The following is a 132,787-nucleotide window of genomic DNA, read 5'->3' on the forward strand; positions in this document are numbered from 1 at the left end:
ATGAACGGGGAAAGGCACAGCCATGGGAACAATGGGGATCCCTAAACTATGGGCGAACAATCTATAAAATTCCCAGCTGCGCCTGAATCGACGAGCGCCTTATGCTAGGAATGCGGGGAAAACTCGGGAAAAGTGACATACAAAAACATATGTGCAACAGAGGGCGAGAATGGGGGGAATGGTGCCGACTCACCTGGGGTGACGCCAGAGCTCCCTGCCTGCTGCCTAGCTCCCCAGAGGAATCAACCCGGCACCGACCGGCAGAGCCACCTCTGCGGCCACAGATGGTGCACGAGCTGGAACCCCCTCCGGTCTCCCTGCGCACCGCCACTCCCAGCGCCATGGGTATTGGAGAGGGGGTGCGGGGGGTGGAACCAAAAGACCCCGATCTGAAAGTCCGCGGGTAGCCAGCAGGTTATCCAGCCGGATGGACAGGTTCACCAGCTGGTCGAATATGAGGGTGGTGTCTCTGCAAGCCAACTTCCGACGGACGTCCTCGCGCAGACTGTAGCGATAATGGTAGATCAGAGCCTTGTCGTTCCATCCCGAGCCGGTAGCCAGGGTCCGAAACTCCAGGCTGAACTCCTGGGCGCTCCTCGTCCCCTGCCTCAGATGGAAGAGGCGTTCAACCGCCGCTCTACCCTCGGGCGGGTGAACTCCTCAAACTGGTCCAACGTCGCATCTCCCTCTCTCCACACGGTGTTGGCCCACTCCAGGGCTTTCCCGGTGAGGCACGAGACGAGGGCGGACACCCTCTCACTGCCCGAAGGAGCCGGGTGGACGGTTGCCAGGTATAAGCCTAGCTGCAAAAGGAACCTCTGGTAGTTCGCATCCGTCCCATCGTATTCCTGGCGAAGGGAGAAACTAATCCCACTGGGACCAGGAGAAGGAGGGACACATAGTGGAGACCCCGGTTGTGCTGGTAGAGGTGCTGGTAGAGGACAGCTGGTAGAGGCGCTGGCTCCCTGTCTCTCCCAGCGGTCCATTGTCCGGACAACGCGGTCCATGGCGGTGCCAAGATGGTGAAGCATTGCTGCGTGCTCCCGGACGCGCTCCTCCACCCCTATACCCGGGGTACCTGCTCCTGCTGACGCCATAAGTCTGGTCCGGAATTCTGTAAGGGGTGCGTACTGGCGGCAGAGAAGTCAGGCGCAGGAGATTAAAAACTGTGTTACAACGGCGCAGTTTAATAAATAAAATCACCTTAAACAGAACAATCAAATACAATGGATACAAAACCCGTCGCACACCAGAAATAACGTGCACAAGCCCTTACAAGAAACAATTCCAGACAAGGACATGGGGGGAACAGAGAGTGAAATACACAACATGTAATGATGGAATTGAAACCAGGTGTGTGGGAAGACAAGACAAAAGGAAAATGAAAAGCGGATCAATGATGGCTTGAATCAAATCAAATTGATTTATATAGCCCTTCTTACATCAGCTGATATATCAAAGTGCTGTACAGAAACTCAGCCTAAAACCCCAAACAGCAAGCAATGCAGGTGTAGAAGCATGGTGGCTAGGAAAAACTCCCCAGAAAGGCCAAATCCTAGGAAGAAACCTAGAGAGGAACCAGGCTATGAGGGGTGGCCAGTCCTCTTCTGGCTGTGCCGGGTGGAGATTATAACAAAACATGGCCAAGATGTTCAAATGTTCATAAATGACCAGCATGGTCAAATAATAATAATCACAGTAGTTGTCGAGGGTGCAACAAGTCAGCACCTCAGGAGTAAATGTCAGGTGGCTTTTCATTGCGAGTATCTCTACCGCTCCAGCTGTCTCTAGAGAGTTGAAAACAGCAGGTCTGGGACAGGTAGCACGTCCGGTGAACAGGTCAGGGTTAGATAGCCGCAGTCAGAACAGTTGAAACTGGAGCAGCAGCACGGCCAGGTGGACTGAGAACTGCAAGGAGTCATCATGCCAGGTAGTCCTGAGGCATGGTCCTTGGGCTCAGGTCCTCTGAGAGAGAGAAAGAAAGAGAGAATTAGAGAGAGCATACTTAAATGCACACAGGACACCGGATAAGACAGGAGAAATACTCCAGATATAACAGACTGACCCTAGCCCCCCGACACAAACGACTGCAGCTTAAATACTGGAGGCTGAGACAGGCAACGCCGACCGCCAAACGCCGCCCGAACAAGGAGAGGAACCAACTTTGGCTGAAGTCGTGACACACACTTGCATACATCTGTAAACTATGCTTATAATTACTTGTCGAAGGTCTCCATTGGGGTATCTCGTCATGGACCGAGTTCCGCCTTCTCCTCTGATGGCGGCATCTCTTTGGTTAAGTCTGATTGTCCACACAATGTCAGTGTCCTTTCTCTTAGTGGTCTGTTTCCTCGCCCTCATTCTGTAAGAGGGGTCTTCTGAGGACGGTCAGCCGTGTAGATGGTTCCAGTGCGGGATTGAAAGCAGTGTAGACACACGATTCCTTAGAGAGAATAACCGTGTGGTCCTGCTTGAATTCACCTAAGATACAACTACTCAACCGTAGCGTTGATCGTTAAGAGTTACTTTTGTCTTCAAACTCGTGTTGCGTTTTGTGGTTGCGACTAATCGTAGACCTTGGCTGCAGTGCGTTGTCACCTAGTCCGAATTGTAAATTCTTAACTCACAAGTTTTATACCCTCGGGTCAGGAAGGGGCGTTTCCATCTTTATGGCAAGTTCTCTGGGGCGTATCTAGCTACGATCTCGTTAGACTGTAATCCAAGATGACGTAGCAGTCAGACGTCTTTGTCTTGTCTCGTCCCATGTGTATATTTTTCTTCCATTCTTTTTCATATTTTTCCTAGACCTCAACTTCAAAATACTCTCCTGCAACCCGCCTCACCCAATGTGGTGTGGATATGTTTTTTTTTTCCTAAAGTATTTCTATTTACCTCCGAACTGGAATACCTCAACTGAAGCTAGCTAGCTAACTAGCTACCAGCTATCAGTCAGCTAACTACTGCTAGCGGTCATCAGCTAACCTTTAGCTCGGAAAGCTCTCGCCAGTTAGTACAACGCGTTTCAAACCAGAGCATACCGGACCTATTTTTCTCTCCATATCCCCGAATTCTACCACAAACTCTGAACCTTTTCATCTGGATCATCACAGCTAGCTAATCGCAACCCGGGTTGACTACTCCTGGCTAACGTTTCCGTCCCGGAGCTAGCACCAACTAGCCTGGGGCTAGCCCATGCTAGACCCATCTCCCGGCTCACTCCTGGGCTACAATATCCGGACCCCTTCTACTGCCGGTATGGGGCACGGAACCCCACCGATCCTCTACGACTGGAATACCGACATAATCTGCCCGAGGATTCCAACAGGCCCCTCAGGCGCGACGCCCGCTGAAGGCCCATTCTGCTAACCTGCTAAGCTACCTAGAGCTACTTGGAACCCTACTAACTCCACGACTGGTCTATCGACGTCACGGCATGAAGAGGCAAAAACAGATTCAACCCCATCACGATGTCCCCCAAAGGCTAACTTGATAGCCCCGGTCTACTAACTGCTAGCTTGCCTGCCCCGGTCTGCTAACTGCTAGCCCCTGCTAACTGCTTGCTTGCTAACCCGGTCTGCTAACTGCTAGCTTGCCAGCTCCGGTCTGCTAAATGCTAGCTTGTTTAGCCCCGGCCTACTAACTGTTAGCGTGTTAGCATCGGCCTGCTAACTGTCTGAATCGCCGTGTCCCCAGTCAGCCCAACCACTCACTGGACCCATATGTTCACTTGGCTATGCATGCACCTCTCTAATATCAATATGCCTCGTCCATTACTGTCCCGGTTAGTGATTACTGTCTTATTTCACTGTAGAGCCTCTAGCCCTGCTCAATATGCCTTAACAAATCATGTTGTCCCACCTCCTACATATGCGATGACATCACCTGGTTTAAACGTCTCTTGAGACTATATCTCTCTCATCATTACTCAATGCCTAGGTTTACCTCCAATGTACTCACATCCTACCTTACCTTTGCCTGTACACTATGCCTTGAATCTATGCTATCGTGCCCAGAAACCTGCTCCTTTTACTCTCTGTTCCGAACGTGCTAGACGGCCAGTTCGTATAGCATTTAGCCGTACCCTTATCCTACTTCTCCTCTGTTCCTCTGGTGATGTAGAGGTTAATCCAGGTCCTGCAGTGCCTAGCTCCACTCCCACTCCCCAGGTGCTCTCATTTGTTGATTTCTGTAACCGTAAAAGCCTTGGTTTCATGCATGTTAACATTAGAAGCCTACTCCCTAAGTTTGTTTTACTCACTGCTTTAGCACACTCTGCTAACCCGGATGTGTTAGCCGTGTCTGAATCCTGGCTCAGGAAAACAACCAAAAACCGTGAAATCTCCATCGCTAACTATAACATTTAGAACTGTTCCAAGATAGAACTGCCAAAGGTGGCGGTGTTGCAATCTACTGCAAATATAGTAATACAGAACTCTGCAGGCTATCGAAGTATGTACCCAAACAATTCAAGCTTCTACTAAAATTCACCTTTCCAGAAACAAGTCTCTCACTGTTGCCGCTTGCTATAGACCTCCCTCTGACCCCAGCTGTGCCCTCGATACCATATGTGAATTGATTGCCCTCCATCTATCTTCTGAGCTCGTGCTACTAGGTGACCTAAACTGGGACATGCTTAACACCCCGGCAATCCTACAATCCAAGCTTGATGCTCTCAATCTCACACACATTATCAATGAACCTACCAGTTGCAACTCCAAATCCGTAAACACGGGCACCCTCATAGATGTCATCCTAACTAACTCGCCCTCCAAATACACCTCTGCTGTTTTCAATCAAGACCTCAGTGATCACTGCCTCATTGCCTGCATCCGTAATGGGTCTGCGACCAAACGACCACCCCTCATCACTGTCAAACGCTCCCTAAAACACTTCTGCGAGCAGGCCTTTCTAGTCAACCTGGCCGGGGTATCCTGGAATGACATTGACCTCATCCCATCAGTAGAGGATGCCTGGCTATTCTTTAAAAGTGCCTTCCTCACCATCTTAAATAAGCATACCCCATTCAAAAAAGTTGGAACTAGGAATAGATATAGTCCTTGGTTCACTCCAGACCTGTCTGCCCTTGACCAGCACAAAAACATCCTGTGGCTTTCCTCATTAACATCGAACAGCCCCCGTGATATGCAACTTTTCAGGGAAGTTAGGAACAAATATACACAGGCAGTTAGGAAAGCTAAGGCTAGCTTTTTCAAACAGAAATTTGCATCCTGTAGTACTAACTCAAAAAAGTTCTGGGACACTGTAAAGTCCATGGAGAATAAGAGCACCTCCTCCCACTGCTCTGAGGCTAGGAAACACTATCACTACTGATAAATCCACTATAATTGAGAATTTCAATAAGCATTTCTCTACGGCTGGCCATGCTTTCCATCTGGCTACCCCTACCCCGGTCAACTGCCCGGCACCCTCCACAGCAACCCACCATTTCTCCTTCAACCAAATCCAGATAGCTGATGTTCTGAAAGAGCTGCAAAATCTGGACCCCTACAAATCAGCCGGGCTAGACAATCTGGACCCTCTCTTTCTAAAATTATCTGCAGAAATTGTTGCAACGCCTATTACTAGCCTGTTCAACCTCTCTTTCATATCGTCTGAGATTCCCAAAGATTGGAAAGCTGCCGCGGTCATCCCCCTCTTCAAAGGAGGTGACACTCTAGACCCAAACTGCTACAGACCTATATCTATCCTACCCTGTCTTTCTAAGGTCTTCGAAAGCCAAGTTAAACAGATTACCGACCATTTCGAATCCCACCGTACCTTCTCTGCTATGCAATCTGGTTTCAGAGCTGGTCATGTGTGCACCTCAGCCAAGCTCAAGGTCCTAAACGACATAATAACCACAATCGATAAGAGACATTACTGTGCAGCCGTATTCATCGACCTGGCCAAGGCTTTCGACTCTGTCAATCTCCACATTCTTATTGGCAGACTCGACAGCCTTGATTTCTCAAATGATTGCCTCGCCTGGTTTACCAACTACTTCTCTGATAGAGTACAGTGTGTCAATTCGGAGGGCCTGTTGTCCGGACCTCTGGCAGTCTCTATGGGGGTGCCACAGGGTTCAATCCTCAGGCCGACTATCTTCTCTGTATACATCAATGATGTTTGCTCTTGCTGCTGGTGATTCTCTGATACACCTCTACGCAGACGACACCATTCTATATACTTCTGGCCCCTCTTTGAACACTGTGTTAACCTGTCTAGGACTGGGGTTCCGCTAGCGGAAAAAAGCACAAATAGAGATACAATTAATCACTAACCTTTGATGATCTTCATCAGATGACACTCATAGGACTTCATGTTACACAATACATGTATGTTTTGTTCGGTAAAGTTCATATTTATATTCAAAAATCTTATTTTACATTGGCGTGTTAGATTCAGTAGTTCCAAAACATGCAGTGATATTGCAGAGAGCCACATGAATTCACAGAAATACTAATAATAAATTTTGATGAAAATACAGCTATTATACATGAAACTTTAGATACACTTCTCCTTAATGCAACCGCTGTGTCAGATTTTTTTTTTAAATTTTACGGAAAAAGCATAAACTGAGAAGGGCGCTCAGAGCAAACCAGCCAGAGAAATATACGCCATGTTGGGTAGTCAACATTATTCATATTATTCATCCAATAGCTTCTTTTGTTAGGATATTTGGTAAACAATCCAAAAGCGCGATCTGGTCCATTCAGACGAAACGTTAAAAAAGTTATATTACAGGTCGAAGAAACTTGTCAAACTAAGCATAGAATCAATCTTTAGGATGTTTCTATCATAAAAGTTCAATACTGTTCCAACCGGAGAATTCCATCGTCTGTAGAATTGCACTGGAAAGAGAGCAACCTCTCAAGTGAAAGCGCATGACTGAGAAGGAGTCTGTAGGCAGACCCCTTAGTAAAACAACTCCTATCCGGCCCCCCTTCACATGAGCAGCCTGAAACCATGTTCTAAAGACGGTTGACATCTAGTGGAAGCCTTAGGAAGTGAAAAATAACCCATATCCCACTGTGTATTCGATAGGGGTGAGTTCAAAAACTACAACCTCAGATTTCCCACTTCCTGTTTGGATTTTCTCTCAGGTTTTTGCCTGCCATATGAGTTCTGCTATACTCACAGACATCATTCAAACAGTTTTAGAAACTTCAGAGTGTTTTCCATCCAATACTAATAATAATATGCATATATTAGCATCTGGGACTGAGTAGGAGGCAGTTCACTCTGGGCATGCTATTCATCCAAAAGTGAAAATGCTGCCACCTATCCCAAACAAGTTAACTAACCTCCAGACGAGCTTCAATGCCATACAACTCTCCTTCCGTGGCCTCCAACTGATCTTAAATGCAAGTAAAACTAAATGCATGCTCTTCAACCGATCGCTGCCCGTACCTGCCCGCCCGTCCAACATCACTACTCTGGACGGTTCTGACTTAGAATACGTGGACAACTACAAATACCTAGGTGTCTGGTTAGACTGTAAACTCTCATTCCAGACTCACATTAAGCATCTCCAATCCAAAATTAAATCTAGAATCGGCTTCCTATATCGCAACAAAGCATCCTTCATTCATGCTGCCAAACATACCCTCGTAAAACTGACCATCCTACCGATCTGACTTCGGTGATGTCATTTACAAAATAGCCTCCAACACTCTAATCAACAAACTAGATGCAGTCTATCACAGTGCCATCCATTTTGTCACCAAAGCCCCATACACTACCCACCATTGCGACCTGTACGCTCTCGTTGGTTGGCCCTCGCTTCATACTCGTCGCCAAACCCACTGGCTACAGGTCATCTACAAGTCTCTGCTAGGTAAAGCCCCACCTTATCTCAGCTCACTGGTCACCATAGCAGCACCCACCCATAGCACGCACTCCAGCAGGTATATCTCACTTGTCACCCCCAAAGCCAAATTCTTCCTTTGGCCGCCTTTCCTTCCAGTTCTCTGCTGCCAATGACTGGAACGAACTGCAAAAATCTCTGAAGCTGGAGACCCATATCTCCCTCACTAGCTTTAAGCACCAGCTGTCAGAGCAGCTCACAGATCACTGCACCTGTACTTAGCCCATCTATCTACCTACCTCATCTCCATACTGTATTTATTTATCTTGCTCCTTTGCACCCCAGTATCTCTACTTGTACATTCATCTTATGCACATCTACCATTCCAGTGTTTTAATTGCTTCACCACTATGGCCTATTTATTGCCTTAACTCCCTTATCTTACCTCATTTGCACTCACTGTATATAGACTTTTTGTTTTCCTTTTGTTCTACTGTATTATTGACTATGTTTTGTTTATTCCATGTGTAACTCTGTGTTGTTGTATGCGTCGAATTGCTATGCTTTATCTTGGCCAGGTCGCAGTTGCAAATGAGAACTTGTTCTCAACCAGCCTACCTGGTTAAATAAAGGTGAAATAAATAAAATTAAAATAAATAAAAGACAACTAAAATCAGTTCACTTATACAAAAATATTCCCTTTGATTTGGATACTTTCCACACAACGCACAGTATGCAAACATGTAAATATTATAAACTCTTCAAGTTACATTGTCATAACGTCATCATTTCACTTTTAATAACATAAAAACGACATTCATTTTCATATTCCATCTATCGTTATTACCCCCATTTTGGCTGATGAAATATATTTTCCCAAAGTCCATTTATTGCATGTTACTGTTCTGAGGTAGGTTCTCCATAGGGTCCACTCACATCTGCTGCCTTAAGATTTACAATGGGCGTGAGGTGTCATAAAACCACCCCTCTACGGCAGTGAGAGATGTCTCTGTAGGACTGTGATCCACGGTAACCTGACCCAAACAGGCCAGTTATGACCGTGTGAAGAGGGTTATTGCACACGCGCACTTCAGAGTAGGCGTTCCCTAACGGAAATATGCAAATACTTGCTAGAACGCGCCAATAGGAACTCACTAGCTCATGCTTGGCTCTGCCCACCTCCTTGCTTGTTCTAACAACTAAATAATTTGCTCCCATTGGAAACTACAGGCTGTGGTCTGTCTTGGGTTAAACGTTAGTTATAAAAAATCTTTGGTGTAGGTAGGAAAGAGTAATGATGTGTCTGAGTGGAAAATTGTGAAGGTGTTTTATGTTACCACAGGGTGCAGATGCTGCCCTATCTCATTAACAAATGACAGACGAAGTAAAACTAGCCTGTTAATAGGAAATGGTAGACTGCTAATATTCTATGCTAGCCGCCATGCTCAGCAGGGGAAAATTCTTCAATTGGAAATTCTCAATGGGAAAAAGATCAAGTGCCATGTCTCTGGAGCTTATGCTAAATTGATGGGAGTCATTTCTGGCGTCCCATAGATGTCCATAGATGAGATGAAAGAAAATGTGAAGGGAGGCATAGGGATTGAGACCAAAAGGTTAATGAGTAGGCAAATAAATTAAAGCTTACTGTATCAGTGCTACTGAGGTTTGAAAAGGTTGTGCCTTGAAAAGTATAGATTGGATTCCTTAGTTTCAATGTCAGAATTTGTTTCATCCCCATTGCATCGTTTTAAATGCCAAATAATGGGATATGTAGCTGCTGGAAAGGAAAGATGTGCCATGTGTGCAATGGAACAGTGACTCTTGGAACAATGTGAATGCCAAGTGTTGTAATTGTGTGTGTGGGGGGGACATGGTGGATGCCAGGTGTAGAGAGAGGTTAGAGGCCCATATATTTGATATACAAAATTGGGATTAAAATGGATTTAAAGTATTTTTATCTCGACAAAATACTCTAATGTCAAAGTGGAAGAAAAATGATATTTTAAGATTAATGAAAAATAAAACAGTAATATCTTGATAAGATAAGTATTCAACCCCCTGAGTTAATACATGTTAGAGTCACCTTTGCCAGCGATTACAGCTGTGAGTCTGTTTGGGTAAGTCTAAGAGCTTCGCATAATATGTGCCCATTATTATTTTTTAAACTCTTCAAGCTCTCAAGTTGGTGGTTGACCATTGCTAGACAGCCATTTAAGTCTTCCCATAGATTTTCAAGCCGATTTAAGTCAAAACTGTAACTAGGTTACTCAGGAACATTTAGTGTCGTCTTGGTAAGCAACTTCAGTTATTGTACTGCTGAGAGGTGAACGTCACAGTGTCTGTTTGAAAGCAGACTGAACCAGATTTTCCTCGAGGAATTGACCTGTGCTTAGCTCCATTCTGTTTCATTTTATAAAAAAAAAAAATGCCTAGTCCTTGCCGATGACGAGCATACCCATAACATGATGCAGCCACAACCATGCTTGAAAATATGACGAGTGGTACTCAGTAACGTGTTGGATTTGCCACAAACATATTGCTTTGTATTCAGGATAAAAAGTGAATTTCTCTGCCAAATATTTTGCAGTTTTACTTTAGTGCCTTATTGCAAACAGGACGCATGTTTTAGAATATTTTTAATCTGTGCATACTTCCTTCTTTTCACTCTGTTATTTAGGTTAGTATCGTGGAGTAACTACAATGTTGTTACAATGTCATCCTCACTTTTCTACTACAGCCATTAAACTGTTATAAACTCACAATTGGCCTCATGCTGAAATCCCTTTTGTCATCTACCAATAGGTGCCCTTCTTTGAGAGCCATTGTAAAACCTCCCTGGTGTTTGTGGTTTAATCTGTTCTTGAAATTCACTACTCAACTGAGGGACCTTACAGATACTTATATGTGTGCGGTACAGAGATGGGATAATCATTCAAAAATCATGTTAACCACTATTATTGCACAAAGTGAGTCCATAAAAAAAAACTTTACTCCTGAAAGCATTTAGGCTTGACATAACAATGGGATGAAGACATTAAAGCTTCACACAAGACATTAAAGCTTCACATTTTTTGTAAATGTATTAATTCCACTTGGACATTGCGTCCAGATTAGTGGTCCAAAATCTAAATTTAAAATTCAGGCTGTAACACAACAAAATGTGAAAAAAAGTCAAGGTGTGTGAATACATTCTGAAGGCATTGTAGAATCAATTGTCTCAATCAAATTTTATTTGTCACATGCGTAGAATACAACAGGTGTAGACTTTACCATGAAATGCTCACTTACAAACCCTTTACCAACGGAGTTAAAAAAAAAAAAATTGCACAAATTAAGGAAATAGTAACACAATAGAATAATGACACTATATTCAAGGAGTACCGGTACAAGGTAGTGGAAGTAATGTGTACAGTGCCTTCAGGAAGTATTCATACCCCTTGACTTATTGCACATTTTGTTGTGTTACAGCCTGAATTGAACATGGATTACAGGCTGTAACACAACCACTAATCTACACACATTACCCCATAATGACAAAGCAAAAACATTGGGAATTTTTTGCAAATGTATTGAAAAAAAATGTGATAATCTGAAATCTCATTTAAATAAGTATTCACACTCCTGAGTCAATACCTTGTAAACACACCTTTGGCAGCGATTACAGCTGCTTCTTGACATTGCTCGCTTAACCCGGAAGCCAGCCGCACCAATGTGTCAGAGGAAACACCGTCCGGCTCGCCACAGGAGTAGCTATAGCGCGATGAGACAAGGACATCCCGGCCGGCCAAACCCTCCCCTAACCCAGACGATGCTGGGTCAATTGTGCGCCGCCTCATGGGTCTCCCAGTCGTGGCCGGCTGTTTTATTTATTGCATTTTAAAATAAGGCTGTAAAGTAACAATGTGGAAAAAGTCAAGGGGTCTGAATACTTTACGAAGGCACTGTAGGTGGACGGTTAGTTGGTGGTGGAATTCGTTTTTTCCTTTTAGAAACAGGAATAAAATGTAATGTAGGTCAGCCGTGACTGGCCTCATACTTTAATAAAGTAGGTGGCGGTGTATGCACCTTTAAATTGGATGCAATCCGCCACCCTAACCCCAAGACCAACCACTGACGAAGGATTGAGTGGTTTTGTTGGAGTCGTAGAGAGCTCGGGAAAATAGAGTCCCTTGAGAGGGCAAGAACGACATGTATGTTAGAAGTGCAATATTATCATAAGGAGACATATACTTGGAATATGGAGGAGAAATGGAGGGGAACAAAAGGCAGAGGAGGTCGCAGAGAGAGGGAGGAAGAGGGGGAGCTTGAATCCATAAAAAAAAAATGGCTGGAAAAAAGTGAGATGGTTTGTCGAAAAAGAATGTGTAAGCAGAGTGAGCCGTACACCGAATCGAGGCCTGGAGGAGAAATGGAAGTGAATGAGGGCGAATTATCGGTGTGAAGTTCTCTGAGCTCAAGGCTTGCACCGATGGTCAGGATAAAGATGAGTCTGGCAGTAGGAGTGACATTTTTGGAGGAAGTGGACACCTGTTTTTTGGCTGATCCATTTGTGGTTTCAGGTTGGGTGAAAACAGAGTCGGGTGCTGTGGAATCAGAGAAGGTAATCAGAAGTGGTCTTGTGATAATTGTTTGTTTCTGCTGGTCAGAGGGAACAGGCACTTCAAGCTAAATGAATGGGGACAAGAGATGTGCCTGGTTTTGTTCTCAAGAAAAGGGCGCCATTGAAAGGACTGATTACCGGGTAGCGGTAAATGTGGACCAACTGAAGGGAACGATTCTCTGTTTGTGATGCTCGCCGTTTGGTGCAATGCAGACAGGGTGGCGTGAGTGGTGAAACCGAAGTCATTGTCTGTTCTTTTGAGTTTTCATATTGAGTCTTTGCCCGACAAAGTGATGTCAGGATATTACATTTTTTTGTGCCGAATAAATTAAGTTACAGATGTCAAGTTTAAAGGCATGTGGCAGCAGTGTGTAGGAGGGGGTTTCCTAGATGTGAGAAGTGTGCAGAAGGGCATGAGACAAAGGAATGCGTAGCATTGGGGAAAGAAGTATTGTGTGTTAATTGTAGGGGTGCTCATGGGGCTGGGGATCAGAAATGTTTGGTGCCAGAGAGGCAGGTTGAGGTTTCCAGGGTTAGAGTAGTGCTGAAGGTGTCGTATGCTGAGGCAGTGAAGAAAGTAGAGGAAAATTGGTCAAGCGGGAGGGATCCTGAGAGGATTCGTGTGAGTAGTAGATGTTCCAGTACAGAGGAATAAACCAACAAGTGATATATGCTTCAGTAAGATTTACTATTAATGCTAAAAAGCCATGTTATCAACTGTACTGCAGGGAGGGAACGTATAAGTCACAGAACACATACAACCCCAGTGAAAGGTTTAGACACACCATCCCACGGAGCACCTACACATTCCAGGGTTTTTATTTATTTATTATTTTCTACATTGCAGTTTAATAGCGAAGACATCAAAACTATGAAATAACACATGTTAAAAGTTCATTTGTGGAATTTCTTTCCTTCTTAATGTGTTTGAGCCTAACAGTTGTTGTGACAAGGTAGGGGTGGTATACAGAAGGTCTTAAAACAAATGGAGCTAAATCCATATTATGGCAAGAACAGCTCAAATAAGCAAAGAGAAACAACAGTCCATCATTACTTTAAGACATGAAGGTCAATGAACATGGAAAATGTCAAGAACTTTGAACGTTTCTTCAAGTGCAGTCGCAAAAACCATCAAGCGCTATGATGAAACTGGCTCTTATGAGGACCGCCACAGGAAATGAAGACCCAGAGTTACCTCTGCGGCAGTTCATTAGAGTTACCACCCTCAGAAATTGCAGCCCAAATAAATGCTTCAGAGTTCAAGTAACAGACATCTCAACAACTGTTCAGAGGCGACTGCGTGAATCAGGCCTTCATGGTTGAATTGCTGCAAAGAAACCACTACTAAAAGGACACCAATAAGAAGAAGACACTTGCTTGGGCCAAGAAACATGAGCAATGGACATTAGACTGGTGGAAATCTGCCCTTTGGTCTGATGAGTCCAAATTTCTGATTTTTGGTTCCAACCGCCGTGTCTTGGTGAAACAGAGTAGGTGAACAGATGATCTCCGCATGTGTGGTTCCCACCATGAAGCATGGAGGAGGAGGTGTGATGGTGCTTTGCTGGTGACACTGTCAGTGATTTATTTAGAAATCAAGGCACACTTAAACAGCATGGCTACCACAGCATTCTGCAGCAATACGCCATCCTATCTGGTTTGCTCTTAGTGGGATTATCATTTGTTTTTTGAAAAGGACAATGACCCAAAACACACCCTAAGGGCTATTTGACCAAGGAGAGTGATGGAGTGCTGCATCAGATGACCTGGCCTCCACAATCACCTGACCTCTATCCAGTTGAGATGATTTGGACTACAGAGTGAAGGAAAAGCAACCAACAAGTGCACAGGATGTGGGAACTCCTTCAAGACTGTTGGAAAAGCATTGCTCATGAAGCTGGAAAAGCATTCCTCAAATGTCACGGCTGTCGTAAGAACGGGACCAAGGCGCAGCGGATGTTGACTTCCACATATTTAATTCAAAGAGAAACTTAAACAAAACAAAATATCAATAAATAAATAAACAACTAAACATGACTACGTGGTGCACATGCACAAACACAAAACAATATCCCACAAACACAGGTGGGTAAATAGCTACTTAAATATGATCCCAAATTAAAGACAACGATTATCAGCTGCCTCTAATTGGGAATCATACAAAAACACCAACATAGAAAATATTAACTAGAACACAACATAGATATTATAAACTAGAATACCCCCTAGTCACGCCCTGACCTACTACACCATAGAGAAACAAGGGCTCTCTATGGTCAGGGCGTGACAATAAAGCTGGTTGAGAGAATGCCAAGAGTGTGTAAAGCGGTCATTTATCTATCCTTTATTTAACTAGGCAAGTCAGTTAAGAACAAATTCTTATGTACAATGACGGCCTACCGTCATCAAGGCAAAGGGTGGCTAATTTGAAGAACCTAAAATATAAATATATTTTGATTTGTTTAACACTGTTACTACATGATTCCATATGTGTTATTTCACAGTTTTGATGTCTTCACTATTATTCCACAATAAAGAAAATAGTACAAATAAAGAAACCCTTGAATGAGTAGGTGACCAAACTTTTGACTGGTACTGTAGTTGTGGTGGCAGCTGCAGAGAAGTACTTGGGTGTACGATATTTAACGTCAGAGGAGTTCGAGGGTGTGTTGAGTGGTGGTGTTCTGTCCTTTCAGGATGTTGGCCTGAGGTAGGACTAGATAGGTTTAAACAGTGGAGTAGGGTGGTGGGTTTTTAATGAGTGTAGGTTTAGATGATGGTAGGCTATTTGTTGATTTGTTTCCCTTTTTCCAAGCAAAGTATAAGAAAATTATACTCCAGTCTAGTTGGTGGCGGTAATGCCACATTTATTGGATGGCAACCACAGGTAAACCATCGAAGAAGCCAATCCCAAAGAAGAAGCAAAAGAACAACAACTGACCCACATGGTGGATGGAGTGAGGAAGCCCACTCCACCCATTCTATAGGTTTTTGATGAAGTTATCCTGTGAGAGCCTTCGTTCCCCAACCCATGCAGTGTGAGAAATGCAAAATATATGGTCATGTTGCAAGTATATGTAGATGGGAGGGGTATCGTGTGCCAGCTGCAATTGTGGTGGTAAATGCTGCATTTGTGGTGGTGAACATGCAACTGAATTTCTGAAGTGTCCTTTTAGAGTGAAGGAAATGGAGGTATCAAGAATAAGGGCAGTCCAGCATGTCTCCTATCCAGAGGCAGTGAGAAGAGTGGAAGAAAGGAGTGAAGTTGAAATAATGGTAGAAGGAGTAGACACCAGCAAATATTCCATGTCAACAGAGGGATCCTGACATTTAAGGTGGACTTTGTTGCAGTGGTTGTCAACTGCACAGCGCAAACAGAGGACATCTGAGAAAGTAGGCATCGCTGTGGGTGCGGATTAGCGTTTTGGGGGATAAAAAAATTATTAAGTTATGTATTTTGTATGATTTCGGGTTCCCCACACCCCATTCCCGATATGTATTATTTTGTTTTGTTGTCGTTTCAATACCCCGTACAGTAGGTGGCAGCAATAAACCAATAAGTGTTTGAGAGGCTTAAGTGATAGAGGCATGTTGAGTATATTGCAATTAACTGTAGGAAGGTGCTGAACCTCATGGGGGCAGTGGCAGGATATGATTGGGGGTAGGATAGACAAAAACTGTTTATGTTGTATATGATCAGGTCATCTTTGGATTATTGGTGCTTTGTATATGGATCGGCAGCCAAAATGGTACTACAACACCTGGATAGGATACAGTCAAGGAAGGGCCCTGAAATTGTGTGTGGGTGCCTTCAGAATGACACCTGTTAAGGCATTGAAGGTGGATAGTGAGGACCTGCCACTAAACTTGCATTAGCGTACTGGGCGAAGTTGAAAGGGAGTTCAGAAGGACATCCTGTGGTCACGGCAACTGTGGAATGCTGGGAGTGAGGAGTGGGTAAGCAGAGGTTGTATGGGTGGACAACTGGGTAGAAAGTGGTATACTATGGACTTGGGGAGAGAGAGAGGGTCAGCAATTGCATTGGGAAACGTTTCCCCGTGGCTGTTTCTGAAACCAAGTGTAAATGTGGATATGATTGAAGGTTGGAGAGAATGGGGTGAGGATGTGGGACGGTGTGTGGAGAGATATATAGAGAATCGGTTTTATTTGATTGTAAGGATATATACAGATGGTTCAAATGATCCAGTCAGTGGTAGAGTGGGGGGGGAAGGGGTGTATATCCCAGAATTCAATGTTAGAGTAAGTAAGAGGTTAACTAATTATGTGTCAGTTTATGCGGCCAAGTAGATAGCCATGATTATAGGTTTGTGATGGGTGGAAGAGGTGAAACTACTGTGTTGATCTGCTCTGATTCGGCTGCAGTGTTGAGTAGTGTGAAGACGGGGAGGTTGGATAGGTGAGACTTGTTTGTGGAGATGGTGAAGCTAATGGGATTGGAGAGAATGGGAGTGGTGGTAAACTTTTGCCGGGTTCCCGCCCATGTGGGTGTGGAGGGTAATGAGAAGGTTGATGTGGTGGTTAAGAGAGGTGAGGAGAGGGGTAGATATTCAGGTCCTGCTGGGCCGCAAGGAAGTCAAGTCTGATCTGGGTAAAAGGGCTTGATCTTTGGCAAAAAGGAATGGGATGCAAGTAGTAGGGAGAGGCAATTTTATTGCGTGCAACGTTCAGTTAAGGAAGAGGTGGAGACTAGGGGATGTAGGAACAAAACGAGCAAAAGTTGTAGGTGAAGACAAGGACCGGTCCAATAATGCATTTCTTATTGGACTGTGTTTTGTGGAAGGAGATTAATTTGGGAAATCCATTTGTAATATTGAGGACTGTGAAGAAAGCAGTGGGAAAGGTGCATTCAATCAAGGTGACTAGAAGCGGCCTTGTTTTGTTTTTTTGTGTCGATGAAGAACAGAAGAAACGTGCAATGGATCTGGCAAAATTGTCCACGTCAGAAGTAATGTATTGATCTTCGGAGAAGGGTGCCTGCAGAAGGCTTTACAGCTGGAGTCTCGTTGGATATAGATGAGGAGTACCTTAGTCAGAAAATCCCAGGAGTGGTCAGTGCATGTTGCCTGACCCATATGGTAAATGGAAGGAAGGAGAAAAGCCTATCGATATTATTGTTGTTTGAGGAGACTCTACCTGAATGTGTGAAGCTTGGATGTGTGAGGTGTGCGGTCAGAGCGTTTGTGTCCAAAGCATTACAGTGTGGGAATTGTAAAGGATATGGTCACGTGTCAAATGTTTGAAGACTGGAGAAGTACAATATTTCTAGAATCTGTCATAGGATAATGTTGCAACCGTGGTGGGGATCATACTCCAAAAACTTCCTTTAGTGACTTATTAGGGTGAAGGAGGTTGAGGTGTCAAGGATCAGGGCTGTGCAGCAGATCTCCTATGTGGAGGCGGTGAAGAGTCGGAGAGGCAACAGTGTTGAAGATATGACAGTGGCTGCATTCCAACCAGTTGCTGGTGTTTTAAGTCAATCGAGTGATCTGGATACACTCATTGTGAAGAAAGTGGATTTTGTGGCATTTATAGCCAGAGATTAATTGTCTAAGAAGTCCAACAAGCTGGACATCTTTATCTGCAGCTTTTGGGGCTCCAAGACTTCACGCCAGAAGCACTACAAGGACTATTGTGGCTAGGAAATGTCCCGCCCTCAAAGGAGTAATTTGAGCCTGTGTAGGGACCTGATTAGAATTTATTCTAATTTTTTTTTTTTACAGAAAGCAGTTTGATTTTGTGTAGCCAATTTCTTTTTCGATAGTTTGTATGATAATTCATTTATTTTTAGCAACATTTTTTCACAGATCCTTATTATTCACCCGCACAGTAAGTGGCAGAATGCACATAAAATTTTTGCTGACGCCATTATAACGTCGAAAGAGCAAGAATACGGTCCGCCCTGCCAGGCTGTTTTATTTTCTACAAAACATTTGACTTTATTTTTTGGGTAGTTTGTTCTGTTTCATTGCCAATAAACTCAGCAAAAAAAGAAACGTCCTCTCAATGTCAACTGCGTTTATTTTCAGCAAGCTTAACATTTGTAAATATTTGTATGAACATAACAAGATTCAACAACTGAGATAAACTGAACAAGTTCTACAGACATGTGACTAACAGAAATGGAATGCGTCCCTGAACAAAAGGGGGTATGGCCACCAGCTGCATTAAGTACTGCAGTGCATCTCCTCCTCATGGACTGCACCAGATTGGCCAGTTCTTGCTGTGAGATGTTACCCCACTCTGCCACCAAGGCACCTGCAAGTTCCTGGACATTTCTGGGGGGGGGGGGGGTCCTAGCCCTCACTCTCCGATCCAACAGGTCCCAGATGTGCTCAATGGGATTGAGATCCGGGCTCTTCGCTGGCCATGGCAGAACACTGACATTCCTTGCAGGATATCACGCACAGAACGAGCAGTATGGCTGGTGGCATTGTCATGCTGGAGGGTCATGTCAGGATGAGCCTGCAGAAAGGGTACCACATGAGGGAGGAGGATGTCTTCCCTGTAACGCACAGTGTTGCGATTGCAGGCAATGACAACAGGCTCAGTCCAATGATGCTGTGACACACCACCCCAGACCATGACAGACCCTCCATCTCAAAATCGATCCCACGCCAGAGTACAGGCCTGGGTGTAACGGTCATTCCTTCAACGATAAACGCGAATCCGACCATCACCCTTGGGAGACAAAACCGCGACTTGTCAGTGAAGAGCACTTTTTGCCAGTCCTGTCTGGTTCAGCGGAGGTGGGTTTGTGCCCATAGGCGACGTTGACGGTGATGTCTGGTGAGGACCTGCCTTACAACAGGCATGTAAGCCCTCAGTCCAGCCTTTCTCAGCCTATTACGGACGGTCTGAGCACTGATGGAGGGATTGTGCGTTCCTGGTGTAACTCGGGCAGTTGTTGTTGCCATCCTGTACCTGTCCCGCAGGTGTGATGTTTGGATGTACCGATCCTGTGCAGGTGTTGTTACACGTGGTCTGCCACTGAGAGGACGATCAGCTGTCCATCCTGTCTCAGGCATCTCACAGTACGGACATTGCAATTTATTACCCTGGCCACATCTACAGTCCTCATGCCTCCTTGCAGCATGCCTAAGGCACGTTCACGCAGATGAGCAGGGACCCTGGGCATCTTTCTTTTGGTGTTTTTCGGAGTCAGTAGAAAGGCCTCTTTAGTGTCCTAAGTTTTCATAACTGTGACCTTAATTGCCTACCGTCTGTAAGCTGTTAGTGTCTTAACGACCGTTCCACAGGTGCATGTTCATTAATTCTTTATGGTTCATTGAACAAGCATGGGAAGCAATGTTTAAACCCTTTACAATGTAGATCTGTGAAGTTATTTGGATTTTTACGAATTATCTTTGAAAGACAGGGTCCTGAAAAAGGGCCGTTTCTTTTTTTGCTGAGTTTACCATAGAAGCAGCTCCACTCAGTATTATATTTTCTATAGACATTTTACTTTAGCTAGCTAAACATTTTGTTCAGACTTCGGGCACGCCACACCAGACCTCTGTTTGACAGGTTGTCTGCAACACAACAAATAAGGATACTTAATTGTGCAATCGTCACACCTAGATACAGTAACTTTAGTCTATTAGCTACATTAGCGATAACATTCCAAGATTGATAGTGAAGTTCAGTGAGATGGCAGGGTTCTTGGCATAACAGATGATGCTTGAGGGAAGACTGTCTAACTTATGAAGATGTCACTATCCCATTGGTAAGGAAAGCCTTTCAACTATTACATTTCTGGTGAGGTTTAGCCAGCTAACGCGTTACATATGTAGCTTCTGCATCTGGCTCACTCTATTATTCATGAATAGCTAGCATAGCTATAGAAGTCATACATCAGTTCTTATTATTTGTTCCTCAATCCAAATCACTGATGGCCAGTTATAAAGACTTGCCTGCCTAGGCTACTATAAACCCCAAAAGTATACTTTGGACTTCCTACCTAAAGCTTATACTAGGGGCACTGTAGCTAATGTTTCATGGACAACTGGTAACTGCCAAAATAAAAGGAAACACCACCAGTGTCTTACATTATTAGGGCATTGGTCCACCACGAGCCGCCAGAGAAGCTTCAATGCGCCTTGGCATGGAGAGGTGACCCGCTCGAGGGAGACGTCGGCGATTCAACTCACCCAGGAAACTGATCAAAGAGCTCGAAAATATTAAGGTAAGCAGAGCCGGTTTAATCAAAATCTGCATATTGTATTATAGCCAATATCTAAATTCAATGATCAGAAGTACTGAGGTGAGTGTGAATTGTTGCTAAATTTATGTGGAATTGTTTAGAATCTAAGGCATTGTGTAAAGATATTTGCGAAGTATAAAATCAAGTCGTATTAGTAATCTGGAACTAGTTGAATTATTCTTCAACTAGGAGTATCGGTGATAAATCTAAGCTTGACGAATTGTTGAAATGTAATGTGATCTGTTCAAGTCGTATTAGTAATCTGGGACTAGTGGAAATGGCACCCCTCTAGGAGCATCAGTGAGAAATCTAAGCTTGGCGTATTGGGATTCAAGTCGCATTAGTAATCTGGGACTAGTTGAAACATTTTTCAACTAGGAGCATCGGTGATAAATCTAAGCTTGAAATAGGAGCAAGGGTATTAAACCTGAAACTCTCCAAATTAATGTGGTTGAAATGTAATGGGATCTGTTCAAGTCGCATTAGTAATCTGGGACTAGTTGAAACATTTTTCAACTAGGAGCATCGGTGATAAATCTAAGCTTGAAATAGGAGCAAGGGTATTAAACCTGAAACTCTCCAAATTAATGTGCGTGATTGAGCGTTCCACGAGATCTATTGCTACTAATTAGCTATAAGCTAAGTTCAGGCTCCGTTAGTGGTGACCGCCGAGTCGGAATCTGTGTGCCACGGTGAAGCAGCCATTTACGGTTGATGAGTTGACCTGGTTTTCCCCTCTTATACTGTTGGTAAATCCTTAAGGGATAGAATTCATTTGAAAATTATTATAGAAGCGCGTGAATTACTAGTATATTGTCCCCAAAGGAAAATTTCTGAAATGTTTTGGCAAAGTATTTAATTAATCGGAAAAAGTTCAAATTAACCGGGAAAGTTAAAAGAAATAATATCTCTCGAATTAAAGGTCTTATAATTGCCATTCCAATTATATCAGGAGCGCCTGAATTCATTAGTATATTGTCCCCAAAGGAAACTTCTGAAATATTTTGCCAAAGTATTTAATTAATTAAATTAGCGAAGAGCAATAATATTTTTTATTATAAGTACCCAAAACTGTCATTCCAATTATAACAGGAGCGCGTGAATATATTCGTATATTGTTTCAAAAAAATATAGCTGAAATATTGTTGGAAAACGAAAATAATTCATCGAATACACGGCAATAAAATCCTTTGTCCACGCGAGTCGGACACCAGACTGGGGGAGGTTAGAGGAAGAAAAATACATCGCTGGTTTCGATCAGTGACGGGCTAAAGTATACAAAGATAATAATAGACCCAGACATAGCTCAACGACAAAATGACCACGACTATCGTCCCCAAACACAAATTCAACGAATATTTAGATCAGAGAATGAAAGACAGAGCAGGCGGGAAATTACACTACAAACCCGTTAAAAGAGTTTGGGAAGAAGTGAGGCTGAGATGGATTCAAGCAGGCTTCCTTAGTGGAGTTGCCCCATCAAAAGGGCAACTCCTCATTATGGAGAAAGAATTGGAGGAAGCAGTGAAGCAAGGGATAGAATGTGAAGTTGATAAGAATAAGAGTCACTTATTTAAAAAAGAAGGGACAAAGCAGAGGGAGAAGGCAGAGGCTGAGATGAAAATAGGATTATGGGCAATTGAGGAAATTAGAAAAGCTCTCCCTTACCGGAAACCTGATTTGATGGGAGTGGTCACTGGAGCACCAACTGACACCAAAGAGGGCAGGCCCAACAATAATGACGCCCCACCTACCACCACAGCAGCCCCATCGGCCGCAACCCATCTCAGGGGCACTGTGGGGTTAATGGCAATTCCCCAGGCTCAGTTCAACTCCCATGTGCATCACCACATTACCCAATACAATAAGGGTAAGGGAGGGGCTGAAACACAAATCCAGTCCCTACAGGTACAACTTTTGAAACTACAATTGAAAGAGGCCCAGAAAGGAGAGAAACCCAAGAAACAGATGGTGGCTGAAGACCAACAAGAAATCTCACAAATCATTGAAAAAACTGTTTCCCGAATGATACAGCAACAACAACTACCCATCTTCACCCAGCAGGGACCACCTATACACCCACCCCAGGAGCAGCCATTCCAACTGCCGTATGCCTACCCGCTTCAGCCATACCCTTCGTCGGAACCACCACTACAACCCTACTACCCACTACCACAATCAAACTATTCACCCACATGGGGACAGCCCCAGAGGTACTCTGGATCTTATGGAAGCTGTCATAATTGTAAACAAGCTGGGCATATGGTGCGACAGTGTCCGCACCCAATAACCCCGGCCCAAAGCCAGTTTCTGGCCAAAAGGGGACGAGGATACGCCCCTAGACCAAGGGGGAGTCAGGCCAATGATGTATCAACCACGTGCGGCCCTTCAACCCGCATACAATCACCCCAATCCAGACCCGAATCAGCAATCACCTCCCCCTTTTCAGGGCATGGCTGACGAATATGCCCCATGGCCCTGAAGCTGCTCACCACTAACCTACACTCATCATTGACCTGGACTACTGAAGCATCAAAGGCTTTTGCACTCTTGAAAACAGATCTCTAAGTGGCAGTAGCCCTAACAGCACCTGACTAAAAAAAACAAGTTCCATCTGGATGTTTCTGAAAAAGAAGGATTTACATCATCCATCCTTTTCCAGAACCTAGAGGGGGAGAGAAGAGTGTTGAGGTATCACTCCTCCAAACTGGACCACATTGAAGCAGGACAAACCACATGCTCCAGGTATGTGGCTGCAGTGGCAAAAGCTATTGGAAAAACAGCCCACATGATAATGTGCCATCCGTTGGAAATCCACACCCACCATGGGGTTGCAGCATATCTGATGAGCAAAGAATTCACGTTCAGCGCTGAAAGGAAAACGGAAATCCAGAATAAATGCACACAATCACACATCACATTTGTCAACACTGACAAAAACATGGCAGACGCACTCAATGCTGAAGGTCTACCCCACTCCTGTGCAGAAAGAGCTGCACAGGAACTGAAACGGAGACCTGACCTGGGGAACGAACCACTCACCAACACACACAGATATGGGGAAAGACAATGTGACAAATGGAAAAAGGTACCTGTTAGTTATGGTAGACAGGTTCTCTAAATGGGTTGAGGCAATACCAACAGCAGGGGAGGATGCAAAATAGGTCATTAGGTGGCTGCAAACCGAACTCATGTGTATTGTTTAATGACAAACGCTCCATGTACCAATAGGGTCGGATGTGTAAATGTCAACTGATTAATGGATGTTGTTTAATGATGGGGTTAGTGTACAGGCCACAATCTCATAAGTCTCGTGGAACGCGCCAATCAAATGTATGTGCAGGTTTGAAGTTCATTTGGGTTAAAGTCCTGCCCCTGGCGTTGCTGGCCATGATAGCCTCTCCAGGTGCAGGCACCCATCTCTCTCCTCATGAGACAATGGCTGGAGGAGTCATGCTGGGTTCACCAAGGAAGGGAGGTCATATGCCCGCCCTTGATGTACAACAAATTGTAATGTTTGATAATTGACGGAACTTTCTGCAGCTCTCTCCACACAGATTCACAAGGTCCAACGGGGAAGCAGAAGGGAGATCTGGTACACGGAAGGTAAAAATTGGTGACTGGGTGGGGTTAATGTCCACAAGAGAAAGTGGCTAGAACCCAGGTGGACTGGACTGTACGAAGTGGGGGAGGTTACTTCACACTCAGTCCAGGTCAAAGGTAAATCAGGCGCACCTTGGCACCACCTCACACATTGCACTCCAGCCCCAATCCCTTCTAGAACACTGACAGAAGTCAGAGCTGATTTAAACAGCTTAAATTCGATTCCAAATGAAGACATTCCTGACTCAGGTGATGCGGAATCAAACTCCGCCTCCCCTGACAAAGGAACCTCGCCCAGTTAGAGGGATATTTCTCCCTCCCTGGGCAAGGCTAGGGATATCTGGCCCCTTATTTGTGATATTCCTACTGATATTTGGGGTGTCCCTGGGCACTTTCACATGGTTAATAGAATAACTATAACCGGATCCCCATGGGTGTATGTCACGGACACTCTAGTCTAACTAGGTAATAATAGATTAAAATTTTTAAAAAAAATCAAAAATTTTGAAAACAATAGTTAAAATAAGAAACTAAAATGGCTCAAATTGAGAAGGTTGAATAAGAGTGGGTGGAGAGCTGTGCAGAGAATGGACAGAAGATGGCAGTATTGCAGCACCCAATGGTCTCCCAGCCGACTGGTTGAATGCTGGTGACATAATTTTGTTTTTTGGAGTAAACATTAAGGTTAAGGGTTTCCGTGTACCCAGAAATAAGATATCTTAAAAGAATACACTCATATGGGAATAGGAGTTTTACTTTCTGAGTTTTATTTAGGCAAGGGACTTTGAGAAGATAAAGGGTTCTTTTGGTATGTTTAGATATGGAACACGAATGTAGGTGTAACATTTTGACCTGTTTTCTGTTTCCATTGCATTTTCCGGCGACTTGATCACTCGCGGGGAAATGTGGTGAGAATAATGAGATTGTGTCATTTGGGATACTAGTTTTGAGGTAAATTGATTATAATAGAGTTTATAACTCTTGACCATAAGGTAAGCATTTGTATTGGCCATTAGAAGATAGAGATAGGTTAATTAAGGTTATGTTAGGACTTTAAAGATTGACACTATAAGACCTGTTATTTTTAAATCCATGCAGATAAAGTCAAAACAGTGAGACACTTAGTTAATATTGTAAAGGAACACATAGAAAAAGGCAGACAGATGGGTCTACCCCGCACTGTTGAGACCTTGAAGGTTTGAGAGCAGAGTGGGGAGGGTGGACCAGGAAATGAGCAAGGTGGGCTGTGAAATAAAATAGGAGGGAAATGGGTTAACATATATAAGCAGCACAGATACATTTCAAAGTAGATAGGTCACTTGACAGAGAATTGGAAAAGAATAGATATGGAGGTGCGCCCAGGGGAGAATTGGATATGCGGGGAATAGAAGGGACGTTCCTATAATATGATGTACTAGGTTATTATTTAGAGTAGGTAAGGTTGATACCTGGCCAGAGCCAGGTATCAAACGAAGGAGGGTACATTGTGGACTGGGAAAGGATGGGGCCCATTGGATAATAAACTTATTTAAAATTAAACATTTATAGCTAAAAAATTAGGCATAGAAGTTAAATATATAATCAGAAAGAACAAATGAGGAACTGTTTGTTAACCAAACCTGTATGTCCAAGAGTTTATACATTGCAGGTGAATCAAGGGAGAAGGTGAATCACTCGACCTGGGGGCATATCGCACTTGGAGGGTGAGACACACTGACACTGCCGAATGATCACAGAGTTAAGGAGAAGAACCGTTGCTAATAGAGCTCGGGGATCAACTCCTTAATGAAGAATCCCTGACCCTGACCTCTCAACCCTGTGTACGTTCATAGAAGTGAAAGTGTTGCTTGATCTCTGGCTGATGATGTGTTCTCTGGGAGAGGGTGGGGTTTTACAGGACTGCTTGTAGTCCTGAGCTGTTTGATCAGGATACGATGGGGATGTTACCATCGCGGTGCTGCCAGAACCACCACCAGTTCCAACGGACCAGGGTTCAGCCGGTCTCCTCCACCACTTCAAGACCAAGTCCCACGCCATCACCTAAGCTCTCCAATCTGGTACAGATAATAAATATAAAAGACATCTCAGATAGTGACCAATTGGGGACTGAAACTGGTTATGAGGAAAGGGAGAATATGTGGTTGGCCTACAAAACACTTAATAGAAAGGACTGTGTCGTATGTGAACATGCCAGACCTATTCTGGCTGCTCACCCATTTGTCCTAAGTAATGGGGAAGGTTGGATGTGCATAGTGGAAAAGTTCAAGCCAAATGCAACCCTGTGTAAGACTCTGAGTCTTGTGTTCCCAGTGGTCCCTCCCCAGAAGGTACCGTGGGGAGTTAAGGCATATGGGGGACATAACAGCTGTATCACTGGTACAGGTAGAGGTATAGACTATGGAAGGCTCCCTGCTACTACCTGCATCACTAATACCACTATTAACTAGAGGTGTTGCTGATGTATGGTGGATGTGTGGACCTGCCAGGCGGTTGACCCCATTTTTGAAAGGAAATTGTCGTTGCTCATGTGTTTTGGCCAGTCTGATACCACCATTGCCTATTATTATAGCTAATCAACTTCTGGGAGCTACACAGGACACAGAGGCTTGGGACCAACCCAGGAGACGGCAGAAACGTGACGCTCCTTGGTCCGAGGGTACAAATAACATGCACACCAACCTGTTGGGGGTCCCAATAGGGGTCCCCCACGAATTCCAGACATTAACCAGGAATGATGGCCTGTGGCATCTGATGCCCATCATTGGCCCAGCTATTGTTGATGCTAAAACAAAAGGTCTGGATCAATTATATCTACTATAATTAATGATGATTTGTCAAACACACCCACACAGGACTTACAGGGATGGCTGAACAATTGGATGCTACCTCACAAACCAGTAGACACAATAGACTAACACTGGACATAAGTCTGGCCAACAAGGGAGGTGTAACAGTGTTGCACGTTTGTTCCTAACAATACTAGTCCGGATGGGAGCATTTCAAAAGCTCTGAGTGGGTTGGCAAGGTTATCAGTGGAGATGAAGGGTCTTGCAGGTGTGGAGGAGAGTGGACTGTTCCCCTGGCTGGGTGGTTGTTTTGGTAAGTACACTGCAAGGACGATTACTGGATTTCTGACACTAGTTGTGGTTTTTCATTTCTGTGTTGCCTGTATCATACCTTGTTTGAAGAAGTTTGTTACAGATGTGTAAGGGGCCTCTGGTTGATGCTCCAGTTGGAGAGGCTGATACGAAAACGAGCTTCCGCAGGAGAGTGGGCTGACAGAGGAGGACCCTTGGTTTGCTGTAGATGATGTTGTTGAATGAATAAAAAGTGATGTTTGTCCTCCCTGTTGTGAAGGTTTGAAGTTCCCGGGTGGCGACGAGCCCACCTGGTACAGGTTGTATAGAGGGATGGACCGGAGGGTTTAACATATTCTCGTTTTTTGGTTTACTAATGTGTGGTTGGCCACTCCAGGGGTAGTTATTGGAGTGGTCTCCTTTTTGGTCCTTGCTCATTTACGACTCAACTTACATTGATGCTATTGGTGTCCCTAGGGGGTGCCAGATGAATATAAACTGGCGGACCAAGTGACAGCTGGGTTTGAATCATCATTTTGTTAGTGGTGTACAGTTAATAAAAATGTGGACAGAATTAACTACATTCATTTTAATGTCCAGAAACTGGGCAATTGGACTCAACAAGGCTTCGAGGCGGTCCATGGACAATTGGCAGCTACGTCCCTGATGGCATTTCAAAATAGAATCGCGGTTGATATGATATTGGCTGAACGGGGGGGGGGGTCTGTGCAATGTTTGGTGAACAGTGTTGTACTTTCATTCCCAATAACACAGCTACGGATGGGAGTCTGACTGTAGCATTGGAGGGACTTCGTACCCTTAATGGTAAGATGAAACAGCATTCTGGAGTGGACACTACTATGTGGGACTCATGGATGGATGCTTTTGGGAAATATAAGACGCTGGCTTCCTCCGTCCTAGTATCAATTTCTGTTTTTGCGGCCATTCTTGTACTTTGTGGATGCTGTTGCATTCCATGTGCGCGCACGCTTGCTAGCCGTGTTATAACTGCAGCCATAGACCCTAATCAGGAAAGGGCCCAAATGTTCCCATTGCTTGAGGATGGGGAAGCTGGACCTGTCTATCTATTTGAGGACTAAGATACTTTTATGTCACGTCTCTTGTGAGACGTGAAGAGAGGGAATCAAAAAATTTGTCTTCTGACAAATTTTATCCCTTAGCTTTGTCTTTTTATATACTTTTATGTCACGTCTCTTGTGAGACGTGAAGAGAGAGAATCAAAAATTTGTCTTCTGGCAAATTTTATCCCTTAGCTTTGTCTTTTTATATACTTTTATGTCACGTCTCTTGTGAGATGTGAAGAGAGGGAATCAAAAATTTGTCTTCTGACAAATTTTATCCTTTAGTTTTGTCTTTTTATATACTTTATGTCACGTCTCTTGTGAGACGTGAAGAGGGGGATTTGTAAGGAATTGTATTAGATATTGGTAACTTGTTTTAACAACTTCTCAACATTAGCTATGGTTGACACAATATACACACTCCCTTTTATATTGGACATATGCTGGACTCATTGGACACATGCACGACACCCACAACTCCCCTCCCCCATGACAATCACTCAGACACACACAACTCAGGGTTGGAGCTCCAGACAAAGAACTACCTCAGGAACCAATGGAACGTGGACACCAGGCCTGTACAGGACTACCCAAGACCCAGATCGACCAATCGGAAGGCCAGACTCGCAGATCAACCTACTTTGCTTGTTGTCTATATATAAAACTGTACAACTGTGGAAACTGCCCCTTTTCCTGACGACCCCATACGGATCAGATAGAAAGAGCCGTGCTGCACGCTTTGCATAATATTTTTACACTTGAATAAACCTGCCTTATTATAAAATTATCCACCTCGTCCTATGTCTCCACTTGGTCTCCTGTCTCAAGTAAAACGAATTATCAACACTTGCCACACTCAAATGCTGAAGTCGAGAGAGTATTCAGCCAGATGAGTGTGGTAAAAATCCAACTTAGAAATCAGATATCCTTGCAGACCCTTAACTCCATCCTGTACATTCGATATGGACTGAAGCTGTCTGGTGAGGCTTGCTATAAGCACCAGCTGCCTGATAATGTTTTGCAGCTTTTTGGCACATCAGCTGCTTACTCATTTAAGTCAGCTCCCTCAGTTGCTGAACCTGCCATAGAGAGCCTTGACCAAAATGACGATGACCCACTCTTTCTGTGAGCCAGCACAGCCTGTGTGTGTTGGAGGGGGGGTCTGAAAAAAAAAAAATTTTTTTTTTATTAGGGCTAGACTAGTGAACATAATTTTCTCACATTGCCATTGACAGTTTTTTCTATTGTCTCTTTTTGGTCCATTTAGATTGTTCATGTAGATTGTATACAAATAAATACAAAAAACGTTATGGTTAAAAATGTTCACGTTTTACTGTGACTTGTTGTAGGCTCCTAAGTGGACCATAAGGTTAAAAACCAAACTAAATTAAGAAAACTAAGCTAAAAAACAAAAAACTAAGTAACTCCGCCAGAGTGTCTCTTTTGCCAGTCCCACCCCGGATAAAGGAGGAGGGTTGGAATTGTGACATTAAAAAAAACAAGAATCAACAGAAGTTAATTTGTAGTTCTAAACATATTTAGGGTGTTTTTTACTCACTTTGTCTCTCCCACAACGTTACTCCTCTCTCCTTTTAGGACAGCCAATAGCTACTTTCCTTACTGAGGAGTTGGCAACACTGCAGCTCGCAGATACAGTGCGGCTATAGTCAACTACATGATTAGATTATTATGAACAAAAGAGCGAGATTATTTTTATTTGTCAAACAGCAACCAAGCATCATGTCACCAGAATAAGACTCAATATTGGAAAGAAACAAACTCATCACTGCACTTTCACCACCCTGTGAAGTTCATAATTTATTTCTAGCCTAATTAACTGCATGCTTTCCTGAGTTGTAGTGGGTGGCCCACACACACCATATCATCGCGTGACTCCAAATGTACTTCTAATGGTCATTATATAAATATTAGAGCATAAAAAGGCACTTCCACTTCTCGCATAATTAATTTTACTAATTCAAAAACAACCCACCTTGTCTAGTGTACTTTGTTTTGTCAACATTTGGAAAGTTTACCAACACATTTGCTTTTTCCATCAGGCCTGTCGTGACAGTTTAAGACCTGCATTTGAAATTGAATGAGATTAATCTGAATCCTCTGTCAATTTGACTGTCTGTTGACAAATTGCACTGAAAGCAGACAGTTGATTCTGAAAAGGTTATCCCACTTTTTTTCTTCTTCAAAATGATCCCAAACATTTATGCTATAAATTACTTTATGGTTTTCCACTCTGGGAACATATAAAACAATATTTTTCACATACTCAATGAGTATGTACATTATTTCAAAATGTACTGTAGTGAATTCACTTGCTCGAGCTGAGCAAGCATTTCAATTTGTGTGAAGTGTTGTAGAATATCAGTTTCTTGGAAAGAACAGATTTTTCATAACTTTATTAAGTTAGTCCATTGAAGTTCTTTGCAATTGGCAGAAAAAAACAAGACTACAAAACAAAACACATTTTAAAATAATAATAATTTTACAGCTACCAAGGTAACATTCTCATTCTCATAACCAGTCGTTAGCACTCCTGCTCATGTATGGGCTTTCACGATCAAAAAGACTGCCAAAATGTTTGGTCCCTCTTACAATGAAGAACAGGCCTCTGTTCCCAAAAATTCACTCTGCTTTATAGCAAAAATACATAAAATCAAAGAATGGCACAGTCACAGAGAAAATAAAATATTAACATAACCCTACTGTACTAGGTGAAAGTACCCTGTGTAGTTCTAGTACTCTTGGGCCCGACCCCAATTCAGAGATGTTTGAAGACTGAAACATACTGCACCGCCATGTGTACACAGAGACAGGAGGGAGAGCACGAGGATTTGAACAGATTTTCTCCCACAACAACTTGTACTGTAACATCCAGAAAGTACACAATGGATACAGTGGTACATAGAACAGTTCTGTAAGTGATTGAAGAGTACATGCATTTCTAAAATGCAAACCTTCATCCCTGTTATGCTGGAAACCAAACTAAAAAAAACTATTTTTACCAGTAATAGTTATTTTTACAAATGTACATTTTTTTGCGATTCTGGTTTCACATACCTTTTGTTTATAATATCATAAACATTTATATGATCTGCCACCATTTCAATGAGTCATGACCATGTGGCTTCTTAGGACAATTAAAGAAATAATGGTTAATTCAGTACATTCTGTAAAAAGTATCTTATTAGATTTTTACAATTCATAAAAAATACAGGGAAGAAAAATAATGTGAAACGGTCCAACAACAGTCCACTGTCCTGCAGAGGCTGTGAAACTTTTGAATCTCGAGTTGAGTCACTTATTTGCTTCCTAAAACCCAGGCAAAAGTTTGTTTAACACATTTTTCTCAAGTGTCTTCTTCATTCTGCATGTATTTCTGTCTCGGGCCTCTGCAGGACCAGTTCAGCTGGGATGAAGGCACCCTGGCCCAAGGCAGTGGAGTACGCTCTGTTGCTGTGGCTGCCCGTGAAGCCAGGGTTGGTGGGGAAAGAGCCCGACGAGCCCCCACAGGGGTTTTGCATGGGGGCCTGTGGCTGAGGTAATGCTGCTGGGTGGTAGTCATCCATGTTGTCGTAGTGGGACTGCACCGTCATGGTGCTGTGTCTCTGCTGCCCACCGTGGGGCTGATATGAGTATTCTCTGTCTGGCTTGGGCATGGTGGCTTGGCTGTAGTGCTGCTGCTGCTCTTGGACGCATTGTGACCGTTCAGGCTTGGGAGGGGCCTGCGCTTTGACGGGGGCCGACTGTTGTTGCTGGTCATCTTTGTCCTGGTAACCACCGGGTGTTTTGGCCCTGTTCGGATGCCGGTCTGGATCGGACCGTTGGTAGCGAGGTTGGAAGCTCCGAGCTCCGTCCCCTGGGTCGTGTCGACTGGGGTCCTGCTGATGGGACTGGTTGCAGGGTGGGTGTTGGACTTGGTGCGAGTGGGAGGCCTCGCAGGCCCTGGAGCTGTTTTGTTTGTCCCCAGTGACAGTCCCCTGACAGCGGTTTTCTGTCTCCATGTACATGACGATGTCAGGGTCTGACACCAAGTGTCGGGGAGCGTGTTGGAAGCCTGGCGGTACGCCGTAACACCCATCTTTACTCTCGGGAGACATCAGCACAGATTTGCTGGGGTCTGAATTACTGCGCAGGTGTAGGGTTTCGTACCCCCCCAGGTCGCCAGGCATGAACAGGCCTAAGTTGTCATACTGAGACATGACAGGACCCCTGACCTTCTGCCTTGCCTGGCTCTCCCTGTGGATCGAATGCATCCGGAGCCTTTCCGACTCCTCGGGGTCCCAAGCAAAGTAGAAGGTGGCACCCTTGGAACCGTGGCCCAGGGGCACATCTCTGCTGAACAAGCTTTGCTCCTTTCCCGGCTGAAGGACAGGGCGGGACAGGTAGTGGTAGCCGCCCGCCTTGCCCCCCGACCGGCTGAGGGTGGGCCTCAGGTCCCGGCTGCTGAACGAGTGTAAGTGCCGCAGCCGAATGGTCCCATAGGGGTCCACGTCGTAGTAAGGGGCGTCCAGCGGGTTGGCGCCAGGAGAATAGGGGCCGTAACGGTACTGCACCCGGCCATTCTCAAAGTAAGGCTGGAGCTGGGTGACGTGGTAGTCGGCCTGAGAGGACTGTTGTGGCTGCTGCTGATAGGCCTTGCACTGGTAGAAGGGCCGCTGGTAGTACAAGAGCTCGTCGTCCGGAGGAACCTCGGTCCGCTGGATGGGCACCGAATGGATGGTTGAGGGCACGTGTAGCGAGTGCACCCTGCGGATGGCGGGGTAGACTGGGGCGCCCTCCATTGGACCATAGCCCGGGCCGGGGGAGATGTACTCACCCCTCCTGGGGAGCCCGCGGTGCTTCATAGATTGGTGGTAGGATCTGGAGTGAGCATGGGTGTTGTAGCGGTGGTCCGTGCGGCTACTGTAAGGTATCTGAGGCTCCGACCTGGACACGTAGGAGAGGTGTGACGGAACACTGTCTGGCCGGTAGTGGTATGAAGGTTTCCCCATGGGAATAGCCCGTTGGCGGTAGTAGGCCTCCTCAGGAGGCTCCAGTAAGGCGGCCTCTCTCTTGGTGTGGTAGAGGTAGGCTGACTGGTGGGTGGAAGACTTTAGCGCGGGAGGGGGAGGATGGGTGAGGGCCTCTTCAGGCGTGGAGGCCTCTGCCAGGATGTTGTGGAAGATGGCAGGGTTGGCAGCCTCTGTGTGGCTGAGGACAGCGGTTGCCAGTTTGCTCTCGATGGAGCGGACGGGAGGCGTTGGCCCATGGGCATGATGGCGGGTCGCAGGCTCCATGCGGGGCTGTACTGGCTTTATAGCCTCCCATGGTCTCTCCACCTGCTCGGCTGGGGTGGGGGCCACTCTGGCATTAGGCTGGAGATGGGGCTGTGACTGGGCCTGTGGGTGAGGATGGGACTGTATATGAGGCTGTGATTGAGGCGGAGGTTGAGGCTGCAGAACTGCCACTGGCTGCTCCAAAGGTCTTGGAAGAGTTGGCGACCAGACGCTATCATTTACATGGACCTGAAAATGAACCAAAAACAATTCCAGTTGGCTATATAGTTACTATTTCAAAGATATGCTGCAAATATTACACATTTTAGGCAATTTACCTCAGGAGCAGGCTGTGGCAGGACACCCATCTCCTTGCTGCTGGGAGTGGTGGTGGAGGATCCAGTGCTGCTGACTGCTACCTGGCCCATGGCGGGCTGCTGCCTCTCTGGACTCCTCCGAGTGGGAGACACATGGGCAGGAGGTCTGGAGGGAGTGGTGATACACTGGTGCTGGGGGGATGCTGGTTGGGTGAAATCTATATCCTGTTTGGCTCTGGGAGGAGTGGAGGGGGACTTAGCACTGGCGGACGTACTGATGGACTGATGGCTGGCTGACTGGCTTGGCTGTTTGTCAGTAGGGGTGGTGGGAGGGAGAGAGGAGGAAGGGGCGATGTTTGGGGTGGTGGTGCTTAGGGTTGGGTTCTGGGCTGCTCCTGATCTGGGTCCCTTCTTGAGGGAAGTCTGGGGGCACGGGGCTGTGGGAGGGGTCCAGTCAAGGGAGTGTGAGGGCACCTTGGGCCTGATGGGGGACTGGGTCTGGGAGGACCTCTGGGTCAGGATGGAGTCCTGTTGGGCAAACTCTGCCAGGGCCAGCATGTGGGCAGAGTTCTTCTGAGGGGGCAAGGGAGGGAGGGGGGACACGGAGGAGGAGCTGAGAGGGCTAGGGGTACCATTTGGAGAGTCCAGGCTAGCTACGGCTCCTGAGAAGGGGAAAAAACAGAAGGGAACTACAGTGTGAGGAAAGAGAGAAGAGAAAGTATGCTAGAGGGAAAGAAAAAAGGCAGGCTTGGTCTTCAAGAGTAGGAGAGAGGGGGAAGAGTTAAGCATGGCACTCGGGCTACATCATGTGGAAAGATGTCTCTGAGCTGAAATCCATGCAAGGTGCATGAGGTGGGGAAACTAAGACTAGAAACAAAACAGGCATCATCAATCAAAGCATAATCAAACATAGGCCTTATAATCTAAAAAGAAACATGACAATCATATATTTAAAGGGACAGTTCACCTATTGGTTTCCGTACCCTGCAAGCAGTCTTTGGCCAAACCTCCTTGTCCATAGACTGATTACAGGGTAAGGAAACAAATATATAATTTTGTAATTTGGGTGAACTATACCTTTAACATAAAAAATAAACAAAGTGAAAACAAATCCAATGTAGCGGCTGTATGTATCACTGACCTGGCTGTTCCTGGCTACTGGTTGCTGAAGGTTGCTGGACAGTGCTCTCTTCTGTTGAGACTTGGCTCTCAGTGTTGATGTCATTGTCGAAGGTGGAGAGTTTACAGTGCAGCTCCATCTGGAAGGCCTCACTCAGCGACGGCTCCCCTGTCCTCAGCCGCACTGAGCCCATTAATGGAGGAGAATCCCCGGGCTGTCCCGAGGAGGAGGGGGGGGGCTGGGGAACATCGTAGTTTTCCGTAAGCCTACTGGGAAACTCCATGGCAAATGGCTCTGAAATGGCTAGAATGGTCGCCTTCAACTTTATAGGGGATACAGCCTGTAACGGTTTGTCTGGGAAAGACACGGAGCAGGTCAGCTTCTTGCTCTCAGCTTTCTTTCTCGTGGCCGGGCTGAGGTCAGGTGACAGGAAGGGGAAGGTGAACTTCCCCGGGAAGGAGGGTGAGACTGGCACCGAGCCATTGTCAATGCCGCCTTGGCTCCTCTTTAGACTGGTGCTCTCACCCGCCACGCCCATGGCTACATCCGTCAGCCCTAGGGGGAAGAAGAAAGAGCCGTCATGCAGGCTGCACTGGAACGACATGGGGTCAAAGTCCAACGAGGCCATGCCGATGTCGGGGAGGCTAAGGTCCACGTCTTCGTTGGCCAAACACGGAGGCGAAATAAGGGCGGGCACGTTGATGGGCCCCTCGTCCCCGTTGCTGTTCCCTCTGTCGCAGGTGGGGCCCCCGCTGTGGCCCTGGGTTAGGTTGTCGTAGAAATTGCAGTGCTGCCAGGTGTGGCTGTCCAACAGGTCCCCATTGAAGGAGGCCGAAAGGGCATCGCTGCTGGAGCGGGGGCGCCGCGGACGGTACACCTTCGACTCTCCTACGGAGGTCGGGGAAATCATCAATTCAAAGACAAGTCACATTTTTTATTAGAGAAAATGATCTACTACTACATTACTACTTGGACCACAGCACAGACTGCCACTCAAGAATAGGCATGGAACATTACCTTCAACGTTGTGCAGCGAGGTGAGTGACTCCTCGCTTTTGGCCGATCGGAGCGTCCCAGTGTCCCCTCTGCCTCCTGAAACACGCCAGACTGGCATTAGTTTACATACATTAGGAAAATCAAATATATATCCTACTTTAGTCTATTTGTGAGAAGGGTCAGAGAGAGTGATGGGTAGCGTTTGGGTGGAAAAAGGAAAGGGAATCTAACCTGCCATGGCCTTGAGTTCGTTGGGTTCGCTGGGGTTGCGGTGCAGCTTGCGCTTGGACATGGACGAGGACTTGCCCAGGTTGAAGAAGGAGCGCCAGCTGCCCACCGGAGACTTCTTGGACTTGATTGGGGGCCTCTTTCTGAAGGGGGTGAATGGAGAGAAGGAAAAAGTGATTTGGGACAACAAGTAGTCCTGTGTCCTTTTGTAATCTGTGCCTAAAGAACACGACTCATTTATATGTATGAAACAATATAACTATGCGTTCATGGTTTGATGGTACGACATTCCCATTTAAGTAGCGTGTCATTTATGCTTCCTCCATTTCCATGCTTTATACCTCATAGACAAACATCGTCTTTTAGAAAGATACCAGGGCCTCAGGACGTTCATACCTCTCAGTAGGGAACTCGATGACGGTGTGGAACTTGCCCTGCAGTGCTGCAGGGCCCTCCCCCACCTCAATGTACTTGCTGTCGGCTGTGACTGGGGAGTTGATCTGGGCCTGGGTCCGGGCCTGGGCCTCCTCCAGGGTCAGCAGCTTGGTAGAGGGGGATGACACCAGCAGGGACTTGGGCCGCGACAACGAGTTGTGTCCTAGGGGAGAAATTATCATCATGTACACTATGTTGTGGAAGAGACAAATGACTTGCATAAATGTGATTGTTCTGAGTAAGCTACTTTTTCTGAATGAAAGGAAACTTTGGGCCAGGGAAGACTTGGGTCAGGTAGATTCTGCTTGCACACAATTTCCTTGTGCATGACAAATTATATGACAAAGAATAACCACTGGCATATAAGAATCCTCCTGATTCCATTAGCACCATAGCACATAGATGAGCATAGATGAACTCCCAACAGGTTGGCATGCGTACCTGCTCCCTCCCGTATGAGCGAGCTGAGCTTGGGGTTGAAGAGGACGTCTACGTGGTTCAGTATGAACTCCACCACCACCGACTGGATACGGACCTCCATGAAGGCTGCCGTGCCGCTGAAGCAGGCTGACTCGATCTGCTTGGACCTGGGGAGACCGGTAGGGAAACAACACGGGGGATCAGCCATGGGGAAAGTCAACCAAATTCAAATGGTTTTCAACAAAGACTTATGCTCCAACAAAAAGGCTGTTTTTGTAACTTAAATTCAGTCATAACAGACATTGTTGGTACAAGACTATAGTAGCAACTATAGAAAGTTTTTATAGTCCCCCACCCCTTCAAACATTCAACCTCCAGCTGCGTAGCACCAGGGTCAGCGCACTCTCAAATGTAGTCTTTTGCCATCATTGTAAGCCTGCCACACACACAATAAACGACACATGTATTAAACATAAGAATGAGTGAGTTTTTAATCACAACCCGGCTCGTGGCAAGTGACAAAGAGCTCTTATAGGACCAGGGCACAAATAATAGTAATTAATAATTTTGCTCTTTATTTAGCCATCTTACATATAAAACCGTATTTGTTTAGCAAAAATTGTGAATAACTCACCACAGGTTAATGTGAAGGGTATGCTTGAAAGGATGCACATAACTCTCCAATACAACCCAACATTGCAGAGAGTCTCAGTCTTAAATCATTTTCCACACACAGTCTGTGCCTGTATTTAGTTTTCATGCTAGTGAGGGCCGAGAATTCACTCTCACATAGGTACGTGGTTGCAAAGGGCATCAGTGTCTAAACAGCGCGATTTGCCAAGGCAAGAAACTGAGTGCAGCCCTATCCAGAAATCTGTCAGTGGATTCTGATTAAATTCAATTGTCACAGAACCACTTGTTGCAATTTCGATGAGGCTCTCTTGTTCAGATATTGGTAAGTGGACTGGAGGCTGGGCATGAAAGGGATAATGAATCCAGTTTGTGTCGTCCGTTTCGGGAAAGTACCTGCGTAATTGTGCACCCAGCTCACTCGTGCTTCGCTATATCACATTTGACATTGTCCGTAAGCTTGAGATCATTTGCACACAAAAAATCATACAATGATGGAAAGACCTGTGTGTTGTCCTTGTTAATGCAGACAGAAAAGAGCTCCAACTTCTTAATCACAGCCTCAAGATTGTCCCGCACATTGAATATAGTTGCGGAGAGTCCCTGTAATCCTATATTCAGATCATTCAGGCGAGAAAAAACATCACCCAGATAGGCCAGTCGTGTGAGAAACTCATCAGAAAATACACGAGCGTTCAGGGGCCTTGCTTGAACAAAGTTAACCATTTTCACTGTAGTGTCCAAAACATCTTTCAAGCCTTCCCTTGGCAGCAAGAGCCTCTCGGTTGATGCTGCAGTGTACCCAAGTGGCGTCGGGAACAACTACTTGCACGCGCTTTACCACTCTACTATGTCTCCCTGTCATGGCTTTTGCCCGCCATCAGTGCAGATACCAACACATCTTGACCACCAAAGTCCAATTGATGTCACAAAGCTGTCCAGTACTTTAAAAATATCCACTCCTGTTGTCCTGGTTTCCAGTGGTTTGCAGAAGAGGATGTCTTCCTTAACTTCTCTTGGGTAGGGGGCAGCATTCGGAATTTTGGATGAAAAGCATGCCCAAATTAAACTGCCAGCTACTCATCCCCAGAAGAGAAGATATGCATATTATTAGTATATTTGAATAGAAAACACTCTGAAGTTTCTAAAACTGTTTGAATCATGTCTGTGAGTATAACAGAACTTATTTAGCAGGCAAAACCCCGAGGACAAACCATTCTGATTTTTTGTTGTTGTTGAGGTCACTCTTTTCAAGGAGTTTTCATTGGGAAACCAGATTTCTAAGGGACCTTCTTGCAGTTCCTACCGCTTCCACTGGATGTCAACAGTCTTTAGAAATCGGTTGAGGTTATTCCTTTGTGTAATGAAGTACGGCTATCTTGAAGGAGGGTCACTCGAAGTTTCCTGTTTGTTAGAAGCGCATGACCAGAAAGCTAGCTACAGTTGGTTTTAATCCTGTATTGAACACAGATCATACCGTCTTCAATTTGATCGATTATTTACGTTGAAAAATACCTAAAGTTGTATTACAAAAGTGGTTTGAAATTTTTTGCCAAAGTTTACAGGTAACCTTTGAGATATTTTGTAGTCACGTTTCACAATTTCGAACCGGTGTTTTTCTGGATCAAACGCGCCAAATAAATTGACATTTTGGATATATATCGACGGAATTAATCGAACAAAAGGACCATTTGTGATGTTTATGGGACATATTGGAGTGCCAACAACAGAAGCTCGTCAAAGGTAAGGCATGAATTATATTTTTATTTCTGTGTTTTGTGTCGCGCCTGCAGGGTTGAAATAGGCTTCTCTCTCTTTGTTTACAATGGTGCTATCCTCAGATAATAGCATTGTTTGCTTTTGCCGAAAAGCCTATTTGAATTCTGACATGTTGGCTGGATTCACAACCAGTGTAGCTTTAATTTGGTATCTTTCATGTGTGATTTAATGAAAGTTAGATTTTTATAGTAATTTTTATAGTAATTAATTTGAATTTGGCGCTCTGCATTTTCTCTGTCTTTTTGCCAAGTGAGACAGTAGCATCCCGCCTAAACTCCGATTTTTAGATATATGAACTTTACCGAACAAAACATACATGTATTGTGTAACATGTGTAACATGACGTCGTATGAGTGTCATCTGATGAAGATCATCAAAGGTTAGTGATTAATTTTATCTCCATTTCGGCTTTTTGTTACTCCTCTCTTTGGCTGGAAAAATGGCTGTCCTTTTCTGTGACTTGGCTCTAACCTAATATAATCGTTTGGTGTGCTTTCGTCATAAAACCTTTTTGAAATCGGACACTTTGGCTGGATTTACAACAAGTGTATCTTTAAAATGGTGTAAAATACTTGTATGTTTGAAGAATTTAAATTATGGGATTTCTGTTGTTTTGAATTTGGCGCCCTGCAGTTCCACTGGCTGTTGACGAGGTGAGACGCTACCATCCCACATACCCTAGTGAGGTTAATTGACCCCCCATAAACGTAATGGACATATACCAGGAGCTGTGCCAGGCCTGCCACGTCTGTTGACTCATCCAGCTGTAACGCATTGAATCCAATGGCTTATATGCGAAACAGTAATTGTTTCAAAACAGCTCCTGCCATGTCACTGATGCGTTATGAAACACTATACAAAGTGTTGTTTTTTGGGGCCTTTTCCCCCAGCATTGACGTAGCCATATCCGCGGCATCAGGAAGAATTAAGTCCTCCACAATAGTGTGGGGCTTGCCTGTCCTAGCCACTCGGTAGCTCACCATATAAGACGCTTCTAGCTCCTTCTTATTAATGGTATCTGTTGCTTTTATACATGTCTTACTACTCGAAAGTGGTCTTTTTTCTCGCTCAAAAAACTCCTGTGGCGACAATATAAGGAGAACGCTACATGTCATGGACCACATTACTCAGAATAAGACAAGTGCAATATTAATCAGTCTAGATGCAGAAAAAGCATTTGATTCAGTGGGATGGGATTACATATTCCAAGTTATGGAAAGATTTGGTTTCAACAAAGAAGTGATACAGTGCATCAAAACACTGTATTCATGTCCGACCGCTAGAATAAAGATAAATGGACATTTGACACGAACAATAAAATTAGAGCGAGGGGCAAGACAAGGCTGTAATCTTTCACCCACGCTCTTCTCCTTGTACCTCGAACAATTGCACAGGCAATAAGACAGGACCCAACCTTCGAGGGAATAACGATAAGAGACAGTGAACATAAGATATGCATGTATGCGGGTGACGTTCTGTTATTCCTTAAAGACCCAGGCTCAAGCGTACCTAGATTGATGGATGTTCTACAAACATTTGGAACATATTCAGGGTATGTGCTTAACGTACACAAGACCCAAGCCCTAGTATATAATTATATCCCACAGGAAGAGCTGAAGAATAGGTATAACTTCACCTGGACCTCTTCATCTATTAAATATCTTGGAGTATACCTACCAAAAGATACACCCAAACTTCATTGCATGAATTACGATCACATCAACAAGAAAATATATGATGACCTAGACAGGTGGAACTCACTTCCCTTAGATCTTAGTAGTAAAATTGAAACAATCAAAATGAACATCCTGCCGAGGTTATTGTATTTGTTCCAATCACTGCCCATAGAAATCCCACCTAAACAGTTTAGGGAATGGGATAAACGGATATCAAGGTTTATCTGGAACAGTAAGAGACCAAGAACTAGATATACAACATTACAATTACCAAAAAACTGTGGGGGTATGGCCTTACCAAACCTAAAAGATTATTATGTGTCAGCCCAATTGAGACCCCTGGTTTGTTGGTGCAATTCAGAATATGAATCCAAATGGAAAGACATCGAGACTACTTTGACAGGGATACCCATACAGTCAGTTTTGGGAAATAAGGACATGGTAAAAGAAGTATACAATAGACAAAATCAGTGGATTAATTTCTCACTGACGACATGGTTTAGGGTAGTTAAGCAAAATAATTTAGACAGAGATCAAACTGCTGAGTTGGCCCGCATACGACCCCAGCTTCATCCCTGCAACTCAGGACAGCAGATTTAAACAATGGACGCAGAAAGGCATCACATCATTCAGTACAATTATAAGGAATGGGAACCTAGATAACTTCCAGGACTTAAGTAAAAAACATGGCTTGGATAAACAAGATGTTTACAGATACCTACAAGTCCGACACTATTTCTTAAGGGAGATAAAAGTGACTGACCCTCGAGCACCTCCAAAATTAATCCAAGTATTCACTAACGCATACAACTTGGGGAGTAACAAAAAAACGATTTCAAATCTCTACTTGGGTATTCAATCCTCAAAGAAACATTCTACAAACTATATTAACAAGAAATGGGAGGAGGAACTTAACATTGAAATAACTGATGAAACATGGTTGAACATATTAGAGACTCAACAAAGCTCCACCAACTCAAGGTCATGGAGAGAATTCTGTTGGAAGAATGTTATACGTTTCTTCATAACACCTAAACTGAAATCAAAACAGACTGGCTCACCACACCCTTGTTGGAGAGAATGTGGTCTATTGAGGGCGGACCACTCTCATATCTTTTGGTCCTGCCCCGCAATCGAAACTTACTGGGGAGAAATAAGATCTAACATTGGAAAAATAATGGGATTTGACATAGAACAAACATTCATTTCTTTGTACTTGGGTGAAATACCAGATAACTTACACAATAGAGAAAAGTACCTCTTGAAGGTCCTACTGGCAGCCAGTAAAAAGGCTATCACTAGGAAATGGCTACAAAAAGACCCTCCCACAGTGACACAATGGATAGACATTGTAGAAGAAATACACCACATGGAGCGTATGACCTTTGCTTTAAGAACTCAACAGGAGAGAGGTCAGGAATACTGGGAAAAATGGGTTTCATACTTGGAAAAGGTCTAATTCAAAGATGCTAATGTAACTAATATGATGATGAAGGTATGAAGTGCACTGTAACTGCCAGATCATTTTTGTTCTTTTATTTTACTTGTACTTTCTTTGTGTTCCTACAATAAAAACAAAGTATAAAAAATAAAAAAAACTCCTGGGGCGTATACTTCAAATTGTCATGTTTTGTTTCTAAATGTCTGCGCAAGAGTGAAGGTTTCCGCGACAGAGTAACAGTTAATGTGATGGGATGTTAATTACTTGACTAGGCTACCTGTATTTGACATTGTGTTATTACTTCGCTGAACACTTGGTTTAATTTTCTTTTTGTGCAGTGAAACGAGGCTACTCAGGCGAGAAAAAAACCTCACCCAAATGTATAGCCCGTTGGAAAATATTTAATGTACTGTTGATGTGAAAAATGTGAATCACATTTTTATTTGCCGTTCCCAAGACGGCATTGTACTCAGTACTCAACTTCATGTACTCAATCTATCAATAATACTGAGATATGAACAATAAAATGACATTTAACAAGATAGTAAGTTGTCTGACCTCAGTAGGTTGGGGGCCCAGACGATGGCCAGGTTCTTGCTGTGCATGTTGGTAACGTAACTGAAGGTGGCCAGATGGGACAGGTGCCTCATGAGGAACTCCAAAGTCCTGGGAACAGGATGGAGGATGAAACACACAATTCATTTACACCAGTTCTACTTCATTGCTTCAGTAGTATTGTGCTATTGTTATAAAAGCAGGCAGTGTATATCTGAACCAGGTGAGGTGTTCTATGACTACTTCTATGAACTTTTGACCTAATTGTATAATCATACCATTCTAGAGCTGTATGAGTGCAATATAAAAACATAGTGGATGGTTATTGTAACACACATATTGTATATTATGACACCCTTCTGATGCAAAAAATATATATTGACAACCTGTTACAGAGACAGTACTGTGTGTGTTGCATCCTGTGAGTTCCTGCAGGGGGCAGCCGGCTCTGCTCTAACCTGTAATGCGGCGGCGGCAGCTGCTGGATGACATCATGTATTTTGATGAGCCGCTCCTCATCTGTAGCTGCGGAGACGGCCTCCTGTGGAGCGGAGAGGAATGAGGATGGGGAGGATGGAGGGAGTAGAGTGGTACGGGTCAGTGCCTCTGCGTTCAGAAGTGTTGACACCTCCACCAAGTTAGTCGGGCCGGGGGTGGTGCAGAGAGGAGGCACTTGCACAAAGCTTGGCTAACCCAAAAGGGCATAACGCTGCCTACACTCCCTCCTCCACCCTTTCCTTCCCCGCTCTTCCATAGCAACCAGCAAACATTTACACCCAGACTATTTTGTTTGGTGAGGGTTTTTATTTCAAGTCGGAGAGAGTATGGTTTGTCTTATTTGGATGCCATGTGCTTAGGTTTTGGAGATCAATGAGGGGCTATGACAACCATGATATTTTGATTAGGGGGGGAATGTATTAGATTAGCCCATCCTCATAAATACAGTACTTATTACCCCTTAGATGAGTGACACTGAACCTGGAAAGAGTCTTGAACATACCCCCCACAGAGATAGAAAAATGTACACTGAACAAAAATATAAACTCAATATGTAAAGTGTTGGTTCCATGTTTCATGAGCTGAAATAAAATATCCCAGAAATGTCCCATATGCACAAAAAGCTTATTTCTCAAAAATGTGTTTACATCCCTGTTAGTGAGCATTTCTCCTTCGCCAAGATAATCCATCCACCTGACAGGTGTGGCATATCAAGATGCTGATTAAACAGTATGATTGTTACACAGGTGCACCTTGTGCTGGAGACAATAAAAGGCCACTCTAAAATGTGCAGTTTTGTCACAACACAATGCCACAGAAATACATATTTTTTGGTATTTTAACCCCATTTTCTCCCAAATCTTGTCTCATCGCTGCAACTCCCTAACGGGCTCAGGAGGCGAAGATCGAGACATGCATTCTCCAAAACATGACCCGCCAAACCGCGCTTCTTAACACCAGCCACACCAATGTGTCAGAGGAAACACCGTCAACTGACGACCGAGGTCAGCATCCAGGCACCTGGCCCGCCACAAGGAGTCGCTAGAGTGCGATGTGCCAAGTAAAGTCCCCTCGGCCAAACCCTCCCCTAACCTGGACGATGCTGGGCCAATTGTGTGCCACCCTATGGGAGTCCCGATCACGGCCGGTTGTGACACGAACCCGGGTCTGTAGTGACGCCTCGAGCACTGCGAGGGAGTGCCTTAGAGCGCTTTGCCACTCGGGAGGCCTCAGATGTCTCAAGCGTTGAAGGAGCGTGCAATTGGCATGCTGACTGCAGGAAGGTCCACCCGATAATTTTATGTTAATTTCACTACCATAAGCCTACCACAATGCCAGTTTAGAGAATTTGGCAGTACGTCCAACTGGCCTAACATCCGGAGACCATGTGTATGGTGTAGTGTGGGCAAGCGGTTTGCTGATGTCAACGTTGTGAACAAAGTGCCCCATGGTGGCAGTGGGGTTAAGGTATGGGCAGGCATAAGCTACGGACAACGAACACAATTGCATTTTATCGATGGCAATTTAAATGCACAGAGATACCGTGACGAGATCCTGAGGCCCATTGTCGTGCCATTCATCCGCCGCCATCACCTCGTGTCAGCATGATAATGCACTGCCCCATGTCGCAAGGATCTGTACACGATCTGTATTCCCAGTCATGTGAAATCCATAGATTAGGTTGTAATTAATTATTTTAATTGACTGATTTCCCTATATGAACTGTAACTTAGGAATTGTTGCGTTTATATTTTTGTTCAGTACATTTTGGACATGGAAATTCGAATCCAGCTCTGGACTGTGCGAAACCTAATAAATACCATCTAGCAACATGTTAGTGTGAGAAAGCGGGATTTGTTTATTTTGGGTGGAGAAGGACACTGTGCCAAGAGAAGGTGCTTACAGAGAATTTCTCGTAGAGCTGATAGGTGAGCAGGGGGTTGGGCAGCTCACGAAAGTAGAGCTTGCACAGGGAGCCTACACAGTGGATGTCCTGGATGTACACGTCTTTAGTCAGGTCGGGGATCTGCTCTGAGTCAAACTCATGCCTAGTGGAGTGAGGGAGAGAAAGAGAGAGAGAGAGGGAAAGAGAATTGAGAGAGACATACATAAACCAAGTTTTCATCCAGTTTTAAGCGTGTGAAGTCATGACATAAAAAATTTAATAAATAAATCAGGACAGCTGTGGTGGAAAGAGGAAGTTTCGGTACAATTTTATAAAGGCCGACAGATAATTTGTTCATTCGACATGGTGGGATCTTTTTATGTCAGTAAAATAAATAATGTGAGAAATGGAAGTGGAAACGCATTTATGCGTAAATATCTATATAATAACCACAATATCGAAGTAAACACGATGATTATGGTGTGTGGTCCTCCCACTACGACTCGGGAAAACATGCAGTTTACTAGGCTACAGATGAAATGAGTTATGATGAACTTCAGCGTGGTGAAAGTGCACAGTGATGAGCTTGTTGCTCCTTTTCAACAAATATTGAGGGTCTTATTCTGGTGACATGATAATCGATGCTTGACTGCCATTTGACAAATATTCTCACTCTTTTTCCATAATAACCTCATGTAGACTAGCATACCCGCATCTGCGAGCTGTTGGCACGTACCAAGATCAGATGGGCACATTTCCTATTTAACGCAACAGTTTTTGTGGAAAGCAGGAAATGGCGGAGCAATTTCTGTATAGTGCATCTTTAACAAATGGAAATGTTGATTTTGAGGTGGTTCTTAAATCTCAATCCTGAGCTAAACCATGTAAATACTTATTGCCGGGTAAGGGTTATACTTATTAAACGAGGGGGGAAAAAAGACAAGAAATCCCCATAAATATAAAAAATATATATATTTCAGGGTTGGCTTCGAGGCGCCAAACATTCCGTCCTCTTCACTGCCCAAAATGTCATAGTTACAGGGTGATCTGACATCGGGGTTCTCGGTTGGCGGAGTGAAAATATCAGTTACTTGGACTGTTACAGAGGACAAAACAAACAGTACAAAAATGGGATGGGAAAAGAACAGGTTGGGCTCATCTTTTTCTACAAGTTATGGCCAGTCAATAGGTTGATGAGTGATTTCCACACGCACGCACCCACACACATTGTTGTCGAGGGATGCCCACAGTGCCTACACAGAGGTAAATCCACATATCGCATGCAAAGGAAAAGATAATGGGATTTTTTGTTTACAGTGCCAGTAATCTTTGATGGAATTTTTTATGTGATGTATGGCATACGCGGATTATCTTTGGGAGTTGGGTTCCACCCCTTACTTCATGTGACGAGAGTTGTATTCATTGAACATGAACTGATATTGATTGAGTAAAATGGCACCTGGTAGTCATGGTCCATGATGTTAAAACGCTTTATTTTCTCTCAACACCAAGGGCTAAACAAATTCTCAGAAGTTGATGGCGGGTGTACACTTGAGATCACTTCTATGAATGCCCTATGAGGCAGACCCATGTTTAACGGATAGTGCTGCCAAATTTGTGTGCGTGTTTGACTGTGTGTGTTTGACTGTGCGTGTGTGTGTGTGTGTGTCTAACCGTAGTTTCTGGATGTTGGAGGCGATTCCAGAGAGGCGGTACATGCCGTCCACCACGCCATGCTCCTCAATGAACTCTGTGCAGCTCTTGAGTACCTGGGGAACTGTAGCAGCAAACACCACAATGTCAGAGAGTGAGAGAGAGAGGGAGAGAAAGACACCTTTAAAGGGCATCTCCACTTCAATCAATAGATGTGCACCGTAACACTGCAATAAATGTGCACCCTTTAATAATGTATAGACGTTTCCTTTCTAAAGAGCGTGCATATATTCTTCCTCAAGGGAACACCAGCTACGAGGGGTTTTGGACTGAGAGAATATTTTATGTTCTCTGATAAAGAAAAACACAAACTTCTGTTGATCAAACGCAACGTCTCGTGAAGCATCTCTTCAAGTTGATCACAGGTACTGAGAATACAATGCAAAGAAGATCAAATGCATTCCTTTTCAAAAGGCAATGTGAAGGAATTTCATATTTGAAAGTTGAAGTTGGCAAAGCTTTGAGTGTCTGAGACCAAGGCCTGCCAGCCTCACATCAGACCGACCCTTGATTCAAAAAGGGTCCTTATTTCCTGTCTCCATCACTGCAGCATAGCAAATCAATATCCTACCACCACTGGCTGTTTATTAAAAAAACCTGCCATTTCACCTTTGTTACTTCCTCTGGCCAGTGGTCAGAACAGAGCAGAGAGAGCAGTAGACTCGGTGGCTATCTGGATAAGATCATCAGATAACAAGTCATGGCCTGCTGCAAGGGAAGAGAGAGACAGGGCGAGAGAGGATGACAAGGGAGAGAGATAGAAAGGTAGAGAGAGAGAGAGAGAAAATCTACTTGGAGGAGTTGAGACATGAAAAAGTGTATTGCTAGAAAAGTTAACTTCTCTATTACAATAAAATAAATGTCTCAATGTGTTTTGGTGTCCATATGACCCATTCTGTTGGACCAAACATCAAATGCAAATAGCTAGTTGAAACTTCTTGTCAGGGAGGAAGATGTGATCTCTGAACTTTGTTGGCGTGAGGCAGGGAGAGGTCATTTCACTCTCGCAAAAATCTATCCAAAATAAGGCCAATGCGTTTCTATGGGCTTATTTTGGACCAAAACTTGATGTTTGACTTCCCGCCTTTGGGACGACTCCCACTGTTAGGGCGGAAACCTGCATCTCTTCAGTATATACAGATCACGGGTGTAAATGGGAAGGCGCACAACACAGCACAGAGGAGCAAAAGAGACCAGACCAAAAATACAACACGAGAATAAGCAGACAAACGCTTATAAAAACAAAAGATAACAAAACCTTGATATACAGGGATTTGGAATATTGTGCAAAAACCCTCATTAGAATTAATCAAATGTATTTGATATATTGCCCAGCCCTACATGGGGCTGTGCATTATCATGCTGGATCATAAGGTGATGGCGGCGGATGAATGGCACGACAATGGGCCTCAGGATCTCGTCATGGTATATCTGCGCATTCAAATTGCCATCGATAAAATGCAATTGTGTTCGTTGTCTGTAGCTTATGCCTGCCCATACCTTAACCCCACTGCCACAATGCGGCACTCTGTTCACAACGTTGATCAGCAAACCGCTCGCCCACACAAAGCCATACACGTGGTCTGCGGTTGTGAGGCCGGTTGGATGTCCTGCCAAATTCTCTAAAACTACAGCTCTGGTAGACATTCCTGCAGTCAGCATGCCAATTACATGCTCCCTTAAAACTTGTGACAAAACTGCACTTTTTAGAGTGGCCTTTTATTGTCCCCAGCACAAGGTGCACTTGAGTGATGATCATGCTGTTTAATCAGCTTCTTGATATGCCACACCTGCCAGGTGGATGGATTATCAAGGCAAAGGAGAAATACTCACTAACAGTGATGTAAACAAATTTGTTGCCAAAATGTGCCACTGTAATGCAGCTTTACAGCACTGTGGTGGGAGCCCATTTGAACACAGTAGAAGAGGGAGGGGATTGGGGGGAGAGGAGGTTGTTTGAGTGGTAGTAGTGCAGGCAAACAGAACAGACCGCTCAGGATGGATTTAAGGGGCAAACAAAGCATGTGTTGCCAGATCCCTCTGGCTCCAGATCAGTGGAGAGGAAAAATCTCCCTGTGACCTGACCTTTACACCCTCTAAGTTGCCATGGTCGCCGTAGCAACCCTCCCAGGGCGCAGAGGGTGGTCGGGTTCATTCTGCAGGCACGGACCGTAAAGCTGTAGGGGGTGAGTCAACAACAGCCCAACCCTGCTCTAGCCTCTACCGGAGTTGAGCCAAGCCCTGCTATACAGCCACTGTTATGTGGCGACTAGTCGAACCCTTGTACCATAGTGTGAGTGCCCATCATGCACAAAGAAGGCCAATCGTTAATCCTGAGAACACCTCTCAGTATTTTAGTGTTTGCATGTGTGCGTTTCAAGCCTTCAATACCACAGTTGAGGTCAAAGCTGAAGAACTTCCGCATTTATGTGTCAGAGATTGAATGTACCTGTGTGTTTGTGAGAGAGAAAGAAAGGGAGTTTCTCACCATCGTGGCCCGAGTTGAGGAGGTGCTCCCCAAGGTCACAGCCAAACACCCTCTCCCGGAGGATGCCCCGCTGCTTCAGCTTCTGCTTGGTGGGCCTGGACTTCATGAAGGTGCGCAGGAACGTGATCAGCTTCCCGTGCTTCTTAGACACTGCCAGGAAAAAGAGACACACACACACAATATGTTTAATACACACTCACATGTTCAGCTGGTGTTGACCGTCCATGTAACGTGAAATAACGCATTTAAAATGGTGAGCTGGCAAAGTGGTGAGCTGCAAGACCTTGCTTTTGTTAGATTATTGATTATGTTTAATCCAAGGTTATGCTGCATTTATGACCCAAGGTTCAATGGAAACATATAACAGACCAGAGGTGTGTGTGAATAAGCCAGTCCCAGTCAATACATGTATATATTTTTTTATTCTTCTAATGCCAGCCATTTATTACACCATGGGAAGATTTTTTGAGACTGTATTCAGCTTCACTCCTCAATTGCTATTCCAGGGCAACTGCAAACATCCTCCACCAGAATCACCGCCTCAATATGAAAGACTTAAACCAAAACCCCTCATTAAAGACAATGGGTCTAGAAAAAGGTCTAAGCCTTTCAAAGTATGGGCCCAGTTGTTTTCTCCATTTGGAAAATTGTGAGAAAAAACCCTCAGCTTTCAGAGAGAACAATGGAGTTTGCAGGCATGCCAACTTTTGTTCACAAATCCTCCACTGCAAATGGTAGATTCCAGAGTCAAATTTCCCCTGAAAAAGTGGAGACACATTCTCCAACGGAGCAGAAATAAGCCGGCTGCATCGTCCGACACGTTGCAGGGGAAACAACTTTCCCTCTACAGCAGGGCTGCCCAATTCCAGTCCTGGAGGGCCAAAACATTTAGGTTTTTTGTTTCTACCTGGTAGTTAATTGCACTCACCTGGTGTCACAGGTCTGAATCAGTCCCTGTTTAGAGGGGGAGTATTACAACCAGAAGTGTTTCAGCCTTCCAGGACTGGAATTTGGCAGCCCTGCTCTACAGACTACAAACAAAAGACCTAACCCTATTCCAGGGACAACTTTAGTGAGTGACTCCACTCTCTTCACAACAGATAAATACCGAAAGCACTTTCATTTGTGTTTATATTGAGTACGAGAAGCACACCGCTTCTAAATCATGAACCATACTTTCTGCATTTTAAAATTCTCAGCTGATTGGAGCCAGAATTTCCCCTATGAGAAAGATAAAAATTCCTTGGTGCTGAATCCTACCAAACTGCTGAGGCAGCTTTGTTACCAACCGTTGAGGCATCAAAAGGGCTTTGCATATCATGTAGGGGCTGGGAGCAATTGTATCAGCTTACACCAGCTGTCACTGTTATTTAGGAACCCAAATCAACAGAAGCTGTGGGAGTGCAAGCCTGCAAGGCAAGAAAGACTTTCCAGAGTTGTCTGAAGACTTCTCTGCTCAATGTCAACTCTGCTGACAGTGAAGGGGCAATTCCAGAGACGCTCTTCGGAAAATCAAACTAATTATGGGACAATGACGAGGTCATTGTTTAAGCTATCTTTGGCGAAAGCCTCCAAGATGGAAAACATATGGTAAACTACCTCACAGGGTTGGGTAAAGCACTGCTGCAACTCTGATTTTATGCAGTGCCTTCAGAAGGTATTCACACCCATCAAGTTTTTTTCTTCAAAATGAATAAATCATGTAAAGCTGAAATATGTTAAGTCAATAAGTATTCAACCCCTTTGATATGGTAAGACTAAATAAGTTCAGGAGTTAAAAATAGTGTTTAACATGATTTTTTTTTATGACAACCTCATCTCTGTACCCCACACATACAATTATCTGTAAGGACCCTAATTCCAGCAGTGAATTTCAAACACAGACTCAACCACAATGACCAGGGAGGTTTTCCAATGCCTCGCAAAGGGCACCTAATGGTAGATGGGTAAAAAAATTAAAATAAAGCAGACATTGAATAATCCTTTGTGCATTTGCGAAGTTATTAATTACACTTTGGATGTTGTATCAATACACCCAGTCACCACAAAGATACAGGCGTCCTTGATAACTCAGTTGCCAGAGAAGAAGGAAAGAGCTCAGGGATTTCACCAAGAGGCCAATGGTGATTTTAAAACAGTTAGAGTTTAATGGCCGTGATGAGAAAACTGAGGAAGGATCAACAACATTGTAATTGCTCCACAATACTAACCTAATTGACTGAGTGAAAGAAGGAAGTCTGAAAATAATAACAAATATTCCAAAACATGCATCCTGTTTGCAATAAGGCACTAAAGAAAGACTGCAACAAAAATGTGGCAAAATAATTAACTTTATGTCCTGAATACAAAGCATTATATTTGGGGCAAATTCAACATAACAAACACATCACTGAGTACCATTCTTATTTTCAAGCATGGTGGTGGCTGCATTATGAACTGGGTATGCTTGTCATCAGCAAGGACTAGGGAGTTTATGATAAAAAATAAAGAGAATGGAGCAAAGCACAGGCAAAATCCTAGAGGAAAATCTGGCTGTCTGCTTTCCAAGCTGGGAGAAAAATTCACCTTTCAGCAGGACAGTAACCTAAAACACAAGGCCAAATATACACTGGAGTTGCTTATCAAGACGATATTGAATGTTCCTGAGTGGCCTAGTTAATTTTTTGGGGGTTAAATCGGCTTGAAAATCTAGGGGAAAAAATAATGTAAAAAATAATAAGTGCTAATATTGTACAATCCAGACGTGCAAAGTTCTTAGAGATGTACCCAGAAAGACTCACAGCTGTAATCACAGCAAAGGTGATTCTAACAGATATTGACTCAGGAGGTTGAATACTTATCTAATCAAGATATATTAGTGTTTTATTTTTCATATATATATATATATATATATATATATATATATATATATATTTTTTTTTTTTACAAATGTTTCTTCCACTTTAACATTATAGTATTTTGTATAGATCGTTGACAAAAAATGACAATAAAATCAATTTTAATCTCACTTTGTAACAACAAAATGTGGAAAAAGTAAAGGGGTGTGAATACTTCCTGAAGGCACTGTAGTGAGCAAGCTGAAGACCAGCAGTAGGGTTAGTGGATCAGGGTGATGTAAAACTTTCCCAGCGTTTGCTGAAACCTTCTTATATCATGGTATGCATTTGAAAACCTATAAAATGGCTGAGTCATAGTCAGCGGGGCAGAGAGCTGCTCCTCGGGTGGTTGGACACAGTGGAATTCTCCGCGGTCCACAGCAAGTCAAATAAGAGCCAGCAGCCTCACCCTGAGATTTGTATGTGGAACTCTTGGATGACAGAGGGGAACATTTATGTGGAATTTTGACAGTTATGAGGAGAATTATTGTGATAAAACTGGTGTGGCTGACCGTGAGGACATTTCACAATGCTCATACAGTTAGAAAATACTTTTACGACATTTTGAAAGGCAAACGTCATTAATTAGGACTTTTAAGGTGGTGTAAGGAGCAGTATGAAATTATGCCAACATAATGCAGATGGAGGCAAGCAAACACGCAGGTGCTCACGTGGACATAAACACACTCCTGTCAGAGTCAACACAAAGCAGCTACTGTCTGTTCTTTATCTTTACAACTTTCACAGTTAAGTGCCACTGCAGAGGAAGCTAACAATAACATTCCACATTGCACTGCATAGCTATAATCTCAGTCAACATTGATAATTTCTCAAAACAAGAATAGACTGACGAGTTTCAGAAGAAAGTTCTTTGTTTCTAGCCATTTTGAGCCTGTAATCAGACCCACAAATGATGCTCCAGATACTCAACTAGACTAAAGGCCAGTTGTATTACTTCTTTAATCAGAACACCAGTTTTCAGCTGTGCTAACATAATTGCAAAAGGATTTTCTTGTGATCAATTAGCCTTTTAAATTTATAAACTTGGATTAGCTAACAACATGCCATTGGAACACATGAGTGATGGTTGCTGATAATGGGCCTCTGTACACCTATGTAGATATTCCATAAAAAATCTGCTGTTTCCAGCTTCAATTGTAATTTACAACATTAACAATGTCTACACTGTATTTCTGATCAATTTGCAGTTATTTTAATGGACAAAAAAGGTGCTTTTCTTTCAAAAACAAGGACTTTTCTAAGTGACCCCAAACTCTTGAACGGTGGTGTATTTGTAATAAAGCAGCTTTCTTGACAACATTTTTGCTTCCCCTTCCCCTACATTTATGGCCCATTCCCAAGATTATCAAGGGAAACATTTGGATCAGGATATCAGTAGGAAATATAAGCATCTGAATAAAATAATATACATTTCTGGCGCAGGATAAATTCCAATCTCTCCACGCCATGACCGCTGCTGAACTAACGTGGAGGGGGAGAAAGAATGACAAAGGGGAAGAAGGACAGAGATCGAGACAACAGAGTCCGAGAGAGACAGCGAGGAGAAGTGGAGCCAAAGCTTGGACTGCGAGCCATCAAAACTGTTTGAGATTGCCGGAGCGCACGTGTGACAGGCGAGGGAGGCCCCAGGGCGCTCAGGGACCAGATGTGTGGTAAAGTAACCGTTACTGACATCACAGCAAACATCACGCTCCCTCTCGGATGCTGGGTCGTTTCAAGGGATGTGTGCAGGCCAACCATAGGTTCAAAACCACAATGTAGAAATTAGTTTGTGAGGTGCATTGTTTGAAACTTCTCTGAAATGATTTGATAACGTTATGCATATACCTTTTGCTGTACTGTATTGAGATTGTTGCCGAGATAACAATGACAAGTTATACTGATGCCATGACACTAAACCCTGCATTTCCAAGTACAGTACAACGGATATCAAGTCTGTCGATTGACATCTTATCTACTTGCAACATCAGTCCAACAATAGTACTGGAGAGTGATGTCGAGGAATCCAACTATTATGTCAACTTCATGCTCTATTTAGCAGAGCCTTTTTGCAACCTGCTCATGTAAAACAGGCTTGACCGCTCCACTTACCTGCTCAATTACCCCCCATCCCGCCGTTTACAACCGCGTCAAGCACTTTTATAGAGGGGGGAGCATTGTTCTGCCATGAGCCAATGTTTACATTCTTCACCAAGGCAGGTCCTATGGAATTCCATGGGAAAAACTGCTATAGAATATTTAGAAATGACACCATTGAGAGATGACAACAGTAACAGTATAATATGGACCTATCCAATTATATGCAGGCTGTGGCCCCCAAAAAAGCTTTAATTGCCAGTGGGAGCAATGTTGTGTCCAAAGCAAACAGTAGAATTGCATCTGCCCATTAAATGTGGTCCTGGGAGACAGTGACCTCTGTTTGGGTATGAGAGCGCTGGAGCATGTCACAGCCAGGCCAGAATGGCTGATTGTTCCAAGCTGAATACCCCATTGGAGTAACAGAGAGTTCTAGCTGAGAGAGGGATGACATCAGCCAAAAGTGTGTGGTCTCACAGGACAACTTTGCAAATGGTCCTTTAAGACAACTAACAAATAGAGCAATATTTGTCTTGGGGGACCAGAGTGAGTTCATTCTGCCGTATTATTTTCAGGGAGTCCACATGAAACTGCTTTATAAGACATTCATCTCAGCCTTTGTCGAGATAAGGTTGATGACATGCAAACTACAAAGCCCAATAGACCTCTAAAGGATCAATGTGGTATCTCAAAGCTATGAATCAATTTAATGCATGTCATTATATGATGTAATTGCCACGACTCACAGGAGATATCAAGGGTGTAAAGAAAACGCAACACTGTTCTTGTGAGCATAGGGGAATTCAGAAGGAGTCTTAACATAAATAGGTCTGCCTATAGGACACTTAAACCTAACTGCTGTTGAATATTAACAGACCCTCACAAATGAGTCATTGAAGGCATGAGCAGGTAAAGCAGTTTCAACCTGAGACATAGTTGGGCAATGGCTGGTACCTAATTAAACTCAGTGGGAGGGAAATAATAATTTTAGAGTAATTGTCAAAGGAATGTTAGGGCTGATTTGAGTTTCAACAACTGTGCTACTAGACTAAATGACATGACTGCCCACATCACGTAAATCTAATAACAAAAATAATTTCAGAGAAGATCAACAAAACGGCTCGAACTTTCATCGATTGACAACATAATTTCAGAATATTGGTGAGAAAGCAGTGAATAAGTGAAAAAGAAACGGAATTTAAGGGCAAAGACGGTTCTAACCCCCCAGATACAACTGAAGTACACACTATACAAGGCTACAAATTAAATCCCATACCGTAATACATTCTTACCTGCGTTTCAGTGGGATTCTCACTTTATGACAGGACTTTAAATAGGGGATCCAAGGTAAACTGTAGGCATTTCCTTACAGATGCTTGTTCTGTAACTCCTCATAATTTGGTTAATACGACTAATTATTTCAAAAGACAACGCCGACAAAACATCACTTGACAATCACAAAATGTAGGGCTGCTCACGGACAGTGAATAGCAGTCAAAAATAGGATTAGGATAAGTGTGCTTCTCACTCCTCAGCGAGTCTACTATGAGTTCAATCGCCCCGCAAGTAAACTTTCTTCACAGCATTCTTTCCTTTCAGTTGAACCAGCCCCCTCTCGTGTCAGTTTACAACCCAACTAGACCATTGAACTGAAAAGAGGGTTGCTGCGACCGGAGTATGGGCAAGTGGGCGTGTACAAAGGAGAGTAGCAGGCATGTGGAAAGGAGTGGGTGTGTCGAAAGGAACGATTTGGCCTTGTGGAAAAGAGTGGGTGTGCTATAGGCTAGACGGTTTTGATTTTTTTCTTACCACGCAACTACCGTACATTGAGCTACCATACGAGAATATGGACTTGTGTTTTGAAGCCATAGGATGAGTCAGTTGTATTTCACTGTTAGTTTTACACAAATAATTGTACATTTTCAGTTATAAAATTTATGATTGTTTATTTTTTATTAAAAGTACTTATGATGTGCTTACTGTGACTGTCACCCTGATAAATCATATCAAATTTTATTGGTCACATATACATGGTTAGCAGATGTTATTGCGAGTGTAGCGAAATGCTTGTGCATCTAAACTCAGCAAAAAAAGAAATGTCCCTTTTTCAAAGATAATTTGTAAAAATCCAAATAACTTCACAGATCTTCATTGTAAAGGGTTTAAACACTGCTTGTTCAATGAACCATAAACAATTCATGAACATGCACCTGTGGAACATCGTTAAGACAAGCTTACAGACGGTAGGCAATTAAGGTCACAGTTCTGAAAACTTAGGACACTAAAGAGGCATTTCTACTGACTCTGAAAAACACCAAAAGAAAGATGCCCAGGGTCCCTGCTCATCTGTGTGAACGTGCCTTGGGCATGCTGCAAGGAGGCATGAGGACTGCAGATGTGTCCAGGGCAATAGATTGCAATGTCCGTACTGTGAGACGCCTACAGGGAGACAGGATGGACAGCTGACCGTCCTCGCTGTGGCAGACCACGTGTAACACCTGCACAGGATCGGGTACCGAAAATCACACCTGCGGGACAGGTACAGGATAGCAAAAACAACTGCCCGAGTTACACCAGGAACGCACAATCCCACCATCAGGGCTCAGACTGGCCGCAATAGGCTGAGAAAGGCTGGACTGAGAGCCTGTAGGCCTGTTGTAAGGCAGGTCCTCACCAGACATGACCGGCAACAACGTCGCCTATGGGCACAAACCCACCGTCGCTGGACCAGACAGGACTGGCAAAAAATGTCATCCACTGACGAGTCGTGGTTTTGTCTCACCAGGGGAGATGGTCAAATTTGCGTGTATCGTAGAAGGAATGAGCGTTACACCGAGGCCTGTACTCTGGAGCAGGATCGATTTGGAGGTGGAGGGTCTGTCATGGTCTGGAGCAATGTGTCATAGCATTATCGGACTGAGCTTGTTGTCATTACAGGCAATCTCAACAATGTGCATTACAGGGAAGACATCCTCCTCCATCATGTGGTACCCTTCCTGCAGGCTCATCCTGACATGACCCTCCAGCATGACAATGCCACCAGCCATACTGCTCGTTCTGTGCGTGATTTCCTGCAAGACAGGAATGACAGTGTTCTGCCATGGCAATCTCATTGAGAACGTCTGAGACCTGTTGGATCGGAGCGTGAGGGCTAAGGCCATTCGCCCCAGAAATGTCTGGGCACTTGCAGATGCTTTGGTGGAAGAGTGGGGTAACATCTCACAGCAAGAACTGGCAAATCTGGTGCAGTCCACGAGGAGGAGATGCACTGCAATACTTAATGCAGCTGGTGGCCACACCAGATACTGACTGTTACTTTTGATTTTGACCCCACCTTTGTTCAGGGACACATTATTCCATTTCTGTTAGTCACATGTCTGTGGAACTTGTTCAGGTTATGTCTCAGTTATTGAATCTTGTTATGTTCATACAAATATTTACACGCTAAGTTTGCTGAAAATAAACACAGTTGACAGTGAGAGGACGTTTCTTTTTTTGCTGAGTTTAGTTCAGACAATGCAGCAATATCAACAAGTAATCTAACAATTCCACAACAACTACCTAATACACATACATCCAAGTAAAGGGATGGAAGGGGAATAATAAAGGTATATTCTAAAAAAAAGTATGTATATTCATGCTCGTATGTGTATATATATATATATGTATGTGCATGTATGTGTATACAGTTGAAGTCGGACGTTTAGATACACTTAGATTGGAGTCATTAAAACTCATTTTTCAACCACTCCACAAATTTCTTGCTAACAAACTATAGTTTTGGCAAGTCGGTTAGGACATGAAGTAATTTTTCCAACAATTGTTTACAGACAGATTATTTCACTTATAATTCACTGTATCACAAGTTCAATGGGTCAGAAGTTTACATACACTAAATTGACGGTGCCTTTAAACAGCTTGGAAAATTCCAGAAAATTATGTCATGGCTTTAGAAGCTTCTGATAGGCTAATTGACATAATTTGAGTCAATTGGAGGTGTACCTGTGGATGTATTTCAAGGCCTACCTTCAAACTCAGTGCCTCTTTGCTTGACATCATGGGAAAATCTAAAGAAATCAGCCAAGACCTCAGAAAAAAATTGTAGACCTCCACAAGTCTGGTTCATCCTTGGGAGCAATTTCCAAACGCCTAGAGGTACCACGTTCATCTGTACAAACAATAGTACGCAAGTATAAACACCATGGGACCACCCAGACATCATACCGTCTCCTAGAGATGAATGTACTTGTGCGAAAAGTACAAATCAATCCCAGAACAGCAGTAAAGGACCTTGTGAAGATGCTGTAGGAAACAGGTACAAAAGCATCTATATCCACAGTAAAACGAGTTCTATATCGACATAACCTGAAAGGCCGCTCAGCAAGGAAGAAGCCACTGCTCCAAAACTGCCATAAAAAAGCCAGACTACGGTTTTCAACTGCACATGGGGACAAAGATCGTACTTTTTGGAGAAATGTCCTCTGGTCTGATGAAACGTAAATATAAAAATAGAACTGTTTGGCCATAATGACCATCGTTATGTTTGGAGGAAAAAGGGGGAAGCTTGCAAGCCAAAGAACACCATCCTAACATGAAGCACGGTTGGCAGCATCATGTTGTGGGGGTGCTTTGCTGCAGGAGGGGCTGGTGCACTTCACAAAATAGATGGCTTCATGAGGGAGGAAAATGATGTGGATATATTGAAGCAACATCTCAAGACATCAGTCAGGATGTTAAAGCTTGGTCGCAAATGGGTCTTCCAAATGGACAATGACCCCAAGCATACTTCCAAAGGTGTGGCAAAATGGCTTAAGGACAAAGTCAAGGTTTTGGAGTGGCCATCACAAAGCCATGACCTCAATCCCATAGACAATTTGTGGGCAGAACTGAAAAAGCGTGCGCGAGCAAGGAAGCCTACAAACCTGACTCAGTTACACCAGCTCTGTCAGGAGGAATGGGCCAAAATTCACCCAACTTATTGTGGGAAACTTGTGGAAGGCTACCCGAAACATTTGACCCAAGTTAAACAATTTAAAGGCAATGCTACCAAATACTAATTGAGTGTATGTAAACTTCTGACCCACTGGGAATGTGATGAAAGAAATAAAAGCTGAAATAAATCATTAGCTCTACTATTATTCTGACATTTCACATTCTTAAAATAAAGTGGTGATCCTAACTGACCTAAGACGGCATTTTTACTAGGATTAAATGTCAGTAATTGTGAAAAACTGAGTTTAAATGTATTTGGCTAAGGTGTATGTAAACTTCCGACTTCAACTGTGTGTATGAATGTTTATGTATATATATATATATATTTATATATATATATATATATATATATATATATATATATATATGTATGTATGTATGTATGTATGTATGTATGTATGTATGTATGTATGTATGTATGTATGTCTATGGATATTTACCCCCAAAATATATGGGGGATTTGAAATGATGCAGACAATTACATTGATGGAAGCAACAATCTTCCCGCAATATATATATATATTTTTAATTTAAAAGTAAAGGGATGGAATAAGAATATGTACATATAAATATATGGATGAGCAATGACCGAGCAGCATAGGCAAGATGCAATAGATGGTATAAAATACAGTATATACATATGGGATGAGTAATGCAAGATATGTAAACATCAGTATTAAAGTGGCATTACTAAAGTGACTAGTGATCCATTTGCTAGAGTGGCCAATGATTTCAAGTCTGTATGTAGGCAGCAGCATCTCTGTGTTAGTGATGGCTGTTTAACAGTCTGATAGCCTTGAGATAGAAGCTATTTTTCAGTCCCTCGGTCCCAGCTTTGATGCACCTGTACTGACCTCGCTACTAGTAGCTACTTCCCATGCCGTTGCCGGACCTGCCAGACAGTAGTTCCAGTGTAGTTGCCGTTCATGCCCTCCCCATTGAGTTGTAGACTGTATCCATGTATCAAAGTGACATCTAGATGGTTATCAATTTTCATTATTTCTTGTATAGGCTGCTATGAAACCATGGGAAGGTAAAAAGTTGCCACTGTGCTTACTGCCGGCGACATGACCTGATACAGCTGCCCAATAGGAAGCAGGTAAGAAGCAGGTTGGCAGGCATCTCGATAAAACACCGGTGCACTGGTCACCGGCTTATCGACTCGTTGTGAGTGGCAACAAATCTGCCCAATTAGCTGAGTCGCTTTCTATACACCCACTCTCCTTCGACACAGCCACTCGCCCATACTCCAGTCGTCATATTGTGCTGCAGCTACCCATACTTGAGTAAAGAAAAATGAAATAACTAAATAGCACTATGTATTGAAGCCAAACAAGGACATCATCTATTTACTATGAAGTGGCAGATTCTGATTCAAGGCCACATTCCACCTCTGAAAAACATGGACTCCTATCCCAGCACCAACAAATCTGTCAATATTACAGGGCACCAATGCTACAGAAGCGATATAGTGGGAGAATATACCACACCGTTTTGTGGTGTTTTGAGTATGTTGCAATGCAAAGTCATCAAACTGTACACACTGTATGTGCATTCAATGCATGCAGGGTGAAGACAAAGCTTCCCTTTTCGATTCATGTAATCTTTTCTCAGTATTTCCAATCAGACACAGAATTAACTGTGCATTGTGGTTTGATGTTCTCAAATTAACCGACATGGGAAATGCCTTGATAACATTTTGTTACACTCTCAAACACCCACTCCTCTGTTAAGTTCATGTTTAAAGTATCCCTAATATTTCTGTTATTATAGTGCTATCACTCTGTTATTAGTACACCTGTGCGGTAGTCTCATTGTTGATGGACCTGCCCTGAGTGCAATGGCAACTATGCACTGTGGAAATACGGTTTAGTAAACATTGTTAAACTGGAACCTAGTCCTTGTGTCATATTAGGTTAACACCCTCAAAGTAGCCTAAAAAACATTCCCTTTGTTTTCACATTGGCGTACTATGCACAAGTTGTGTGTGCACCAAAAACATGACCCAAGGGTCATAGTAGGTGCGTGAGCACCCTTGTTTCGCATCGAAGAGAATGAGGGCTGAAGTTTCTGAGACAATCTCCCCCAATCATTCCCCACAGGCCCAAACTACACAAGGTCTCTGTGCCTCACATACTTTCACGGCCCAGAGCATGTGTGTCAGGAAATTGACCAAAGCCCCATTGGGAAAAGCATGACAAATATTACTGTCTCCTTCACACATTCTCCATTCTATCTCTCATAGACACATCCAGCTCTTGTCTTGGCTCGCTTGCGCTCCTCACAGCTGCCCAAGTCACTCGACTGGTCCCCAGACAGGAAGCCAGCTCCAGCCCAAGGAGGAAGTAGGAGATTCAAAGAGTAGCGGGGTCAGAACATCTGGACAAACACCTGCCATACTAGGGCAGTCAGGCTGGAGAAAACAGCAGAGCTGACCACACTGTTGCTCAGACTTCAGTGTTTAAGTGTGTGGATGATGTGTGTGTCTCTCAGACTTCAGTGTTTAAGTGTGTGGATGATGTGTGTGTCTCTCAGACTTCAGTGTTTAAGTGTGTGGATGATGTGTGTGTCTCTCAGACTTCAGTGTTTAAGTGTGTGGATGACGTGTGTCTCCTCAGACTTCGAGAAAGTTACACAAAAGGACTCTAGGTTTAGTTACACCGTAACCCTTCATCCAAGTGAGACAGTTTGCAGATGACCTTTTAAACTTGAGTTAAAAAGGCTAAAAACAATTCTAAGAACCCTCTCAGCTTTCCAAAGTAACTTTTTTCCAAATGCAACTCAATACAGTGGTGAAGACAACTGCAAAGGATCTCCTTCAATCTGCTCACTCTCTGACATTTCAGAGGGAGAAATCTCAACCCAGTCTGCCAGCTAAAAGGACAGGGACCATTTTCTATGCAGGGGAGCTGGTGAGTGTATGTTTGAACACGTCAGGGTTCCTGTTAGGAATGTAGCCATTTCAGTGACCATGGAGAAGACTGGGCTCCTTACTGAGGCAGGACAAAGCTTAACGTTCCAAAGGATCATTTTATAGCACGGGGGGACTTGAAGGGGGGACTTGAATAAATCAAGCCAGTCTAGACCTCAGCCACAGCCACAGCCACAGCCACAGCCAAAAGTCTTGTGTGCGTTAGTAGTGGGTTAGCTCTGGGGTGGTTAAGGCACACGTAGGGATGGACACACATGTCTACCTGAGCTCAGGCTGTAGAAGTTTAACGGGTCGGTCACCCATGCACTGTCCTGCTTTACGCTCTCTATCTCCAAATCTGTATGCCGTCACACGAACGGATGGATAGGCAGGAGAGGCGGGTAGGAACGGAGAGGGAGAGAACGTCCTGTTAGAGGAGGAACATGGCAGGAACCACAGCTTTTTTCTTTTTCGAGACTGTCACTCAGTCAGATAGCTTGGCATCTGACACTTGGTGGAGGAGGCACAAAAGGACATTAAGCATTATGTGTGCATTGGTTAAAGTTCAATTAATATACAGGAAATGAATAAACCTTTCATAGTACATCAATGTGCAGTGAATACTACAAAACTTTCTCAGCAAATAAAATCCTTTTCACTGTAAAAATTGGTGTCAGGCAGTACAAAGTATCATTAAGTGTTGAAATGACTTGAATTTGACAACCAGGTGTGGAAGGAGGAAAAGCAGTGTGGGTAAGAAAAGTGTGTGGCCCTTAAGTGCATCCTTTCTTCCTCCCTCCTCTAATCAGTGATTAAGCATGATTAGATAGGTGAACCCAAGGGCTCCATCACATGGCTTTCACCTGTCCAGTAATTTCTAATCATTGACTACTTCAAGGAAAGAGAAGAAGGATGCACTTGAACGGGGCCTGTGTTTGTGAGAGGGATAGGGAGAGGGGGGTGTATACCAGCAAGCACAGGGTGGGAAGAGACTCCAGGAGGCAGGCCGCAGACCAGAGCAGGGGAATGCTGAAGTAGGGTGGGGGGGCAAAGGGGATGACAGTGAAATAAACAACAAGCTTAAACATGCATGGAGCAGCGTGAAGCCGTGCAAAAAATGACATGCTAATTTCAGGTGTGTGACCAATATGGCAACCCAATGAGCGGAGATCTAAAATGGGTGGGCAAGCAAATAGGAGCCATTTCCACAGAGTTGACATTCTTTGTGTGCATTCAGGACAGTATGACAGATACAGCATGATGCATTATTTTATTTGCATAACACACCATCTAATATGCTTAGAAACATTAGCTTTAAATTTTGTGCACCAGATAACATTGGGCCGTAACCCCTAACAACATCTGAGACGGCATAGTTATGGTGATGATGCTATTACTCATTGCGGATCCTATGGGTGTGTTGTTTTTTTGCCATGTCACCACTTCCCTGTTCCCTTTGCCTTGATATTGTTCCCAGCAGGCCTTGCATGGTTCTGCTCCTACCAGACCTCCCACCTCAATTCCAAAGGGTTGGTTCTGACACTGAGTCATTGCGTGATTCACCCCTTGAATTGGAAGGGAATTTTTCAAGGCTGATTTAGATAGGCTTAAGGTGTCTGTGGCTGATCGAGAGAGTACATGGGGCTGAGTCCAAAATGGTACCTCATTCCCTACATAGTGCTCTATAGGGAATGGGATGCCATCTCAGGATATAAGATATGAATAGGATGGGATGGGATGCCATGGAAAGGGCTTGGCAGCCTGGTCATTCCGAAACATAACATAAGCTGCACTTTTCACAAACCATCTAAAAGCATTACCCATGTAAGAGGGGGTCAAGGTCCATGCATGATAGAGTTTCTATTATGCCTATCAGAATGCCGTGGCTGTACTTTCTGATTGTGATAGGGTTTTATGGTACACTCACGTGTTGAATGGCCGTGTTTGTTTTTGGACACTCATATGAGTGCGCTAGGTGGCTTATCTGTTGGATGTGGCTACCTATAGATCAGCAATACGTGTTTGCATTGGATTAACATTGACATTGTGCAAATAGAGACATGAGACGTGAGTTTAGGTGGTTATTCAAGAACACAATAACTATGGATTTCATTTTTCAAGTTGTGAAACGTTGAGTAGTGGGAATTCTCACTGGACACTTCATATCAATATAAGATCATCACATTCAACTGAAGATATCAATATTATGATCTAGGTCTTATGTTTATATTTTGCAGTCAAGTGTTGTGTTCAATACACAAGTCTCTTCAATCAATCCCTAGGTCTATACCGTCACTAAACTTTCCTTTTGGATTCATCCTATTGTATTGTGGAGCCAGCCCTGAAATACATTTAAAAAGGCCAGTTAACATGAGAAACGTTTGGGTTGGTTGTGACTTCACTCATTCAGTGGTCTCTGCTGCTCTGTCTTTGCAATGACATGATAGGTGTTCCCTCACATTGCTCTGTGCTTTAGCCTCAGCTGGCCTAGCCGCCTGAGACAGACAGACACTTGTGTAGAACATCACCCTTACTCCTCCACAGAGTGGCACTAGCACCTGTTGCAGCTCAGTCACCATGACACACCACACATCCCATCCACATCATCATCACACCACACACTTACAGACGAGATCACAGTTGGGAATCCCCCCCCAATCTCACTAGACATTATCATACTCTAACGTTGATATAAATTTTCCATAACCAACTGCTTCCTGCTGTCAGAAATATCCGATATATCTAGTTAGTAGTTTATAGTTAATGACGTCAAAGTGACAACAACACATTTTTGATAAGACCTATTATATACTTTATCCACCAAAAACAACATGGCACCAAGTGGGAGCGAACGCTAGGAGAGTCACGGACGCATCACTGTTATTAGAGAGGAAATACAGTACCTGGTTTTGGCACCGAGTTGGTGACGGACTGCGGCACCTTGTCGTTTATCAGCTCCACACACTCACTGGGAAAGAAGCCAACCTGGGGAGAGAAGACAAAAAACACTTTTTACACACACACACACAGAGACAGAGAGAGCGAGAGACAGAGAGCACAAGAGTGAGCAGAGAGGATGAGTGTGTGTGAAAATGAATGAATGAATGAGTGAGAGAAAGAGAGCAGTACCATTAAAGACTGATAAACAGTCTTCAGCCACTTATATCAATATGTCTCTACTGTGCATCTGGCCTTTGTTGGAGACCTCTCTCTGGATTAGGGAGTTCATAGGCAGTTGGTATAAACACATACTAAAAGGTTGGTGTGCGACCCAGGATGCCACTTGGAAATGTGCCAGGCTCGTTGTGGTGTTCAGTCAAGATCATGTGCCTAATTAGCTGCCCAAGCTATGGCTTTTACGAATGGTCTGTGCCAGCTGAAGCTGAGGTAAAGGCCGGAGGGTGAGTGTGTGTGGGGCAATGTGTGTGTGTGTGTGTGTGTGACCTGTGTGCACATGCTGTGTGTGTATCCCAAATGTTTTATATCATAAGAACATTTCCTTCTAGTCTATAATTGGACACTGGACAGCAGTCAAGAGCAGACTGTGATAGTTTAAAATCTCTACAGTCAACCGGAAAGCAAAATATCCTTGTCGGACACAAATGTTAGTGCGTCAGGTAGCCTAGCGGTTAGGGCAATGGGCCAGTAACCGAAAGGTTGCTGGCTAAATTACCCGAGCAAACAAGGTGAAAAAAAGCAAGGCACTTAAACCCTAATTTGCTCAAGGGGTGCCATACTACTATGGCTGACCCTTTAAAACAACACATTTCACTGCACCCATCCTGTGTGCGACAATAAAACATATTTATTTATATTATTTTTCAGATGAACATGAGTAAAACAAATAATTTCTGATTTAACACAACTGATCCTCCCAGTGCAAATAGACATACAGTGGGGAGAACAAGTATTTGATACACTGCCGATTTTGCAGGTTTTCCTACTTACAAAGCATGTAGAGGTCTGTAATTTTTATCATAGGTACACTTCAACTGTGAGAGATGGAATCTAAAACAAAAATCCAGAAAATCACATTGTATGATTTTAAGTAATAATTTGCATTTTATTGCATGACATAAGTATTTGATCACCTACCAACCAGTAAGAATTCCGGCTCTCACAGACCTGTTAGTTTTTCTTTAAGAAGCCCTCCTGTTCTCCACTCATTACCTGTATTAACTGCAACTCTTTGAACTCGTTACCTGTATAAAAGACACCTGTCCACACACTCAATCAAACAGACTCCAACCTCTCCACAATGGCCAAGACCAGAGAGCTGTGTAATGACATCAGGGATAAAATTGTAGACCTGCACAAGGCTGGGATGGGCTACAGGACAATAGGCAAGCAGCTTGGTGAGAAGGCAACAACTGTTGGCGCAATTATTAGAAAATGGAAGAAGTTCAAGATGACGGTCAATCACCCTCGGTCTGGGCTCCATGCAAGATCTCACCTCGTGGGGCATCAATGATCATGAGGAAGGTGAGGGATCAGCCCAGAACTACACGGCAGGACCTGGTCAATGACCTGAAGAGAGTTGGGACCACAGTCTCAAAGAAAACCATTAGTAACACACTATGCCATCATGGATTAAAATCCTGCAGCGCACGCAAGGTCCCCCTGCTCAAGCCAGCGCATGTCCAGGCCCGTCTGAAGTTTGCCAATGATCATCTGGATGATCCAGAGGAGGAATGGGAGAAGGTCATGTGGTCTGATGAGACAAATAGAGCATTTTGGTCTAAACTCCACTCGCCGTGTTTGGAGGAAGAAGAAGGGATGAGTACAACCCCAAGAACACCATCCCAACCGTGAAGCATGGAGGTGGAAACATCATTCTTTGGGGATGCTTTTCTGCAAAGGGGACAGGACGACTGCACCGTATTGAGGGGAGAATGGATGGGGCCATGTATCGCGAGATCTTGGCCAACAACCTACTTCCCTCAGTCAGAGCATTGAAGATGGGTCGTGGCTGGGTCTTCCAGCATGACAACGACCCGAAACACACAGCCAGGGCAACTAAGGAGTGGCTCCGTAAGAAGCATCCCAAGGTCCTGGAGTGGCCTAGCCAGTCTCCAGACCTGAACCCAATAGAAAATCTTTGGAGGGAGCTGAAAGTCCGTATTGCCCAGTGACAGCCCCGAAACCTGAAGGATCTGGAGAAGGTCTGTATGGAGGAGTGTCCCTGCTGCAGTGTGTGCAAACCTGGTCAAGAACTACAGGAAACGTATGATCTCTGTAATTGCAAACAAAGGTTTCTGTACCAAATATTAAGTTCTGCTTTTCTGATGTATCAAATACTTATGTCATGCAATAAAATGCAAATTACTTACTTAAAAATCATACAATGTGATTTCCTGGATTTTTGTTTTAGATTCCATCTCTCACAGTTGAAGTGTACCTATGATAAAAATTACACACCTCTACATGCTTGGTAAGTAGGAAAACCTGCAAAATCGGCAGTGTATCAAATACTTGTTCTCCCCACTGTAGATGCCTCCAGGCTAGGGATGGGCAGGTTTATTTGAATATGCAAACAAAGTATTCTATCAATTTGTGAGTATACATTTTGTTTTTTAAAGATGCCTATTTTAGCAAAGAAAGTATTTTTTCTAAATGACATGTAAATATCCATGTGACATTGTTAGATACAAGGATATACCATTACATTTGAAATTCTTAATGTAATAAAACAACACACTTTTGAATGTAGTTTATATGATGTGCGCCCCATGAAATAGGCGTCATACACACATAGCTTGTTTTGTCGGCCAAGGAAAGCGGCACCACAGTCAGACTCCATGTGTAGCAAGTGAAATGACGTATCACTAATACAACGCAAGATGGAATTAAAATTACGAAATTAAACATTAGTGAAATGAGAATGAGTAGGCTACAACAAGCAACCAAAAGCGCAGCAAAATGTAGACTCAATTAGCCAGGGTAGCAAGCTTGCTTTTCTAGTCTACTCCAACTTATTCCAGACAAGAAAGGCACGGTCAAATGGGATGATAAATAACATTGTGGCTCCTACAAGTTAGCTAGTGTATCAAGTCTGACGAGCTAGCTACTCTCTCTCGTCCGTTCCCATCTCATAAATACCGTCCCCTCCCCTGCAGCAGCATTACATTTACATTTACATTTAAGTCATTTAGCAGACGCTCTTATCCAGAGCGACTTACAAATTGGTGCATTCACCTTATGACATCCAGTGGAACAGCCACTTTACAATAGTGCATCTAGATCTTTTAAGGGGGGGGGGGGGGGGGGGGGCAGAAGGATTGCTTTATCCTATCCTAGGTATTCCTTGAAGAGGTGGGGTTTCAGGTGTCTCCGGAAGGTGGTGATTAACTCCGCTGTCCTGGCGTCGTGAGGGAGTTTGTTCCACCATTGGGGTGCCAGAGCAGCGAACAGTTTTGACTGGGCTGAGCGGGAACTGTACTTCCTCAGTGGTAGGGAGGCGAGCAGGCCAGAGGTGGATGAACGCAGTGCCCTTGTTTGGGTGTAGGGCCTGATCAGAGCCTGAAGGTACTGAGGTGCCGTTCCCCTCACAGCTCCGTAGGCAAGCACCATGGTCTTGTAGCGGATGCGAGCTTCAACTGGAAGCCAGTGGAGAGAGCGGAGGAGCGGGGTGACGTGAGAGAACTTGGGAAGGTTGAACACCAGACGGGCTGCGGCGTTCTGGATGAGTTGTAGGGGTTTAATGGCACAGGCAGGGAGCCCAGCCAACAGCGAGTTGCAGTAATCCAGACGGGAGATGACAAGTGCCTGGATTAGGACCTGCGCCGCTTCCTGTGTGAGGCAGGGTCGTACTCTGCGGATGTTGTAGAGCATGAACCTACAGGAACGGGCCACCGCCTTGATGTTGGTGGAGAACGACAGGGTGTTGTCCAGGATCACGCCAAGGTTCTTAGCGCTCTGGGAGGAGGACACAATGGAGTTGTCAACCATGATGGCGAGATCATGGAACGGACAGTCCTTCCCCGGGAGGAAGAGCAGCTCCGTCTTGCCGAGGTTCAGCTTGAGGTGGTGATCCGTCATCCACACTGATATGTCTGCCAGACATGCAGAGATGCGATTCGCCACCTGGTCATCAGAAGGGGGAAAGGAGAAGATTAATTGTGTGTCGTCTGCATAGCAATGATAGGAGAGACCATGTGAGGTTATGACAGAGCCAAGTGACTTGGTGTATAGCGAGAATAGGAGAGGGCCTAGAACAGAGCCCTGGGGGACACCAGTGGTGAGAGCGCGTGGTGAGGAGACAGATTCTCGCCACACCACCTGGTAGGAGCGACCTGTCAGGTAGGACGCAATCCAAGCGTGGGCCGCGCCGGAGATGCCCAACTCGGAGAGGGTGGAGAGGAGGATCTGATGGTTCACAGTATCGAAGGCAGCCGATAGGTCTAGAAGGATGAGAGCAGAGGAGAGAGAGTTAGCTTTAGCAGTGCGGAGCGCCTCCGTGATACAGAGAAGAGCAGTCTCAGTTGAGTGACTAGTCTTGAAACCTGACTGATTTGGATCAAGAAGGTCATTCTGAGAGAGATAGCAGGAGAGCTGGCCAAGGACGGCACGTTCAAGAGTTTTGGAGAGAAAAGAAAGAAGGGATACTGGTCTGTAGTTGTTGACATCGGAGGGATCGAGTGTAGGTTTTTTCAGAAGGGGTGCAGCTCTCGCTCTCTTGAAGACGGAGGGGACGTAGCCAGCGGTCAAGGATGAGTTGATGAGCGAGGTGAGGTAAGGTAGAAGGTCTCCGGAAATGGTCTGGAGAAGAGAGGAGGGGATAGGGTCAAGCGGGCAGGTTGTTGGGCGGCCGGCCGTCACAAGACGCGAGATTTCATCTGGAGAGAGAGGGGAGAAAGAGGTCAAAGCACAGGGTTGGGCAGTGTGAGCAGAACCAGCGGTGTCGTTTGACTTCGCAAACGAGGATCGGATGTCGTCGACCTTCTTTTCAAAATGGTTGACGAAGTCGTCTGCAGAGAGGGAGGAGGGGGGGGGGGGGGGAGGAGGATTCAGGAGGGAGGAGAAGGTGGCAAAGAGCTTCCTAGGGTTAGAGGCAGATGCTTGGAATTTAGAGTGGTAGAAAGTGGCTTTAGCAGCAGAGACAGAAGAGGAAAATGTAGAGAGGAGGGAGTGAAAGGATGCCAGGTCCGCAGGGAGGCGAGTTTTCCTCCATTTCCGCTCGGCTGCCCGGAGCCCTGTTCTGTGAGCTCGCAATGAGTCGTCGAGCCACGGAGCGGGAGGGGAGGACCGAGCCGGCCTGGAGGATAGGGGACATAGAGAGTCAAAGGATGCAGAAAGGGAGGAGAGGAGGGTTGAGGAGGCAGAATCAGGAGATAGGTTGGAGAAGGTTTGGGCAGAGGGAAGAGATGATAGGATGGAAGAGGAGAGAGTAGCGGGGGAGAGAGAGCGGAGGTTGGGACGGCGCGATACCATCCGAGTAGGGGCAGTGTGGGAAGTGTTGGATGAGAGCGAGAGGGAAAAGGATACAAGGTAGTGGTCGGAGACTTGGAGGGGAGTTGCAATGAGGTTAGTGGAAGAACAGCATCTAGTAAAGATGAGGTCAAGCGTATTGCCTGCCTTGTGAGTAGGGGGGGAAGGTGAGAGGGTGAGGTCAAAAGAGGAGAGGAGTGGAAAGAAGGAGGCAGAGAGGAATGAGTCAAAGGTAGACATGGGGAGGTTAAAGTCACCCAGAACTGTGAGAGGTGAGCCGTCCTCAGGAAAGGAGCTTATCAAGGCATCAAGCTCATTGATGAACTCTCCAAGGGAACCTGGAGGGCGATAAATGATAAGGATGTTAAGCTTGAAAGGGCTGGTAACTGTGACAGCATGGAATTCAAAGGAGGCGATAGACAGATGGGTAAGGGGAGAAAGAGAGAATGACCACTTGGGAGAGATGAGGATCCCGGTGCCACCACCCCGCTGACCAGAAGGTCTCGGGGTGTGCGAGAACACGTGGGCAGACGAAGAGAGAGCAGTAGGAGTAGCAGTGTTATCTGTGGTGAGCCATGTTTCCGTCAGTGCCAGGAAGTCGAGGGACTGGAGGGACGCATAGGCTGAGATGAGCTCTGCCTTGTTGGCCGCAGATCGGCAGTTCCAGAGGCTACCGGAGACCTGGAACTCCACGTGGGTCGTGCGGGCTGGGACCACCAGGTTAGGGTGGGCGCGGCCACGCGGTGTGAAGCGTTTGTATGGTCTGTGCAGAGAGGAGAGAACAGGGATAGACAGACACATGGTTGACAGGCTACAGAAGAGGCTACGCTAATGCAAAGGAGATTAGAATGACAAGTGGGCTACACGTCTCGAATGTTCAGAAAGTTAAGCTTACGTTGCAAAAAATAAAAATAAAATACAAGATCTTATTGACTAAAATGCACAGTCTCTCCCGGTATGCTCAGGTTAAAAACATATGTAAAAAAACAAAACAAAAAACATGTATTTCATGTAAATCTGGAAAAAATGTATATCTGGAAAAAATGCATGATATTATTAGAATAGTAAAATTATTTCTAACGCCCATCGCTGCTCCAGGCTAAACTGACTTCCTCAAGTCTTTGTGAGTGTTAAGAAATCTCTTAGGCTGTATAACAGAATAATATAAATCTCTAGGCTGTATAATAGAATAATATAAATCTCTAGGCTGTATAATAGAATAATATAAATCTCTTTGGCTGTATAATAGAATAATATACATCTCTTAGGCTGTATAATAGAATAATATACATCTCTTAGGCTGTATAATAGAATAATATAAATCTCTAGGCTGTATAATAGAATAATATAAATCTCTTTGGCTGTATAATAGAATAATATACATCTCTTAGGCTGTATAATAGAATAATATACATCTCTTAGGCTGTATAATAGAATAATATAAATCTCTAGGCTGTATAATAGAATATAAATCTCTAGGCTGTATAATAGAATAATATAAATCTCTAGGCTGTAAAATAGAAGAAAATAAATCTCTAGGCTGTATAATAGAATAATATACATCTCTTAGGCTGTAGAATATAAGTATATACATCTCTTAGGCTGTATAATAGAATAATATAAATCTCTAGGCTGTAAAATAGAAGAAAATAAATCTCTAGGCTGTATAATAGAATAATATACATCTCTTAGGCTGTATAATAGAATAATATACATCTCTTAGGCTGTATAATAGAATAATATAAATCTCTAGGCTGTATAATAGAATATAAATCTCTAGGCTGTATAATAGAATAATATAAATCTCTAGGCTGTAAAATAGAAGAAAATAAATCTCTAGGCTGTATAATAGAATAATATACATCTCTTAGGCTGTAGAATATAAGTATATACATCTCTTAGGCTGTATAATAGAATAATATAAATCTCTAGGCTGTAAAATAGAAGAAAATAAATCTCTAGGCTGTATAATAGAATAATATACATCTCTTAGGCTGTAGAATATAATTATATACATCTCTTAGGCTGTATAATAGAATAATATAAATCTCTAGGCTGTATAATAGAATAATATACATACATCTCTAGGCTGTATAATAGAATAATATAAATCTCTAGGCTGTAAAATAGAATAATATGAATCTCTTAGGCTGTATAATAGAATAATATAAATCTCTAGGCTGTATAATAGAATAATATAAATCTCAAGGATGTATAATAGAATAATATAAATCTCTAGGCTGTATAATATAATAATATACATATCTTAGGCTGTATAATATAATTATATACATCTCCTAGGCTGTATAATAGAATAATATACATCTCCTAGGCTGTATAATAGAATAATATAAATCTCTAGGCTGTATAATAGAATAATATAAATCTCTAGGCTGTATAATAGAATAATATAAATCTCTAGGCTGTATAATAGAATAATATAAATCTCTAGGCTGTATAATAGAATAATATAAATCTCTAGGCTGTATAATAGAATAATATAAATCTCTAGGCTGTATAATAGAATAATATAAATCTCTAGGCTGTATAATAGAATAATATAAATCTCCTAGGCTGTAAAATAGAATAATATAAATCTCCTAGGCTGTATACGAGAATAATATAAATCTCTAGGCTGTATACGAGAATAATATAAATCTCTAGGCTGTATAATAGAATAATATAAATCTCTAGGCTGTATAATAGAATAATATAAATATCCTAGGCTGTATAATAGAATAATATAAATATCCTAGGCTGTATAATAGAATAATATAAATATCCTAGGCTGTATAATAGAATAATATAAATCTCTAGGCTGTATAATAGAATAATATAAATATCCTAGGCTGTATAATAGAATAATATACATCTCTAGGCTGTATAATAGAATAATATACATCTCTAGGCTGTATAATAGAATAATATACATCTCTAGGCTGTATAATAGAATAATATACATCTCTAGGCTTCACTTAATGAGTTTGGAGGAAGACATAATATAAATATTTTTGCGTGCTTTAATAAAGATGTGGGAAACTGCTAAACCAAAGCCATTCCGAGCAGAGCAACTTGACAAAACCCTTCTCTGTCATTATTGACTAATCATCTAGTCCTATCTCTGATTTACAAATCTTAATGTGTGCGATACCTAACAAATCAGAGACTAGACTACACTAATAGACACTTTTAAAGAAGCGGCTATTTGCTTAGGAGTATGTAACCTACACGCTTTGCAAAATAAACGGCTTCCATCTTGTAGTAAATGTCACTGATAAGAGGGTTGAATGTCACTATCATAGGGATCCAAGGTCCAGCTGTCTAGCAACTTACAAACAGTACTATGCTATATAAAGATGTGACGCATGATGAGCACTCAACGAAAGAAGCTCACCCTTTCCATGGTTGGATTTTCTCTCTCTCTCTCTCTCTCTCTCTCTCTCTCTCTCACATATATATACCACCCCCCACCCCCCCCCTCTCTCTCCTTGAGGCTCTGCAGGCAGGCTGATGTGTTGTGTCACACAGACAGATGTGAGCTGCCTACCTGACCTCAAGCCACAGACTGACTCAGACTGCCTGTAGGGTGACTGACAGCCCTCCGGTGGAGATAGCAGGGAGGACATTGACATCTGCTTTGTGCTAGCAGATACACAATCCAATCAATGCTCCACCATCTAGTGGAGCATTGACATACAATGGTGTTTCCCCAAAATCCAGATTGGTTTCAAGGACCAACAATATGTGTAATAACCTAGTTATGACATCATTGTTGAAGACCAAACGTCATGGTATGCACCAGACCATCATTCTTGGTAGGAATGAGTGCCATGATTCATAATAATGAAAAAAGACAAAATCAAGGAATCGAAACCAAGGAATCTTCATCTACTTGATATACCAAAATCACAGACAAATAATGTTCCCTCTCTTTAAAACTCAGCATATGCACCCCTACAGTACAACAAAGCAACAGGCAACAACCGCCTCCAACAGTCTTTAGCCAAACAGCTTCCCAAGTTCCTGATTGCCCTTCTGCAGCATTCAATAACAACATGTTGTGAAGCACCATCCAACATGGCTGCCCTCCCAGCTGGCCTGTATCAGTATTTTTCCCCGGGGCAGCGAGCCGCAATGTTATGGGTCAGCTATGACCAGAACACTGCTACGGGTCAATGCTAAGGGCACAGGAAGTTCAGCTGGATTAGATCAACAGACAACACAAGATCAGGTTTTATTGTGCTCAAGGAAAGACTATTGATCACTTTAAATGGAATACTGGAAAACGTAGCTCGGCTAATATAATCACATCACGATCGAGAACAACCACTCTGTGTACCCATTTTGTATGATACAATGAGTATGTCTGTCTTTAACTGATGAGATAGTCCATAGAGAAATGTTTAACCCAAATGAACAATGAACTGATTTGGTCTTTGGTATATGGATAAATATAGTAGAATTAGCTAAACGTCCAAACCAAATGTGACTGAAAAGAGAAATTGATAGATACCAAAGCACAATAAAAATCATGGCCTTGTGGAGTCTACAGTAGATCAGTAGACAGAAGATGAGTGGATGCCAAGCCATCTGTGCGCAACTTATAACACCCCAGGTTCTAGACTGCAACACAGTAATTGTTTGTTTGTGTGTGTATGTGCATCTGGGCCACAAACCTGAAAGCCGTGCTTGCCCCTCCACCATGTGGTGTCCTCTTTGGGGGGCATGTCAATCACCGACACAATGTCCCCAACCTGTCAGGGGAGAGAGAGAGATGGGAGAGAGAAAGGGAAAGAGGAGAAGAGAAGGATAGCTGGATCAGTGTCATTGCTAAAGAAGAGACTCACTAGTCATGCTGTGAATACATCTGAGGGGAAACATCATCCTACATATAGAGATGGTGGGTATTATTTGCTAAGAAACGTTTGGGAACCACTAACTGCATCAGAGAGTATTTGTACAGAAGAATTGCATGTTCAATCAGATGTAGTGTGTGAAAAGAGTAATGGAGAAACAGCTCCCTAGGAACAACAATGTATTGGAGCATCTGTAGAATAGTAAATATGATGCAGATTACCTGTCATACAGCAAAGAACAACGTGCTCACAAAATACGTATGATTATTTATCACTGCATCCAAGCACAGCCATTTATCCATGACATTCCCATTTGTATCTGCACATATGTCCATGTGAGTGTGTGTACACGCATGTGTATGTGCATGTGTTGTGTCTAAATGCGGTTCAGCTCTCCCTGTCCTTGGCGGTCACCTCGAAGGAGAGCTCGTCGGCGGCCTGCGCGATGTAGCGTTTGATGACATGGGCGGCGGCGATGGCGGGTACATTGATGGAGGACTCCTCGTGGACCAGTAAGTGGTTGCCCTTGTTATCAACCTGGAACACACACACACACAATCAAGTTAGTGTCATATTTATTGTCTGTCACTGCAGACATTACACTGGGTTGGTGAGTTACTGTTCTATTACTGTTCTGTTCTATTATAAAGCCAACTGAAAATTATTCATGATTATTATTTGACCATGCTTGTCACTTATGAACATTTTTGAACATCTTGGCATAGTTCTGTTATAATCTCCACCCGGCACAGCCAGAAGAGGACTGGCCACCCCTCATAGCCTGGTTCCTCTCTAGGTTTCTTCCTAGGTTTTGGCCTTTCTAGGGAGTTTTTCCTAGCCACCGTGCTTCTACACCTGCATTCTAGCTGTTTGGGGTTTTAGGCTGGGTTTCTGTACAGCACTTCGAGATATTATCTGATGTACGAAGGGCTATATAAAATAAAATTGATTGATTGATTGATTGATTATACAACGGGTGGGGCTAATCCTGGACGCTGACTGGTTAAAACTGCATTCCAGCCAGTGTTTATTTCACAAGTTACCACCAGCTAAAACTATGACGTTTAAATGCCTATTTACTCTGTTCCATCTCACTGTGCAATCCACTGTCTCATCAGCCCAGCCAGGCAATTTATAAACTTGATCTCCACTGTAAAAAGCATCTAGACAATATATCACATTTCTTTTAGACTAGCAATTGGTTTTCAAATGCGGAGATTTGTTTAAACCTTGCTTTCTGTCTCTGACATTTGCAACATTGTTTCAGTATTGAAATTCGATCTCCAGCTGTTTCATAGTAATGAACGTGTAGATGTCGGGAGTCGGGATGAAACAGACGGAGGGAGATTATCTCAGCCAGTCAAAAATCATGAAGATTCAGCATAATTGTTATGGATATATATAAAGAAATGTCAATAGAAAACAGGTCAAACGAAATGAAGTGCAGCTAGTGTAGTTTGCAGTCTTTCCAGCTTCAGTTTGAAGTAATTGTGTTAGCTGTGTCATTGGCTAGCGCCTCTGAACAATATTATCCTGAAATTGCGCATCATTAGCTCATTGTTAAGGATGCATCCAAATAAATGTCACTAGAAAACAGCTTAAACGCAAATTGCAGCTACTTTGTTGTTATTCTGGCTAAAATGTTTGACATAACTGCAAGTTAGCTGTAGTTGGCTAGCTAGTAAGCAAGGGATAAGAATGTTGCCAGCCAGTATGGCAATAGAACATTCAGAACGAATGACTGGGTAGCGTCCATAGATACAGAACTTGGGTAGACGGCTTGGGTAGCAACCCTAGATTTGTGTCGGACCTATATCTTGTGGAAGGATGAAATATCAATAAATTCAACAAAAAAAATGTTTTTAATGAAAATATATAAATCATTATTTGAATACGTTGGTACCCAGTCTCAAGCCTAACACCCATGCCAATATACCCACCAAACACCGGCTTCTCGGGCATTATCACTTAATTACGTGTGAGTGAATAAGGAAAGAGAGGAGCAGTAAGCGCATGTTCGTGCAAGAAAATAGGAAACTACAGTATGTGTTATCTGTGGTGTATTTGTGTAGAGCAGGGCTCTCCAACCGTGTTCCTGGAGAGCTACCCTCCTGTAGGTTCACACTCCAAACCCAGTTTTAACTGACCTGATTCAGCTTATCAACAAGCTAATTATTAGAATCAGGTGCTAATTAATACATTAGGGTTGAAGTGTAAACCTACAGGACAGTAGCTCTCCAGGAACAGGGTTGGATAGCCCTGGTCTAGTGTGTGTGGGAGATTGATAGACAAACAGACACAGACAAGACAGACAGACAGCATGAGACACACAGACATAAACCCAGACAGAAGCTCACCTCCATCCACGTGAGGGCGGGCCCACAGTTGATCTTGTTGTCAGCGATCGCTGAGAAGCGGGAGAGGTAAGCCATCAGCATCTGGGAAACTACCTGTGAGAGAGGAAACCAGGAACAGACAATAAGTAAAACACCTATATAAAATACTAGTTCCACACAGAGTGTTGAATGACCTACAGCTACTAAAAAGGAAGTGTATGTATGTACAGTACCAGTCAAAAGTTTGGACCCAGATTCATGAGGAAGTCACCTGGAATGCATTTCAATTAACAGGTGTGCCTTGTTAAAAGTTCATTTGTGGAATTTCTTTCCTTCTTAATGCGTTTGAGCCAATCAGGTGTGTTGTGACAAGGTAGGGGTGGTATACAGAAGATAGCCCTATTTGGTAAAAGACCAAGTCCATATTATGGCAAGAACGGCTCAAATAAGCAAAGAGAAATGACAGTCCATCATTACTTTAAAACAGTACAGTCGCAAAAACCATCAAGCGCTATGATGAAACCGGCTCTAATGAGGACCACCACAGGAAAGGAAGACCCAGAGTTACCTCTGCTGCAGATAAGTTCATTAGAGTTACCAGCCTCAGAAATTGCAGCCCAAATAAATCCAAGTAACAGACACGTCAACATAAACTGTTCAGATCAGGCCTTCATGGTTGAAATGCTGCAAAGAAACCACTACCATAGGACACCAATAAGAATAAGATACTTGCTTGGGCCAAGAAACACGAGCAATGGACAGACAGGTGGAAATCTGTCCTTTGGTCTGATGTGTCCAAATTTTTGATTTTTGGTTCCAACCGCCGTGTCTTTGTGAGTGCAGAGTAGATGAACGGATGATCTCTGCATGTGTGGTTCCCACCATGAAGCATGGAGGAGAAGGTGTGATGGTGCTTTGCTGGTGACACTGTTAGGGATTTATTTTGAATTCAAAGCACACTTAACCCGCATGGCTATCACGGCATTACTGGTAGCCAAGTATTAATCTAACAGTAAATGTAATGCCTCAAAAAAACATTGCAGTTGTAGCCTTTACACTCGCAATGGCTGATGTGCATTTCACACGCTCTGTATTTAAAAGCCATAACAAATATCATGGTTGTAAAATAGTTGCTATAGAGAGAACATTTATGTCTACAGAAAGCTTATAGCCTCTTCTCTTCAACAGTGACAACAGCTGTGTTTTTCCCGCAATTGGATTTTGAAATGTTATAGCCTACAATCAGAATACTTTTTTTTCTCCTGGAATGCAGGGGGAGAGGGAGTGAGTCTCGCTCATCATAGAAGCAGGCCACAATGAAACAGGCACGGGGCAGGGCAGAGACTTTAATTACAGGAATCATAATTAAGGCTCTGAATGAATCAAATTTGTTGGTAGCACTGATGCTCTCAACTTAAATAAGTTAGGAGCACCACATAAAATGTAGGAGCACCAGAAAATAAGATTTTTTAAATTGATTGAGATACAGCCTACATGAATTCTAGCTACTTTTGAAGGAAATGTGCCCTATCAACTAATATGTAACCCTGTAAATGCATGCATTTATTATAAAAGCTAAAATGTTGATACAAATAGCTGTCATTGAAATTTCAAAGCAATATTAGTTTTCTACATGGTGTAAAAAGCACTGTTTCCTATTGAGATGCATTACATTGAAAATTGTACACGGTCTCTTTAAGAATGTCAGTGACATTCTGAGTGACAACATGCAAATCGGTCATTTATTCATTGCTATGATCATTGAACTCCTGAAGAAAATATTCCTTTTCCATTCTTTCTGTGCCCCCAAATGTTTGGATATACTGGTAAAGTTACCAGGTTGTTAGCTTGCTAGCTAATGAGGTAACATGACTTAACAAGGTGTTAATGGCACACAAGTAGTTTTAGAACGGCTCATGACATGGTTTATGAACGTAAAATACAGCCCGCCAATGGAGATGCAACCAGCTGCAGAGCCAATGCACAATAGAAGGGAAAAAATGTAGCACCGATAATATGAGTCACTACTTTTGAACAGTTTGGGCTAGAGATAACCAGTTTTCTCTGTAGTAATGGTGTAACCACCACAGTCACGGATCAGCACTCACTTTTTTCTCTAGGGTACTCAGAAACAGCGATACAGCAAAGCATAACCTTTACAACAATTATTATCTGGGGGAAAAAAACATTTTGCACAGCTAAATATTTAGGAGCACATGCGATCAAAATGATCACACTAGAGGCATGATCATGAAGAAAACGCACATTACTGTTTGACCAAATCATGGTCACAGCCTCCTAAAAAGAAATAGGACATTTGGAGTGAAGTGACCATGTAGAATGTGCAGCTCATTCCGATGCGACCAATTAAACATGACTTGCACAGCCAAGTAATAAGGGCCGCAAAATGCAACTAAATTGTCGCAGTCTGGAGCCCTGGTGTGTGTGTCTGACTTGAGCATGGGCCAGAAAGACATGTTTGACTGAGCTCAATCCTAATGATATTGAAAGGACGGTTGTTTATAGTTTTCATTGGCAACTTCTTGAGTAATGCACTATAGATGAGAGAAAGCGAGAGCAAAATGAGAGAAAGCGAGAGCAAAAGGAAAGACTGAGTGGTGAGCGCCTAGCAGAGGAAATCAAACGCTCCACTGGAGGCCGTTTGGAGAGGAGAGGGGAAGAGGGAGAGGTTAGAGAAGGGGAGAGGGGAAGAGGGAGAGGTTAGAGAAGGGGAGAGGAGAGGGGAAGAGGGAGAGGTTAGAGAAGGGGAGAGGAGAGGGGATGAGGGAGAGGTTAGAGAAGGGGAGAGGAGTGGGGAAGAGGGAGAGGTTAGAGAAGGGGAGAGGAGTGGGGAAGAGGGAGAGGTTAGAGAAGGGGAGAGGAGAGGGGAAGAGGGAGAGGTTAGAGAAGGGGAGAGGAGAGGGGAAGAGGTTAGAGAAGGGGAGAGGAGAGGGGAAGAGGGAGAGGTTAGAGAAGGGGAGAGGAGAGGAGAGGGGAAGAGGGAGAGGGAGAGGTTAGAGAAGGGGAGAGGAGAGGAGAGGGGAAGAGGGAGAGGTTAGAGAAGGGGAGAGGAGAGGGGAAGAGGGAGAGGTTAGAGAAGGGGAGAGGAGAGGGGAAGAGGGAGAGGTTAGAGAAGGGGAGAGGAGAAGAGGGAGAGGTTAGAGAAGGGGAGAGGAGAGGGGAAGAGGGAGAGGTTAGAGAAGGGGAGAGGAGAAGAGGGAGAGGTTAGAGAAGGGGAGAGGAGAGGGGAAGAGGGAGAGGTTAGAGAAGGGGAGAGGAGAAGAGGGAGAGGTTAGAGAAGGGGAGAGGAGAGGGGAAGAGGGAGAGGTTAGAGAAGGGGAGAGGAGAGGGGAAGAGGGAGAGGTTAGAGAAGGGGAGAGGAGAGGGGAAGAGGGAGAGGTTAGAGAAGGGGAGAGGAGAAGAGGGAGAGGTTAGAGAAGGGGAGAGGAGAGGGGAAGAGGGAGAGGTTAGAGAAGGGGAGAGGAGAGGGGAAGAGGTTAGAGAAGGGGAGAGGAGAGGGGAAGAGGTTAGAGAAGGGGAGAGGAGAAGAGGGAGAGGTTAGAGAAGGGGAGAGGAGAGGGGAAGAGGGATAGGTTAGAGAAGGGGAGATGTGATTTTCTGGATTTCTGTTTTAGATTCCGTTTCTCACAGTTGAAGTGTACCTATGATAAAAATTACAGACCTCTACATGCTTTCTAAGTAGGAAAACCTGCAAAATCGGCAGTGTGTCAAATACTTGTTCTCCCCACTGTATGTCACCTTGAGGGAGCTCAACAAAGACGAAGCTGACAAGGATCTCTGGTTAAATCAAATATGTCCCTACTCAACCCTCAATGACAAAGCAGGCCGCTGACTGAAAAAAAAGAAGAACAAAAAACTGCTGAAAATAAAGCCCTGACCTTCAAGTTATGAAAACAGTAGCAACAGTACTAGAATACTAAGTACTTGATTTGGAAGGTAAGTAAGCATCTGGTATAGAAGGCTTGCTGTACAGAGCAGCAGAGGAGAGCCTTACATGGTCCGGTCTGGTTTGGGCTTAAAGGCTATAATGGGTAAGGAAAGGAAAGCTTTTCTTTGATGACCTGGATGCTTTCCTTGTTGGGCTCAATTTGTTAGTTACTGTTGGTGATGAATACCCTGGCGCTTCCAACAAGACTTGTCCTATTCAGCGCACTAATCCAAAAGTGAGCCTTCTCCTCTGAGTGCCAGACAGGGTATGTGCCCCAAATGGCACCCTAGTCTCTATATAGTGCACTACTTTTGACCAGGGCTCATATGGCTCTGGTCAGAAGTAGTGCACCATGTTGGAAATAGGGTACCATTTGGGACTCCGCCAGGCCCTCTCTTCAGCCCCTCTCCTTCCTGTCAACATGACCAAGAAAACATAGACCAAGAGGGCTAAGACTCTCCCGAAAGACAAAGACTAGAGAACAGGTGGTACCACAACAGTAAAGCCAAGCCCAACATCAAGGCCTTGAAGGGAAGGGAGGCTGGCTGGATGGCTGGCTGGCTAACTGAAACAATAGGGAGACTGATTGGTTGATTAGCAGTGAGTTTGCTGATTTCGCTGAATATTCTTACCAACTTTTTACAGGTTTTCTCTAAGTTCTTTTAGACTTAAAGAGTCATGGAAGATATTGTATAAGGTAATGTCAGCTCATTTCGAACAGGCAATCTAGCTCCCAAAGTACTGGCCTACAAAACAGCGACAATCAAGTATTGGAATGCGCAAGCAATATGTTGGTTAGCATACTAGCTAGGCTAACACTATCCAAATACCTGCAGTAGCTAGGTACCAAAATATGCGCTTCAAAGAGGGGCCAGCAAAACAGCCTCTCGACAATACGGTTAGTGACATTTTATTTCAAGCCAATTTTCCCCTACACCAATTAATCCTGTAAGGACCTATGTGTATTAAATGCCTGAAGGCTACAATCAAATAATGACTGCTGTCTGAAATTACTATACGCCAGCTCTCTGCTATTACTTGTCCCAGCAGCCACGGACACGGATTAAACTGAAAGGTCCGACATCTCGTTCCTCCAATCACGACTGAGGTATTTCCACAGCCTTTTTACATGAAAACCCTAATAACCTGTTTTACCAGTAGTTTTTAGCACTGAACATCCCACTACAGAAGGACCTGTGCTTTCACTGTGGGCGTAGTAATCTGACCTCCTGAGATTAGTCAACGCGCAGCCTAGTGTTTCACATTACACTTGGGACAGCTGGAGAGAGAGACTGTCTCAAATGGCACCCTATGCCCTATAAACATGTAGTGCACTAATTTTGACCAGGGCCCAGATCTGGTCAAAAGTAGTGCACTATGTAGGGAATAGGGTGTCATTTGGGACACAGAGCAAAGTGGTGACTGTGAAGCCTAGTCAGCCTACCTTTGTGGGAGTCTCTTTTTAGGGGCAGAGAGCATGAGTACCAGGGCCTTTTTCCATTTACTGAAGGACTGGATGATCATATGGGTAAGCATTAACAGCCACTCCATACTTCAAAGCCCATCAATTTAGCTGTGAAAATGTGCCACAGTTCAAGTAGGCTTTCTCTGGGAAAACAACTGAAAACAGAGAGAGCGAGTGAGAGTTCCTATTGCAGCCCAGCAGGATGGAGAGGTTTTCTAAAAACACAAAACAGACTATACAGCTGCCTTCCTCTAAACACCAGACCATTAGACCGAACGGAAAAAACAAACCTGGGCACAAATGGACACTTTAACAAATTTAGCCCATGAATCAGCCTGCAACGAATACGAGTTTGTAAAACAAGCAAATACAGCATTGACATTGTACAGGTATTTCCCTCTAGGACGGACATGGTCGCAAAACTGTTCTCAAGGCACCCGTCCTTTGGCTCTGGCTTCTGTCTGAACCCTAAAGACTGTAATCTTGAAGGGGAAAGATAACATAGTCCTTAAAGTCGTGAACTCTGAGGCAGTATCCAAAGCGGGAGACTGGGAGAGACCATTTGAATGGGGATATAGGGGTGTTGGGTGGGGTGGGGCACATTGGCTGTACTGAGAAAGACCGGGTATCTTACCTCGGCGCGATCCCTCAGACTGTCGAATCGAGGCAGCTCAGGCAGCTGCGAGAAGCGGCGGTCATAGATGCAAAGGTGCAGGTGCTTGTCCAGGACACGGAAATCCTCATAGCTGCGCTTCACAATCCAGCTTCGGCTCTGCGGAGCAAAAATAGCAAGAGTGGGAAAGTAGGAGAAAGAAGAGAGAGAGGACGTTTCAAAACACAGGGGATATGCATGAGGCATGAGCCCCTGGCTGCTTTACTAGCCTGGTGACAGATACCCTCTGGGTGCCCCTCACGCCCTAATTCACAATCCACCGCTGGGACGGGGTGTATTACCTGGTGGAATTAAGAGAGTGTTGGACATTATATCCTTCTAGTCTCAAGAGGGGGGGCATTTTAATCTGAAAAGGGGATCTCCCTCATTGGACGATGAGCCCGGGAATCTAGTACAGAACATCCAGTGAAAAACAACCCAGCTTTAATTATATTAGATGTACTGCTATTATTCAAACCAGACATACAGTTGAAGTCGGAAGTTTACATACACTTTAGCAAAAATCCATTTAAACTCAGTTTTTCACAATTCCTGACATTTAATCCTAGTAAATATTCCCTGTTTTAGGTCAGTTAGGATCACCACTTTATTTTAAGAATGTTATTAAATATTAAATAATATAATAATAACAGAGAGAATGATTTATTTCAGCTTTTATTTATTTCATCACATTCCCAGTGGGTCAGAAGTTTACATACACTCAATTAGTATTTGGTAGCATTGCCTTTAAATTGTTTAACTTGGGTCAAACATTTCGGGTAGCCTTCCACAAGCTTCCCACAACAAGTTGGGTGAATTTTGGCCCATTCCTCCTGACAGAGCTAGTGTAACTGAGTCAGGTTTGTAGGCCTCCTTGCTAACACACACTTTTTCAATTCTGCCCACAAATTTTCTGTGGGATTGAGGTCAGGGTTTTGTGATGGCCACTCCAAAACCTTGACTTTGTTGTCCTTAAGCCATTTTGCCACAACTTTGGAAGAATGTTTGGGGTCATTGTCCATTTGCAACCAAGCTTTAACTTCCTGACTGATGTATTGAGATGCTGCTTCAATATATCTATATCATTTTTCACCCTCATGATGCCATCTATTTTGTGAAGTGCACCAGACCCTCCTGCAGAAAAGCACCCCCACAACATGATGCTGCCACCCCGTGCTTCACGGTTGGGATCCTGTTCTTCGGCTTGCAAGCCTCCCCCTTTTCCCTCCAAACATAACGATGGTCATTATGGCCAAACAGTTATATTTTTGTTTCATCAGACCAGAGGACATTTCTCCAAAAAGTACGATCTTTGTCCCAATGTGCAGTTGCAAACCGTAGTGTGGCTCTTTTATGGCGGTTTTGGAGCAGTGGCTTCTTCCTTGCTGAGCGGCCTTTCAGGTTATGTCAATATAGGACTCATTTTACTGTGGATATAGATACTTTTGTACCCGTTTCCTCCAGCATCTTCACAAGGTACTTTGCTGTTATTCTGGGATTGATTTGCACTTTTCGCACCAAAGTACACTCATCTCTAGGAGACAGAACGCGTCTCAGGCTTTTGGAAATTGCTCCCAAGGATCAACCAGACTTGGAGGTCTGCAATTGTTTTTCTGAGGTCTTGGCTGATTTCTTTAGATTTTCCCATGATGTCAAGCAAAGAGGCACTGAGTTTGAAGGTAGGCCTTGAAATACATCCACAGGTACACCTCCAATTCAATCAAATGATGTCAATTAGCCTATCAGAAGCTTCTAAAGCCATGACATCATTTTCTGGAATTTTCCAAGCTGTTTAAAGGCACAGTCAACTTAGTGTATGTAAACTTCTGACCCACTGGAATTGTGATAGTGAATTATAAGTGAAATCATCTGTCTGTAAACAATTGTTGGGAAAATTACTTGTGTCATGCACCAAGTAGATGTCCTAACCAACGTGCCAAAACTATAGTTTGCTAACAAGAACTTTGTGGAGTGGTTGAAAAATGAGATTTAATGAGTCCAACCTAAGCGCATGTAAACTGCAGCGGGGTAAAAACTTTGCATGTTTTATTGGTATTGCGAGTAAATCCAACAGGCATCATGCTAGACAGAATGGAACAGGTCCTAAATCGTCCACCATATCTAGCTCACCCGCTTGAACTGTGTTGGCCTGCCCTGGATAGCTAATTTTGGAATCCATTGACGAAGTGATCAATTCGCCGAAGCTATTTCGGGAATACAACACGAGAAGTCGATAACTCCATACGTTAATTTAACTGATGATAAATCTTTGGGGTAAATACATCAGAGGCCGGCTGGCACATGACAAAGCAAGGCTTTTTTTAATCTGAAGAGGGTGCTGAATCAAAAAGTGACAGGCAAATACAGTTGTGATGTAAGCCTCAGGCAATGTCCCCCTATTCCCTATATAGTGCACTACTTTTGACCAGAGCCCTATGGGCCCAGGTCAAAAGCAGTGCACTATATAGGGAATAGGTTGCCATTTGGTACAGGCCCTCGGTCAGCACCGGGCACACATGACTTGCCTCGCTAGGTCTCTGATGAGAGGGTCGCGTAACTGCCAAGTTGAGGAAAAGATTGAGGCACGGATGGTATGCCAGATATCTTCTCCAAGTTGTGTGTTTTGTTGCTACTCTACACCTCGTGAGCATCATGGATGATGCCAAACGGTGTGATTTCAGTGTCACTCTCCTTTCCCACGAGACCCTTTTCACCGATCTGACCTTTCTATTTAGTTGTTTAGTTGTTTCAGCTTCACTGTTCCCACAATAATTTTAATCATGACCAAATGGGTTTTCAGAAATGACTGAAAATGAGCCAATCACCTACTAGCTAACACATTGGACAATACTTATTTTCCACCATAATTTGCAAATAAATTCATAAAAAATCCTACAATGTGATTTTCTGGATTTTTCCCCCTCATTTTGTCTGTCATAGTTGAAGTGTACCTATGATGAAAATTACAGGCCTCTCTCATCTTTTTAGGTGGGAGAACTTGCACAATTGGTGGCTGACTAAATACTTTTTTGCCCCACTGTATATGTTCATTTGTTTAACACTTTTTTGGTTACTACATGATTCCATATATGTTATTTCATAGTTTTGATGTCTTCACTATTATTCTACAATGTAGAAAATAGTACAAATAAAAACAAATAAAAATGAGTAGGTGTGTCCAAACTTTTGACTGGTACTGTATATGAGAGATCACTGATTGAGTGAGAATGACACCGCAGCATAGCACAGCACCCAGATGATTACTCAGTCACACCTGGCAGTAGATCTGGACCAAATACTGCAGCTCCTTGGACTCAAAGCCATTCCGTGTCACTTCACTCTGTTCATCCACGAGGGCCAACTGGAATACAGAGAGAAAGAGAAAGAGGGAGAGGGAAAGAGAAAGTATGAGACGCGTAGCTCTTAGTGTTTTGGGTCAAATGGCAGAAAGGCGTAGATGTGGACAGATGACAGAAAAATCTGTTTAAACAATCCTTTAACCTTCCTCTAACCCCCCTTCTTTCAAGCTAGAGCTAAGAGTCTCTAATTAGAGCCAACAAAATGACACCATCCCTCACAGCCCCTGACAATTAAACACAGCCCTGGGCTCCTATTCACAAGGCTTCGGAAAGTAGGAGTCGATTTTATTTTATTTTTTTATTATTATTTTTTTATCCCCTTTTCTCCCCAATTTTCGTGGTATCCAATCGCTAGTAATTACTATCTTGTCTCATCGCTACAACTCCCGTACGGGCTCGGGAGAGACGAAGGTCGAAAGCCATGCGTCCTCCGAGGCACAACCCAACCAAGCCGTATTGCTTCTTTAACACAGCGCGCATCCAACCCGGAAGTCAGCCGCACCAATGTGTCGGAGGAAACACCGTGCACCTGGCCCCCTTGGCTAGCGCGCACTGCGCCCAGCCCGCCACAGGAGTCGCTGGAGCGCGATGAGACAAGGAAATCCCTACCGGCCAAACCCTCCCTAACCCGGACGACGCTAGCCCAATTGTGCGTCGCCCCACGGACCTCCCGGTCGCGGCCGGCTGCGACAGAGCCTGGGGGCGAACCCAGAGACTCTGGTGGCGCAGTTAGCACTGCGATGCAGTGCCCTAGACCACTGCCCCACCCGGGAGGCCCAGGAGTCCATTTTAGATCATAATGAATATGATTATACGAACAGGTGGGAACATATCCTAGATCAGCATTCCTATGCTTTGTAAATACGAGCCCTGTACATTTTAACCCCAATCCTTTTTTCCCTCTCTCGCAATTCTCTCCACTTCTCCTGCTGTAGGACACAGAGAAGATGAAGGTAATACCTGAAAGATGTTGTTGTGGATGACAACAGAAAAGCTTAGAGTCCCAAGCCAGCCGTCCGCAACTGACATACATGACGTGCCACAAATGCACTGGCTGGATAGGCTACTTGGACCTTTTCAGTCCATATTATTGACTGAAATTAACTGATCAACATAGTGATGACATATACAGTGTGAATAACTTCTTATTACAGGTGCATACTAGACAATGCACCCTGCACCCTTAGCAAGCTGTCTTTCTATGGGCTGAACAATGCTAGCTAACGTTATTTGCTACTTGCTAGCTACAAGATCGTAACGTTTAACAGGTTGCAGATATCTAATATGTCACTCGTTTTTGAGTAGAAGGGTTAAAATGTTTTGAAAAGGTGTGTGATGATTTATGCGCCCTATTCATGAAGTTAGTAGCAAACGATGTCTGAACTGCAGAGGTATGTGCTAGCGCAGACTGTAGCAAAACATTTTGCAGCCGAAACAAGCATTTCTTATTGGACAAGTTCAGATAGTCCCTCCCCATTTTGGTCCATTCGCTTCTGTTTGGTTCCTAGTGAATACGACCCTAATCTGGCTGTGAGCACATTGTCAAGACCGGACGGCAGACTCGAGTAAGATGAAGGGCGGAGGGGTGTGTCTCTTTGTTAACAACAGCTGGTGTACAACCTCAAATGTTATTAAGGAAGTCTTGAGTTTTTCCTTGCACAAGTAGAATACCTCATTTGCTGCATGTCATACTATTTGCCAAGAGAGTTATCTATTTACAACCACAATCCGATGCTGGCACTAAGACCCTACTCAATGAGCTGTAGAGGTCCGTGAGCAAACAAGAAAATGCACATTCAGAGGCAGTGTTTTTCACGCATGGTGATTTTAATTAAGGGAAACTGAAATCTGTTTTACCAGAATGTTACCTGTGCAACTAGGGGTGACAAAACTCTAGATCACCTTTTCTCCACACACAGAAATGCATACAAGGCTCTCCCTCACCCTCTCTTTGGTAAATCTGACCAAAACTCTATCTTCCTGCTTCCAAGCTCAATACGGAAGTGGTAGGATGAAGCAGATACTAAGCTACAAGACTGTTTCTCTAGCACAGACTGGAATATGTTCCGGGATTCATCGGATAACATTGAGTTTACCACATCAGTCACCGGCTTCAATAAGTGCATCAACGACGTTGTCCCCACAGTGAATGTATGTACGTACGTATATACCCCAAACAGAAGCCATGGATTACAGGCTACATCCGCATTAAGCTAAAGGATAGAGCTTCCGCTTTCAAGGAGTGGGACACCAATTCGGACGCTTAAAAGAAATTACGCTACGACCTCTGACGAGCCATCAAACAGGCAAAGCGTCAACACAGGACTAAGAATCCTACTACGCCGGCTCTGATGCTCGACAGATGTGGCAGGGCTTGCAAACTATCGCGGATTACAAAGGGAAACCCGGCTGCGAGATGCCCTGCGACACAAACCTACCAGACGACCTAAATGCCTTCTATGCTCGCAACACTGAAACATCCATGAGAGCATCAGCTGTTCCGGATGACTAAGCCCGATGTGAGTAAGACCTTTAAACAGGTTAACATTCGCAAGGCTGCGGGGCCAGACGGATACCAGTATATAGAGTAGCCAACCAAATAGAAAAAGTAGCCAGCCAGGTGCGTCTGAGCTCCAAAGGAGCTCTATTTTGGTGGCCACCGGTACATTGAAATGTATTTTTTATATTTAACCTTTATTTAATGCCTTGATTCCATTTGATATACACAGCGAAATTATTGAATACTTTTTCAAGTTTACCTCCCAGATTGGAAAATATTTGTGACTTGACTAACATTCATCTGAAGACTGTTATTTATCTAATCAACTAACTATGTTTAATTGTTACCCAATTAAATGAATCATGTAACAATTAACTCATTAGGATGTGGGGCACCACAGGAACGGTTCTTTAAAGAGTTAACATCCCCCGAATTAAACTCCAAAGGTCTTTACCTATCACACCTATAAACAGTCAATGTATTAATCATAACCTCGTATCATATCATCATTCTGAACAGTCGTAACCACCTTGCATCTATAAAAACCTGAGCCTTACTTATGATTCAGTACTACACAAATTGGTTTAATCATTTATTTACTAGTTAATTAAATGGTAACACAGGATAAACATACACACTTAATACGTTAAAAACAGATCACTAGCGGAATGGCAAAACATGGCTGCTTGTTACAAAAGAGATGAAGGGGGCAGAAACATTATACTTCGGTACATTTAGAAACTACTCTCAATTACAGTAATCATATACTTTGCACACGAACCGACACCCTGTTTGAGTAAGAAATCATAAAATGTATTATGTGAAATGTCTTGGTTCGCCGGATCTCTCTCGGTGGACAGGGCCGCCTTGTAAAGAGTTGGGCATTTTTCGTGGCACGCTTGTAAGGATCTGATTGTCCAAAATGGTTCCGACAAGTCTCATACTGTTGTCCTTCTTTGTAGTTGTCTGTTATCTGGTGACTTGTCGTGCAGTCCTGAACAGAACTACAGAGTTTATTTTACTCCCATTCGCTCCTGAAGATGCTTATTCGAAGATAGGCTAGCCAGCCAGGTTGATGGTTCCTAGTGGAGTGATGAGTGTAGCGTAATACGATGGTTTGAGCAGAGTAGTAGAATGGTCCCCCCTAAATTCGCTTCCTAAGATACTTTACTTAGGACAGCTAATCAGCCGTACCAGTGATTGTCCAGGAGGTGAGTTTATCGTCTCTGCCTCATGTTGAGATTCAGAGTTCAAAACATTTTAAGCATGCAGCTGCAGCTTCATGCTTTTCTGGTCTGATATGTTCATTCTTAACCCATCAATTTATACAGTTTCATCGAAAGGGCAGTTCCGTCAGGCTGATATGTTCTGACCTCACTCAGGGGCGTGACTTATCACTGTACAAAGTTTATTATCTCCTATGGCTCCTAAAATCCCATCCCTCTCTTTTTTATATTACATGCACAATGCATAGGATGGACACTTCACACATGTAGTGGGGATCCTTTCCAAATTACAGTATTTCCTTTATAACATTTTTAATGGCATCACAAAATAACAAACAAAATTACATTAGTTCTATAGATCGCTTCTGACATTCCCCACGTTCTATGTTAGAAATATTACTCCAGTATTCACTTTTGAACGTGTTAGTGTTTCGGCGGGAAAAGTCTCTAGAAACAAAGGACATTCCTCTGGTGAACATTGGAGAGGGAGACTTGAATCTTTTCCTCTTGATTTACGACAGGACGCGAGGTGTTAACCCTCACAAGTTCAATCCTCCCCCCTTTGCAGGTGAGATGGGGTCTGGTTGAAATTATTTATTGCAAACCTGATCTGATCGATTTGGATCCTGACAGGACAGTCATGACATATTGTTGTGGTATTCAAATAAAATCATGTTATTTGTCACATGCTTCGCAAACAATAGGTGTAGACTAAGTGAAATACTTACTCCCAACAATGCAGAGAAAAAAAACAAACAAGGACCACACAATGAGTAACTATAACTTGACTATATACACAGGGCACGAGGCAACTGAGGCAGATATGCACATACAGGCAGGGGCAAAGTCCCAACAGGGTAGATAATAAGCAGTAGCAACAGCATATGTGAGGAGTCAAAAGAATTAGTGCAAAATGGTATTGTATAAAAAGGCAATTTAGATAACTGAAAATGTATGAATTCAGTGTACTTTTAGTTGTTTTGGATATTGTCTAGGTCTAGGCCTATATGACTAGGACTATTTTCTAAGTAAGAAAACAAACCAATTTAAACACTCTAAATAAGACTTTAATCTCAAGACAGTTTACATTTTAACCCGTTGTCTCTTGAGATTACAGTTTAACTGCAAGATATGAATTGCCACAATGTTTGTTCTTCAAATTATGTATTTTATAATAAATGAAAAATGAAGTAAATAGCCCACATTATCTTGAAAAATATATTAAAGGTTTTGTTTTTCCCAGTTCTTTAAAGTTCTCTTTTTAAATATAAACATTACATTGGATGTTCTAAGCCCACAACAATGCCTAAACCACGAGACCATTTTTAAGGTCTGTGAAAAATCTGCGAAATTTAGATTTTTGGGTGTAGTTACCCTAGCTGTTGTTTAGCGGTGGTTTTGCAGCGATAGTAGAGTTTGTAAAACAAATACCCACTTGATTGGTGCAAATAATCACAATATCATTCTGCCAGGTAAGCATAGGCTACTTTGTAGTTAACATTGAATCAAGAAGTTTTTTTTGAAAGCCTTTCAATCTACCAGAAGACCGTTTTCATTAGCCCCATCGCTAACGGCTACACAAAGTGGTAGGCATGCGCACCGCACACACACAGACAGGGGCATTCTCTTTGCCTTTTCAGAAAGTTGCAGGAAATACAATTCACTGATGCATTCTGTTCAATACATTTGGTATATTGTTGAATTCTGTGAGGGCCCTAATTATCATATTTCAACTCAAATCAAATTGTATTTGTCACATACACATGGTTAGCAGATGTTAATGCGAGTGTAGCGAAATGCTTGTGCTTCTAGTTCCGACAATGCAGTAATAACCAACAAGTAATCTAACCTAACAATTCCACAACTACTACCTTATACACACAAGTGTAAAGGGATAAATAATATGTACATAAAGATATATGAATGAGTGATGGTACAGAACGGCATAGGCAAGATGCAGTAGATGGTATCGAGTACAGTATATACATATGAGATGAGTAAATGTAGGGTATGTAAACATAAAAGTGCATAGTTTAAAGTGGCTAGTGATACATGTATTACATAAATATGGCAAGATGCAGTAGATGATATAGAGTACAGCATATACATATACATTATATTAAGTGGCATTGTTTAAAGTGGCTAGTGATACATTTTTCATCAATTTCCATTATGAAAGTGAGCTGGAGTTGAGTCAGTATGTTGGCAGCAGCCACTCGATGTTAGTGGTGGCTGTTTAACAGTCTGATGGCCTCTGAACAGGCAGTGGCTCGGGTGGTTGTTGTCCTTGATGATCTTTTTGGCCTTCTTGTGACATAGTGTGGTGTAGGTGTCCTGGAGGGCAGGTAGTTTTCCCCCAGTGATGCGTTGAGCAGACCTCACTACCCTTTGGAGAGCCTTACGGTTGTGGGCGAAGCAGTTGCCGTACCAGGCGGTGACACAGCCCGACAGAATGCTCTCGATTGTGCATCTGTAGATGTTTGTGTGCTTTTGGTGACAAGCTGAATTTCTTCAGCCTCTTAAGGTTGAAGAGGCGCTGCTGCGCCTTCTTCACAACGCTGTCTGTGTGGGTGAACCAATTCAGTTTGTCCGTGATGTTTATGCCGAGGAACTTAAAACTTACTACCCTCTCCACTAATGTCCCATCGATGTGGATAGGGGGGTGCTCCCTCTGCTGTTTCCTGAATTCCACAATCATGTCCTTTGTTTTGTTGACGTTGAGTGTGAGGTTATTTTCCTGACACCACACTCCGAGGGCCCTCACCTCCTCCCTGTAGGCCGTCTCGTTGTTGTTGGTACTCAAGCCTACCACTGTAGTGTCGTCCGCAAACTTGATGATTGAGTTGGAGGCGTGCACGGCCACGCAGTCGTGGGTGAACAGAATGAGAATGACCAGAATGAGGCTCTCCGCTACCTATTGTTACTGCAGTGATGCTCCACCATCTTCACCGAATATTCTCATAATTTATTTGCAGATAACCGCAAAAAAAGCCGTGACATACCAGTAGGCAATGCAAACTAGGAAGCCAAATGAAAGGCTCTCTCACAGATTCAATAGGCTACACTGACTGACGAGAGTCACTCACTTTAGTGTCACTGTTTGGCAAGCCCCGACATCTTAGGAAAGGAAACCTAGGAAATCCTTTGGTTTACTTGTCCCGATGCGATACCATAGCATATAATTTATTAATGGCAAAGGGATGTAGGATGTGAACTTCATTAGGTCAGTTTAACACCATTTATAAACTAGTCAACACTTGCTGTTAAGTTATCCACATGCAGCAAATAGCCTTGTGAAACACGGAAAATAAAAGTGTCAGAAAACAAAAATTAGGTTGTGGATTTCGACTCATCATTACCACTGACATTACATGGGATGTGCAAATTCCCTCCGTGTAAAGAAATTCTACTGCAACCAGAGATCTGTATGTAATGATGAGATGCTCGTCTCCGCCCTAACAATGGGAGTCGTCTTAAAGGCAGAAAGCAGGCGACAAGCTTAGGTCCAAAATAAGCCCATAAAAAAGCACTGGGTTAATTTTGGACAGAGTGAAACCTCTCACTTGGCCTCTTCTTCTCTGCTGCATTTCCCTGTCATCTCTCACATCTCTCACATTGTGACTGTCAATAGATCCCTAGAAGATGCATATAGTTCATTCTAGAGGGAGAGGGCTTGACGGACTATCAAATTTAAACTTAAATGAAAAGTAGACTATTTAATATGAAGTGGAAAATGTAGCCAGCTGAAAATGAGCCCATAACCGGCTGATTAGCCAGCGCTAATGGAAAACACTGGTAATACCAACTTGTTTCATGCAGAACACCATTGTCCCCGTATCCCAAGAACGTCAAGGTAACCTGCCTAAATTACTATCGCCCAGTAGCACTCACATCTACAGCCATGAAATGCTTCGAAAATATGGTCATGCTCACATCAATAACGTCATTCCAGACACCATGGACGCACTCCAATTCGCATAGCGCCCCAGCAGATGAATCAATCTCGATTGTACTCCACACTGCCCTTACCCACCTGGACAAAAGGAAAACCTATTGTTGAAGTCGGAAGTTTACATACACTTAGGTTGTGTAAAACTCGATTTCAACCACTCCACAAATTTCTTGTTAACAAACTATAGTTTTGGCAAGTTGTGTAGGACATCTACTTTGTGCATGACACAAGTCATTTTTCCAACAACTGTTTACAGACAGATTATTTAACTTATAATTCACTGTATCACAATTCCAGTGGGTCAGAAGTTTACATACACTAAGTTGACTGTGCCTTTAAACAGCTTGGGAAATTACAGAAAATGATGGCTTTAGAAGCTTCTGATTGACTCAAATGATGTCAATTAGCCTATTAGAGGTGTACCTGTGGATGTATTTCAAAGTCTTTCAAGGTCCTCCGTGCCTCTTTGCTTGACATCATGGGAAAATCAAAAGAAATCAGCCAAGACCTCAGAAAAAAATGTAGACCTCCACAAGTCCGGTTCATCCTTGGGAGCAATTTCCAAATGCCTGAAAGTACCACGTTCATCTGTACAAACAATAGCACGCAAGTATAAACACCATGGGACCACGCAGCCATCATACCGCTAAGGAAGGAGACGCGCTCTGTCTCCTAGAGATGAACGTACTTTGATGCGAAAAGTGCAAAACAATCCCAGAACAGCAGCAAAGGACCTTGTGAAGATGCTGGAGGAAACGGGTACAAAAGTATCTATATCCACAGTAAAACGAGTCCTATATCGACATAACCTGAAAGGCCGCTAAGCAAGGAAGAAGCCACTGCTCCAAAACCGCCATAAAAGAGCCAGACTACAGTTTGCAACTGCACATGGGGACAAAGATCGTACTTTTTGGAGAAATGTCCTCTGGTCTGATGAAACAAAAAATAGAACTGTGTGGCCATAATGACCATTGTTATGTTTGGAGGAAAAAGGGGGAGGCTTGCAATCCGAAGAACACCATCCCAACCGTGAAGCACGGGGGTGGCAGCATCATGTTGTGGGGGTGCTTCACCACAGGAGGGGCTGGTGCACTTATATATGGCATCATGAGGGAGGAAAATTATGTGGATATATTGAAGCAACATCTCAAGCAACATCTCAAGACATCAGTAAGGAAGTTTAAGCTTGGTCGCAAATGGGTCTTCCAAATGGACAATAACCCCAAGCATACTTCCAAAATTGTGGCAAAATGGCTTAAGGACAACAAAGTCAAGGTATTGGAGGGCCATCACAAAGCCCTGACCTCAATCCTGTAGAAAATTTGTGGGCAGAACTGAAAAAGCATGTGCGAGCAAGGAGGCCTACAAACCTGACTCAGTTACACCAGCTTTGTCTGGAGGAATGGGCCAAAATTCACCCAACTTGTTGTGGGAAGCTTGTGGAAGGCTAGCCGAAACGTTTGACCCAAGTTAAACAATTTAAAGGCAATGCTACCAAATACTATGTGAGTGTATGTAAACTTATGACCCACTGAAATAAATCACTGTCTACTATTATTCTGACATTTTACATTATTAAAATAAAGTGGTGATCCTAACTGACCTAAAACAGGGCATTTTTACTAGGATTAAATATCAGGAATTGTGAAAAACTGAGTTTAAATGTATGTAAACTTCCGACTTGAACTGTATGTAAGAATGCTGTTAATTGACTACAGTTCAGCATTAAACACAACAGTCCCCTCCAAGCTAATCACCAATCTCCGGACCTTTGGACTGAACACTTCCCTCTGCAACTTGACTACCTGACGGGCTGCCCCCAGGCGGTGAGGGTATGCAAAAACACATCCGCCACACTTACCATCAACACGGGGACCCACAGGGGTGTGTGCTTAGTCCCCTTCTGTTCACCCACAACTGCATGGCTGCGCACAACTCCAACAGCATCAACTTTGCCGATGACACGACGGTGGTGGAACTGATCACCGATGACGATGATGCAGCCCATAGGGAGTAGATCAGAGACGTGGCAGTGTGGTGCCAGGACAACAACCTCTCCCTCATCGTAAGCAAGACTAAGCAGTTGATCATGGACTACAGGAAACGGAGTGGCGAGCACGCCCCCATCCACATCGATGGGGCTGTAGTGTAGCGGGTCGAGAGCTTCAAGTTTCTCTGTGTCCATATCACTAAGGAATGTAACATGGTCCACACACACACCCATACAATTGTGAAGAGGGCATGACATTAGCTCTTCCCCGTCAGGAGGCTGAAAATATTTGGCCCTCAAAAGTTCTTGAGAGCATCTTGATTGTCTGCGTCACCGCTTGGTACAGCAACTGCAAGGCATTCGACCGCAAGATGCTACAGCGGTTGGTGAGTACGGCTTAATACATCACCGGGGCCGAGTTCCTTGCCATCCAGGACCTCTATACCAGACGGTCTCAGCAGAAAGCCCCAAAAATTGTCAAAGACTTCAACCACCCACGCCATAGGCTCTTTTCTCTGCTATCGCACAGCAAGCAGTACCAGTGCCTCAAGTCTGGAACCAACAGGATCCTGAAAAGCTTTTATCCCCAAGCCATAAGACTGCTAAATAGCTAATTAAATAACTCCGCGGACTACCTGCATTGACCCTTTTTTGCACTAATGCCCTTGCACTGAATCTATGCATACACACTGGACTCTACCCACACACTTACACAGCCACTACATACAGCCACACACACACATAACATGTGCACACATGCATACTGGCGCCACATACGCAAGTATTCAGACCCCTTGACTTTTTCCACATTTTGTTATGTTACATTCTTATTCTAAAATGTATTAAATTGTTTTTTCCCCTCATCCATCTACACACATAATGAAAGCAAAAACAGGTTTTTAGAAATGTTTGCAAATTTATAAAAAAACAAACAAAACAGAAACATCAAATTTACATAAATATTCAGACCCTTTACAGCCTGGAGTATTCTCGGAGTATGACGCTACAAGCTTGGCACACCATGTATTTGGGGGAGTTTCTCCCATTCTTCTCGGCAGATCCTCTCAAGCTCTGTCAGGTTGGATGCGGAGCGTCGCTGCACAGCTATATTCAGGTCTCTCCAGAGATTTTCAAATCAGGTTCAAGTCCAGGGTCTGGCTGAGCCACTCAAGGACATGCAGAGACTTGTCCCGAAGCCATCAGACAGGAGAATCTTGATTCTCATGTCCTGAGAGTCCTATAAGTGCCTTTTGGAAAACTCCAAGCTGGCTGTCATGTGCCTTTTACTGAGGAGTGGCTTCCGTCTGGCCACACTACCATAAAGGCCTGATTGGTGGAGTGCTGCAGAGATGGTTGTCCTTCTGGAAGGTTCTCCCATCTCCACAGAGGAACGCTAGAGCTCTGTCAGAGTGACCATCGGGTTCTTGGTCACCTCCCTGACCAAGGCCCTTCTCCCTGATTGCTCAGTTTGGCCGGGCGGCCAGCTCTAGGAAGAGTCTTGGTGGTTCCAAACTACTTCCTTTAAGAATTATGGAGGCTACCGTGTTCTTGGGGACCTTCAATGCTGAAGACATTTTTGGGTACCCTGCCCCAGATCTGTGCCTTGACACAATCCTGTCTCGGAGCTCTGCGGACAATTCCTTAGACCTCATGGCTTGGTTTTTACTCTTACATGACCTGTCAACTGTGGGACCTTATATAGACAGGTGTGTGCCCTTCCAAATAATGTCCAATCAAATGAATTTATCACAGGTGGACTCCAATCAAGTCGTAGAAAAATCTCATGGATGATCAATCGAAACAGAATGCACCTGAGCTCAATTTCGAGTCTCATAGCAAAGGGTCTGAATACTTATGTAAATAAGGTATGTTTTTTTAAATTTTTAACACATTTGCAAAAATGTCTAAAAACCTGTCTTTGCTTTGTCATTGTGGGGTAGTGTGTGTAGATTGATGAGGGGAAAAAATAATTTTATAAATTTTAGAATAAGGCTGTAACCAAACAAAATGTGGAGAAAGGGAAGTGGTCTGAATACTTTCCGAATGCACTGGACATAGCTACCTCAACTACGCCCTACCCCTGCATATCGACTCAGTACTGGTACTCCCTGTATATAGCGATTAGGGTTAGGCGTTATGCAGATTTTAGTACCATTTCTGTAACATACTGGGGTATACAGTATTACTGGAAGTACACACAAGGGACTATGTAAAAATAAATATATAATACTTTTTTAAAAATTATATCAAGCACAAAACAATTTAGTCAACAGGGCTCCAGAAGGCGATTGGATGTCTCTGCTGTAACCAAGAAGCTTGATCTTGACATTTAGCCACTTAGCTAGCAAGTTAGCAAACCAAATGCATAGCTGGAACTCTGAGCTGGATATATTTATTTGACACATCTTAGATTTCTTGTAGTTATACTTAACTTACAGTGGCGCAGCATACATAATTTTTTTTACGGTATTGAAAATCATATTTTTTATCTTTAAATCTGCATTGTTTGAAAATGACCCGTAAGTAAGCATTTCACTGTTAGTCTACACATGTTCATGAATCATGTGACAAATAACACATTTTGTTTTATTTGAGCACTGGACCTGACAAACGTATTGATTCATACAGTAGTAGGCCTACTTTGCCATCAGTTATTTGCAATAATTTTATGCTATAGGCCAAGTGTCATACATTGACATTGTAGGCCTAACACGTTTTTGTCGAATGCAGGGGGGACATGGATTTTTTTTCTGATTTCAGGGAACATTCCACAGAGTTGCATGACAATTTCACAAAATGTATAGCTGAGTAGTGAACAAAAACCAGTGGTCTCACTTTCTCAAGCCATTGCTTTGGTATGTGATACCTTACAACACTGACAACATCTATTGCTTAGCTACGCTGCAAGCACAATAAAATAGTTCCATTACTTCCATGCCAATTAGTGACCAAACAAGCCATTGTTTTCTTCCTAGTTGAAAGCTACTTGCCTATATATCTCCCAATCAATCCCTAGTAAATTCCTTTAGGAAGGACAAGCATATAGAGATGTAAAACAGCGGGGATTTAACACAATGTTGCTATTGCAGAGACCATGTTTAACAAACCACCATTGATTGCTAGACTATGTAGTGAATTGTATGGTTTGTGTGTTCCTTCATGCACAGTGTACAGACCGCCGACATACACATTTACCCCCATCATTCATACACGCAGATTACGGATACACACATGAACACAATCAAACTGAATGGCCCCCACTGTCCTTTGTGCCTGAAGAGGTCTGCTCCGTATCCTCCAGGCACCAGAACCCGATCCGCACCCCAATCCATCCCTGTGATTGACATGTCATTATGAAACGAGCTGGGCAACGCGTCCAAGCACTGACCTCAGAGAGCGAGAAAAAATAATGGTATTGCATGTTTACACAGTTAAACACACACACTGGGTTTGGTGGGGTCTTTGTGTAACGATGAGCAATACAAACATAGACCCTTCAGATTCCCCCATTGTTATGGAGTGGTAGATACAGCAGCCGCTTTAAACAATAGACATTTCAGCTCTAACCAGGTTAGCATAGAAGTTGTTAATACGCTAATCCAGGTGCAGTGGGACTGGTGCAGGACCAAACCCAACACGGTACACAACAGCAGAACAGAACACCGATCAGTAGTAAGCTGCCTTTACCATTCAAAGCAGAAATTTGTGCAGTTGATTTATAGGATAAACAGTGGTGCGCTTTGTTTGAATCTGGGGCTGCCACTTGGTTTAATTTACCCTTGAATGTGTGTGATACAATTCCAAGTATGCCACTTTGACAGTGTTGAGGGGCCTCCTCTACTGCAGCTGAACTGCTGTGGATATGGATAGTATAGATTGCATACAGCTAATAGCCACCAGGTCAAACCGCTAAAGTGGTGACGGTCATGATGTGGGCTGGCTAAGCTTGACAAACAGACGTGAATAATTTCAAACAGGTCACAAGATAGAAAAATGAGGCCAGGTTCAATATGCACCTCTATCCACACTGTTAGCCCACTTCAAAACAGACACTTCATGGAAAAGGACTCCATATTGGACACACTAGCAACAGAAGCTTACTCAAATGTGACCCAGCATTCAGACAAGGGACTCGAATCATTGGGGAAATTACATGGCTCTGTCAAACAGTCAATTTCATATTGCGAGGATGGAGAGTCATCCTTGAAAAATAGCAAAAAACAACCACACACATCTAGGGTCTACATTTTGAAGAGCTTCATTAGTGTCCTTGGCATTAGCCTCAAAGTTTTGGAATTAAATAATTACAGAAATAGCATCTTGTCAGTTCCACGTGATACGTCAGTAGGTGGTCGTGAGGGCCTTTTCACCTCTATTTATGGAGCCAGCAGGTTTACTGTCTTTACAAAAAAATTGTCAAGGCTACGTGTGGGACGCAAAATAGCAGGCTTGGTTTAAGTACCACTGTAACTCCAGACGGCTTGGCACAGCCTACTGTTTGCAGCGACTCCGCTCTTTCACTTCCTCCCTCTCTCCTTCAGTGTTTTCACTTTTGTTAGCTTCCACTCTTCTCATATCAACCCTCTCTCCCTATTTCTTCATCAGTGTTCTGTGTTTTCACTTTCGTTAGTTGCCGCTCCAACTCTTTTTCTCAACCCGGGGGTCTAAAATCTCCAAACTGAAGTAGTACATTTGCTCAATTAGTTCTACAGACTAAGAACTTTGAGTGAGCTCCAAGCTTGACAAAGAGCTACAGAGGAGAAAGTTGTTTGTTCTTTAAGAGCTTAGAAAGTGTGTTGAACAAACAATGTTCGGGGAGGAGGGAGAGAGACAGAAACACGCATGGAAGAGTTTTTTGGGTCCCATTAAAGTTGACTTAATGTAAGAGAGATGCTGGAAAGCAGCTAACGGTAATCCCCGTCCAGTTTCTGTGGGCTCGTCCCAAAAACATACATGGTAATAGTAGAGAACATGACCTAGTTCTTCGTTCTCTGCCAGCAGAGTTCAATAATTCTGCCGCCTGCAGCATGACTAGCTAGAGAGCACTGCTGGGCTCAGGACAATGATACAGCTAGTTCTATATACCAACAGCAAGGCTTTTCTCAGTGCAGGGCAGGGGCAATGAAAACAAACACCAAATGCAATCCCCAAGAGACGGACATTTGAGTTGAGCAAAACTTTCCCTATTACTGCAGGAAGGTGTTAAGAGTTTGGACTTCTGCTTCTGAACAGAGAAAGGGTGAGTTTTGGGTGGTGGTACGTACAAACTCATGCTGTCATGCACATAGTACACACACAAACACAATTTGTCTCACACACACACACAAATGGAAAATGGTAGGCTACATGTACAAATACAAATACAAATACACACACACACACACACACACACACACACACACACACACACACACACACACACACACACACACACACACACACCTCACTACCGATGGCGCTCAATAACAGTTCAGTGACCCGGGAGCGACACAGCAACCAGTCTATTGTTCAGCTGGGATCCCTGCTGCTGAACCACACGTAAAAATAACTTGTTCCGCTCCGCAAAAAAAGTTACTAATTCCAACACCCAGCCAGTGCATGACTGGCGGTGAAATACTGACTTGTCCATTAAGACTAAATCCACCACAGTGACAGAAGACCTACCACAGTGGCCTTAGTGCAGAGAGAGAGAATGTGTATGTGTGTACATGCACGTGGGTGAGCAGCTATTACTGCTTCTAGCTCTGTAGTCTCTGAAGAATAAGCTCAAAGCTAACCCACCTGCTATATTTTAGCCTTAAAAAAGCTTTCACTGACACACAAGGACAAACTCAAAGGACTGTCTCCCAGCACAGAGAAAGGCGAGATAGACGAGAGAGAAAGATATAAAGAGGAAGAGGGAGAGAGGTCCTCTAAGTCAGTACTCACAGCATTAGAGTCCCGTTGCCACTGCTTTGGCCATACGGCCTTTTGTTTGTTTCCCCTCACGGTGCCTGCCGGGGACTGAACGCAGAAAGAGAGTCCCCCTACTGAACACATACACACACTGAGGCCGTCCTCCCCCTTTAGCCTGGAGTATCCATGTCTCACAGTGTGTGTGTGTGTGTGTCAAAGTGGCAGGTTCCCCCGTCCCGCCAGCCTCTGTTCCCCTCGCGTCCGATACAAATCCACTCTCCAGGATACAGATGTCAACCCTGTCTCCTTGCAAGCTCACATACACTCTCTCTTTCTGTTTGTGGTCCCGTGTGTGTGGAGTGCAACCCCTCCCTGTGTGGGACTCAGAAAGAGAAGAGGAAGGCAGTGGTAGCACCAGCAGCAGCTGAAGAGCAGTGGTTTGTTGGGTTTGGAAGATTCCACGTCGGGACCTGTGTGTTTTTCATCCCATCTGTTTTGTTCTCTCTCTCGCCATCTCTCACCCCTGTGACATTCTCTAGGTTCCCTTCTCTCCCTCTGTTCTTACTACTTGGCTAGCCCTTCCCCACAGCATATTTTACACTCAATTTGTCAGGCAGAAGTAGTAGCTGACGAAAAAGCGGTTTTCTTTCCTTTCTTTTTCCTGCCCTGCGCTAATCCACTCTGTCCGTCTTTCAACCACATGCTTTCTCACTCTCCTCTTTTCTCTTTTCCTCACTCGCCCCCTCCCCCATCTCTCATTGGTACAGTCCCCAGGACAAAGCAAGAGGGTTGGAGAGAGCCAAAAGAAACAGAGGGGAGGGGTGTGTAGATGTGGTGGGGAGGAGGGGGATGCCCTTGCAGGAGAGCAGTTATTTTCTCCAGCATGTGCAGTCGTTCAATCTTTTTCTTTCCTTTTTCCATTTCTCTTCTGGCCTGTGGAGGGGCAGAGGATTAACAGCACAGTGCAGAACCCTCTGTGAGAATCTCCCTATCCCAAATAATAAGCAGAGTTGAGAGGACAGACACATACTAGCCTGTGATCAATCCCAAAAAAGCTTGAATTATGCAACCTCTACACTTGACTGTCAATGTCCATTTACATTTGTTATAAATTAAGAGATTTTGCAACAATGTTCTTTCGACCAATCGACTGCTAGAAATTTTAGAACATGTATTTTCCCATATATTGACACACCCTGTGTTTTAATAAAATCAACTATATGATTGAGCTTGTCTGACGCTTTAAGCTTAAGGTTTGATGCGTCAAGAGATCTAGAGATCTAGATAACCAGAAGGAAAACATTTTTCACCTGACCCAACTATTCTCCTCTCGCTCCTGCTGGCTTTTACAGATTCTGCCATTACTCTCCTGACGTTGCCGGTAATAGGCTACACGAGGAGTAGCCAACCTTTCTCATGCGAAATGCCAATTTATCTTACCATTTCTACCGATCTGTGTGCCAGTTATGGTTTTCACACACATTTTTGTGAAACAGTTTAGTTTAATTTATAATAATGTCTTCGCATCTCAAAAGCATTGTTGTGGTTAATCAAAATTCTACCCAAATCTAAATGAAAATTATACAAACCTAAAAAGTTACTTCTATTGCCATTGCCAACTACTAAAAAACAGCTAACATAAAGCCAACAAATAAAAACATTGCAGGTAGAAAATGTCCTGACAAAAATATCCTATAAATCATATTGGCTACACATGGCCTGTCTACAACAAGCTTGAATAAACATTGTATCAACTATTAACTAGGGCGGCAGGTAGCCTAGTGGTTAGAGCATTGGACTAATAACCGAAATGTTGCAAGATCAAATCCCCGAGCTTGACAAGGTAAAAATATGTCGTTCTGCCCCTGAACAAGGCTGTTCCTAGGCCAATAAGAATAAGAATTTGTTCTTAACTGACTTGCCTAAAAAAAAACATACATATACACACACACACACACACACACACACACACACACACAAGGCATTACTGCTGAGATATGAGGTAACAACAGGTGTTTAAAAAAAGTACAAAGTGTTTGGTAGGTGTTAACCTTGTGTTAAAAGATGCCTATGATTAAAATACAAAAAGCAATTATTATTGTGCTTTGGAAATAAAGATAGACATGGTTTTAAAAAGGTAGTGGTAATATTTCATTCAGTACAGGACATTGTAGACAGTTTAAATTACCCTATCCTGAAGCTCAACTTTCCCAATACCCAGGAATAAAAGGCAACTCTAAAATGTGCAGTTTTGTCACACAACACAATGCCACAGATGTTTCAAGTTTTGAGGGAGCATGCAATTGGCATGCTGAATGCAGGAATGTCCACCAGAACTGTTGCCAGAGAATTTAGTGTTCATTTCTCTACCATAAGGTGCCTTCAACGTTGAATTTGGCAGTACGTCCAACCAACCTCACAACCGCAGACCATGTGTATGGGGTCTTGTGGGCGAGCAGTTTGCTGATGTGAATGGTGGCGGTGGGGTTATGGTATGGGCAGGCATAAGCTACGGACAACGAACACAATTGCATTTTATCGATAGCAATTTGAATGCACAGAGATACTGTGACGAGATCATTGTCGTACCATTCATCCGCCTCCATCACCTCATGTTTCACCATAATGCACGGAAGGATCCGATCTCATCTGAGTGGAGAAGTGCAACTGAAGCACAAAATGTATCTGATGCCAAGAAGAAATTACAATAAGAAGCTATTTACATCTGTGTTTACAAAACGCAGCAAGATATTTGTTATGCGTTTAATATTTTTTCCTTCGTGTAAATCCCAGAATGCTGCATTAATGCGACCCCTAAGTTTACCTTGACAGTTAATCTAAGTAAGTGGCTGAATTAATAAGGTAACGGGATATCATATTGTGTTAGCTTTCTGCCGTGTTTGAGAAGTCAAAGCCCTTTGGATGAGTTATTTGTACAGCTGCCACTATCTTGAGTTCCTTGAGCTTTTACTCCTTCCGCATCTTCTCAGAGCAGAGCAGTCAAGTCCTTTGCCCTAGCGACTCCACACAGACACAACGTACACATGCTGCTCCAGAGCCAGTACTGTGCTTCCTTCAGACAAGCATGCGTCAAAACATTGTTCATTTGCACAATGTCTCTATTTCACATTTGCTTGAAAATGGCCAAAGTCACAAAAAATGACATTCGGTAGCTCTTACCTAAAGCTGAAGTCGGACGTTTACATACACTTAGGTTGGAGTCATTAAAACTTGCTTTTCAACCACTACACAAATTTCTTGTTAACAAACTATAGCTTTGGCAAGTCGGTTAGGACATCTACTTTGTGCATGACACAAGTCATTTTTCCAACAATTGTTTACAGACAGATTATTTCACTTATAATACACTAAGTTGACTGTGCCTTTAAACAGCTTGGAAAATTCCAGAAAATTATGTCATGGCTTTAGAAGCTTCTGATAGGCTAATTGACATCATTTGAGTCAATTGGAGGTGTACCCGTGGATGTATTTCAAGGCCTACCTTCAAACTCAGTGCCTCTTTGCTTGACATCATGGGAAAATCTAAAGAAATCAGCCAAGACCTCAGAAAAAGTCTGGTTCAATCTTGGGAGCAATTTCCAGATGCCTGAAGGTACCACGTTCATATGTACAAACAATAGTACGCAAGTATAAACACCATGGAATCACGCAACCGTTATACCGCTCAGGAAGGAGACGCATTCTGTCTCCTAGAGATGAACATACTTTGGTGCGAAAAGTGCAAATCAATTCTAGAACAGCAGCAAAGGACCTTGTGAAGATGCTGGAGGAAACAGGTACAAAAGCATCTATATCCACAGTAAAACGAGTCCTATATCGACATAACCTGAAAGGCCGCTCAGCAAGGAAGAAGCCACTGCTCCAAAACCGCCATAAAAAAAGCCAGACCTCGGTTTACAACTGCACATGGGGACAAAGATCGTACTTTTTAGAGAAATGTCCTCTGGTCTGATGAAACAAAAATAGAACTGTATGGCCATAATGACCATCGTTATGTTTGGAGGAAAAGGGGGGAGGCTTGCAAGCCGAAGAACACCATCCCAACCATGAAGCACGGGGTGGCAGCATCATGTTGTGGGGGTGCTTTGCTGCAGGAGGGACTGGTGAACTTCACAAAATAGATGGCATCAAAAATGATGTGGATATATTGAAGCAACATCTCAAGACATCAGTCAGGAAGTTAAAGCTTGGTCACAAATGGGTCTTCCAAATGGACAATGACCCCAAGCATACTTCCAAAGTTGTGGCAAAATGGCTTAAGGACAACAAAGTCAAGGTTTTGGAGTGGCCATCACAAAGCCCTGACCTCAATCCCATAGAAAATTTGTGGGCAGAACTGAAAAAGCATGTGCGAGCAAGGAGGCCTACAAACCATACTCAGTTACACCAGCTCTGTCAGGAGGAATGGGCCAAAATTCACCCAATTTATTGTGGAAAGCTTGTGGAAGGCTACCCGGAACGTTTGACCCAAGTTTAAATTGTTTAAGGCAATGCTACCAAATACTAATTGAGTGTATGTAAACGTATGACCCACTGGGAATGTGATAAAAGAAATAAATCACTCTATTATTCTGACATTTGACATTCTTAAAATTAAGTTGTGATCCTAACTGACCTAAGATAGGGAATTTTTTACGAGGATTAAATGTCAGGAATTGTGGAAAACTTAGTTTAAATGTATTTGGCTAAGGTGTATGTAAACTACCGACTTGAACTGTATTAGAGGTCGACCGATTAATCGGAATGGCCAATTAATTAGGGCCGATTTCAAGTTTTCATAACAATCGGAAATCGGTATTTTTGGACAACGATTTGGCCTTCTTTTTTTCCCCAATTTTTTTTTTTTACACCTTTATTTAACATGGGAAGTCAGTTAAAAACACGTTCTTATTTTCAATGACGGCCTAGGAAGGGTGGGTTAACTGCTTTGTTCAGGGGCAGAACGACCGATTTTTACCTTGTTAGCTCGGGGATTAATACAGGTAACGAGTGGAGGACAGAGGAGCCTCTTAAAGAAGAAGTTACCGGTCTGTGAGAGCCAGAAATGCTTGTTTGTAGGTGACTAAATAATTATTTTCCATCATAATTTGCAAATAAATTCATTAAAAATCCTACAATGTGATTTTCTGGATTTCTTTCCCTCATTTTGTCTGTCATAGTTGAAGTGTACCTATGATGAAAAGTACAGGCCTCTCTCATCTTTTTAAGTGGGAGAACTTGCACAATTGGTGGCTGACTAAATACTTTTTTGCCCCACTGTATTTTTAAACCTGCATATTTAGCTAAAAGAAATCAAGGTTAGCAGGCAATATTAACCAGGTGAAATTGTGTCACTTCTCTTGTGTTCATTGCACGCAGAGTCAGGGTATATGCGATAATATATGCGGATTCGACCATATTAATGACCAAAGGCTCGTATTTCTGTGTGTTACCATGTTATAATTAAGTCTATGATTTGATATTTGATAGAGCAGTCTGACTGAGCGATGGTAGGCAGCAGCAGGCTCGTAAGCATTCATTCAAACAGCACTTTCATGCGTTTTGCCAGCAGCTCTTCACTGTGCTTCGCATTGCGCTGTTTATGACTTCAAGCCCATCAACTCCCGAGATTAGGCTGGTGTAACTGATGTGAAATGGCTAGCTAGTTAGCGGGGTGCGCGCTAATAGCGTTTCAAACGTCACTCGCTCTGAGACTTGGAGTAGTTGTTCCCCTTGCTCTGCATGGGTGGCTGTTGTCGATGTGTTCCTCGTTCGAGCCCAGGTAGGAGCAAGGAGAGGGACGGAAGCTATACTGTTAAACTGGCAATACTAAGGTGCCTATAAGAACATCCAATAGTCAAAGGTATTTGGAATACAAATGGTATAGAGATAAATAATCCTATAAATACTATATTAACTACAACTTAACCTCTTACCTTGGAATATTGAAGTCTCATGTTAAAAGGAACCACCAGCTTTCATATGTTCTTATGTTCTGAGCAAGGAACTTAAACGTTAGCTTTTTTACATGGCATATATTGCACTTTCACTTTCTTCTCCAACACTTTGTTTTTGCATTATTTAAACCATGAACATGTTGAACATGTTACATTATTTATTTGAGGCTAAATTGATCTTTATTGATGTATCATATTAAGTTAAAATAAGTATTCATTCAGTATTGTTGCAATTGTCATTATTACAATAATTGGTATCGGTGTTGAAAAATCATAATCGGTCGACCTCTAAACTGTATATATGTATAACTTCATGAGCTGGACTGCCTGTCATTGCAATTTGTTTATTTTCGTTTGCGCTCGTTAGCATATTTAGCTAGCAGATACCATTGAAATTTGCTATTACTTGTTCAAATTTTGTTCGCATCCTAGTAATAGACACCGAATATACTTTTTTTTCTTAATGTTTCCGCGCCCCCTTGCATGCTAAACCGGTAATCCTGTATTTCCAGGTATGAAATGAAAATCTGGATACCGCCCAACCCTACTACACCCCCATTTGCAATGTCTTGAAATATGTAGACAGACAGATTTAAAGTAAGTTTACATTGTAATAATTCTGACAGCCAACTTTCTAGCTCCGCCCACAACTTCCAGACTTTATAGCATTCCCAGAAAGCATGGATTATTGAGTCATTATTCGTTTTACACTTAAGACATGACTCTGCCGTTGTGCTGTAGCATTTGTGAATTTTGTCTCTTGTATAATAAATTATATTCATTAGTTTATACTGGATTAGGTGTACATTTTCGTTAACTGTGATTTCGTTAGTTTTGCTTCAACTTTCCATCTATCTTGTGCCAACATCAGTTATTTTTAAGTCTTGGTTCCAATAGTATATATTTTTCTTATTTTAAATAGGGTGCCAATTTGTTTGCAGCACTTTTATTTTCATGAATGGCCAAAACTTTTTTTGGGGGGCTCTTTTTTTTATGGCTCTCGTCCCTCTGCAGCAGCCATATGGTGAGCAATATGTTTGGAACATCGAATCGCAATAAAATCACGGTATTGAGACGCAATACATATAGAATCGTGAGAATCGCAATAGATATCATATTGGCATTGTGATAACGCATCGTGAGGACACTGGCAATTCCCAGCCCTAAAGCCAACGGTGACCTAGCTCATTCAGCTTTCTCGTGGCAGGTTGGTGTGATTTACCAAAATAACCATCCGTATGAATTACAACTTGTTTGACGTGTATGCAGTAGTAAGCCTAGATATAGGTCAGGGTTAAATGGGATCTTTATCGCTTTCAAAAACACTGCACCAAATACGAACAGACAAACTGCTGCCATTGACCTAAGGGAAGTGCAGGCGTTTCAAATAATGCTGCGATTCGGTACGAAGAAGAAGCATAAGCAACTTTTTGTTTGTTTGCCAGAGAGAAGTGGGGGACTGCAGAGGTAGATGAGGTATTTGGAGTGTCCCTCCCACACTACAAACTTCACATGCTGGTATTTTTGTCAGGCTGTAGAATAGGAGGTTTTCAAGTGCTGTTCACCTTTGGGGCTACACTGCAGTGCTTCAGAACACACAGAGAGTAACATTGAAAGATATATTCAATATGACCAACTGGAAGGGAAGCTACTGTTTCAGGGCTCTACAGTGCTACAATTTTGGTAGAATATGCTCCAAAATATTTTGCTGTGCTACCTGGAATTGTAATTTGGGAGCACCAGACCCCCTATAAAAGAAATCACCCAGATAATAATTGTTGTAATGATTACTTTGCTGTACCGTAGTCTCTTAAAATGCCATAGAGAATACACTGAGGACAGATTCGTGACAGTCCTGTTGCTCCATTACTACAAGGAAAACGGCTTGTTTCTAGACCAAACTTTTTAAATGCTATGCTACTTGTAACTGTGCTCCTACATTTCTTTATATGCGCCTACATTTTTCAACTTAGGAGCACATGTGCTGCTTGTAAAAAAAATGTCAGCCTGTAGTGTACTGATGATTGTAAGGGACTGAAGTTTTGGGGGACTGGACGGAGATCGCAGCAGTAAGTGGATGAGATTAAGGATCGGGAGTGGAGTGTGAAAAATTGCAAAGCTGTTTAGGAAACAAATAACATAGCAGTTGACTTACTCACTGTACACGCTGTTACTGTACACACAAGCACAGTGTCACGCAATGACACAAACACAGGCGCACAGATGTGTGGGTACACACAAAGACATGCATATACCAGAGGCTGGTGGAAGTCACTATAGGAGGATGAGCTCATTGTAATGGCTGGAATGGAATTAATGGAAAGGAAACAAACACATCCAACATATGGAAACAACATTTGACTCAGTTCTATTTACTCTCTTCCAGTCATTACAATGAGCATGTCCTCCTATAGCTCCCCCTCAAAGACTCCTCTGGCGTACACACACAGCATGTCAAGATAGAACTGAAAAGACTAGGACTGTTTCTGCTGCTGCGACATCACTAAGAGTAGACTACATTGACAGGGCAGGTGGGCAAGCATTCATTGGGGCTAAAAAATGATTTACACCGCAGCTCCGAGCAGCTCGTCAATATGGTGCAACTGCCCTGTTATGCACGAAACTCTCCAGCAGCATAGTGCTATGCTGACTCTTTTGCAGCATGGTACTTTCCTAGTTTCCCCAGTAGTCACACACTGCAAATGACTGCGGTCTCTGTAATAACCGTTAGAATAGCAAAACTGTATGTGCTGCAATATAAATAGAACGGGCATCCCCGTTCTTGTCAATGATGGCATAATGGATGGCCTGGCAGCCATTGCAAGTGTACCCATAGGAGCAAAGCAAAAAAAGCAGGACGTGTACCCATCAAATGTGGAGAATAGTACAGTAAATCTAAAATTCACATAAAATCAACAGTGTAATTGATACGGCAGATTTCCTCCTCTTCGTCCCAAGAGGAGGTGTAGGGATCGGACCAAGACGCAGAGTGGAAAGTGTTCATTATTTAATGAAAGTAAACTGAACACTTCAAGATACAAAAACAACCAACGTGACCAAACCGAAAACAGTCCCGTGTGGCACGAACACTGACACGAAATACAATCACCCACAAAACAGGTTACCTTAATATGGTTCTCAATCAGGGACAACGATTGACAGCTGCCTCTGATTGAGAACCATATCAGGTCAAACACAGAAATAGACAAACCAGACAAAACAATGAATGCCCACCCAACTCACGTCCTGACCCACTAAAACAAACAATTAACACAATAACTAGGGTCAGAACGTGACAGTAATGTTAGGATTCAGTCTCATGTCAGGTGACCTTTGGTCTAATAATTTTCCCATAATCTCGAAACTGTTCCCTTTCAATTGCTACAATGGCTATGCATATGCTTTTCATATTTCTTCTGTAAGAAACATTTCAATTTAGCCCTATCCATATAGGCCAATTCCCACAAGTGTAAACGTTACGAGTGTATCGTAACCTAATACATCAGATAATAATCACAGAGCTCTATTGAGCTTTTTTGCCAAAACTTGAGGATTTTACATGTTGTGGTGAACATCTTCAAAATTGTTTCTGTGGGTTGCAAAGAAGATAAATTAGCATGACAAGAGCTGAATTAAATGTAAAAGGCCTTGAAAATAAAAGCTCAGTGCTCTGTTGACATTTCAGAGATATGCTTGTTTGTGAGAAATCTTTGAAAAAATGATTTTGCATTATCTGAAAAGTGTATACTTAAATATGAAAATACCACGTCATGTCTCAAAATCAATATCTATCTCTCCTCTATATTGTTTTATGTCCTGCGGATTCGAAAAGGAAGTTGACGAGCTCAACAGGAAAGTGAGCCTGTCAGGTAGCCATCATTCTCACACCACGTTCAGCCTAGCTGACGTGATGCTGTGCAATTTTCCTTATTTTGGACCTTTTTTTCTCCCTCTGGCCTCTATTGATTTAGTCACCGTAATTTTGGACATCCTACAAGTGTAAAAACATGAGATTTGGACCATTGGTTTTCTTAGAGGATTATCTACACAACAAATTATTGAACAAATTGGTCAAAATATTAGTTTTGATTGGACACCCTAGTCCATGTTACCGCAGAAACTGTCTCAACTGCACGAACATCCGGCTGTCCCGCCTTCAGTCAGCTGTTTGTAAAAAAAAACTGCCATCATCTTTATTGTTTTGGTATTGTGAGTTATTGAAAAACTGTAGAGTTCATCATTTCTTTTGAGTTCAATGTTTCAATGAATCTCTCTGCACTGTTTAGAGCCCATCTGTACTATTGGTTTATGTTGTAGAGTTTATTGGGCTGTTTTTTTGAATGAATATTGCCGGTTAATTTCTTCAGAAACACGTTGCTCTGACTATGATCTGACAGCGAATGCACTAATAGAGGAGGGGTCAATGTCAGTGATGGCATAATCGACTACACTTGCCCCAAGAGCTGAGCAGTAAGTAAACTGACCTAGAGTCCTCTCTGATTCTACCATTAAGCATGTACAGGCCTAAGGCTCAACAGAGATGCACTAACTCCTTCCCATTTTTGTTCAGTATTTGGTCAGGTCTGTTTCTATTATTTATAATAGGGCTACTGTACAATGAGGGGTGTCCAAATATGTGGTGGTTACCTCCCGCATCAGTGTAGTCAGGCTCAGAACCTCTCTCTCGCGCGCTCTGTCGACCTCTCTCTGGCACGCGCTCTGTCGACCTCCCGTGCGCTCTGTCGATCTCTCTCTCTACCTCGACCCCTCGCTCTGTAGCGACCTCTCTACCTGTCGACCTCTCGCGCGCTCGCTCTGGCGACCTCTCGCGCGCTCGCTCTGGCGACCTCTCGCGCGCTCGCTCTGGCGACCTCTCGCGCGCTCGCTCTGGCGACCTCTCTCGCGCGCTCGCTCTGGCGACCTCTCTCGCGCGCTCTGGCGACCTCTCTCGCGCGCTCTGGCGACCTCTCTCGCGCGCTCTGGCGACCTCTCTCGCGCGCTCTGGCGACCTCTCTCGCGCGCTCTGGCGACCTCTCTCGCTCTCTCGCTCGCTCTAGCGACCTCTCGCTCTCACTCTAGCGACCTCTCTCTCCCTCTCTCACTCTAGCGACCTCTCTCACTCTAGCGACCTCTCTCACTCTAGCGACCTCTCTCACTCTAGCGACCTCTCTCACTCTAGCGACCTCTCTCACTCTAGCGACCTCTCTCACTCTAGCGACCTCTCTCTCTCTCTCACTCTAGCGACCTCTCTCTCTCTCTAGCGACCTCTCTCTCTCTCTAGCGACCTCTCTCTCTCTCTAGCGACCTCTCTCTCTCTCTAGCGACCTCTCTCTCTCTCTAGCGACCTCTCTCTCTCTCTAGCGACCTCTCTCTCTCTCTAGCGACCTCTCTCTCTCTCTCTAGCGACCTCTCTCTCTAGCGACCTCTCTCTCTAGCGACCTCTCTCTCTAGCGACCTCTCTCTCTCTAGCGACCTCTCTCTCTCTCTCTAGCGACCTCTCTCTCTCTCTCTAGCGACCTCTCTCTCTCTCTCTAGCGACCTCTCTCTCTCTCTCTAGCGACCTCTCTCTCTCTCTAGCGACCTCTCTCTCTCTCTAGCGACCTCTCTCTCTCTCTAGCGACCTCTCTCTCTCTCTAGCGACCTCTCTCTCTCTAGCGACCTCTCTCTCTAGCGACCTCTCTCTCTAGCGACCTCTCTCTCTAGCGACCTCTCTCTCTAGCGACCTCTCTCTCTCTCTCTCTCTCTAGCGACCTCTCTCTCTCTCTCTCTCTAGCGACCTCTCTCTCTAGCGACCTCTCTCTCTCTCTCTCTCTCTCTAGCGACCTCTCTCTCTAGCGACCTCTCTCTCTAGCGACCTCTCTCTCTCTAGCGACCTCTCTCTCTAGCGACCTCTCTCTCTCTCTAGTGACCTCTCTCACTCTCTAGCGACCTCTCAATTTCAATTCAATTCAATTTGCTTTATTGGCATAATGTAACAATGTACATATTGCCAAAGCTTATTTTGGATATTTACAATATAAAAATAAAACCGAGAATCAAAATTGTCAACGGGACAACAGTGACAACAATAACCAAGTGTCAAAATAACCATACATTCAACAATAACAATAAGCATACAGTAGAGTACATGTGCAGGTTGATTGGTTTGTCAGACACTGTCCCTCAACTTATGGCAGGCAGCAATGTAGTGCGCTGCCAACCCACAGCTCTCTGTGTCCTCCCCCAACAGGACGGGTAGCCTACTCTCATCAGAGAGGTCTTTGAAACCTTGAATAAGGGTTTCAAATTTGGGGAAATGACACTAATTGTTTTGTTTTTTTTGTCAGAAAATGCAGCTCCGTCTCAGGTTCTGCTGTTGTGCAGTGGTTGCACAGCCTTTCCTCTACAGGGAGCCAGGTTTTCCTGTGTCTACCCTTCTCAATGGCAAGGCTGTGCTCACTGAGCCTGTACTTTGTCAAGGTTTTTCTAAGGTTTTGATCAGTAACCATGGTCAAATATTTAGCCACAGGGTACTGTCGATTTAGGGCCAGATAGCACTGCATTTTGCTTTGTATTTGTGCTTGTGTTTCCCAATAAGCAATATAGTTTTGTTTTGACTGTGTTGTAATTTGGTTTATCCTGATTGATTGGATATTCTGGTCCTCTCTCTCAACCTCTCTCTCTCTCTCAAATTACATTTACTCCTGAGGTGCTGACCTGTTGCACCCTCTTCAACCACTGGGATTATTATTTGACCCTGGTGGTTATCTACGAATGTTTAAACATCTTCAAGAACGATCTGGCCTTAATGGCCATGTACTCAATCTCCACCCGGCACTGCCAGAAGAGGACTGGCCACCCCTCAGAGCTAGGTTTCTTCCTAAGTCCCTGCCTTTCTAGGGAGTTTTGGTTGGGTTCCTGTTAAAGCACTTTGACATCTGCTGATGTAAAAGGGCTTATAAATAAATTTCATTGATTTATTGATTGAAAACAGTGATACATGCCATCTGAGAACGACAAAAGCATAGAATTGTATAAAGAATCATAGAATTTGTTTGCACAGAAGTCAGTGTGGAAAGCTTGTTCTTTATCCAATGTTGATTTTAAATGATGCAAATTATTTGTTTTATTACCACTGTGAGATTGTGCTGGTTGATGGAGCTCCTGGTGGAGAGGGAGAGTGGAGAGAATGCAGGATTCTGCCCACCACGATGCTACAGTATCTCTCCTGTGCTAACAAGTGAGACAATGCTGACTTCTACTGGACATGGAGAAGTACTACATCAACATTCATCATCAGATGCCAATCAGAGGGGATAAGTTACCAAGCTACTTCTGAGACAATATAACAGGATTCAGATGGTTCTTGGCCTCTTCCAGTGCTTGCAGATCTGTCTGTGTATCATTATCCGTCTGTGTCTGTGTGTGTATGCATCGTGATTCCTGTGTGTGTGTGAGTGAATCATGATCTGTTTGCGTGTGTGTGTGTGTGTATATATCGTGATTTCAGTGTGTGTGTTCCATTATCGAGCAAGCACCACCACAACAGTGGAGCTCTGGGCTCCCCGGTGGTATTGCAGCACCTTCTGTGTGTGTTTCGCCTCTGCCTGCACCGGGAGGGAGCCATTGAGCCAGGCTCAGATAATACACCTCTCCTTTCACCATATGGAGATGCACTCAATAGAGGTAGGAGTCAGCAGAGGTGGGAATTAGGCATTATGTATAGCGGATTTATGATGTAATATACATTGGGTAATAGTGCAGACGTGACTGGTGGAAATACCTCTCATGCTAACCATGCAGATTTGGTGTTTAATTTGGAACAAACATTTTGATATAAAGGCATTGGTTTAGGTTAGAAGATTTGTATTACTCACTGCTCGTGTTGCTTCCCTCCTATTCTCAGTTTAGAATGGATGCTTAATACCTTTGCACAGAGTCAACAGAAACCAATATCAGATTTTCTAAGGAAAAATGCTTAGTAAAGCACACCAGAAAAAAACAGGCTAACTTGCCAACTATTAACACAGGGTCTAGCTGTGCTGAAAAGAGGAGACAATATAGCTTTTCATCTGCACTGGGGGAATTTGCAGGAAATTTGCTTCCACCTGTCCAGGTCTTTCACATCAGGGGTGTCGTGAGTTTCCCAAAAAACAAAGATCTTTAGAACTAAGACAATCTTACATCCATTGGTAGGCAATGGAAGAACGATCTTAATGCTGAAGTTGATAATTTGGGGAGAAACTCACCCCAAACAGTTGAAAGATAGGAGACAAGGAGAGAGGAGTCAATTAGATAGTAGACAAGGAGAGACTAAGCCAGTGTAGGAGTCATGGCAGGCAGGGCTTCCTGGTGATGTCATGCTGAGGAGGGGAGAGCGGGGGAAGGGAGAAGGCAACAACAGCTGGAGCTGCAGTGTGTAGAGTTGGAGCTGCTCATTGGTGAGACATGTTAATTACACTAACGATCCCCTCCATTTCCACTGGAGCCAAAGAGGCCTCTTCTGCTACAGTGGCCAGCAAGATTCTGAACAAACACACACATGCTCAACACAGCAAGTGCTCTCCTACCATTCTTACAGTATTGTCAACAATATTATACTTATGAGCATACGCAAATCAAAACCACGTAATACCACTGGTTAATTTTAAAATGTGGAATTCCAAAACAAAATCAAGCTACAGCAAAATTCACAACCACCATGAATACCCTAATAATAATAATAGCATCCTCACCACATATAGCCTATTCCACCAGCATACACTAGAGGTCGACCGATTAATTAGGGACGATTTTAAGTTTTCATAACAGTCGGTAATTGGCATTTTTGGATGCCGATTATGGCAGATTACATTGCACTCCACGAGGAAACTGCGTGGCAGGCTGACCACCTGTTACGCGAGTGCAGCAAGGAGCCAAGGTAAGTTGCTAGCTAGCATTAAACTCATCTTATAAAAAACTATCAAACTTAACATAATCACTAGTTAAATTCACATGGTTGATGATATTACTAGTTTAACTAGTGTCACGGCAGTTCAAAGCAGTGGACCAAGGCGCAGCGTGATTAGAATCCATTCCTCTATTTATTTAAACAAAGAACACTAACAAACTCACAAAACAACAAAATGAACCGTGAAGCCAACATAGTGCTCACAGGCAACTAAACAAGGACAACTACCCACAAAACCAACTTGGAAAATGGCAACCTAAATAGGCTCCCCAATCAGAGACAACGATAAACAGCTGTCTCTGATTGGGAACCCATCCAGGCCACCATCAACCTAATTACCCCGAGACAATACAAAATCCCCATAGATAACAAAAACCCTAGACAAGACAAAAACCCATAGACAATACAAAAACTAAACAAACCACCCTTGTCACACCCTGAACTAACCAAATAATAAAGAAACCAAATATAACTAAAGTCAGGGCGTGACAACTAGCTTGTCCCACTGCATATAATCAATGCGGTGCCTGTTAATTTATCATCGAACCACAGCCTACTTCGCCAAATGGGTGATGATTTAACAAAAGCACAATCGTTGCACGAATGTACCTAACCATAAACATCAATGCCTTTCTTAAAATCAATACACAGAAGTAGATTTTTTTAAACCTGCATATTTAGTTAAAAGAAATTCATGTCAGCAGGCAATATCAACTAGGGAAATTGTGTCACTTCACTTGCGTTCATTGCAGGCAGAGTCAGGGTATATGCAACAGTTTGGGCCGACTGGCTCGTTGAAACTAATTTGCCAGAAATGTACATAATTATGACATAACATTGAAGGTTGTGCAATGTAACAGCAATATTTAGACTTAGGGTTGCCACCCGTTCGATAAAATACAGAACAGTTCCGTATTTCACTGAAAGAATAAATGTTTTGTGTTTGAAATTATATGTTTATTATATTATAATTAAGTCTATGATTTGATATTTGATAGAACAGTCTGACTGAGCGGTGGTAGGCAGCAGCAGGCTCATAAGCATTCATTCAAACATTACTGCGTTTGCCAGCAGCTCTTAGCAATGCTTGAAGCACAGCGCTGTTTATGACTTCAAGCCTATCAACTCCCGAGATTAGGCTGGCAATACTAAAGTGCCTATAAGACCATCCACTAGTCAAAGGTATATGAAATACAACTGGTATAGAGAGAAATAGTCAACGCGCATAATTCCTATAATAACTACAACCTAAAACTTCGAAACTGGGAATATTGAACCACCAGCTTTCATATGTTCTGAGCAAGGAACTTAAATGTTAGCTTTTTTTTTTTTTACATGGCACATATTGCACTTTTACTTTCGTCTCCAACACTGTGTTTTTGCATTATTTACAACAAATTGAACATGTATCATTATTTATTTGAGACTAAATAGATTTGATTTCTGTATTTTATTAAGTTAAAATAAAAGGGTTCATTCAGTGTTGTTGTAATTGTCATTATTACAAATCTCTATATATATATATTTTTTTAAATATTTATTTTTTATTTTTTATTTTTTTTATTTTTTTTTAATCGTCCGATTAATCGGTATATGCTTTTTTTGGTCCTCCAATAAATCGGTCTTGGTTTTGAAAAATCATAATCGGTCGACCTCTAGCATACACCACATTAAACAAAGAGGTGGAGTCAAATGACCACTGTCTTCATGAACTGTGTCATCAGCAAAGACTAAGACTGGGCTATACACTTGAAACAACACCACCGTTTTCATTGCAATATCAATATAGTGTATCACAACCAAGGTAGGAATCTTATCTACCACCACAGCACACCAGACGGTCCAACATTTTAGGAAAACATAGCAGCACCACAGTACCCTGCTCAGTGTCTGATTACCTGGATTGTGCCAAAGTCCACGTTCTCGTAGTGGAAGTGGGCGCACTCAGCCAGCATGGGGAAGTGGCCTTTGGTGAAGGACAGTCTGAAATACAGAGACGGACTGTGGTTAGGATGAAGGCCTTAGGCCTAAGGGTCTGATGGATAATGAAGAGAGTAAAGTAAGGGGGGAGGGTGGAGAAGAAGACAACATAGTACAAGAGAGGGGAGGAGAAAGAGGGCAAAAATAGATCAAGTCCAGTAGAAAAGGCAAAATTGAAGGAGAGCGGGAGAGAGAGACAGACTGAGAAAGGGACATGAGTGAGGTAGAGACAGAAAGAGATGTAGAGCGATAGCTGAAGAGAGAAAAAGGTTGCAAGAGAGAACAGGGTGGGAGCCGAAAGAGAGACCGCAAAATGGAGATAAAAAGGATGATCGATAGAGAGAGATGTGTAGCAGATGTGAGGAGTTAAGGCAGTATCAGAAGGCCCATGGCAGGGTAAGTCTACTCGGTCAGATGGTCCACTCACTTCTTGACGTTCTTGACCTTTATGCTGGCCGTGCTGCTGCAGGAGCGCAAGAGGGGCTCGGCGCTCAGCTCGGGGACCTCGGCACTCCTCGCCTGCATGTTGGAAAGGAAACAGACACACTCGTCAATACATGATCTGTGACTTCACCTCTGACAAACAACTCCATATGAGTTGACCTGCATGCGAGAGAAACCTAGGGACAGTGCAAACCAAACCAAAATTGTTCAAAGAAACAATTCCAGGATGTAGTGACTGTTGTCAAAGTAGCTACTTAATGTTTTTGTATTTTTCATGTTAATTGGATAGAGACAGTGAAAGAGTGGAAGAAAAGTTAGGAACTTGTATTAGAAGGGCAGTCGGTTGGATTCAAACCTACCAAAGGCTAGACCACCCCAGGCCCCTACTAGCTACGTTTGACCCAACATGGTGTGACCCCTCACAGAGTCTAATCTGTGACCAAGTGAGGTTAAAACGCACTTGACAACATTACAGCAAGTAATCCTGTGTGGCTAAAGTCAACAAGGGAAAAGAGAAACACCAAGCTAACAGAGAGAGAGAGGCCTAAAGAGCAGGAACCCAGACTTAAAAGAAATTGGAAATATAGACATTGTCATCCTACAAGAAACATGGTATAGAGACCACTGGTTGCCCTCTAGGTTACAGAGAGCTGGTAGGCCCATCCAACAAACTACCAGGTGTGAAACAGGGAAAAGACCTAACTCACTAATTAGTCAAAAAAGGAACATTTTAAATCTGTATAGAAAATAAGAAAGAAATTATCTCAACAGAGAAAAATGTCCTCATGTGTGCTACCTGTATCCTCCCCACTTTAACAATGACAGCTTCTCCATCCTAGAGGGGGAAATCAACCATTTCCAGGCCCAAGGACGTATTAGTCTGTGGTGACCTAAATGCCAGAACTGGACAAGAAGCTGACACTCTCAGCAGTCAGCACACATAGGGACAAACACCTACCTGGAGGTGACAGTATTCCCTCCCAAATATTCCCCCCAAGACACAACTATGACAAAACAACCACCAAAAATGGGTCATAACTCCTGCAGCTCTGTCGCATGCTAGGTCTGTACATAGTCAATGGTAGGCTTTGAGGAGACTCCTATGGTAGGTACACCTACAGCTCATCTCTTGGCAGTAGTACTGTAGACTACTTTATCACTGACCTCAACCCAGAGTCTCTCAGAGAGTTCACAATCAGCCCACTGACACCCCTATCAGATCACAGCAAAATCAGTCTACCTGAACAAAGCAATACTTAAATCATGAGTCATCAAAGCCAAAGGAACTGCACAATATTAAGACATGCTATAGATGGGAAGGATAGTAGTGTAGAAACCTACAAAAAAAAAAAAATTAGGCAACAAAAAATTCAATCCCTTTAAGACAACTTCCTGGACAAAACATTTCACTGTAATAGTGAAGGTGTTAACCTTGCAGTGGAAAGCCTAAACAGTATATTTGATCTTTCGGCTCCTCTATCAAATCTAAAAATGTCAAGCAGACAAGAAAATGAAACACAATGACAAATGGTTTGATGGAGAATACAAAAACCTAATAATAATAATAATAATTATTATATATTTTAAATCTATCCAAACAAAATCATAAAGACCTAGAAAACCTGCGTCAACGCCTTCAGGTAGCCTAGTGGTTAGAGTGCTGGGCCAGAAACCGAAAGATTGCTAGATTGAATCGCCGAACTGATAAGGTAAAAATCTGTCGTTCTGCCCCTGAAAAAGGCAGTTAACTTGCCTAGTTAAATAAAAGGTTAAATAAAAAATAAATACAAATAAAATAAAGGGTGAATCACTAAAACAATAAAGAAATACACTACGGGAAAAAAAGGAACATCACGTAAGAAATTAGCTCAACATAATTGCGAATCCATAGAATCTAACCATTTCCGGGAAAATTGGAACACACTAAACAAACAACACCAAGAGTTATCTATCCAAATCAGAGATGTGACCACTTCTCTAATCTTTTTGGCTCTATAACAAAGAACAAACAGCAAAAACATGATGCCTCACAAGTGACAAAGGCAAAGTCTTCTCATGCTTTGAAGATTTCAAAAAAGCTTTTGACTCAATTTGGCAAGAGAGTCTGCTATACAAATTCTTGAAAAGTGGTGTTGGGGAAAAAACATACGACATTATAAAATCCATGTACACAAAGTGTGCGGTTAAAATTATAACTCACTGTATCATAATTCCAGTAGGTCAGACTTTTACTTACACTAAGTTGACTGTGCCTTTAAACAGCTTGGAAAATTCCAGAAAATTGTGTCATGGCTTTAGAAGCTTCTGATAGGCTAATTGACATCATTTGAGTCAATTGGAGGTGTACCTGTGGATGTATTTCAATGCCTACCTTCAAACTCAGTGCTTCTTTGCTTGACATCATGAGAAGATCAAAAGAAATCAGCCAAGACCCCAGAAAGAAAATAGGTCTGGTTCATCCTTGGGAGCAATTTCCAAACGCCTGAAAGTACCACGTTCATCTGTACAAACAATAGTACGCAAGTATAAACACCATGGGACCACGCAGCCGTAATACCGCTCAGGAAGGAGACGCGTTCTGTCTCCTAGAGATGAATGTACTTGTGCGAAAAGTGCAAATCAATTCTAGAACAACAGCAAAGGACCTTGTGAAGATGCTGGAGGCAACAGGTACAAAAATATCTATATCCACAGTAAAACGAGTCCTATATCGACATAACCTGAAAGGCCGCTAAGAAAGTTAGAAGCCACTGCTCCAAAACCGCCATATTAAAGCCAGACTACGGTTTGCAACTGCACATGGGGACAAAGATCGTACTTTTTGGAGAAATGTCCTCTGGTCTGATGAAACAAAAATAGAACTGTTTGGCCATAATGACCATCGTTATGTTTGGAGGAAAAAGGGGGAGGCTTGCAAGCCGAAGAACACCATTCCAACCGTGAAGCATGGGGGTGGCAGCATCATGTTGTGGGGGTTCTTTGCTGCAGGAGGGGCTGGTGCACTTCACAAAATAGATGGCATCATGAGGGAGGAAAATTATGTGGATATATTGAAGCAACATCTCAAGACATCAGTAAGGAAGTTTAAGCTTGGTCGCAAATGGGTCTTCCAAATGGAAAATAACCCCAAGCATACTTCCAAAGTTGTGGCAAAATGGCTTAAGGACAACAAAGTCAAGGTATTGGAGTGGCCATCACAAAGCCCTGACCTCAATCCTAGAGAAAATTTGTGGGCAGAACTGAAAAAGCATGTGCGAGCAAGGAGGCCTACAAACCAGACTCAGTTACACCAGCTCTGTCAGGAGGAATGGGACAAAATTCAAACATTTGACCCAAGTTAAACAATTTAAAGGCAATGCTAACAAATACTAATTGAGTGTATGTAAACTTCTGACCCACTGGGAATGTGATGAAATAAATAAAAGATTCTCTCAACTATTAATCTGACATTTCACATTCTTAAAATAAAGTGGTGATCCTAACTGACCTAAGACATGTCAGTTAGGATAGGTCCCTAAGACATTTTTTACTAGGATTAAATGTCAGGAATTGTGAAAAACTGAGTTGAAATGTATTTGGCTAAGGTGTATATAAACCTCTGACTTCAACAGTATCAACACATTGGCAAGAGCACTAGAACAGTCTGAAGCCCCTGGCATCAACCTACTAGAATCTGAAGTTAAATGTCCAATTTTTGCTGATGTGGTGCTTCTGTCCCCAACCAATGAGGGCCTACAGCAGCACCTAGATTTTCTGCACAGATTCTGTCAGATCTGGGCCCTGACAGTAAATAATGGTGTTCCAAAAAAGGTCCAGTTGCCAGAACCACAAATACAAATTCCAATCTAGCCCTAGAGCACAAAATCCAGCAAAGAGCCATTCAATTCTACAACCACCTAAAAGGAAGCGATTTCCAAACCTTCCATAACAAAACTATCACCTACAGAGAGATGAATCGGGAAGAGTCTCCTAAGCAAGCTGGTCCTGGGGCTCTGTTTACAAACACAAACAGACCCCACAGAGCCCCAGGATAGCAACACAATTAGACCCAACCAAATCATGAGAAAACAAAAAGATAACTTGACACATTGGAAAGAATTAACTAAAACAAACAGGAGTAAACTAGAATGATATTTGGCCCCAAACAGAGAGTATACAGTGGCAGAATACCTGACCACTGACACGGTCCCAAAATTAAGGAAAGCTTTGACAATATACAGACTCAGTGAACATGGCCTTGCCACAGAGAAAGGCTGCCGCTGGCAGACATGGCTCTAAAGAGAAGACAGGCTATGCGCACACTGCCCACAAAACAAGGTGGAAACTGAGCTGCACTCCCTGACCTCCTGCCAAATGTATCACCATATTAGAGACACATATTTCCCTCAGATTACACAGACCCACAAAGAATTAAAAAACAAATCCAATTTTGATAAACTCCCATATCTACTGGGTGAAATATCAGTGTGCAATCACAGCAGCAAGATTTGTGACCTGTTGCCACAAGGGCAATCAGTGAAAACAAACCCCATTGTAAATACAATGCATATTTATTCATTTGTCCTTTTGTCGTTTAACTATTTGCACATTGTTACAACACTGTATAAAGACATTTGAAAAGTCTTTATTATTTTGTGTACTGTTCATTTATTTATTGTTTATTTCACTTTTGTTTATTATCTATTTTACTTGCTGTGGCAATGTAAACATACAGTGGGGCAAAAAAGTATTTAGTCAGCCACCAATTGTAAAAAGATGAGAGAGGCCTGTAATTTTCATCATAGGTACACTTCAACTATGACAAACAAAATGAGAGAAAAAAATCCAGAAAATCACATTGTAGGATTTTTAATGAATTTATTTGCAAATTATGGTGGAAAATAAGTATTTGGTCACCTACAAACAAGCAAGATTTCTGGCTCTCACAGACCTGTAACTTCTTCTTTAAGAGGCTCCTTTGTCCTCCACTCGTTACCTGTATTAATGGCACCTGTTTGAACTTGTTATCAGTATAAAAGACACCTGTCCACAACCTCAAACAGTCACACTCCAAACTCCACTATGGCCAAGACCAAAGAGCTGTCAAAGGACATCAGAAACAAAATTGTAGACTTGCACCAGGCTGGGAAGACTGAATCTGCAATAGGTAAGCAGCTTGGTTTGAAGAAATCAACTGTGGGAGCAATTATTAGGAAATGGAAGAAATACAAGACCACTGATAATCTCCCTCGATCTGGGGCTCCACGCAAGATCTCACCCCGTGGTGTCAAAATGATCACAAGAACGGTGAGCAAAAATCCCAGAACCACACGGGGGGACCTAGTGAATGACCTGCAGAGAGCTGGGACCAAAGTAACAAAGCCTACCATCAGTAACACACTACGCCGCCAGGGACTCAAATCCTGCAGTGCCAGACGTGTCCCCCTGCTTAAGCAGTACATGTCCAGGCCCGTCTGAAGTTTGCTAGAGAGCATTTGGATGATCCAGAAGAAGATTGGGAGAATGCCATATGGTCAGATGAAACCAAAATATAACTTTTTGGTAAAAACTCAACTCGTCGTGTTTGGAGGACAAAGAATGCGGAGTTGCATCCAAAGAACACCATACGTACTGTGAAGCATGGGGATGGAAACATCATGCTTTGGGGCTGTTTTTCTGCAAAGGGACCAGGACGACTGATCCGTGTAAAGGAAAGAATGAATGGGGCCATGTATCGTGAGATTTTGAGTGAAAACCTCCTTCCATCAGCAAGGGCATTGAAGATTTTTTTTAATTTATTTTACCGTTATTTTACCAGGTAAGTTGACTGAGAACACGTTCTCATTTGCAGCAACGACCTGGGGAATTGTTACAGGGGAGAGGAGGGGGATGAATGAGCCAATTGTAAACTGAATGAAATGAGATGAAACGTGGCTGGGTCTTTCAGCATGACAATGATCCCAAACACACCGCCGGGGCAATGAAGGAGTGGCTTCGTAAGAAGCATTTCAAGGTCCTGGAGTGGCCTAGCCAGTCTCCAGATCTCAACCCCATAGAAAATCTTTGGAGGGAGTTGAAAGTCCGTGTTGCCCAGCAACAGCCCCAAAACATCACTGCTTTAGAGGAGATCTGCATGGAGGAATGGGCCAAAATACCAGCAACAGTGTGTGAAAACCTTGTGAAGACTTACAGAAAACGTTTGACCTCTGTCATTTCCAACAAAGCGTATATAACAAAGTATTGAGAAACTTTTGTTATTGACCAAATACTTATTTTCCACCATAATTTGCAAATAAATTCATAAAAAATCCTACAATGTGATTTTCTGGATTTTTTTTCCTCATTTTGTCTGTCATAGTTGAAGTGTACCTATGATGAAAATTACAGGCCTCTCTCATCTTTTTAAGTGGGAGAACTTGCACAATTGGTGGCTGACTAAATACTTTTTTGCCCCACTGTATGTATCCCAAGCCAATAAAGCCCATTGAATTGAGAGAGAGAAGAGAAACCAGAGATCGTAAAGAATAGCAGAAAATTGTGGAGTGGGACAAAAGAGAGCGAGAGAGGACAGGATGAGATTTGGAGAAGCTTGGTCTCTTTCTAGCTGGTTGCAGACAAAAACCGGGAAGGCGATAAGCAGATAAGCATGATTGCCAATGAGGTCAGAGACAGGAGCCAGGTGGGCCGGTGTACAGATAGCATCATGTCAGGCCTGCAGTAGCTGTGAATGGGAATGTAGACTCGCTTAGCCTGTGTGCCAGTCTCTTTCTATTCTTTCTGCTTTAGCCGACTCCAATGTTATTGCTGTTTGGCATCGAAAATGATTCTGCTTAAGCAAAAACAGAGTGACAAGCAGACTATTAAGAACTACTAGGAGCAGACAAACACTGGTAGCAACCTCTTCAGTGCTTCCCCAAGGGGAGAGGCTTATCAAGTCTAGCCAAAACATTCTTAGAGGTTCAGCGGTACCTATAAAATATTCAACTGTGTCTTGAAGGCGAGGGTTCATCAAGACTTCCTAAATAAAGGAATACAGTGCAGGCGTTGCCAAATTTCACCTGGGTTGTTGGATATTATGCACAGTAGCCTATGTCGAATTAAGTGACGATGAATGCGAAGTATTCTGCTTATGTATTGCGTTATCCACATATATTTATTGACTAACTACTGGTAAATTAGTTAGTCAATAACATGCAGCATGTCAATTTATTCATGTAGGTCTATTTTTATAAATTGTACATTCATTTAACCACGTAAGCCACTGAAAACACATTCTCTTTTGCAATAAGACCAAACCAATGTTCTGTTAACAATGTGCCCTCAGTCAATCGTTGTGGCACGTCGAGAGCTTGGCAGACTTATTGATTGATTCATCCTTGCAGCACACCATTGCCTGCCACGCATGTCGGCTACTGCCATTTGGGCACATTGTGACAGCTAACGCTAACTAGCTTAGTATTTTGAACACTGCGACCCACTGTGACAGCTAACGCTAACTAGCTTAGCATTTTAAAAATAAAATGTAATTTTATTTGTCACATGCTTCGTAAACAACAGTTGTAGACTAACAGTGAAATTATTACTTATGGGCACTTACCAGCAATGTAGAGAAAGAAAAAAAAGAAATAGAAAAATAATAAGGAATACAATAAATCAGGACAATGTCCCCAAACCACAAGAGGGATTTATTGCGTGTAATTTATTCACACATCTAGGCCCCTTTTAAAAGCTTCTCCCTTTCATAATAACATAAAACATTTAACAAACAGCAGAAATGCCACTCCTTTAATGTTTCAAAAGTGATCAATATTAATTAGCTGAAAAGAGATGAAAGTTCACCCCATTCTCTTTGTAGTGTACTACTTTTGACCAGGGCTCGTCAAAAGTAGAGCACTATATAGGGAATAGGGCGCCATTAGGGACGCACTGTGTCTTCTCCACTGTATCAAATTTTTGTGGTTCCAAAGTGCAAGTGGTGGGGGACAACTGTCATGTTACCATGGAGACAGCCTCATTTCAGATAGCGCTGCTGAATGCAGCTCAGCTGGAGAGAAAAAATAAGCTGGGCTTGGATGGTGTTGAAATAACTGAATGAGTTTAGGTACCATATGATTAATGGATACTTTGGCATATTATACATTGAGATAATTACAGCAAAAAAATGTATTGCTTGAATATGACAAGGATTACATTAATTTATTAATATCTATATAATAATAATTTGATTAATATTAAATAAATCTGATTTAAGTGGTTGGTTTAAACAATACAATGTCTTCATTACAATTATTCTTAAGTTTAGCCAACATATATAAATCAAGTACATGATATTAGGTGCTGATACATCCCCACTACATTTAAAGTTACAATACATGATGTACAAGAGAGGCAAAATCATCATTTCATGAATGGGAGCCGAGGCTGGATGTTCCAGCATTTCAGTTTTATATAGTGGCATTTCCCTAACAGTTAAGACAGTTAATTTAAGGAGACTGAGATAAAACTTTCCAGAGAGTAAACGAGCCCCAATCAAAGAGGAGCCTTGTTAAAGACTGTGTTTTTAATTGAGTCTTTGAAATTACTAAATAATAAGAAAAGCTTGTCTACGGTCCAATATTATAACAAATTATTATTTTCTGAGTAAGTGTCATTGTCGCATTCTTTTATGCTGTCATAACTCATTTTTCTGGTTTTGTTTGTCTTTCAGGTTCTTGTTCATTGTTGAACTCAATGTCTGATTTGTTATATTTGATACACCAAAAAAAAGGGGAGCCTTGTTATCTAAGTAGTTAATGTTTGATAAGCGTTGATACTGTTGGGATCTCTAAGTTAGGATGCTTTGATGCATTGTGTGTGTGCGTCAGGGAAGCTATATGTGCATACAGTGCAATCGAAAGTATTCAGACCCCTGTACCTTTTCCACATCGTCTTACATTACAGCCTTACGGTATTTTAAAATGGATTAAATGAATATTTTTCCTCCTCAATCTACACACAACACCCCATAATGACAAAGCGTTAACAGTATTTTACCATTTTCTGCAAATCTATTCAAAATAAAAAATACTTATTTACATAAGTATTCAAACCTTTTGCTATGAGACTTGGAATTGAGCTCAGGTACATCCTGTTTCCATTGATCATCCTTGAGATATTTCTACAACTTTATTGGAGTCCACTTGTGGTAAATTCCAATGATTGGACATGATTTGGAAAGGCACACACCTGTCTATTTAAAATCCCACGGTTAACAGTGCATGTCAGAGCAAAAACCAAACCATGAGGTCGAAGGAATTGTCCGAGAGCTGCGAGACAGGATTGTGTCGAGGCACAGATCTGGGGAAGAACAACAAAAGAATGTATGCAGCATTGAAGGTCCCCAAGAACACAGTAGCCTCCATCATTCTTAAATGGAAGAAGCCTGGAACCATCAAGACACCGCCGAGCCAAACTGAGCAATCGGGGGAGAAGGGCCTTGGTCAGGCAGGTGACCAAGAACCCGATGGTCACTATGAAGGAGCTCCAGAGTTCCTCTGGAGATGGGAGAATCTTCCAGAAGGACAACCATCTCTGCAGCACTCCACCAATCAGGCCTTTATGGTAGAGTGGCCAGACGGAAGCCACTCCTCAGTAAAAGGCACATGACAGCCTGCTTGGATCTGGCCAAAAGGCACCTAAAGGACTCACAGACCATGAGAAACAAGATTCTCTGGGTCTGATGAAACCAAGATTGGGGGAAACCTGGCACCATCCCTACGGTGAAGCATGGTGTTGGCAACATCATGCTGTGGGGATGTTCTTCAGCTGCAAGGACTGGGAGACTAGTAAGGATTAGAGATTAAATGGTATGAACATTTTATATCACGATTATAGTAACCAAAATTATCACGGTTATCAGTATTATTGTGGTATTGTTCAAATATGCTGGAAATTTTCAAAAAGTACTGATACACACACTGAAATCATTTCACCAAGTTTTATATTGAAAACCAACAAACAGCAAATATAATTAGCAGCACTAGGCACTTTTTGTCTGCATAAACATTAAAATAATAACATTAACATTAAAGATGGCACCATGTGGCCATGAGGTAAAAGTTTCCCTAGTGCAGGTTTTAATGAACACAACCTTAAGTAAGCAAATCAAATGTGCATATAAAAGCAACACAAGTAAAGCAATGTGCATATAAGAACAATACAACCATATGTAAACAAATCAAATGAACAGCACTGATTGTATGTCCGTTCTCTCCTTCATAAAGAAATAAGGTGCTGCTGGCCTAACATCCTGTATGTACGCATCTCTGTTCACTTGAGATTAAAATGTAAAACTCTCTCCGAAGGCATGTTGGTTGCTGGGATGCACAAAAGCTTCCTGGCAACCCTGGCAAGGTGAGGCAGCTCTGATGCATGGCCCCTCCCTCACACCAGTGGATCCTCTTCTGCTGGATTGGGTGGCAGAGACAGGTAGACCTTGATCTCTTCTTTCATGCTCTTCTGGGGTGGTCGGAATCTGACCCTCTTCACCTCTCTGCTGCCTTGTTGAGGTAATCTTTCTTAGCAACCCAGCCAGGCCTTCCCCTCCGATGCCGCTGTGGGGGTGTTGGTGGTGGAGGTGCTGCTGGTGCTTTGTGGTTCTTCCCTGACTTGTGCAACTGCCAGCTTCAAGGCCTCCTGGACACAGCTGTCAGTGTCAACTTTTGCAGCCTCAAGCTCATTTTGAAGCGGGGGTCAATGAAACAAGCCATGTGCATGACTCTCTTTGCCTTCTCTGTGTATCTGTTAATAAGGTCTTCTTTCATTACCCTTTTTATCCCCTTGGTCAGGGATGGCTCCGTATCCTTTTCCACCAGAACATCATGGGTGATGTGGTCCAGGACAGGCTTGATGGCTGACCGTGTCACTCGTGTCTCTGAGGCAAGTGCATATGTAAACTTGCTTAGAGGTTCAAGGAGCTGGCACAGTTGCTCCATGACACTTATGTCGGCATCCTTGGCCATCAGATGCCGTGTTCCTCTTTCTCCAGCCAGCGTCGCACAGACTGTCTGTTGTTGGCTGAGGAAACGCTCAAGCATCTTGTATGTAGATCCCCATCGGGTCACCACATCATGGATCAGAGCCTTCGGTGGCATGTTGAGGGCAGCTTGCTTTTCTCTCTGTTCTCTCCTTCTCCTCCAGCTCTGTGAGAAGCCTTGGACCAGATTACGGCAGGCCTTGACTACTGTGTCAACTCTCTGAATTTGCAGAGCCTTTGAGATGGCCAGGTTCAAATTATGGCCAAAGCACCCAAGCCACAGATCTGGGAACTCTTCAAAAGCCTTGATCATGTTGGTTGCGTTGTCTGTGGTTATGCAGTCCAGGTCTTTCTTGTTGATCCCTGTTTCTCAAGGCAGTTGGATTCCAGTTGCCAGTCTGGGGTGAGGTAATGGATAGTGAAGCTGATGTAGGGTTGACCACCCCCGCTTTCACTGGTCCAGAGGTCAGTAGTTGCAGCAAACCTTGAGCCAAACTTTTTCCAACATCAGCTTTAACCTGGTTGTACAGGTTTGGGATTTCAGTCTTGGAAAATAATGTTTGTGATGGCACTTTGTAGTGAGGCATGGCAACCTTCATTAGCCTCAGAATGCCAGGCCTCTCAACAATTTGAAATGGCATCATGTCCTTTGCAATGTAATATGAAAGGGCTGCCATGAGGTCTTGAGCTTTATTTGATGTGGGTGCATAAGCAGCCTGCCATTTTAAATGCTTGCTCGAGTGTCTGTCACAATTGTAGATGAGGGACCAATAGCATCACTGGGTTTGCCTGCTGCACGCCCACTCTGTAAACAAGGGAATAGAAAATGTATTATTATTGGTGGTGTTACATTCAAAAATATTATTATCACTCACTCACACACAGTCCATCTTCTGTTTTGCATTTGATTATATGCAATGACCCCATGCACAATTGACATAAATACAAATGAGTCATAATAAGACAGTGATAGTAATTGCAATGAGCCCAACAATTGACATAAATGTATCGGAGTCTACAGTGTTTCACCGGTTGGAACACTTTTACAACCAAGTTGACTGCCGGATATAAAATGAACAAAATATGTTGGTTGAGTGACTAAACTACATAATGAGTTATCGTGTGCAATGGTAGGCTGGACACATTACATTTTTAAC

General features: G+C 43.2%; 1 protein-coding gene across 4 annotated transcripts; it reads right to left on the reverse strand.

Moving 5' to 3' along the window:
* Positions 1 to 30,789: 30,789 nt before the first annotated feature.
* Positions 30,790 to 120,740, reverse strand: LOC129868442 (rho GTPase-activating protein 32-like). 4 transcript variants are annotated; one of them, XM_055942421.1, is made up of 21 exons: positions 120,621 to 120,740; positions 120,112 to 120,196; positions 87,680 to 87,766; positions 84,388 to 84,525; positions 78,361 to 78,453; positions 76,418 to 76,540; positions 75,824 to 75,901; positions 65,624 to 65,705; positions 63,004 to 63,078; positions 49,845 to 49,994; positions 47,318 to 47,420; positions 45,662 to 45,806; positions 43,719 to 43,801; positions 43,264 to 43,371; positions 37,201 to 37,346; positions 36,721 to 36,922; positions 36,328 to 36,467; positions 36,118 to 36,192; positions 35,122 to 35,988; positions 34,002 to 34,642; positions 30,790 to 33,912 (listed from the first exon to the last, which is right to left on the reverse strand). In XM_055942421.1, exons 1-21 carry the CDS (start codon positions 120,716 to 120,718, stop codon positions 31,768 to 31,770), a joined length of 5,664 nt encoding a protein of 1,887 aa, XP_055798396.1. In that variant the 5' UTR covers positions 120,719 to 120,740; the 3' UTR covers positions 30,790 to 31,767. The 4 variants fall into 4 exon arrangements, with proteins under 4 accessions (XP_055798396.1, XP_055798398.1, XP_055798397.1 ...); XM_055942423.1 differs by lacking the exon at positions 63,004 to 63,078 and having other exon boundaries at positions 120,621 to 120,734; XM_055942422.1 differs by lacking the exons at positions 120,112 to 120,196; positions 120,621 to 120,740 and adding an exon at positions 103,361 to 104,059.
* Between the last annotated feature and the right edge of the window lie 12,047 nt (positions 120,741 to 132,787).

The sequence above is a fragment of the Salvelinus fontinalis genome, chromosome 13 (genome assembly GCF_029448725.1).
Source record: "Salvelinus fontinalis isolate EN_2023a chromosome 13, ASM2944872v1, whole genome shotgun sequence".
NCBI lineage: Eukaryota > Metazoa > Chordata > Actinopteri > Salmoniformes > Salmonidae > Salvelinus > Salvelinus fontinalis.

What these genes read in the sequence shown, in the direction of transcription:
- LOC129868442 (XM_055942421.1), bottom strand. Translation starts at nt 120,718, where the DNA reads ATGCAGGCGAGGAGTGCCGAGGTCCCCGAGCTGAGCGCCGAGCCCCTC. An exon ending in TCCAACATCCAGAAACTACG is followed by an intron (nt 45,807 to 47,317) that starts GTTAGACACACA and finishes TCACTCCACTAG; the next exon opens with GCATGAGTTTGACTCAGAGC. An exon ending in CGAACTCAAGGCCATGGCAG is followed by an intron (nt 36,193 to 36,327) that starts GTTAGATTCCCT and finishes GGCGTGTTTCAG; the next exon opens with GAGGCAGAGGGGACACTGGG.